Below are 144,179 nucleotides of genomic sequence, written 5' to 3'. Positions count from 1 at the left end.
CTTCTCATTGGACACTGACATTAGTCTAAAAAAGGGGTACACCCATGAGTACTAGTGTCCCCCTTTATGGATTTCGCCAAAAACCCTGCCAGTTTGCCCTTCCTTTTCCTATTGAGGTGTAGGCCACGCCTTGTGAAATCCCCCCCATCAATAACCTCGACAGGAACCAATCCAATGTCTGACAGAGTGGCCGTCCTACGCAACTGATCCAACTCCATATTTACCCTCCTGACAGAGCGGTCCAACTGGGGCTGATCATCCCGCACAAAAGCAGGCACCAGCCCAACATTGGTATGGATCATTGCCGAGGCTATTTTCACCAGGTCACAATCAATACTGTAGCCATGATCCCCATCATTACTGTTTCCCACTCCACCCACTATCATCACATGATCCTGCTTTGTGAAACCCTTGCACAAGGAACATATATCCTCTACCACCTGGCTAAGACTTGCAATTGACTTGAAAAAGTTTGTGACCTGGTACCTGTCACCTAAGTTTTCCTACAAAATCTGGCTCACACCTCTTCCATGGCTGCTACCTAGCAACAGAACTTTCCTCTTACTTTCTAATTTTTTTGAAACAGTTGGTTTCCTAGTGAGATTATGTTGCATCTAAACTACATCTACTTCGACTGGAGCCTCTTCCTTACTTAATTGTGATAGCAAGGTAAATCTATTGGTTGTACCAATTGGGAAACTGTCAGACACGCAAGAACAGTCCATAAAATTGTATGCATCATCCTGCATTGCTATCCATATAATATTGCCCCCATTAAGGATTTGCTTCATGTTAATCTACCTGTAAGACAGATGTTTGTTCTAGAATTTCTTGCTTGCATAGAAATGGACAATGAATGGCCATGAAGACAGAGACAGCCCATTTCCCTCAGTACCTGCTCCCCTTTATGATCAGCGAACAGAACTTCAGCATAATTCGTTCTTAAATGTGTCAAATCTATCTTCAGTTCGAATGTACATCGCTACAATTTACATCTTTGTGACTAAAACGCTGCAGTTTTACGTTCCCTTTTTTATGTAAATGCATAATTGCCGAAATAAATCCCTTTGTTGCTTTTTATTGTTAATTATTACATTATAATTGGAAACAACAATTATTGTCGCAATAAAAATAAATGACGGTTGGTAGCGGTTTTCACTTTTGTTTACTTGCCTTTTTACAGGATCATAACTCCTTCAAAAGCAACAATGAGTGTTGAAAAATACGATTCCATTATTGTACAAAATTTCTCTTTCTTTCAGTTTCCATTGTCACTTTGTGGAAGGTAGTAATGTGTCGAAATTTAATATTACTTTTGCAGTAAATTGCAAAATTACATTAATATTTTCAGGTCTGATGTGTCTTCTACTGGCTATAAAATATTTTTGTGCAAAATATAGGAGCATCAATGAAACACAAAAAGAAATCTTTCATTTCTCAACATTATCAATAGACTCAAAAACAAAAATGCACTTTCCAAGATTTCTTGACTTCAAATGGCAATTGCTACATCGAATAGGAAGTCGCAGTTAGCATTTGACTAGTGTAAAACATTTGTTGATGCCTGAATCCCTCTCATTCCTTTTGCATGGGGCATCTAAAACCAGATTTCGACTGATTTCCCAATGCCGCTTCTGGGTTGTCATGTACATGCTTCAAAATCGATTCTTGAAATGCGCTTCTATAATCCATCTATCATAAGAATAAACCTGATGTAAAAATTGCACTATGTATTCTTCCGCGTTTGCTGGAACCTCATTGGATTTCCGTTTCACGTAGGACTGCTGCCAAACTGTCTCGAGTACTGTCAAGTACGATAATGAGAGCGTGTTTTGTGTTGTGCGTTACGTGCACATCGACTAGCGATAATAAGGGACAACAGCTTTACCGGCGCATTTAACTTGGATAACATTGGCTTGGTCAGCTGGTACAGCTAGCCTCCAGTGACGTAGCCAGCTGCAGTTCACACGTAAAAACAGACGAGCAGAGGAGAAATACAGCTTCAAATGTCATTTAATTTTGAAGCAGAGTGAAAGAATACACTGAAAATCTCCCACAATACGCTCCTTAGACGACTAGACGAAAACCGCAACAGGTTATCGTTTTTAGCTAACGTACTGTTGTAATTAAAAACAAGAATGATGAAAATTCCTAACTTAACCACAGGGTATTTTTTCTGCATAAGCTGCATGTAACGTAAGAGAGAATTGAAGGACTTCACCATATTGAAGCCACATAGCTCCTTCCTTATCCGAAACCATTTCAGTTATGGAAGTGTTACTGGCTACATTCATAGCGAGCCTATCAACAACAGCATCCACTAAGCCAACCAGGAGCAGCATATTCTCTTCTTCTTTTGACGAGCCGTTCTATATCCCGCCAGCGTTCGGCAGTGACGTGTGAAAAAGCTGCATGCTTTAGTTCCAGTACGTCTTGCAGCTTAACAATCTAGTTACTTTTCAGACCAAATCCCGCAGCTTGGCTCCAGATCAGTTCTGTTGGGTTCATACTGTAATGGTACAATAGCAAATGTAAAAATGCAGCATTTGGATGATGTGCTCGATGCTGTGAAAAAAATTATTTTTGAAGTTTCTACGATACTTACGTACTGCTGTGGTATAAATCGATGGACATAGTACTAATAAAGAGGGTTTGGTCATTCAGTCTTGCCTTAAAGAATTAAACTTATATTTTCTTAATTTAAACAACTGTTATGAACAGTTTTTCATAAAACATCGATAATTAAGAATTTGTAATTGAAATGGAATAATTAAGAATTTGTATCAGAAATAGAAACAGGAATTTCGCGCCCAATATGTAATTATAAACAAGAAGACGTGCATTATTCATAAAAATAATGAGTTTTATAATTATGAGATGTAGATATTTCAAATTGAACGAGAAAAGAAACGTTACTGTGGAGATTTGAACCTACGTATGAATAATCGCATTTGGTTCACATTGCATTACGCTACAGACTACACCAAATATTAAGTGAGGAGTTTCAGTATCGACTGCATATACAGGGTGAAAAGTATTTAAACCGACAAACTCTGGGAGGTTGTAGGGGACATCAAAACAAATATTTTTCCCTAATGTCATTTTTTCCTATGAGGAGTATTTCACCCGGTAGAGGAAGATTTCACTGGCAGCAAATTAATTAAACCAACAAACACTTTTCCATTTTTTTATGACCAAGAGACAACAACTAGGTAGCAGATACGGCCCAATCAAACAGTCTCCAACAACACCGACCCACACATTAACGAAGAACCGCACTTGATGGGCGCTAATAACTGTGGCAAGTGGATTATCCTCACTCCAAACATGCGAATTGTGCATGTTGAAATCTCCATCATGCCCGAAAGTTGCTTCATCGGTAAACAACACAGAGGATGGAAATGTAGGATGCATTTCACACTATTCCAGGTACCACCACTAAAACTGTGCCTTGGGTGGATAATCAACTGGTTCCAGGTTGTTGACACACTGTAAGTGAAATGGACATAACAATTTCTCTCAAAGGATTGTTCTTACATTCGTCTGATTCGTCCCCATGTGACGCGCAATTGCACGAGTGCTGACTGAAGGATCCCGCTCCACATGCTGCAAGACAGCTTCCTCAAATTCCAGCGTTCTTACTGTGCGACGGCATCCCTGTCCAGGTAATCTGCTAAATGACCTGGTCTCATGCAGACGTTGGTACACAGCATCAAAGGTGGTATGATGCGGAATATGGCGATTAGGATATTGTTGTTGATAAACCCGCTGTGCAGTTCGTCCATTGTGGTGTGCTATGTAGTATGCACCAACCATATCAGCGTACTCACTCCAGGTGTATCGCTCCATTAGTAAACAGAGACAATGCACTACTACACTGGTGGACAGCAATTGCCTACAACTGAAGAGCGTAATACGCCCTCTAACTACTGAAGATCGTAATATGGCGTCTATCAGCTGAAGAGCGTAATATGGCCTCCAACGGTTTAAATAATCCTCGTAGGAAAAAATGACATTAGGAAAAATATTTGTTTTCATGCCCCCACAACCTCCCAGAGTTTGTCCGTTTAAATACTTTTCACCCTGTATACACCACTGGGAAAACTTCAAAGCCGATTATCTCCGTAAATATGTGAAAAAAATTAAGAACAGCCTACTTCTTGGAACTTTTTCACCGTGTTCCATGCGCGTGTTTCACTAAGTAGGACCTACTTCCAAGAGCGTAACAACACCAGTATACATGTGCTACGGCTTCTGCCCAATCATCGCGTTTGTGTTTATTTAAATCAGATTTATTCTTATGATGAACGGATTATAGTTGTCAGTGTTCTCATTCTGCAATCGATTTTTGCTACCATGTATACACAACCGGTTTTAAAACGTGTTGGGTTGTCAAGTTACGTCTTGTTTTCAGAATGTTCGGTAAATATGAACTTATTTTGCAGTGAAAAAGAAACAGAAATATTAGACTGAGACGGAACTGTTTACCTGTAATACTAGAGTTAAGAGAAACAAAAACTGTACTGGAACTCGATCAACTGTTTTCCAGACACCATATTTAAATGGACCAGCAAATCCGCTTGAGATTATAACATGTAAACACATCGAAAAACGGTTTTGGTTTTTTGGAAGATGTGTCGCATGTAAATGTAGTGATTGTTGGACCATTAAATCATGTGGATGGTGAATCAATAAAAGCATTACTCCTTGTAAAAGAGTGTCTGGGGAAGGTTAACAATTCAACTGTTGCACAGTTATTTATCAATTAATTATAGATCCTGTGGCCTGAGGAAATTCAGTATGAGAATGTATTAGTTTTCGTCTCAGTTGCACTACCATACATGTAAAAGATTGGGACAGTTTTGAAAGTTATATTCTCATAAATGTTTCACGTGACAAATTTATTTGCAGTATTAATAAGCTATTTATGAAAGCGCCACCAAGATTCAGACATTTTGCTAGATATGCCTCTTCCCCCTCAACCTATGAAAGACAAGAATACCAATTACTGCTATGACAAACCTGTGACTCTACAAATACATAAAAAATGAAAAGAAAATCACAATGAGATGGAGAACATGGATTTCAGCAGAAGTTTACTACACTTCAAATTTCCCGAGTACATATAACATGGTCATCGCTCTGGATGATTAAGCATCTTCAATTGCAGCGACAAAGAAACTTCTCAAACTGTCGGAAGTGAGAAATGACTTAACTTTCATTGTGGCCACGTTTTTTTTCTGCCACAAGTTATCTGCCAGTTTAAAAAAGGGCAGGTTTTCACGAAGCCACTCAAAACTGCAGATGACACAGAGCAAAAAATGTGGAGAATGTGCCAGGGAAATGGGGTTCGTAAGTGAGGGAAAAGTATAGACTGCTGCTTTCGAAAAATTCTGACCTTGACAACCTTAGAAACATCTCAAAAATTGTACAAGCTGACAATTCTACTGCAGCAGAAATGGACCCTAATACATAGAGGTTGGGCAAGCATATGGAAACTTCACAAGAAATGCTTGCTTGAACATTGATGCAGGTGCTAGCCAAGGCTCAGGTGGCGCTGATGTATTTGACCATTAACAGCACCTGTGCAATGCCTTAAATACGAGGTCCGTTCAAAAAATTCCGGAACCTCGTTCACAAAATTGTTCTTCACTTACCTTTTATTTATTGTGAAAGGTCCACTTCAAGATGCTCTCCTCCACAACTGATACACTGCATCTGACGCCATTCCCTCTTCAAGAAGCAGTCTTGGTACGCCTCTTGCTGGATGGCGCCAAGTGCCGTCTGTGAATTTTGTTTTGTCTCGTCTGTCGCTGCAAATCTTTGGCCTTTCAACAGGGTTTTCAACTTTGGAAATATAAAAAAGTCCGCAGGGGACAGGCCTGCATAGTACAGAGGATGAGACAGCACAGTGATTTCGTTTTTTGTGCAATAGTCACGCACCAACAGGGATGAATATGGGGGTACATTACCTTGATGGAAGAACCATGAACTGTCTTGCCACATTTCAGGCCATTCCCGTCTCACATTTTCTCGCACAGGTCGCAACACATCCCGATGGTACCGTCGATTAACAGTTTGTCCCTGTGGCACGAATTCATAATGAACTAATCCTTCAAAGTCAAAGAAAAGTATCAGCCAGGCTTTGTCATTTGAACTGACCTGACGAGGTTTTTTTGGTCTTGGTGAACTTTTCCTGCCCCACTGTGATAACTGAACTTTGGCCTCAACATCACAATCATAGACCCATGTATCATCACCAGTTCTCATTCTCTTAAGGAACATGTCATTCTCATTTGCGCGATGCAACAGCTCTTCATAGATTGCAAGGTGAGGATCTTTCTAGTCTTGACTTATGAACCGTTGGAGGCAGTTGCCGTCGGAGGCAACAGGATGCTTTCCAAGATGCAGTGTCAGGATTTCATGACATGATCCAACAGAAATGTTACATTTTTCTGCACTCTCTTGGACAGTCTTGTATTAGCATGCACAGTTTCGTTTATGTTCATGACATGAGTGACATCAATAGACATTAACCAAATTTAACTTCTGTACAGCCATTTTTAAATGGTGTGAACTATTCGTAATACCGAGTATGGCTTAACACATTGACTGCTATGATGAAATTTGGACCATGCATTGCTATCACGAATATTATTTCTTAAGTCAAATTGTTTTCTTGCATTAGATTTCTTCTTTTGAACATGTAGAATTAAGTTGCTTGATAAAAATGTCAATTTATGACTGGTCTGGACTGATAACAGGCGTGAGCCATATATGGCTCTCGTGGCCTAACAACATTTTAACATAATTATAATCTGTGGCCATGTGTGGCTCACACGATTTAAAACCACATAGGTATAAAAAATAGTTTTTCAAGAAATGATTCAAACAATTGGTTTATTTGATTATATTAGCTACATATAACATTATTTACAGTTTTTTTACTTGGTCTGACAATGTTCATGAATAAAAGTCTTAGACTATTCTACTTCTTCAACAGAGCGTTGTCATTGTCGCTAAAACACACATTGCACATAAAACTGTCACACTTATTGCATTTAGTGCACAATCTATTCACTTTCTTAGGAGCATCCTTTCTTTCTTATGTTCTCTGCAGGCGCAAGACGACCTACAATAAATCAGACCACAACACAGAAACCAAGATGGCTGCCCTCTTAGACCAAGTATTTCAGCGCTACCCTAATACGAATAATTTACAAACTTCATAAATGGAAAGCAGAGTCTAAATTGCGTAAGAAATGTATTGCTACATATTTTTCTATCTTCAAACTTAAATAAAAAGTTGTCACTAAAGCCACAAATTACGTAATAAGTACTTGACTAAGTAAAATTATGAGATGCAACTCAAAATCAAATCCAAAAAACTACTACACAACACATATAAATGGCATATTTGGACACTAATAATAATTTGCAACATAAAAGCTACATAGCAGTAATAAATGAAGCGTGTAACTAAAGCTCAAAATTGTATTAAACAATATGCAGTTAATTCTAGTCACTGTCATTATGTAATGTGTTAGAAGCGGTTCGATTTTGAGTACCTGTTGGATTTATTTGCTGCTCAGCTTGGCCACTTTGCGTTTTGTTATTTTTGCTGCAATGTCTTCATGAGTTCCTCTTTTTTGTTTGACTAGTGTTCAAGCAATTTCCTTTGAAACACACTTTTCATTTAACAGTTTTGTGTAATTATTAATAAAAATATTTGAAAGCACTTTAATACTTTTCTTGATTATTGTGTTTAAGGGAATTCCACATTTGCATACATCACTGAGGTTAGTAATGGCATTTTCACACAATTCAGTTCCTAAGGCAAGTACTGCATCTCTCTGATTTTCAAGTTTGAGAAATTCTGGTTCATATGTGCTGCAAATCAGAACTTGAAAAAGTTTTTATATATTACAAAACAAGGAAATCATCATAGAAGAAGGACACTTCAATCCCCCACGATTCAGTTGGTTGAAATAGGAAAGGAGTTCTTTGGTTTCACACTGCAACAAAATTTCATCTTGTGTCTGCAACATTTCTTCACAGCCTGAACATTTTTCACCTTTTCACAGCTTCTCAAGCACTGTTTTGCTGGTGTAGCTAGCAATACAAACCAAGACTTTCAAGTCTTCATCCATCATGGGAATGTTTGCTAGTTCCTCTAAAGCGGGTTCTAATTTATCTAAATTTTCATACGTTTGGTGTTTTATGCTGTACTTTACTTTTGCTGCAAAATCGTTTAATGTAAATTCACCATGTTTAGTAGATCTGAGCTTTAGTAGACTTATTACTTTCAGTTTCCTCTCAGATTCCAAGATTTGCTCAACTGAAACATTATATGTGCAGCCACTTAAGCCTTCTATAAGCTCCAAATCTTGCTTCCAAAGCATCCGTGTGTAATTTTGCTGTAAGAATATAGGACCAGTTGTAAGTCTTAAAAATGTATCTGCATAACTGAACTGTTGTTGCAAGTGTGTGAGAGAAAGCAGTATATGTTTCATTGCTTAATTTTCCATGAGTAGGCAATGCATGCCAGATATCAAGAAATGTTTTCAGATTTTCAAGAAACAAAAGTTTGGAGTCAGTAGGTCCAGTGATTGGGACAGAATTATCATCTGATGTGTATTTGCCTTTCATGGGATGCTGGACATTAGAAACAGTCCACCATTTAATGATTAATTTTTAAAACTGAATAGTGCCATCAGAAATCTCAATCCCCTGACTTTTCAAAATTTCTAGTGCTGCTACATTTTTAAAATCAAAAACACTAAGAGCAAGGGTAACATTCTGTCTCTCAATAGAAGTTGGATACACTGCCTTTCTCACTAGCTTTGGGGCAAGTTTCAACAGTTTATTATTCTCAGAATGAAACAGGTTCCTCAAATCTGAAAACTTTGCTTCACTGACAGTATATTCACACGCAGCATTCCCTTGTGTAGAAAGGTATTGATGAAAGCAAACGTATCCTCAATATTTGGCATTAAGAAGGATTCATTTTTTCCATTCAACCAGTTATTTGTGATACACTTAAGCAAGTGCACATTTTCAAACAGAAGAAAGAGAAATTTGGATGGAGCGACTGGATTTGTAATACACGGCTGTAAAGTGCCACCACACATAAGCTGATACATTTTTCTATTAGTGCTATGGTTATCTGTTACCAGGCATATAACATCATACTGAAGCTCATGCATTAACTTTAATACATCAATTGTCATTTTCAGTAGAGTATCAGAATTAACATTTTTCTACAGGAAAGAGAGCTATTACTTCTTTGTAATCAGAATGTAAAGATGATGCCATGAAAACCTGCCTTGTACCTGTTGTTGTAGTATCTGAAGTATTCTCAGCAATACCAAGTATCTTTCCTGCCTTATAAGAGAATTTTGAATTAACATAAACTTCATCTAGCATCACTGAAATTACCTTGTCACTTCCCTGAAGAAATTTATTTTTTTTCTCAAAAAAGCTACCTGTGATGGACCAATACAAGATTTATTTGAACCCATTGTGTATAGAAACTGCCTTAAATACACAGGATGAGGTAATGTTAACACATTTGTTTTTCTCAAGTGATGGTAGGCACCAGGAAACGAAAAGCAAATGGTTGCTGCCCATATCAAAAGTTCAGGAGAATATCTACTTTGCTTCGTTATTGCAAGTTGTAATTGCTCCAAAACAAATTCTATTTTAGGTGCTATTTCAGCGTCAAAATCACTACCAGCTTTCAGTGCTTGTTTGAGAACACTGACTAAAATTATAATCTTGTCAATGGTGCCAGTAGAGTTATCTGTGAAACCATTTAGGTGACTCACCAGATTATCAAATTTCGTCCACTTGTCACATTTCAAGTTCTCTTCGTCCCCACACTGTAGTATGCATTTCAAGGTTTCTGTAGGCAAACACACATTTTTGTGAAACACTATTACTTCCAAGGAACTTGATATCTTGAAGCACACTGAAACTAATGGCACATCACTGACTGAATCATCCTTTAATATAATGAAAGATACGTAGTTATCCTTTACTAAAATTGTAAATGGACAAACATTCCCTTTTTGCACTTCGCTTTTAAAATGCTGAAAGTCACGTATATTGCGTTCCAGTAGCTGTTGAACACGATCTTCAGGATTCTTTCTTTCCTTAGGAACTGGTACTGTGTGATAATAAGGTTGATTAGGAAAGATCGTTGGAATTGCATCATTTGTTAGTTTTGGTATTTTTCGAGGCACACGTATTGGTTCACTATTTTCCACAGGAAAAACGTCTTCCCTAACCACAAACTTAGGTTCGAAACGCTTAATGTATACCACAGCTTTATCGTTCACATCAAAATTATCTCTATGAATTAGTTTAATCCATTTGTTCCTCAATGCTGTTTCCTTGGGAAATTTAAACGTTGAGTTATCGTATGTTTTGCTGTAATTGGATTTACATCGTGATACACAACAGCTACGACCCACCGCAAGAACAGTTTACACTTTAAATTATGCCGAACTTACTACAGAACCTAGAAAATAAATACCAGCGTAGCACTTGTGACGACATTCACAGCATATAACATAAATAACAGCTAGTAATAAATGCTTTCGCTTCTCTTGAACGTCACGTACACAATGTTACACACACGCGTTATGGAAATACAAGCACGCTGGTTTGTTTCCCCCACGATTGCCGCCATATTGTCAACTATCGATATCTGCCTTAATGTCTGTTTTATTGTAGGTGGTCTTGGCAGGCGTTTATAACCATGGAGGTTTATTCTTACCTCCATGTTTATAACAGCCCGAACATCATCTTTGACTTCTCTGCTTTGGTCTCTCTACTGAGGAAACGTTATTTTAGCGACAGCCCCGGACATTGCACAAGCTTCGCCCATTTACCCCCCCTCCACACTAAGTGCACTTGTTAAGACTTTGACCACGCCGTGTAGTGCATCGACATGTGGAGATCACTGATCGATATGCTCGTGATTGTGAATCTTTGGCATTCAATAGCAACAGTCAAGCGCAACTGAAAGGAATTATTTGTGTGCGAGACTTGATCCTTTGTTTGCCAATTCGTGCAGCACTTGATCAACTACAAACATGTTCCAAAAAGGATTTCAAAAACAGTCTTTCTGTACCATTTGACTGTACCCGCACGCCGACGTTAGTAATCACCGTGACTACCAACTGTAAAGGTATTGAGTGCTACGAACACGAGAGTGTTTAGTGGAGCCACTACTTTTAAACCCATAGTTGAAACGTATTATCTGTGAGCCCTATGAGGCTCACGAGGCGTCTAAGCACAACTTTTCATGTGAGCCAGTTATGGTTCATGCGGCCCACAGTACAATGTATACGTGAACCAAATATGTCTCACCTGGCGTCACAACCCGTGTAACTGTGAGTCACCGTTGGCTCACGTAGCTGTCAGTGTGTTAAGCACTCTTCTATGTAGGCTTCCTGCATCATTTGATGCATCTGTGTAATGGTTTTCTTGAGGTTCGTGCGAAGTTTAATGCAGACACGTTGCTGCTCTAACTGCCATTTCGAAATTCGCAAACAGTACGACACAAAGTTCTACTTAATACAGCATTGGGCAATATCTAACAGACATACAGCAATGAAACTTCTGGCAGTTACACATTATTAAACGTGCCAATCGCATTTCGCTTCAACACACTGTTGGCACGAAATTACGAATGTTCCGGAATTTTTTGGACAGACCTCGTACTTTGCAAGCGTCTGGCATGGTCAGAATGATGTTCTGTGTAGTGATGCAAATTACAGTGCCTCTACTGGCAATGGTGTGCGCAGTGTCAGTGACAATCGCGTCACCGTGCCAAAACACTTGCAATGCCACGATGTCTACTGATTCATTATATTCGTATAAAAACGTTTATGCTCCGTGTGTTGACAGAAAAGGAACCACATATAGATATACCGTAATTTACATTAATATTTACATGCAAGATACTTCAAAATACCCTCAAATAAGTTTTCCATTCGCGTTCAAGAACAGTATTTTTTCACTTTTACCGCTGACGGTCTGATTGTCTGTTCGTCAAAATTTGACCAGTTTTCGAAAACGCGCGTTCGACAGGGGCGGTTGCTGCTACAACACGCAACTTCTGCACAGCGAAAGAGTAAAGGTTGGGGATACTAAAGCATTCTTTACAAACACCATTTTAACGGATGTGCCTGCATAGCTAGTAAGGTGTCTTCCAGGTACCTATAACAAAAAGATAAAAATAAACATTATTTCTCTAACCCGAATGTTCAATAACCGAGTTCATGTTTGTTTACTTCTACATTAGCTTGAGACTTACGTGTTGTGGTTTGTGGTTGCTGACATCTAGCTAAACCATTGTTGTAGTTAGCCCATGGTGAAAATTCGCATAGTTGATCTTCATCAGCAACTATGTAGCAACAGAACATCCAGTTCCCCACGACCTCTCTTACGGATGGGGTCTTAAAACTAGGTCTGCCACATCGGTGACGACATCTTCTTTGATCTTTCCAGCATCAAGAAGATAGTAAAATATGCTTTATTCCTGAACCTAGGCTCCAAGAATGCACAGGCTGCAAATTTCTTGCTTTTCTCAATATTTCTGTAGTATTGGTTTAAACCGATCACCAGCAAGTGTACTGAGCAAGGTGCGCAGTGGTTAGTACACTGGACTCGCATTCGGGAGGACGACGGTTCAGTCCCGCTTCCGGCCATCTTGATTTAGGTTTTCCACGATTTCCCTAAATCACTCCAGGCAAATGCCGGGATGGTTCCTTTGAAAAGGTATGGCTGACTTCCTTCCCAAATTCGATGACACCGATGACCTCGCTGTTTGCTCCCTTTCCCCAGACAACCCCACCAGCAAGTGTATAACTTGTGTCACAAGGCTACGTAGGAAACTTCTTTCAATTGATCATTTTTTGGCAGGAAGAAAGTAATCCCTTCCTTAAAACAATCACCTTCAACACCAATATATATTTGTCTGCACTCATTTCATGTGCCACTATTTGGCATGGCTTCAAAATTGCGCAGGTGTCATGAATTATGAGCCATTCAACAATAAAAGCATTTCAGGAAGTTGTCTTATCAATATTACAAGGTTTTGAAAATAGGGAACATACCTATACAACTTTAGTTGATTTAACCAAGGCATTTGAATAAGAAAGGTCCCAGTACAGATCCTTGTGGGATACTTCCAGCATAGCATTTTAATTAAGCATAGCATTTTAATTAAGAATCTAGAAAAATATGGAATAACTGAAACAGAACTATTACTTCTGTAATCATATTTGACAAACAGAAACCAAATGGTCCATATAAACTCAAACAACAAATCTGACCTTCTCAAGGTAAAATACGGAGTCCCACAAGGATCTGTACTGGGACCTTTCTTATTCATTGTCTATGTGAATGACCTGCCCAACACATTACCATATAAATCTGTAATGTATGCTGATGACACAACTTTTATCACGTCACATAATGATGTGAATGTTGTCAAGCAAATGTGCTCAATGAAGTACTGTCTGCAAGAAGTTAAATTGCTCACACCAAAAATACATCTCATGGCTTTCTTCTGCCAGAGGAGAGATGCCTTTTCCATTATGGATTTGTTCATTTCTTTAGCCCCAGCCGAGTTTCCCCAAAGAAGTATTCCATAATGCAGATGAGTATGAGCACAAAATTCTTACAGTTCCCAGTCTATACATCTTAAAGCACTTATGTATGCCAAAGAAAATGCCCACATGTATGAAAGCAGGTCAGCTGTGCACAAATAGAAAATTATTAGACACGTTTGAGTAAAATCCAAAATAATTTTTTATATGCCGGCAAAACATTTTACCTCAATACATCACATGGAACGAGGGAATTGCATGAGAATAGATTTAAAATGGTGGTAGAGACATGGTTGAAAGAGAAAGCATTCTACAGCATAATGAAAAAATATGATTCTCTATTATTATAAATGTGATTGTGATCAAAGAAACTGTAATTTATGTCATACAACCATACTGACCTTTTGTATAATCATATACTATATGTTGTCTACAGGCAAATAAATAAATAAATAAAATAAATAAATAAAAAATAAATTCTTCTTCCACAATGGCAGGAAGCTTAGGCCTAGTACAGCAGCCATACTATTCATAGCACTTGAAAGCTGATGGAAGCGTTAGATCATTTGTAAAATATCAAGTTTCACCTAGCTGATACATCGTGGATGAGTTTTTCAGTTAGGAGGTCATTCGCTGTAAATAGATTCTAAGGGCTGCCATTGCTATAGTGCTTCTTTTGAAGTATTCCATGGTATCTCTCGTGATCTTCATGCACACTGCTTCAGCACAGATTACACTATTAAGTGTAACATAAGAGTGAAACAGTCAAATCTAGTAAATTTACTTCACTCGATTGCACTAACAGTATTGAAGCATTGTCAAACACAACTGTTGCAATGTTCTCATCAATGTTCCATTCATTTGTGATGTGCTTAAGCCGAACACACAGATTTCCCGCAGTATATCTCCCTGAATACAAAGAACCCACTAACAAGATAACTCTACATGGTCATACGGTCTGGCAAAATAAAATAGCTGGTAACAGCCATGAAACTGTCTGTATTAAGCAATGCCCAACAGTCAGTAATTAAACAGACAGAAGGTGCAAGATGAAGGTATTCTCATATTTTAAGCTGACAAGTCTTACACAGAGAATTTATCAGTGAATTATTTAAAACATTTGTTGACAGGCGTTCACAGTAAGGGTTCACATCTTGAGTGTACTCCACAAATCCAGTGTCCTCAGCCAAAAAGTCTGGCTGTAAATCCGTGTAGATCATTTTTGCTAATGTGAGGTCTATTTTCTTCTTTTGAGGAGCCGTTAGTTTTCTTCTGATGAATGCAGTTACAGTCATATGTTCGTTAGCCACTGAAATACGTACTTCTGAAAATGGAGTAGCTGGTGATGTTAGAGGAGAGGGAGCTAGATCATGATACTGACTAGAACTCAAAGCACCATCGTGAAACTCAACTCCCCATTCTTCATCACTCTTGTTTCTTCTTTCTAGTGATGAGTCACTTCTCCACCTTGAGGCGAAATCACTGTTGTGCAGTGGTGAAGTGTGCGCCATTTTAAACATGCTGTTGATTTGAACAATGTCCAAGATTTATAAATATCACACACTGCTATGTAGTGGTTTTTATCATCTACAGTGAAATAACTCGACAAAAGGCTAGATTTTCGTCTGCCTGCCATTGACACTGAATTCGAGACACTCGACAATATAACAAAAGAGAATAAAGCATAACGTGACACAGCCTGTTAGCACTTGGTAGGGTGGGGAAGGTAGCAGAAGCGATCTTACCTGGCAGTACCACTGACACTGGCACTGCCCTGTATGTACCGTGCAATGGGTACCAGACAATGGCCATGCACAGCCGAGACAGTCACATCACTACACACAACAGTGCTTCAATTGGCAACTTTGCCAATGCCTGGCCCTGCTATGCTGCTCAATATACTTGTGGAAAATGGGCTTGATTGGTTTGTGTTCTTGCCCTTACTAAGTAAGGGTTTGCCCTTTAAGATCAATGTTCATATCACAGACCTCTTTATTCTAGCAAATGTTTCACAGATTTATTTTTATAACAGTGCCACTGGCACTGGTTTATTTTAAATCATGGCACCATGCATACAGTGCGGTTCTGGCATCGGTGTCAAAGGATTGTGACAGCGTGTTACATCACTAGTTCTGTGTAATTGTGAGGGCATTATGTCAGAGCTAAATGAATTTGAACTTGGGCTAGTTGTTGGTGCTTCTGTGGTGGGTATTCCATAACCATGGTAGGTTTTTGGTGATTCAAGAGGCTCCATGTAGCAGATTAATACCGCATATAGGGAAAGCAGCGAAACGTAATGCACTAAGTCACAAAGCAGACAAAAACTGTGTGTTGAGTGATTGTGTTGGATGGTATTGAAGAGGATTGTGACAAAAATAAGAGGACAACTGCTGGAAAAGTCACTGTAGTACTGAATGTCGTACCTAACATAGTCAGCACTGAAGCAACATGAAGAGGGCTCCAATAATCTGGTAACTGCAGGCGGGCTGAAGTTCCAAAACAATGCATCAAGTCTTGTTTCATACTGTTTCTAACTTATGGCCACAATCTGTTTGCTGCCAAGAGTGAGAGATGGCAGGGGTTTGGTGGTTATTTGGGCAGCCATAGCATGGTATTCAAAGGCCCCATGGTTGCTCTGTAAGGTCTCATTACTGCCAAAGATTATGTGATCATTCTGGCTGATCAGATTCATCCCATGATACAATATTTGCCCCCGAATGGTGATGCTGTGTTTCAAGATGACAGAACTCCTGTTTACGCAACTCACACAATTCGTGACTGGTATTGTGAGCATAATAGTGAGTTGTCACAAGGCTCTCAGCCACCACAGTTAGACATCTCAACATATTTGAGCCTTTGTGGTCTCATCATCGTTACCAGAACTTCCCACTGTTCTGCAGGAGGCTGGTATAAGATTGCCTTTAAGACCACTCATGACCTGTATTAATTGTGTCCAAGATGTCTGGAAGCTTATGGGTCTCCTACGTAATAGGCAATTTTCCATTAAAAAGGACAGAGCTTGATGATCAGCAAAAATTATAATTTTATGCCTGAAAATCAGAGTCTGAAATTTCTTTATAGTCCATACTTTGGCCAATAACTCTTTTTTTCTGTTGCAGTATAATTTAGCTCACGTTTGTTCAGTGCTCTGATGGCAAATGTTAAGGCACTGTGGGCTCGTAATGTTGGCTCCCACTCACAATGGAACAATTCACAAGCAATTAGATATTCTGATGCATCACTATTAAATCTAAAAGGCTTATCCATATATGGATGCCTTAAGACAGGTGTCTCTGCCAATGTTAACTTAATATTATTGAATTCTTCAGATTGCTCTTCATTCCAAGTCCATTTTGGCTTTTGTTTGAGAAGTATTAGTAGCCTGGGACTGTTCATAGGTTGCCCCTGTGTGTATCTCCTATAAAATTCTGCTAAGGCTAAAAATGATCTTAATTGCTTCACATTTCTTGGTTTGGGACAATCTTTGATAGCCTGTTTTTGTTCTGGATCATGTTTTATCCCATTTATGCCTACCATATGTCAAGAAACATTAACTCTTCCCTGCCAAAATGTCATTAATTGTAAGACCTTTAACATAAAATCTATCCAAAGTTCTTATTGATAGATTAAAATGTTCTTCCAAAGTTTTTGACACTAGTAATATAGCATCTACATAAATAATTAACTATTTTAGAAGACCCTTACCTATTGCTGCATCCAAAGCTCTAATGAATACAGCTTCATCCAAAGCTCTAATGAATACAGACCACGAAATACTCAAACTCAGTGGTAACACTTTAAATTGATAAGACTTTTACTCATACAAAAGACCATGTATTTTCTTGAATTTCTTTAGTGTGACCTGTCTATACCTCAAGATCAAATCTATGGAGCTAAAATATGCGCTCACTCAAATTTTGTCAGTAATTCATCAATACAGACTGCTCCATCTCATTTTGCTTTTTAACGTTTATTCACCAGGTGTATGTCCAGGACTAACGTGACTCTACCACTAACCTTATGTACCACTATTAGGGGATTATTATATATGCTAAGATTATGTTGAATAACATCATTTTCAAGCATCCTGTCTATCTCCTCCTGCACCAAGGGTCGCATACTCATTGGTATGGGATAAGGTTTACAAAAAATGGTCTATCATCCTTCATTTTAAGGTTACAGGCATGATCTCCTAGTACCCCTGCTTTATCTGAAAACACTTTTCCATACCGTAACAATATTTCATATAAGTCTTCTTTTTGCTGGTCTGTTAACAAATCAGATTCTAAGACTTTTAGCTCTGCTCGTGAGTGTAAGAACTCGTAATGCTTCATGTAGCCACTAACCTTAGGTCATATTTTCTGTTACTTATTACTCCCCTGTTCTTAAAGGGTATCATGTATCACTGATGGTTGTAATTACACATCAATTCTCGGGTTGAAAAATCTAAACTTTTATATATGCAATAAGCCAATCAACGCTGAGCAGTAATTGCAAATTGTCATTGGCCACTACTAAAGGTGTTTGCATACATGTAAAATTCCCCAGTGTTAAAGGTAAACTTATTTCTTGTTTTATTTGTATTGTTTTAGAACTTGTAATATCAACAATGTATACTATTCTGGGGTATACCATCTCGGGTCTTAATGTTAATAATGATGACTCTGAAACAAGTGTGATTTCACTTCCTGAGTCAACACACATGTCTATCTCCTGACGGTTTATTTCTCCTATTGGATTAAAATTATTCTCAGTGTCTTTTAATAGTTGGTATTCTAAAATCCATTCTTTCAATGGTATAGTTTTTGTGAAAGAAACTAGCTGTTTAATGTATGGGCCTTGCTTGACATCAACACATCCTGAATAATGGGCCTGGTTCCAGGATGTTGCCTGTTTCCCATCACTATCATTGGTTGCAACATGTGCACAGAATGAAATTTTCACTCTGCAGCGGAGTGTGTACTGATATGAAACTTCCTGGCAGATTAAAACTGTGTGTCGGACCAAGACTCGAAGTCGGGACCTTTGCCTTTCGCGGGCAAGTGCTCTACGAACTGAGCTGGTAGAGCACTTGCCCACGAAAGACGAAGGTCCTGACTTTGAGTCTCGGTCCGGCACGTACTTTTAATCTGCCAGGAAGTTTCATATCAGTGCACACTCCATTACAGAGTGAAAATTTCATTTGGAAACAACCCCAGGCTGTGGCAAAGCCATGTCTCCACAATATCCTTCCTTCCAGGAGTGCTAGTTCTGCAAGTTTTGCAGGAGAGCTTCTGTGAAGTTTGGAAGGTACAAGACGAGGTACTGGCAGAAGTTGGGCTGTGAGGACAGGTCGTGAGTCGTGTGTGGGTAGTTCAGTTGGTAGAGCACTTAGCCGCAAAAGGCAAAGGTCCCAAGTTCGAGTCTTGGGCTGGCACACAGTTTTAATCTGCCAGGAAGTTTCAGCATCTGCATGTTTGAGGTTTTCAATAGGTGCTGTGTTTGTTGCCCATTTTTTTGGCAAGAATCTGACAAAAATTTATTTCTCTTTTCTTTTGAAATCTATTGTTATTAGTACTTGCTCTTTTTGTGTCACCATTTTGATTCCCATTCGAGTCTCTGTGACTGAAATCATCATGTTCTTTGTTCATTGCATCTAGACTTTCCACAAACATAAAAAAATCATTCATTGTGGACCATCCCCTATATAGAATCTCTTCTACTGGATTACTAAATATTTTGATCATGTTAAGTGCCATTCAGTATATTTCTGAAACTACCTCAAGAACTGTTATAGTATTTAGGATGTAACAACTCTAATGTTAACTTCTGCTGAATTCCCTGAGACCAATATTACTTCTTAAACTTTTTCTGAAAATTGGGCCAGGATTATAACTCCTAAGAGTAGACTGTTCCCCATTCTGCCACATAACAAACTAAATAACTTGGTGCAAAGTCTATCTTTTTTGTGGCAGGCATCTTGAAACTACTCTCAGGAAGTACGGTGGGTGTACATCTCCATCTGGCTTGAAACTTAGACAAATTCATGGCACTCCCTAATTTCAACTCTTCTACTAAATGTAGGCTTGGGTACTATTCCCCTGCTTTCCTGATTTTAGTGCCTGTCAGGTTTCAGCAATTTTGTCACATAATTTTTTAAACTCCTCCCTTTGTCTAGTAGTATCATCCCTGCATGAGTTAATACTACTCAAATTCTTGGTGTTTTCTTGAAACTTCTGGTCTTCTAAAGCCTATAACTTACCCTCCAAACCAATTGTAGATTCATTTCGCACAATAGTGTCACTGGACACACTGTGACATTCCAACACTTTGATACATGTGCATGCTTCTGAGATTCATTCCTTAATATCTTCACATTCATGTTCTGCAAATCCTCTGACCTCCTCCACATTTCCATGAAGCTCCTTACCATATTCATCTACTTCCTTCCACACTAAGTCACACTCTGATGAAATCTCTTTATGTACTTCTTCAGAAAAAATGGTAACCTTCTGTTGCAGTTCTTCACACTCTTGCTCCTCAATGGTACTGGTCACCTCTTCATTCTGTAGCTTAGAACTTTCATCAAAACTTTTATGTAAACTTTGGATTTCCTCACTTGGCTCAGTTTTTACATTTTAGTTATGTCTTTTCATTTCTTCGATGCAACATTGGAAGTGTTGTAACAGCTTTTCATGCCTCCTCCTAGCCTCTTCGCCTCTCTTTTGTGACTCTTCTTGAAAGATGCAGAACTACTCAGGAATTTCTGATGTCATTTTCCTCATAATCACAGGCATACACTAAGTCACCAGTCAAATAATGACTTGAATGGTATTGACATCTTTCACAAAATAGTTTCTTAAACAGTACTATGATCCGCAAAGGTATGCCGTTCCAAATGTCAGTGTGAAAACTGTTGTTCTCTCAGACTGACGAGAGGAAACTGTGTCACAGTGCCAATGACCTGCGTCACAGCATCAGCAAGTTGAACAGAGTGGTGGCAAGCAGTGGCATGATGTATAGCTTTTTGCATCAGCCCAAAGCAGCTCACTATGCCTGCTCTCGGATCAATGTGGACCCTTGTAATTGCGGGTGCTGGTCTTCCAGCACATACTTCAGCCACCTAATATTTGCAGCCACTACTCATCTTCATAATTTTAAATTTCAAAAACACCTTAGCTCTTACTTGTGTGAGTGACTTCTTATTTGGCGAGGAAAAACCATAGTCTATGGCTCAATAGCCTCTTGTTATTTTGTAACTAATGTTGATGATTGCCCTTGGCAATGCCATATCTCTTTGAATAGCTTTCTCTTCTTCAGCTCTTATTCACTTATTGCACTATGCCCTGTTCATAATGGTCGGCATAATGCAGTGTTTATCATGTTCCTTGGTGCTGCTGTGCTTCACCATACTTGATATCAGATGTAACAGCCTCCTCTTCAGCTAGTTGAATGTACAGTATATTAAAACAGAACTGACAGCCACTTTTAATAAAAGTTATCAGCTAAAACTGCTAGTCAGTTCCAACTGGACGTCTCACCACGCTCAGCAACTACTTTTCCAAGGTGCAAGTGCTTGACTAGAAGAGAGAGGGTTTCTGCTATCTTTAGCTGCATAAATTACTTTTGATGGTGACTTTGCTTTAAATGCTGTATTTTCTTCCATAAACTTTCACAATTACAATTAGCAACCATATAACAACAACTTCTAATCTGGACCTTCACCCATAATCAACCAGTCTCTTTCGTGTCTTTACTAGTATTGACATTCTTGGAGAGGTTTGATTGCGTATTCTATGGTGGCCCCTCCAAAGCACCTTCAACTTGCAGCAGTAAGTGTAGACACCCGCTCACCATTCAGACAGCACACTCAGGTGGCGCCTTATCTCACTTGACTCTGTACAGAGAGACACCTCTTGTCGGTGTACTATTTTTACAATGTCCCTCTAAGCTATATATGTCTCCTGTATTTTGTACATGCAGCTTTCTTCAATACTTTAAAGAGCCTAAGGTGTGCCGAGACCTTTCCCATGAAAGGTTATGGGACACCACAAGTGAACAACTGATTTAGTGATCAGTTGCTAGCAGCAATAAAGAATCAGGAAGGGAATCTTACACTAAAATTGGAATATCAGAAATACATAATAATGTTCAAAGATAAAATGGAATTTGGGCTAAAAGGCTTTTAAGGAAAAAATGGAAAGCCTTGTAGAGGGAATGGGGCGGTAAACTGAGGAATTAAAACTGGATTTGAAGGGCAATGTTGACAAGATTTCTAAGATCAGGAAAAATTTCCATGAAGAACTGTCAGGATCTAGAATTGAAATAACAGAAACAATTGAAGAGACAAAACCATAAATTTGTGATAAGACAGTCTGATGTGGAAGTCTCATCAAAAGAAAGAGCACAAGTGCTGGATAATGCTGTAAGAAAAGAGGTTCCCCTATGCAAGAAAGGATAAGATGAAATTAAAGATTTCTATGGTTGTCTGGTCCTGGAGCACACTAACTGTTGTAAATGGAAAGTATAGCTGTACATGAGAACCACTTTACCAATTTAGAATTTAATCCAAAGAGAAGTTTACATCATGCAGCACTTATTAATGAGTTACAAGGGGAATTTGCAGAAGACTGGTCACAAATGGATAACCTTAAATGAACAGAGGATTGTTTGAAAACAAAAAAATATTAAATGGTGTTCATATATAACAGAGATATGAAAGTTTTCAGGAATTTGACAAGACACATTTGAAGAAGTATTGGTGTAGGAAAAAAAAAATGTATAAAGATCTTTCACAAGGACACCTCATTACGTAGGGAAGGTGTGGAGATCTAGGAAGCATTACTGTGAAAATTCAAGCAAGACACAGGTAACAGTGATACGATAGACACTTTAACGGAGAAATTGCCAATTAATAAGAGATGTTATAGTGTGCCCATGAATTTATAAAGACAGCAGGTAAAGTTGACAGGTGGGATGTGAATAACCCAAATGTAATGTAAAATAGTACCTTAATAATAACAGAAGGAGCCATTCCACTAAAGTGGAAAAGATTACACTTGGTCAAGAAAGAAGGGAAAGTATTTGTGAATATCCAAGGGGAAAAAAAGTGCAAAAGTTACAGATAAATAGAATGAAAGTGCCAAGTTTGAATGTATGCTAAAGGTGGCTCATATAGGAGCAGAGCTAAAAAAATATAGGAAGGAAGAGTTTCAGGAGGAGGAAAATGAAAGTAAAGAGAATAACAAAGTGGAGGAGGAGGAAAATGAGAATGAAGAAAGTAGTGGGAATGGAGGTAGCAGTGAGGATAGTGATGAAAACAGTGAGGTGCACAATGATGAAGGAAGTAGTTAAAGAAAAAATGAATTGTATTCAGAATGAATCTATGATACACAATGGCATTGCTCAAGGTGAGACTGGTAATAATGTGCTAAAAGACAGTATGAGTATTGCAGATCTATTGAATTCTTTAGAAAATATGGCAGGAGAGTAAGTGATAGTAGAAGACAGTGAGTGAATGCTATGAGAGAAAGCACCTAAGATTCTCTTGCACAAAGAAAGGTAAGTGATGAGTGGTTACAAGAGGCTATAAAGAAATGTCTACTCCAGGAGGAGGAGGAGGAGCAGGAGGTTGCTGATTGAAGTAAGTCTGTTGGGCAGCCATAAGTGTGCACAGAGCCAAGGCCTTTAATAGATTACGCAAGTGAGGAAATGCAGGTAGAATACAGTTTTATGGCAATTCCTAAACATTGTGTGTGCGCTGTTATTGATTTGGACTGGTTAGTTAAACATAAAGCACAAATAAACTGTCAAAAGCATTATTTAACCTTTAAAGTTGAGTGAGTGGTTGCAGTATCAGAATTAAGCAACTAGTACTGACAAAGTTTATTAATTGTTAAGTTAACTTAATACCACAAACTGAGAAGAGAAATAATAGGGAAAGTGTCATCTAAACAAACTTCAACATTTATTCGCTAGCACAATATTCATACAAACTTCTTAAACAATATTTATAAGGCAGCCTTTTTCCTTATTTATTATGTTTTTTTCCCTTTCTTTCAGAATAGCAAATAACATCAAAACATCTGTATTTTTCTTGTTTAGTAGAGCTGATTGTTAAAAAAGGCATTTATTGCAAATTGCTTCATCTATTTATGTTCTTATTTAGGTACAGTGTAGACTCTTTCTCTGTCTAGGTATTTTAAAATTTAAATCATTTTTCAGTTTCTGACACCTGGCCTCTCTCTTGTGGAAGAATGCTCATAGAAAATATACACAAGTCATAATAAAACATATGCAATTTGTTATGAAGATAGGGCAAAATAATGGAATAAAAACTGTAACAACACAAAAACTTGACATCTGCTACATCAGATATTTCTTCCAAAGAAACCTTAACTCTGACGTCGCATTCCATTCCGTTGACAGCCTGTGTGAATATAGTAATTTGAATAATCAGCGAGAAATGTTTTGATATTCCATTCCGCTTAGTTCCGTTCAATCAAATGGGAATCGACTTTTGATCTGACAAGCTGTCCCCAGCCCTGGCAATGTATTCTCGACATTCTTAATTGTTTAGGTTAGTTTATCATCATCCTTTGCATCACATACATGATATAGGAATTGTCATAATTCTGTATGGCATACCTATGCACAGTGCAATTCTATAAAATTAATATAATAAATATAAAATTAACATTTTATAATATATTTAAAAAAACTGATACAACAAACTAATGCATTGCTCTTATACATGTTCTCTGAACAAGTAAATAATGATTTGACATATACTTTGAGAAACATATTTATCACCTCATTCAGAGTTAAAAGTCTATCCAAACAAAATATAAAATTGACAATGAGAACAGCATGATTCACATGATGATGAAGGAAATACAAATATTTCTTTGTGTTGGCACCGATATGATGCTAACACTGAGCAGGAACAGTTGTTTACTGTTTATTTGTGCAATTTTGAAGTGTGTGACAAAATGAACGATCACATCAAGTTTGAAGTTCTTAGTGTATTACCATTTCTGAATCCAAAAAATTCACTGAAATTTATAGACAAGACAACTGAAGTTTTTTGAAATAAGATGAATGAAGCTTCAGTTCGAAAACGGTGCATCATGTTTACTGACGGAACAAATATTCATGATAAAGAACGATCAGGTGTACCTTCTGTTGTGACTGGTGAAAGATATGCTTTGGCAATTTAACGTGGTGGCTTCCACACCAAATGATGGATGTTTCACTGCCAGGACACTCCAGTCCATGGCATCAGATGTGAAGCTCTGCTCAGGCTACTGGCACACAAACAGTATCAGGCATGTGTGAAGATCGTAGTATAGGCCAGTATTTACAACTGTCATAAATAATAAATGCAGTGGATACAGCTATCTAAACTTGATTAGCCAACATAAATACATGCCTCTGCCTTCGACCTTACTCTCTCTCTCTGCACAGTCCAAAGATTGTTCTCTTCTTGTGGTGAAGGGTCTCGGAATACTGTGTCGAAACTGATACATTCACAAAACCCTCCACATTGAGTGTGGAGCACTGTGGGTTGTTTTAGTCATATGCGTGGCTGATACAGGTGTGTTTGACCAACAATGTTAAGGTTGGTGCGCAAGTGGACACACCTGGACCATTTCTTGAGTAATTGTCATAATTGATGTGTAAGTTGTAAATGCACCATGGCACCGGGTGCTGCAGCAGATGTTGTGGGCAGCTGTAGCGTGGCCTGGACAGCAAAGCTTGGGCTGATGGTAGAACAGCAAGGGATTGGTCATTGAGAGACAACTCTGCTGGTGGGGAAGCAAGGTGCAACGTGCTTTGGTTGACAGTAATGTCAACCAAGATGTCATCCTCTGAATGCTGTGCATCCAGAGAATCTTGTTATACCCATGTCAGCTTTAGCGAGGAGATAGGGACTGCTGTGGGCTTGCTGTGAAGCAAGATAACAAATGTCTGCAGCCTCATTGGAGTACCCGATATGGGCCAGTCAATGGCAGTTGCAGGGCTGCCCGAACTGTATTCTCCCTCGCCACAAATTTGCAAGTAGAGAGCGCTTTCTGTATGAATGTCTTGAGGACTGAATGGGGAGTTGGAGGTGGCAAGTGCATCTTGTGAATGTGGTGACGGATGCACTGTATGAGCACCAGTAGAACCTGTTGAAGGACGTCAATAATAGGTTTACAAAGTCAGCAGGTCGGACTTGTGGTCCCCATACAGCATTTCTAATAGGGGGGCACATTAGAGGAGAAACCAGGGCAGTACTTTGGATCATGAACCAGTGTGGCACATTTAGGCTGCCTTCATGGTCTTGTGCCACCTCCGTATCAGGCTATTGCTCTCCGGGTGATACACTTTTGTCTGTGCATGGGTAGTCCCACACAGCCGGCACAGGGCATTGAATAAACCCTTCTTGAACAGGCAGCCCTCATCAGTCGTGACCAACTTGGGTGTTCCAAAACAAGTGAAGGTGCATGCTGATTCAGTGGTGATATCATGTAGAGGAATTGCTTCAACCCAATGAGACATTTATTTGACGATGGAAAATGCACAATGGAATCGAAGGGGATGTGATGGAATTTTGTCTTGGGAACCGCGAACTGTCTGAGTTGTGGGTGGATATAGAAATTCATTTTTGTACATTGGCATGCATGGCAACTCTGCACCCAATGACGGCAATCACGCTTGATGTTGGGCCACTCAAACCAGTCTGTCACTAATCATACCAATGCTTTGATACCCAGATGGCTACAGTTGTGTAGTTTGTCAAAAATTTGTCAGCTCATGGTGAGCAGAACTATGGACTATGGTCTGTCTTGAGAAAATTCACAACATAATGTCTTATTAGTGGAAGGCAAAGTGCTACGTTTGATCTGCAGGTCTGTAGTGTATTGTTGAGAAGATCCATTATGATGGAGTCTTTTGCTTGCTCCTCTGCCATAAGTTCATAATCGTACTGCAGGGATATCGCACAGATTAGGGACAGATAATAGATGATGATGTTATCTGTGATGTATATGTGGTGAATGTCAGTAGCATACTTCGCAATGAGTCTAAATGTGTGTACCACCAAGGGCTGGAATCTTGGGAGAGATTTATAATGACACTGATCAGTGACTTGTGGTTGGTGTTTATAGTCACCTGACGCCATTCAGTGTCTTCCCAAGAATGTCTGACAGCCATGTACACTATGAAAAGCAGACAGTCGAAAGCCGACGATTTAGACTGAGACTGTAAATGCTTCTTGTTTGAGGTACTCAGCAACCTGCTGAAGTATCGCACCCACACCACACACACACACACACACACACACACACACACACACACACACACACAGAGAGAGAGAGAGAGAGAGAGAGAGAGAGAGAGAGAGAGAGAGAGAGAGAGAGATATGGTTTCTCGTAAGCTATTCTTTGCTTTATGGAATACCTCAGACATCTCCTCTGCCTAGTCGATTTTCCTCTTACCCTGCTTGTCCTTGCCTGATAAAACTGAAGCTTGGCAGCATGTGGGAGATATCTGCAATAAAAACTGGGAATCCCAAGTGAAAGATGTAAGCCATGGTAAGTTTTGTGCGGTTGGCTTAATGCCAGATGCATTAAGTGTGTGACCAAGAAATGTTACTTCCAACTGATATAGATGTGACTCAGCATCATTGACGATAACGCCACACTGCTGCAGTGCAGCTAGAACTTGTTCTAAGTTAAGCACGTGTTCCTCTAAGGAATGTGAGAAAACCAAAATATAGCCAAGATATGTATAGCAAAACAAAAATGCTGGAGGAGGCCCTCAACAAACCGCTGCCATGGTCGCGCAGCATTTTTTTAAGTCACATGGCATAAAGAAGTGTTCGCAAAGTCCAAATGGTGCTATGATGGCAGTTTGTTGTATGCCGCCAGAGTGCATCAGAATCTGTAGATATATGTACTAGCAGTCAATGACACTAAAGATTGTTGCACCTGTGAATGCATGCATAAACTCTTGGAGATTTTGGACTGGGTAGTTGTCATGGATTGTTCTACAGTTAAGAACTAGGTGGTCGCCACAGAGTCTTGTTGTATGGTCTTTCTTGGGAACAAGTTGTCAGATCGGTGGATAGAACCCGCTTATACAAGTTCATAACTGGTGGTTTTAGCTGTCTGTAAATCTGCGGGACACAGGCAACGAAGCTTGTGTCTGATGGTGGACCATCTGTTGTCACAGTCATTTGGATTGTACTGCCGCATACTGCACATGCCTAAGCTTGAGTGTTGACGGTGGCTGGGGCTTGATGCACCATTTACTAACACTGCAGGTAGCGCCGTGCTGACCTTGAAGTGTGTGTTGTTGTCAGATGGCAGTAGCTGAGGCAAGCACTGCAATGAGGCTGGTAAGGAAGCAGATGGCAAGGAGGAGGGAGGTACCTTGTCTGCAGTGGCAAGTTTGAAGTGATTGTTGACATCTGGCATTTGCTTGTGGTGCAGCAGAATGCCTAATAAGTCCAGCGGGGGGGGGGGGATTTCGTGGTGCGCGGTGCCATCCCGTACATCAAAGCTGGCTGTTGTGAAGTGAGCTTAATTACATGTGTGTATACTGTTACAAGTTCGGCTTCCGCAGTGTTGATGTGGTAGCGGAGGTCATAATTTTTGTTGTGAAGTAATCGTGCTTCCATGATGCAGTCAATGTACTGCTCTGAGCGGAGAAAATCCTTTGAATAATGGAGATGTACTAGTGGACTGTTTCTATAATAGACTCATGAATAGAAATGCACCTGGCAGAACAAGGTGTATTGGGCATAGTCTTAAAGAATTTTCCTTGAACCTGAACCCCCATAATGTGGTGTGCTAATGCTGAATGCTGTATGTCGGGTGAAAGTTTGTAGTGGCATAGGAAATCCATATCGATAATAGGCTTGCACACGCCCATGACAAAAATTGCCCAGGTGCATTCTAAATCTGGTGTAAGTTGAACAGCATGTGAAGGGGTGCCGTAGATGTAGGTTTCCAAGTCATCTGCTGGGTGTAGACTAATAGCGCACTACAGCTTGAAAGCAGGCATGCTGTCGTAGGGCCGGAAACTGATACCAGAACCCAACCCACAAGGAAGAATTGCGTTGTAGTTAGGTCCTGAATGAAGAGACACCCATCCACAGGTGCCGCAGAAGTGACGTGAGCATGTGCAACGTGTGAATGTGATAGGCAACTATATATGAATATCCCATTGCTCTTCAGAAATCTGTGTGTTGTTAGCCAGAAATTCAGGAGATGCTATGAACAATGCAAGAAGATACCAACTTTGGAAAAACTTCATAGCTTATTTCTATCTGTGGGATTCAAGTTTGAAAAGAAACTAGAACAAACAAATTGTCATATGCAAATTGTATTCAGTTCATTTTGCTGGGTAAAAAGTTATAACTAAGAAATCTGTTTGTATCTTCCTTAACATGCTGGCTGCTACATGCATAGCAATGGATGCTTCATTGCCAGGCCATAGCATCAGGTGTAACACTCTACTGTGGTTGCCAGCAGCCTTGGCGCAGTTACCATGTCAAGTGGGGGCATGTTTCCAAACACCACTTAATAATTCTTTGAAAAATATTATTAACTATTTTGTTGCTGTCTCTCCAACAGGACTGTTTACAATACTTGCATCATCGATAAAAAGAACCAGTCTGTGAGCTGCATAAGTGGAAGGTTTTCAAACATAAAAGGAATAAGAGTGAGACCAGGTTTGAAACTTGAAGGACTACATTTGTGATTTCTCTCCTTCTCCCCAATCATTAAAATGTTCAACTTCCTGTACCGTTTAAATTATTTAGCAGTCCTTTTTGCATTCTTTTTCTCAAGTATGGTTAAAACCAGTTATTTATGAAGCTATTGATCCCACAATAGAGACTAATAAAATGGAATTGTGGTGTAGTATGGGAAAGACATAGAGGTCAATGTGTCCACCTGCAGGTATACAATCTGATACGTGTACAGGGTGTGGAGGTACCATTTTCACAGAAACTAAATGGAAGGTAATGGGTCCTTGCATTTTGTCATATCAAAACTTATGTATGTTTCAAGTAAACCAAGATCCATTCATGAAAAGGGAGCTCTGTATTAATCTGCAGTTTAGAGTACATATTGGTGTGCCCAGTGGAAACACTCTTCAGTGCCAAGCAGTTGGGGTTGCTTTTACTGCAAATATTCTGTTGACATAAGCCTTATGGGTGCAGCTTCCAATGATATCACACTTCATCATTCTCTAAAATGTGTACAGCAAATATTGCTTACTGGACCATTCCATTGCCTTTAGCCAATTTTCCTGCATACCAAACCAGTGATCAGAAATTGTCACTAAACTTTATGCATATGTGGAGGATAAACATTTAAGACAGCCATCTCTGTTATTCTCTATCTTACATATAATGTGATGCTAGAGGATTGCAGTGTCAGTGGTATATTTGTGCAGCAAATAATCACTGTGCCAGTCATTTTAAGTATTTCTGAAATTGATCTTATAAGTTTTCCCTAATTTGTTTTCCTTGATCTGTTAGTTTGTTTTCCTTGATCTGTCTCACCGATGACATTCAGTTATGTAAGTGTGCTGGTATAGTTCACCTTGTTCAACATCCAGTTTGTTCACTTTTTTCTAACAAGGGTGTGTTTGTTTGGGAACAAAAAAGCAAAGTCTATAATCTCTGTATTAAAATCTTATGAGAAAATTTTGGTTTAAAATTGCACAGTGATAAAAACTTCAACAAGAACTAAAGTTCCTTAAAACTGTGTGTACACTCTCTCTTGCCTAATGGCTATGGCTAAACACTGTAAGTAAAAAAAAAAAAAAAAAAAAAAAAAAAAAGAGCCAGCCACTCTACAACAAATTAAGAACTTATGCTGGAGTGCAGACAATACATAAAGTTCTTCTGCACCCATTGCTGAGCAATTAAAGAGGAGGGCATATCCCCACCTAAGGTTGCTGTCACCCTCTTGTCAAAACATAAAATGCCCTCAAATGAAATGGCATGTTTAGTTTTTTTGTATATCACAGGCACAACATACAGCAGGGGTTTCTCGCTAGAGTATGAAGCAATGTGTGACATGACAGTGTCTTGTTTGGAGGTACATCAGGTTTACTTTGTCCCATTAGTGTGACTTGGCTGGATGATTGGTTTTATGGACAGCAGCTCATTTTCCCTCCCCAGGAGTTGCTCCTCCAACATTTGTATGGCTTTCGAATCAATAGCAATGGATACCACTCCTGTGTCTCCAGGTTTGCATGTAGCTCTGCACAAAATACAGTGCACTCAACTGGGAACATGAAGCCTGAAATTCATGAGAGTCCCCCTTGCTTTCAGCCATTAGAGCGTAGTATACTGATATTGTGGTGCTTTTCTAAAATGTTGTGAAATAAAAATTTAAAATTTACTCTTAACATCTGTCAAATATAAAATAGCTCTGGTCTGAAGAATGCCAAATGCCTCATTGCTCTCATATGATGAGCAGATAGTTTTTCCATTGTTGGTGAGCAAAAATGTGGTGTTTAGGTGCTCATGATGTGAACAGAGTTTAATAACATCATAAGTCACCACATGAATTTAAGTGGTGGCTTACAATCCTCAGCACAGAAGATGTCAACAGAGAAGGCCCTAAGGGCTCCAGTAGTCAGCCTAATCCCCTTACTGTGAGCCATGTCTAATAGTTTCAAATATTTGCCTAGGTGACCCATAAACATTGCACCCATATAAAACTGGTGGCACATGATGGCTCTGCAAAACTGGAGCAAACAGGTCATGGCCACTCCCCACAAATTTTGATTAATGCATTTTAAAATATTCGGTGTTTCAGGGACTGTGCTTTCAGGTTCTTAAGGTGTGGAAGCAGGTAAGCTTAAAATCACTCCCAATGACCAAAACCTTAACCTTTTCTTTAAAATTTAGAACACCGTCCCTTATACTCATTTCTGGAAAGTTAGGTAAAGAATGTGAGTGTTTAACATGTTGATTGCCACAATGTTGTCAGCAGCTACAACAGAGCCCAACACTTGGAGTACGGATCTCAACAGTCCCCACACCCCCTCTGCCATGATAAGTGAACGATCTTTGGAGTGTGCTGAGAGGGGTAGTGCAATCTGAGTCTTGGTCCGAGGCAGTTGTATGTATTTATGTTAGCTAATAAAGTTTATGTAGATGTATCCACTGCATTTGTTATTTATAGTAGTCATAAATACCACCCCATGCAATGATCCACCCACATTGTTGACCCCATGTCAGTTGTGAGACTAAAATTCTTTGAATTTTCACCATTTTTCATCGCGAAGATGTGGCTGTCGCACAATGCTCCACCAGCACACTGCATCTAGATTGCAGTGCAGGATATAAAGTGTTTTCAGTATGCACAAACAATGTTGGAACCAAGTGCGCTGATGACTGAAGGCTCATCCCTACCAACATCGTCGAACCTTCAGTACATCAACAGTGCCTATCACTTACAAATCCCTTCTCACACTGAGAGTACAACTGCACCGTTAACAGTGTTACTGGTGTACAATGAGCCAACATTGTTTGTAGGAACAGTTTTGCGACATCTGTGCCTACTGCATCACGATGCAATATGGACATTGACATACAGCTGTGCATCAACTATTTGTGTCTCATGAACAATCGCCGACCATGTTGCCTCACACTGTGGACATGCTTTTAGATTTGGAAGATCGTGCCTTTGCAGGCAATGCCCACATTTGAAAACGAGTGCAACATACGTGGACGTAAACTGTGTGCATCCCAAGTCGTCTGCACTGTGAAATGCAAATGTCCAGTCATTTAACATTTCACCACAACAAACCGGGCTTCATGCTTAATTGGCAGCCACCTTGTCTGCCACAAGAAACAATGCTGCAGATTCTGGTCATGTTTCATTTCCAAAGCTTAGCACTCACCTCACATTGCTATCTTTTGATGTCGCCAATCCCGCCTTGTGGTTCACTACAATTGACAATATTTTTACAGCAGCAAGAAACCTCAATGACAACGCTAGATACATCACTTTACTCTGCCATCTAGTAAGTTAAGTGGAAGTCATCAGTGACATCATAGTGCCACTGTCTCAAATAAACCAGTACAAAGCAGTGAAGTTTCCAATCCTACAATGCCTCTCACATACCCCTGAAGAACAGAACAGGAACCTATGTGCAATCAACAGCTACACGACAACATCTCTGGCAACATCTCCATGTAACCGTCAACTGTGCCCGCGTACCAGACACAGTACTGTGTGCACTATGAATGGTTAAACTACTAATGGTACTACAACTAGTGATGATTACACGTGAATCTGATGCTAGCAAGCCTTATGTTTTCTGTCATCTGTCACCATCATCTAATAAACGACCAGGACAATGACATACCAGGCAGCACACAAGCATTATCATTTTCAACAGCAACCACTGCTTTCTGAGCCAGATCAGTGCAGTATTAGGTTGATGTCACACCTCACCATCTGGCTCCAATAAGCCACAGCAAGAACATCCCACACACACCATGGGGTAAGAACATGTCCGGAGATGCGACCCGTTCATCATTGTCATTCTGCTGGTTTAGCACTACCTTTAGGCAAATTTGCCTCCAGCAGGCTGAAACAGACCCTTCAGCCCACTCAACACAATATAGTTCCCTATCACATTCACATGTTGCACAGGCTCATGTCACATCTACGGCACCTGTGGATGGGTGTCTCTGCATTCAGGACCTAACTACAACGCAATTCTTCCTTGTGGGTTGGGTTCTGGTACCAGTTTCCGGCCCTACGACAGCATACCTGCTTTCAAGCTGTAGTGCGCTATTAATCTACACCCAGCAGATGACTTGGAAACCTACATCTACGGCACCCCTTCACATGCTGTTCAACTTACACCAGATTTAGAATGCACCTGGGCAATTTTTGTCATGGGCGTGTGCAAGCCTATTATCGATATGGATTTCCTATGCCACTACAAACTTTCACCCGACACACAGCATTCGGCATTAGCACACCACATTATGGGGGTTCAGGTTCAGGGAAAATTCTTTAAGACTATGCCCAATACACCTTGTTCTGCCAGGTGCATTTCTATTCATGAGTCTTTTATAGAAACAGTCCACTAGTACATCTCCATTATTCAAAGGATTTTCTCCACTCAGAGCAGTACATTGACTGCATCATGGAAGCACGATTACTTCACAACAAAAATTATGACCTCCGCTACCACATCAACACTGCGGAAGCCGAACTTGTAACAGCATACACACATGTAATTAAGCTCACTTCACAACAGCCAGCTTTGATGTACGGGATGGCACCGTGCACCGCGAACCCCCCCCCCCCCCCCCCCACCCCCCCTGGACTTATTAGGCATTCTGCTGCACCACAAGCAAATGCCAGATGTCAACAATCACTTCAAACTGGCCACTGCAGACAAGGTACCTCCCTCCTCCTTGCCATCTGTTTCCACACCAGCCTCATTGCAGTGCTTGCCTCAGCTACTGCCATCTGACAACAACACACACTTCAAGGTCAGCACGCCGCTACCTGCAGTGTTAGTAAACGGTGCATCAAGCCCCAGCTACTGTCAATACTCAAGCTTAGGCATGTGCTGAAGTGTTGGCAGAAGAGCCAACACCATGTTGCTAGAGGAGGCCGAAATGCACACTTTTAAGCTCACGCAGGCTGGCGCGAGGACTGGAACAGTTAAGGGAATTAATAGTAGCAAATAAAGTACATAGATGATGTAATACTTAACTTTAATCCATAAGTGGAGAACATCGCTCTTATTTAGACATTATTACAATATAAACTGGTAATGGCGCCTTGCTAGGTCGTAGCAAAGGACGTAGCTGAAGGCTATGCTAACTATCGTCTCGGCAAATGAGAGCGTAATTGTCAGTGAACCATTCCTAGCAACGTCGGCTGTACAACTGGGGAGAGCGCTAGGAAGTCTCTCTAGACCTGCCGTGTGGTGGCGCTCGGTCTGCAATCACTGACAGCGGCGACACGCGGGTCCGACGTATACTAATTGACCGCGGCCGATTTAAAGGCTACCACCTAGCAAGTGTGGTGTCTGGCAGTGACACCACATGTGCAGTATGCAGCAGTACGATCCAAATGACTGTGTCAACAGATGGTCCACCATCAGACACAAGCCTCGTTGCCTGTGTCCCGCAGATTTACAGACAGCTAAAACCACCAGTTATGAACTTGTATAAGCAGGTTCTATCCACCGATCTGACAGCCCCTGAGCATAAAGAATTAAACTTGTTCCCAAGAAAGACCATACAACAAGACTCTGTGGCGACCACCTAGTTCTTAACTGTAGAACAATCCATGACAACTACCCAGTCCAAAATCTCCAAGAGTTTATGCATGCATTCACAGGTGCAACAATCTTTAGTGTCATTGACTGCTAGTACATATATCTACAGATTCTGATGCACTCTGGCGGCATACAACAAACTGCCATCATAGCACCATTTGGACTTTGCGAATGCTTCTTTACGCCATGTGACTTAAAAAAATGCTGCGCGAATATGGCAGCGGTTTGTTGAGGGCCTCCTCCAGCGTTTTTGTTTTGCTATACATATCTTGGCTATATTTTGGTTTTCTCACATTCCTTAGAGGAACACGTGCTTAACTTAGAACAAGTTCTAGCTGCACTGCAGCAGTGTGGCGTTATCGTCAATGGTGCTGAGTCACATCTATATCAGTTGGAAGTAACATTTCTTGGTCACACACTTAATGCATCTGGCATTAAGCCAACCGCACAAAACTTACCATGGCTTACATCTTTCACTTGGGATTCCCAGTTTTTATTGCAGATATCTCCCACATGCTGCCAAGCTTCAGTTTTATCAGGCAAGGACAAGCAGGGTAAGAGGAAAATCGACTAGGCAGAGGAGATGTCTGAGGTATTCCATAAAGCAAAGAATAGCTTACGAGAAACCATATCTCTCTCTCTCTCTCTGTTTCTCTGTCTCTCTCTCTCTCTCTCTGTGTGTGTGTGTGTGTGTGTGTGTGTGTGTGTGTGGTGGGTGCGATACTTCATCAGGTTGCTGAGTACCTCAAACAAGAAGCATTTACAGTCTCAGTCTAAATCGTCGGCTTTCGACTGTCTGCTTTTCATAGTGTACATGGCTGTCAGACATTCTTGGGAAGACACTGAATGGCGTCAGGTGACTATAAACACCAACCACAAGTCACTGATCAGTGTCATTATAAATCTCTCCCAAGATTCCAGCACTTGGTGGTACACACATTTAGACTCATTGTGCAGTATGCTACTGACATGCACCACATATACATCACAGATAACATCATCATCTATTATCTGTCCCTAATGTGTGCGATATCCCTGCAGTACGATTATGAACTTATGGCTGATGAGCAAGCAAAAGACTCCATCATACTGGATCTTCTCAACAATACACTACAGACCTGCAGATCAAACGTAGCACTCTGCCTTCCACTAATAAGACATTATGTTGTGAATTTTCTCAAGACAGACCATAGCCCATAGTTCTGCTCACCATGAGCTGACAAATTTTTGACAAACTACACAACTGTAGCCATCTGGGTATCAAAGCATTGGTATGATTAGTGAAAGACTGGTTTGTGTGGCCCAACATCAAGCGTGACTGCCGTCATTGGGTGCAGAGTTGCCATGCATGCCAATGTATGCCATGAAATCAAAAAAGATAAGGATTGCTTTATTCTCCCTTCAGTGTACAGTATTGGACCCTCTCACAACCAGGAGTCATGTGCTAGAGACTGCAGTATCCAGATGTCACATCGTGAAGGGGCTGGTATATGCTTTGCCATTGGTAAGTCTTGGTGGCTCTCTGCTCCCCTCCCACTCCACCTCCACTTCAGTGATAACTCTGGGATCGGAAAGCTAGATCCAGTCAGCAAGGGACAGTAACTAGCAACCAGCTGTTGGTTTTCCACACAACTGTCCCGTTTGTGGCCTGGTTAATGGTGTTTAGGAACATGATCTTTGGTTACTGCACAAATTTGTTAAGGCCTTTGTGGCTACTCGATGACAAACTGCCTGTTGTCTTCTGTCTCAGGTTCTTCGGCCCATGTTTGTTTGATGATTTTTCTGACGTTTCACCAGCATGAGTGGCTGGTGTTGTTGGCCACTTGTGCTGGTGAAATGTCACAAAAATCATGAAAAAAAATGTTGACCAAGTAACCCGAGACAGAAGCAAACAGGTTGTGTTTAATAATTCAACATTCTGGATCCACCACCTGGTGTGAGGTACTCTGCAGTTGGCTAGTTCTTGAATTTATGCAGAGTGGCTTACTTAACACTAAATATGGAATGGCACTCATTGCTCCACTAGGGGAGTGAGGGGCTTGTTGTAACAGGGCTAATTAGTAACAGGCTCTTTTCACTAGGATCTTAAACTTTATTAGCGCATTTCTTTGACTCGATTTGACTTATAAACCGAGCTGCATCATGTCGCCATAGCCAGTGTCCGCTGGCCAGTGCAGTGAGCGGAAGTGTGCACACGCTTCACTTTTGCCAGGTAATATAAAATTGAACTGTCGTAACATTTTGGTTTGCGTTACTATTATTGACCAATTGCACACTTCCTATATCTTATTTCCATTCAAATTTATCTATCTCTGATAATGTGTAACAGTTTTTTAGATTGCTGAATCGTTTAAATAGTTATCTCGATAAACGTTAAAAATCATAACATGGGTTACTTGTAACAAAATGCCGGGGCTTGTTGTACCGTGTTACAACAAGCCCCACATTATGATGTAATTCCTACTTATTTTTTTCCTTTCTTCTAGAATGAGGGTGTATAAAAGAAAGTCAGATTCAGAATCTGAATCAGGAGAGTGGTATTGTCTGGTACATGGTGACGCTTATACAGATTCAAATAAGAAGAGTATTGCATTTGTAAGATGTGGGCACATGTAGGATGTGTTACAGGAGACACTATATCTTTTATTTGTATTAACTGTAGCTCAGATGAAGACTGAATTTAATTATAATGAAACCCACCAAATGTTGATTCGTATATAAGTGCAATACTTTATTAGATAGATATTAAAGAGAGATAATTATGAAGCATACCTTAGATATAAATAATTTAATTACTTACTGTGATTGAAAAGTGCCATGATGATTATAAGTAGTGTTAAACTAAATAAAACTGTTAATTACTTAATTTTTAGGTGTTGATAACTTAAAAAGTGTAATTAAGTTGATTTTTTATAATAATTACATAATACCTACTTTAGAAAGATATCAGTTTTGATAACAATAAACAAAGAATAAATGATTAGAGGTTTTTTTTTTTTTTTTTTTTTTTGTCGTTACTACTTGCCCCGGTAGATGTTACAACTTGCCCCAAGCATGAGGTAAGTTGTAACACTGCACTTCTTCTAGCAAATAATTGATTGTAAAATAATGACCAATAGTTATGGTATTATTTTTACTTGATTTGGTAGAGGAAAAGTTACAGCATCCATCAATCTTTATTTAGTGGCAATTTCATCAATGGATCTCAAGGTATATTAGTTTTCATGAAATCTGTTACAACAAGCCCCTCGCTCCCCTACTGTACAGGATACTTCATATTTTGCCTGAAGGAGTGTTGACATAAGCTAAATATACTACATTCATTCCCCCCAAATTTCCTGCTCTGTCTGTGTATGGTGGATGGAAAGAATTGTCAGAAGGACTGAAACTTTCTGGCAGACTTAAACTGTGTGCTGGACCGAGACTCGTACTCTGGACCTTTGCCTTTCGCAGGCAAGTGCTCTACCGTCTGAGCTACCCAAGCACGACTCAACCCCGTCCTCACAGTTTCACTTCTGCCAGTACCTCGTCTCCTACCTTCCAAACTTTACAGAAGTTCTCCTGCGAACCTTGCAGAACTAGCACTCCCGAAAGAAAGGAATTGCGGAGACATGGCTTTGCCACAGCCTGGGGGATGTTTCCAGAATGATATTTTCACTCTGCAGCGGAGTGTGCGCTGATGTGAAACTTCCTGGCAGATTAAAACTGTGTGCTGGACCGAGACTCGAACTCGGGACCTTTGCAAAGGTCTCGAGTTTTGACTCAGTCCGGCACACAGTTTTAATCTGCCAGGAAGTTTCACATCAGCGCACACTCCGCTGCAGAGTTTTGTTAGCTCATACTTCTGTGATGTTATGATAATGATAATTTGAGGATGGTGGTGGTTCAAATTCAATCTGGCCATTCAGACTTTTTATTTTTCTCTAACCAGTTGAGGCAACTGCAGGGATGATTTGTTTGAAAAGGCACAGTGACTGGCTTACTGAGTCTAAGCTTGTGCCTTTCTAATGACATCATTATATCCTAATATTCCTTCCTTGAACTGCCTGAGCAAGTCCCAATAGCCTAATTCTGAAAGTTAATTGGTCTGTAAGTATCTCTTCCTTTGTTTTCCACCCTCCAATAAGGCTCACCAAAATAATTTCATGGCTAGCAGCAACAAGAGAGAATATCTCGTGGTAATTAACAATGGGCTAGTAATTGACACTAAAAAACTTTCATTCTGCATTTGTACAGTTCTAGTTTCAGTAGGGAACCAAAACCCAGCCTGCAGTTAAGTTGTTCTTACTTCCTTGTTTTGTTGAAGTAATACACACTTGACAAATTCAGTTGAAATCCAGGCACTCAGTCGACAAGAAAAATTAACTTCACTATATGCAAAATATAATCATCCAAGGCACACAGCCAGAACATTCGTGCAAGTCTCTTGAAAAATATTAACTTAGTCAGTCTGGGGATCACAGTCTACCACCTTCCACTTCACCAGAAGAATATGTCTGCATATAACATGGCTGGAATCATTCTTACCATACCAACACCACTCACCAAACAATAACAGGTTATATACTAGCTGATTTTTGTTACTATAACTGGCAATGCTCAACCACTAAAACAAACTGATATTTGGACAAAACAAAGAATACGAATTTCAAACAATGTAAGTATTCAACTAGGCAGTGTGAATAAGTCTTTATTGTTTGTCTCAGATGAGTATTTGTATGGGCATAGAGGTGTTAGGGAGGGGCTTAAGAAAGGATTGTGGCAGCAGGAAGGGGAGGAAGATTTGCAAGAGCAACATGGTGAGTGAAGAGAATTTTTAGGGGAAATGGCTGGGAGAGCCAACGATTTCATAATGGGAGCTAATGCTGTGTGATTCCATCAGAATGCAAAATGGATGGTTGAGGATGGGGTATAGTGGCAGTTCAGACCAGGGTGATGGCAAGTACATGTGTGAGACAGTTCTCATATGCGAAGTTATGATGAGTAGGTAGTGGGATTTGAATTGAACATGTATTGAAGCAGCATTTGAAGTCGTCACTGCTACGGTGTGGTGCATGTTCAACTACCAAGTGGCTAATCATGTGTGCTGTTGGTGATATTGCCGGTTGCCATACCCACAGAGAACACTGCACTGTAGTTGCAGCACAAGTTGCAAGTAGGACACAATAAATGCATGACAGTACAGAAATAAAGACATGGGACAGGTCTCGCATGTCGGAACTACATGGGAAAAATGTGCAGAGAGGTGTGTGTGTGTGTGTGTGTGTGTGTGTGTGTGTGTGAGGGAGGGGTGTAGGTCTAAGTTATTGCATGAACTAGGTGGGTCATAAAATTCTATCTGTGGAGAAGCAGGGGAGGATATCCATGTCAAGACATGATAAAGGATGTGACAAGTTTCTCATGATATTCGAAAGGGAATACTAGTCAGTGGATGATATAAGGAAAGAGACAGTCACAGGTTTAGCAGATACAGTTGGAACTTGGAACAGAAATCCATAATAGACTACATTACAATAACTGAAAAAATCAGAAGATGCCTGACAGAAGTGGAAGCAATAACAAGCATTAATCTCAACCTCAACAGATACCACCGACTGTTGGGAGGGACATTGAAAAAATTCAGGAAAGATACATACGGGAGAAAAAAAGACAGGCAAAAATCAAGTGCTGGAAACTGAAAGATGAGAAACCCAAGAGATATACAGAGAAGATTAAGGCACAGCTTCCTACAGATGAGAGGAAGAGATTATAACGGATCCCAACCAAGGCAGCAGAAGAAAAATGTGGAAGGACATAAACAAAAGTCAGACAAAAAGAAACTTCATGGTGGGAACAGAGAATTGCAGAAACTGTCAAGAAAATAAATATCACATGGGAAGAATGGTTCAAAAACATAATGGAACATAACGCAGACAAATAAAATGACTAAACAGAGCAGCAAGAAAAATGATAGCCCTGGCTAAGAGGATGTCTTGGGAAAAATTCACAAAAGAAACAGAAGACAATTTTAAGGATGATACTATACCACACATTACATAACAGAACAAAGCAAAAAGAAAATACTTAAAAAGTCATCAACAAAGAAGGAAAATCTGTTTGAGATGAAGTAGTAATTTTAAAAGTATGGAAAGAATAATTCCAAAATCTATTTTAAGGAAGGGATGAAACAAATACACATGATGAGAAAGTGGAAGACAAAAGAAATATCAGTATCACAAAGGAAACAGAAATAGATCTGCAGATGATGGCTGCAGAGAAAGCTGTATTAGAAATGTAAAATGGCAAAGCTTCTGGAGTAGATCACATCACTGTAGACATGATCAAAGCCACAGGACCTATCGGAATTCAGTGGTTGTATGGAATACAGAGGAGAGTATGGACATATGGACAAAGGCAATTATTGTATCTATCTTTAAGAAAGGTAACAGGTGCTCTGTGAGATCACAAAGAAATAGCACTACTTTGCCACTACATGAAGATTTATGAAAAGATAATTTTCCAGACAATCAGGAGTAAGATAGAACTACAATCAAGAAAGAAACAACAAGGATTTCAATCTGGAAGGTCAACTTTACATGACATATTTGTAGCCAGACAGGTTGTAGAATAAAATGGGAATTTGGGAAAAACATCGCAGTTGCATTCGTAATAATAAAAAAGTCTTATGATCTGTTAGAAGGGAAGAGATATGGCGAGGTCTGAATAGACTGGAACTGTCAAAAGGAATGCAACTGAGAATCAGAAACAATGCCTGAAATATGTTATAATAGATGGCAAAAAAGTGTTTACAATGGACAGAAGGGTTCAGCAGGGAAGTATGTTCCCATCAGTGCTCTTTAATATAGTTCTGGACAAAGAAAGTATGCTGAAGGTCAACAGCAGATGATATGAAAACCATAGCATATGCAGATGATGTGATAATTTGGAAATAAAATGAGCAGAAAATGGAAGAACAACTAAATATCTGGCAAAGAATAAATTTAAGATACAAGCATGGAGATAAAACATGAAGTCATGAAAATCAGCAGGAAAATGAAGGATGTTACTTGAAAAGGGAAAATTATTAAAGAAGTAGATGCTTTCAAGTATCTAGGTAGCAAATTAACCAAGAAAGGAAACACCATGCATCAAATTTTGGAGAGAATAGAAAATTGTTGAGAATTTTATTATTATGTGTTGGACATAGTTAGAAATTGGAGAATATCTGCCAAAGCAAAAATCATGATGCACAAGTATTATTGTCTGCCAGTTTTCTTCTATGGACCAGACTGTTGCAATTGAATAATGGAGATCTGAGCAGAATATAAACAACAGAGATGTGCTTCCAATGAGGGATCTTAGTAAGACGAGAAGTGACAGGATAAGGCACGAAATAATATGAAACACCCTGCAGATCAACTATGGAGAGTAACAGGCTTAAATGATATGGCCACATCAGAAGAACGGGACCAGAAAGACTTCCGAGAAGAGCCCTAGAATGGACAGAATCCGGATGAAGACCAACTGGAAGACCATGAACAAAATGGAGAGACTGGGTAAAGGACGATATGAACTGAAGAGGACTGCAATGGGAGGAGATGCTAAATGACAGACTGTGGGAGGAAAGAGAAGCTTGGAAGAGGCTCTGTCAATGGCCTGCACAAGCAGGAATGTTCAAAGAAGAAGAAGAAGAAGAAGAAGAAGAAGACTCATCAGTGTGTGGTGATGAGTTTGTATGAAGAAAAGCTACACACGGTAAATGTTTATAGCCTATTTTGGAGGATATTGACAAGGCCACTGACCAAACGCTTTTTGTACAAATGAATGAAAATTCCTTTCCCTCTGGTTGTTAGATTTATCTTTTAGGCTTCAGCTAGAGAATAACCTGTTCTGAGGATATTGTGTGGAGAGGAAAGGTCTGCATTTTATGAACTGATTTTACTGCAGATCATCATCATGTTGTTGTTGATATTATTATTATTATTATTGTTGTTGTTGTTGCGTGCACACCAATGTGGGCACCAGCACACAGGCTCAGTTGGTATGAAGTTCTGTCAAATGCTCTATTACACATTGCAAAAATATAGCATTTAACTTTTTAAAAGCATTAAAATCCTTGGTTCTTTACAAGAACTTACATTAAAATTACTCTTTAAGGCTGCACAGCTGATGATACCTCATCAGCAATAACTGACAGACTACGAAGAGAAACAATTTCTTTTTACCATGACACTTGGAACTGATGATTTTACATGACTGATTTCATCTGGAAACATTTTTAGGCCACTTGAACAGACAAAAAGGTCAGATATACCTGTTGGTAATTCAGTGAGAAATGTGCTACATGAAGTATATTTTTATGGCATTTAATCAATAAACAATACACGCTGAAACTTCATTTAATAGGACTTTTTCCACACACTGTACAATATTTAGTACAAAACTGCTCATAAAAATTATGAACACAAACATGCACATTCACAAACACACAAATTAACAGTAATAAAATTCAACAAATGATGGCTGTAAAAGTAAATAACCAAAGTTAATATTGCAGGACTGTACAAAAACGTACAAAGTTTACTAAAAATTGGCATGTGTTACCGATTGCCTCTTCAGCCAGGTAAAGCGATACCCAACTGATTGCAATCAATTATGACTCCTGTGTATGACTCAAATGCAATCTTTCACTGCACAAAAATGATTTTCACTTCAGCTACATGAATAATACATGCATCTGTGGGCTCTTTCACATGAAATCTGCACTACAAGGTATGACATACATAGGGGAAATCACTGTTAAATGGTAATGTCAAAACACGCATCAGCAGACAAGATACAGATAAAGAACTCACTCACACCCCCAAAAAAAATTATATATGGAAAGGAAAAATTCCAGATAATGCTCCTGATGGGGCTAAGGGATAAAAGAGTGGAAAAGCAAAATGATGAAAAAATCAGAACACTAACTGGGCAACAGTAACTGAGACCCATCAGAGAAAGAAAGGGACTGCACTGAAAGAAGACAAGGTATGTGACTCGACAAGTAAGCAGTGGATGAAGACAAGACAGAAGGAAAGAAGCAGAGAAAGAAGTAAAAGTGACAACAATCTATCTTTTAGACTCATTTTTATTTAGCCAGTTTCCTCTTGAGAACGAAGTCTTTTGCAGTGGCACTGTTGTATAAAACATTCTCAAACTTCTTGTTGCATCAATTCAAGGTAAAACCTTCAGATTTTGGTGATTACCTCCATCGTTAGGAGCAACTGACTGTCAAAACTGCTGCTGTAGTGGCCTTATATAGCCGACAGAAGGCTTCTGATTGGTCAGTAATTACATAATGCCGTTGCTGATGGTGGCAACACCTGCATTGGTGGCACCTTTGCATAAATATTGCAATGAACATCTCCAGTTCTTCTCTGCATTGAGACACTTCCATGCACCACCAAGATTATAGCCACTGTTAAGGTTGAAGATCTTCTGACACATTCTTACTTCTACAGCTTCATTATTACAGAGTCCCAGTATGCAGAAGCCTGGAACAAGACTTTCATTTTGTCAAATAGTATTTTATGTTTGTTTGTGAGACTGCACTCAGCAACTGCAGATCTCTTCAGTCCTCGATTTCTAATATGCCTTTGATTTCCTTGACAGTGTTCGGAAACGATGTGGATGGACTGACCTATGTGATTGTATCTGCACTCATAAGGGATGTTGTAAATCTCAGGGATCCTGAAGCTGAGACTGTCCTTAACAGTGTGTAGCAACTCCTCTATTTTCTTAGGAGGTTGGAAAATACATCTTGTAACTCCTCTTCCCAGGATTCTTCCTACTTTGCTGGATAGAGTGCCACAGATAGGAAGGAGTGTGAGCGGTGCTTCATCATGAGAATACTCAAAATTTTCACGTTTCCTTTGGCCAAGACACCCATCTGACTTCCAATGTACCAAAAAATCTAACAATGGCAGCCTTCCTTGTTTCTCTGTCTCAAAAGTGAACAGTTTGGGTGCATACTGTCCATATGCTCAAGAGCTGCTACACTGTGTGGCTGGACCATAAATGTGTTGTCAAAATAACAAGAAAATTAAGATCGACAAGGAGAGCCAAATTTAATGCACATACTTCAAGATGAAAAGAGATCAGTTTTAAATACATACTCCGGTACACAGAGTGAAAACTATTTCTGACAAGGACTACCTGGATTCTGAAATTAATCATCTGAAGAATGTGTACCGACACAATGGCTATGAAGTCAGCATTCTCCGAGAAAAGGATACGTGAAAATCTTGAATATTCACATGATGATACACCAATTGCATTCCTTCCTTTCTGTGGTACTCTATCTAGCAAAATACGAAGAGCCTTGGAAGACAAGGTACAAGATCTATTTCCTGACCTTCTAAGAAGATAAAGGAGATGCTACAACTTGTTAAGGGTAGTCTTGACCCCAGGATCCCTGGAATTTACAACATCCACTGTGAGCGCAGAAGCAATTACATAGGTTGTGAGCGCAGAAGCAATTACATCAATCAGACCATTTGCACGATTTCTGACCACTGTGCAGGACATCAACGGTACTTTACAAAATTGAGAACTGGAGAAATCTGCAGTTGCTGCACACAGCCTCACAAACAAACATAAAATACAATTTGACAAAACAAAAGTTTTTCCCAGGCTTTTATATGCTTAGAGTCTTTAAGTACAGAGGCTGTAGAAATAAGAACATGAGAGAAGATCTTCAACTGTGACAGCAGCTATAATCTTAGAGGGGCATGGAAGCAAGCTCTTGATGCAGAAAAGAGCAACAGAGGTTTGTTGCAATGTTTACAATACAGCCAGAATGGTGGTGCCATCAATGCAGAAGTTGACACCATCTGAAATGACATTATGTAATTACCAACCAATCAGAAGTCGATTTTGGGCTGTATAAGACCACCACAGCAGCTGTTTGATAGTCAGTGGCTCCTGATGATGCAGGTAATCAATGAAAGCTCGAAGTTTTACCCTGAACTGATGCAGCAAGTCTGAGAATGTTTTAAACATTTTCCTATTGTTATCACTGAAAAAGACCCTCTGCTTGCACCACATAACCACCTTCTTTTTAAAACCAAAGCAGCTACAATTTCTGTCAAATTTTGTTTTATTTAAACCACATACCAAATCAGCTTTATGTGCATTATCAGAACTTAAGAAGAACCATGACACACGAAGTGTAATAGGGTTTTGGCTATTTGTCCTGTCTGTCACTTTTTCTTTTATTCAAAGGTGGTTGTGAAGCTGACACCTACAATCTGTTTACATAAAACCAAATGTTACTAAGCCTGACAATTCTTCAGTTTGTTTAGATATCAAGGTCAAAAATTAACATGTTACATGATGACATATACAACTGCAGAAGTGGCATGTAAACTTGCATAAAACCAAAGATTTTTTTTATAGGGCATGGTGAATCACAAGTAATACAAAGATACGTCAGCAATAGCACTGCTATTCTAAATATGGTATAAACAGTGCTATCATCTGTAGAAATATGTGGTGACAAGGAAACTAGATGCAAAATATTTTCAAAGAAAAGGCTCTCTAAGCCAATGCATTTTCAAATGAATTGTAAATTAAAAAGACATATGATAAACTCTATCATCATCTCCAGCACAGTTTTGTTGATGAGGTGGATGTAATGTTGCACCAGACTACTACTTCCACAAGAAATTGTTGGTCTTCCTATTATTCTAGTTCCTACTGTACTATAAACATGATCCAAACGTAGGATGTAAACATAAACATGACTACCAAACAGAGCCCAAGTATGTTCCCTTTATGGAATGGATGGGAAGACCACAAGTGCCAAGACATAAAAGATAAGACATAAAAGTCATTCACAATTTACTGACAATAATGTAGCCAAGGGAAAAGTATTAACATCTGTGAGCTCTGAAAGCTTTGAACATACAGAAAATACGATTTTTATGTTATTTTCACAATTATCACACTTAATATAGCTGTGGCATTTTACAGAACTGAGATGCATAGAATCCAGTAACTTATCTTCCAAATATGAATTTTTCCACCAGAATTTGTTTCACACATGTACAACAGACTCCGTTCATTCCTGCTGCTGAATACTATCACCAATTAATGATAAAACATGTATCTAACACCACATAATTGTCTACAGCACACTTGAACATTTAATTTTTAAACTGTTGCTATTGTGTTACTCAAGTTGGAGGGAAAAACAACTTATATTTCACTTAAGGATAATTATTTTGTGAATCTTAGCACCACTTTTTCAGTAGTAGAAAATATTATTTTGAAAATTATGTACTTCTCTTTTATCTAGCCTAAATAAGCAAATTGAACACAACCTATCATTTCTTATGGTGCATTATAATTAATCTAACCACATCAAATGTCATTAATCATGAAAATCATTTCCCTCAGAATCTTAAACTTTGATAAATGATGACAAATTGTGTCAAAAGAAAATTTACTCTAGAGAATTAAAAAAAAAGTTATGAAACAGATTTGTTGGCATGTACTTTCCTTCAGGAGGCAAAAACAGACAGACAGAGTGGCAAACACACACACACACACACACACACACACACACACACACACACACACACAAAATTCTAGCTTTGCCAAAGAGAGGAGGGAGGGAGGGATGGATATACTATGGATAGTTAAAGAGGAAGGACAGGTTACTCAGACACCAGAATGAGAGGGACCCCACCTGTTGTGACCCACATATCTTTTTCTACACACACACACACACACACACATACCTATTGGCAGTACTATACATTTTGTCTCCTGAAGGTAAGTACTTGCCAGCAATTTTGTCTAGTATTTCTTTTTTAAATAATGACTAATAATACAATAAGAAACATTATAAAAGCATGAACAACAGTAGGATACTAGTGTAATTAACATTCAAACAACTGTCCACCTAACCTCCTCTACACACACACACACACATACACACACACACACACACACTCTTTGAAGTAACTTATTTACACAGCCAGTTCTCAAGAGTGCCATGAACTGATTCCTACTTACATACTGTACTGATGACATTGGTTAAAGAATAATGATCGTAAGGCAAATAAAGGAAGACTAAATCATTATGTATTACAAGACTGGCTTCTTACACTTTTTGCCTCCTATCTTGAACTTAATACTTTGGAGACCAAGCCCGAGCATAATTTGGATCGTAACTTTGTGTTAAAAAGGCTGTGCCTGAGTAGAAATCGGGCTGCAATTTTGTCAATGGTTGAACCATCATTCATTTGAAAACTGGACTCATCTTGTGTGAAACGATATACGGATGTCTCGTGACCTGCCCCCTGACTGGTATTGCCTTCTGTCATCAATTTCTAGAGTTATTCTGAAGAAACATTAGTGAACATATGAGCTGCTGTCGTCAACTGCTGAGGCAATATGATCACATTGATGTAATTTCATGCTTCTAGTTGTTAGATCTAGCTGTTTGTCATAATACTGCTATAAACATGTTACATTTGCTGAGTGAGCAAGAAATTTTGGAAGCTCAAGAGGAATAAATTTCTCAATAGCTCGCCTCACACTTTTTTTTGGGAGGACAATTATACTTTCTGTCATCATGATTTCAAAGTTTGTAACCCATCAAAGAACTAAAATAAAAATGAAAACAAATCTTTAAGTTACATCGACTGAAGGTACATCAATTATATATGTGCCAGTAATGCATAAAATAACAGCATAAAAACTGCCAGTTTCCTAGGCTCAATATTCTTCTAAGCGGCTCTTCTAAGTAACCGGTCTCCAAAGTGTTAGGTTTAAAAATGTAAAAAAAGTTCAAATTGCACGTAAAAACTATTTTTTCACCGACAGTGCAAGAAAATGCAAATAATTCTGCCTTACTGAGCAAGATTCTTGCTATTCAATATTTGTTTTTGTACAATATTTTCAGAAACAGACACATATTATTAATAAGTAACATTACGAAAATTCCAGAACTATGAAACTCATTTCATACAGAATGAAAAATTCTTATACGTATGGATAGTAGCTGTTGCTTTTATACAACATACAGTGAAGACTGAAGTAAAAGACCATACATATTTTGATCACATCTCACACATGGAAAGATGAGCAACTCACTTAAGTAAGTAGCTCGTAAAATCCAAATTGTGGATCTCTTCCCACATCTATACAAAAAATATGTTTTATTATTTAGTTCACTCCTTCTCCGCAATGTTAATTGTAAGAGGAGAAATGTTACCACTCACAATATTACCAATCATATGAATGACTAATTTGTAACTGCTAACCAAATTAATGATTTGAATGAAATACTGTTAAATTATTTGCAAGACTTCATTACAGACATTGAATTTCAAATATTCATAAGTTGGCAGCAACGAAACTTTCAGAATTAGGCAATATAGAATTATACTTTCTTAAAAATGCAGTATTGTGAAATTTGTGGTAACACAATAACCAACAGCAGAATATTTAAAATAGACTAAAGTGTATCGCATAAGAAATTTAAGAATACTATGAAGTCAACTTCCAGGGACATTTGTACACAGACTTGTGAAGATAAATATACAAAATTAGCACGATTATGTGTACAAAATATTATAAAGTTCCAAAATGTTCATCTCCGTGTTTCCACACTTACACAGTCTTTACTGGCAACACATATACATGTTACAAATGAAAATGAATGCTACAATAAATAAAGCAAAAAAGAAATTGAGATTTTAGAAAAAAAATATAAATGTTTATTACAGCTCTGTGAAGAAGAAAAATATCTATAATGAGCAGACAATTACAATATCTGACTTCTATTTAAAATAAATAGTTTACAACAGTGTACATATAATAAGTGCCTTTCTTCTGAGCATGAACAAGCTTTCATTTTGTGTTAAACACAAACACAATTTGCCAATTAGTTTTTTTTGCACCATCTGTTGACAGAATTATATATGTACTGATTCTCATAGTTTTATCCCTTATTTCACCATTATTATGGACCATTTATCACAACTAATCCGATTCTGTGACAAACAATGTGTGTCCTCTTGGTACCTATACATTCAGAAGGAAATGTGTTCAAATCTGATTCATTTGTAAAACACAGCTTGGCATTTCCATTATGTTTCACATTTTGCAGAGATTAAATCTAATCACTTGTAAAATGTCTGGCATGCCACATGTTAAAATCAAAATTCTTTGAATGAGATCACATTACAATAATGCAGCATGTGAATATGAACAGAAATGGATACTGTAACCAGATACTCACAGGGCAATGTACACCCAGACAACGTCATACATGTCTAATTCTTAATCTTGGAAACTGTGTCAGCTTCCACCACTCTCGATGTCATGTCCGGAGAGATCTACCACCCTACAGATTTAGGCATTACAGGCATCTGACATCCGCGCAAATAGATCTCACGCGGACTGTGACTTGAGTCAGACGGTGCCAATACCGAAGGAGGCAAGATATTTCCTCTTAATGTCAAGTACATGCAAAAGCTCTGAAAGAGAACCACGATGACTATCAGAAATGCGAGTATTGACAACATTCTTATGTTGTTTAGTTTCTTCTGAGATTGTCACCACAGCATCCAATTCTGGTGCCAGCTGCTGTGTACGCCAATATTCCAGAGCACCTGATAACTCATCAGTTGCCTCACCCAGAAGTCGCACCAGTTGACCAAATGCTATCAGCTGCCTCGTTGGCACTGGTGGTGCTTGCGCCTGCCAACATGTAGAATATAAGTAATTTCCTAGTATCAACTGTGGAACTGTGAATAACAACTGTCTGTTTGAAATTATGAAATGTAGGAGGGGAAAAGGGGGGGGGGGGATGATGTGATGTACATGTAAAGACAAACAAATGATTACAAATTTGGAAAAAACTGGATGACTTATTCAAGAGAAAGAGCTTCACAAACTGAGTGAGTCAATAACATGTTAATTGACCTCTGACCCATAGTCCAATGGTGTGTTAGTTTATCAAAATCCCCAACCGATTGGAGGACCCTGCCCATAATGTTCCAAATGTTCTCACGTGGGGGGGAGGACCTTGCTGGTCAAGATAGGGTTCAGCAAGCATGAAGGTAACGAGAAGAAACTCCCCATATGTAGGAGGCGTTATCTTGCTGAAATGTAAGACCCGGATGGCTTGCCATGGAGGGCAACAAAACGGGGCAGAGAATATCGTCGACACACGACTGTGCTGTAATGGTGCCACAAATGACAGCCAAAGGGGTCCCACTATAAGAATAAATGGTAGAGTCTTTGGCCTGGAATTTCATTGACTGGAGTAGAATTGCCTTCAGTGGTGAGTCTCGCATCGAACTGAGCTCTGATGACCAGTGAAGACATCTTGTCTGGAGACACTGTGAACAGCACTGGGATACTAACCTAACTGTCATCTGCCATACGGCCCAACAACCAGGTGTGATTATCTGGGGTGCCATAGGAGATACCTTTTGGGGTCATCTGTGACATGCTTACACCACATGTCCCATTTAATTGCTCTTCATGCAAACCCTCTTGGGCTTACATTTCAATGAGATAATGCTGGCTCACAAACAGTGAGAGTTTCTACTGCTTGTCTTCATGCTTGCCAAAACCTACCTTGGTCAGCAAGGTTTCCGGATCTCTCTACAACTGAGAAAGTTTGGACCATTATGGGCAGGGCCCTCCAACCAGCTTGGGATTTTTATGATAGAATGTGCCAATTGGACAAAATTTCGTGCGATATCCCTCAGGCACACATCCAATAATTTTTATAACCAATACCAAGTTGAATAATTGTTTGCATAAGACGGAAAATAGACCGGCATATTACTGACTTGCTCAATTTGTGAAGCTCACTCTCTTAAACAAATCATCTGATTTTTCTGAAACTGCGATCATTTGTTTGCCTGTATATGTACATCACATCTACTGATTTCCATCCCATTTGGATAACTCCATCATGGTGATCATATTTTTTTGGTCTTAGTGTGTACATCTTGTTTTCCACAAAAAGGGTATCTAATTAAAACAACTGAAAGATATTCTATGGCACAATTTAAATGATTGATTAACTTTATGTGTATTACAAACATTCAAAATAATACACTACTGGTTTATAAACAACAGGAGTGAATCAAATATTATAAATCAAAGCACACTAGAATTGCTGATGCATCCTGCTTTGACTATACAGTGGTCAATGCTGAAAATTCAAATACTACTTCAGCTTGCAGTGGAGAAGATTAAGTAGAAGCTCTGGCACACTCCTTTCTTCCATTTACTAATATAATAGTAGACTCACGGAAAATCTGAGATAGATACTACATACCCCCAATGAGTACACGCGCAGATGTATGGTGTACGACAGATGAGATAATCTCACTAGCATCTACTCTTATTTTAGTCTCTCTCTCCTCTCTCTCTCTCTCTCTCCTCTCTCTCTCTCTCTCTCTCACACACACACACACACACACACACACAGAGGAACACACATTCATTATGCGCTCAATGATAGATAGATGATTAAGCTGGGGTGCACTTCTGGAAGAGCGAGTAAGAGGATGTGTGCGTACAGGCTTTGGGCATTGTTTTGGATCTCAGAAGAAGTTTGTCCTAATGATATTTGCATTCTATCCTGGAATTTCCATTCCCAAAATACAGAAGTCACCTGTTAGCAGATATCTGCCAAAAGGAATAACTCATTTGTTGGCAGCATATTGTTCCTGTAGGAAACAAACAACAAAGAGATTACGCAAAGGCCAAACGTAACCAGAAGTAAAACTGAAAATACTTAATCAAATAATAAAGAAAATAAATTTAATCAAGTTACATAAAATAATAAGGGCAGTGGAAGCCCTAAAGAGAAAATAAATCAGCACATTAAATAGAGAAGATCAGATCCAGCAAGAGAATTCACCCAGAAGCCTGGAGTCCCCAAGAGCCAGATAATTGAAAGCAAGTGCCAGAAGCGCTAGTGAAGACAGCTAACAAAATGGCTCCACTAAGAAAACCGAAGAAACATCCATGGTGGACCCACAAATGAGAAATGGGTTTTGAGACGAAGGCAGCTTGTGTGGCAGCAATGGAACTCACAGAATAAAGGTAACTGGATGAAATTCCTTGATGTGAGAAAATACACTGCTAGAACTATCTGTGTAGTAAAATGTGCTTTCCACAAGAACCAACTGCTAAGGATTGAGCAAGACTTCAGTAACAACATTTTAGACTTCTATAAGACTTTATATGAAATCACAGCAAGTATAATCTCTCAAATTACACTTCAAGGTCCCGAAGGTAAAGTTATCTACAACAATAAGGATAACTGTCCTATACTGGCAAATTATTTTGATTTCACCCTCAATTGTGAGGCCCCTAAATCAAGTTTCCTAGTTTGAAAGCAGCACACTCATCCATTCTGATTCATCATCTCCTAGAAGAGAAAATATTAAACAGAGCAATACATTTGCTACTGCAACATTTGGGGAACTGGGGATCTTCCATGTGCCTAGTCCTCTACACTGATTCACTGATTTCACAAGAGAGGTGACAGAATGAGCATAGACAATTATCATGACATTTCTCTTCTCCAAATAACATACAAGATTCTTTCAAAGGCACCTTCACTCTAGGAGGAAAAAAAAGGGGGGAGGGTTGGACTCTCATTTGGGGGAACACTGAAGACAGTTCCAGAAAGGATGATCATGTGCCAAATACATAATGAATCTTAAATGTGTTCTCTCTCTTACCTGAAATGAAGAAGTAAGACATTCATAGAGATCTCCATAGATTTCAAAAAGTTTAAGGTTCACTTGACCAAATAATGCTTCTTTAAATCCTCAAAGTATCTGGCTTAGATAACAAAACAAGTGTTTTTATCTGACAGACTCTTACTGACACTACCTCCAATGTGAAGTCTATGGGCAAGGTTTCAGATGGTTTTGAATTCAAGATGGACTGGCAAGAAGATGGACTGTGGCCTCTACTTTTCAATTGGGTATTTGAGAAACTGAGCTGAGACTGGCCAAAAAGGGCTGAGTGGAGTCATGGTTGCTATAGAAACACGAATCAGCCAGCTAGCTTTTGGAGATAACCTTACAATTGTTTTTCTGATTCACTGGATACAGTCGCAGAACACAAATCAATGAACTGAAGATGCAAGCAGTGGGGACTCCTGGTCTCCTATGAGAAAACTGAATTTCTTAGAAATGTCAAGTCACAACCCAAACTACCAGTGGCATATGCACACAGGCTTACACACACACACACACACACACACACACACACACACACACACACACACACACACATAAAATGGTGGGGGGGAGAGGGATGGGGGAGAGAGAGGGAGGGTGGAGAGAGAGAGGGAGGGTGGAGAGAGAGAGGGAGGGTGGAGAGAGAGAGGGAGGGTGGGGAGAGAGAGGGAGGGTGGGGAGAGAGAGGGAGGGTGGGGGGAGAGAGGGAGGGTGGGGGGAGAGAGGGAGGGTGGGGGGAGAGAGGGAGGGTGGGGAGAGAGGGAGGGTGGGGAGAGAGGGAGGGTGGGGAGAGAGGGAAGGGGGTGAGGGATGGCGGGGAGAGGGATAGAGGGAGGGAGGGATGGGGGGAGAGGGATAGAGGGAGGGATGGGGGAGGGAGGGATGGGGAAGGGGGGAGAGGGAGGGGGAGACAGAGGGAGGGAGGAAGGTGGAGATGGAGGGAGGGGGAGGGGGGAGATGGAGGGAGGGGGAGGGGGAGATGGAGGGAGGGGGAGGGGGAGATGGAGGGAGGGGGAGATGGAGGGGGAGGAGGAGTTGGAGGGGGGGAGGGGGAGATGGAGGGAGGGGGAGATGGAGGGAGGGGGAGATGGAGGGAGGGGGAGATGGAGGGAGGGGGAGATGGAGGGAGGGGGGATGGGGAGGGAGGGAGGGTGGAGGGGGGGATGGGGAGGGAGGGAGGGAGGGAGGGAGGGAGGGAGGGAGGGAGGGAGGGAGGGGGGAGGAGGAGAAGAAGAAGAAAATCTGATAGAGAAATTAGAAATAAGAGGGAGACAGATCATATGGAAAATCCTAGACCTTGTCAACAAAAATGGTGAATTCAGGCGATAACACAATAATGCACTCTATAAAAGCATGTAGAGATTACAGAAATCATTCATAGGACGACAATTGTTTTCTATGGCTACACTGCTCATTTGATTACTACAAGGTTGAGCAGTCAGATATTCCATTAGCTTCTCAATAAGAAAACCAAAGAAGCATGGTTCACTGATATAGAAAAAAGATCTGTAAGAAGTGGTGATAACACTGGAAAATATCCATAGACACATTCAGCCTAAGAACAAACATTAAGCACACTTTGGCTTCCAAAAAATGCCAGAACTAAAAATTGGCAAAACGTGGACTGAAATGACGAAAGAATAGTACAGGAAACAAATGCAGGAATACTAACCTGGAGTTATAGCTCAGGTGCAAGGAAAAGGAAAAGTGTAGTTGAAACGGTGTAGTCTGGATATGACCGGGAAATGTATATATATACCAAAAGAGTAAAAATGACCTGGTTTCATTGTGGTAAATCAAATATAGTTTTCAAAGCATTGATTCCAAGGAATCTGGCATGGGAAGTTAACGAGCATTATCTGTTATGACCTATGGCAGTAACATATTTATGAATTTTAAATATTACAACAATTAAAAAGCATTTCTCAATAGGCCTTAGTGAGATGCAAGCTGAAAATTACTGAGAGACACAAGAAAATAAATGGGTTAGAACACAATTATTGTTAAAGATACATTATGACAGTACTGAAATAGAGGTGGAGGAGGATATGTAGCCATGAAAGTGGATGGTAAATGGGCAGGAAGTTCTTTGTTGGGTCTAAAGAACTGATGAAAGATCAATATGACGAGCTAGTGTAGGTGAGTAGACAACATTGCTTGATATGTAGTAGAAGTATAAACATATACTAATGAAGATTGTAATCAGTGAAAAAAGTAAAGAAGAACACTTTATCCAATATGTATCAAATTGTTGCTGCTGCTCATGATGATGATTCACACACAAAGCTATATGATATAGCTGGAATTGTTTGTGTTACAAGCAATAACCACATGAACAACAAACCAACCATAAAAACATAATCTGTGCTAAAATGGTGCTGGCTGTCAGTTACTGCTGATCATAAATGAGTAGCAGTGCTAGTGATCACACACACAAGTCACACTTGATGGTCAGTTCACCATTCGTGGGTTGCCTTCATACTTTAAAAACCAAGTGTCTTATCTCATGATCATTTAAAATTAATTTCACACTTGTATCAGATAAATACAAGTTGTGTATGGCACCATATTACTACAACAAAGAAAGTGCAACTGTAAATTAGACCTCATCTTGAAAACTGTGAAATTTTGAATTGCTTTGTGTTCATGATATCCATCATCTGACATGAAAAATCAAGCAGAATTTTAGATGTGTCGTAGTCCACACTAAAGAGCTCAATGAATGTGCCAACAAATGAAATGTTCTCTTCAATCATTTTCTGAATGTAAGATGTGTCTTCATTGGCAGTTGCCACATACAAGAGAATTTTTTTTTCATATAATTATATAAGGCTTTCACAGCAATTAACACTACTAAGGTAAAAACTACTTAGGTTTTAATAACGCACTATCTTCAATATTTTCCTTCCCTCATTTTTGAAACTGCCCATAAGCTGTCTATCATGCTTTATGTACACAGAAGTGAGGAATACTGTGAAAGACAGTTCTACGAATGGTGACAAACACCAAACAACAGAAGACACCTCTAGTTGCAGACAGGCATGATTAAAAGATGCTCACATATAGCTTTCGGCCACAGCGTTCAACAGTATAAAAACACACACACACACACACACACACACACACACACACACACACACACACGCCCCTCATGCACACACTACCACTAACTCCAGTATCTTGGGCCGGAATGCAACATTACGTGGGATGCAAGCAGCATTCTGGAGGGGGAGGGATAGTAGTGTATGGGTGGAAAGAGAGACAAATGCTGTCTGGTGGAGTGTACAGGGACTAGAGTACCAAGAGGTGCTCTGTCAGGAGGTTGTGGGGCAGTGAGGAGGTGAAAAAAGTAACTCTTGACACTGCACCTATTGGCAGTCTAGTCCCTGCACACTCCACCAGACAGCATTTGTCTTGCTCCCCACCTGTACACTACTATCCCTTCCCCTTCCCCCCACCCCCTCCAGATTGCTGCTTGCATCCCACGTGATGTTGCATTCCGGCCCGAGATACTGGAGTTGGTGGTCATATGCATGTGAAGTGTACTTGCTTGCGTTTTGTGTGTGTGTGTGTGTGTGTGTGTGTGTGTGTGTGTGTGTGTGGGCACACGCACGTCTCTGTCTCTCTCTCTCTCTCTCTCTCTCTCTCTCTCTCTCTCTCTCTTCCTTTACTGATGAAGGCTGCAGCTGAAAGCTATATGTGTCTTTTAATGGTGACAAAACACTGAAAGGAAAAGTATTGAAGATGGTGCAGCCCTATAATCTAACTTCATCTTCTTTTATGTCCGAAACCACAGAACTATTCAGTTCTATGGGCACGGCAGAAACAGGATATCCAAATTATTCAAAATTTGATTGGTCAAGGTAACAATTTGCACTCAAATCTAGTTCATTAAACTTACTTATGTAACTTCAATGTGACACACATAAAAAAATTTCAAAAATTAACTAAGCTGAATTTATCTTGGATTAATTTCTTATTTTTAATGTGCTGATTCTTACAACGTATGTACTTCTCATGAAAGTGTTGCTAGCAAATTTTGCTGCTGTACTTGTTAGATTCCAACCTTTTCCATTATACTTTTCTTGAACTGGTTTTTATCCACAATGTCACATACTTCATTCATTAATTAAACGATTAATTCAGATCTTTGCATAATATATCATGATTTTCAATGGCCCAACGATTACTCATACCACAGCTACATGCAACCTGTATGCGGCAGTATGCATCTCAGTCAGGTCAGTGCCTAAGAACTTGCATGAAGCTTCTATAATACAAGTTTGTCAATATTCTGATTAGACTTTGTTGTGGTTGGTAGAAGGTTTGGACCACCATTGCCATTGGAATGACTGTTGTGGGTATAGTGACTTTCATTATGGACTGCACTAGGTCAAATATTGCTGTGTATCTTTCTTTGAGAAATTTCTGCAAGAGTATTTTTCTGTGTTGTATGGTGTAAATAAGAATAGTGTCTTGTGCAAAAGTTAATAATTTCACTTTTGATGACTTGTTGCACCCACTACTGATTCTTGGACAGTGTTTCAAAAAACTGTGCTCCAAATAACGCCGTAATTCATCTAATGAATTCTGCAACTGGAGTCTTGTTTGGCTTTGTAAGGAGAACATGGCTTTTGTGCTACTCATCTTATGGAGCTGAGAAGCTGGTCACTGTCCCAACAACAGGACATCAAGGACAATAAATGTGTGAAAAGTGAAACCAAAACTGCAGTGTTGTGTATATTATTAAGTAAACATCATCCACTACTTTTAAGATTTTCAGTTTTGGAACTACAAACTGAGATACTACAGAAAAGGCAATGGAGAAGAGACTGTAGAAATCAGGTGAGTCACCTTAAGAAAGTAAGGAAGATTGGGTTTAACATCCCATCAACATTGAGGTCATTAGAGATGGAGCATAAGCTTGGATTGTATCACGGATGGGGAAGGAAATTGGATGTGCTCTTTGAAAGGAACCATCCCAGCATCTATCCAGAGTGATTTACGGAAATCACAGAAAAACTTAAAATCTGGATGGCCGAACATGGGTTAGAGCCGTCGTCCTCCCGATTGCGAGTCCAGTGTGCTAACCACTGCACAACCTGGTTTGGTATGGGTCATCTTCCAATATATAAAAGCCACTATGGAAGATGGTAATCCTATCCAACATCAGATTCCTTGTTGGTATCATTTGCCTGTATTGTAACTGCAATAATGGACCAAAACATTCCTCAAACTTTCAGAGGGATTCTTGTATTTGTAATAACTTATCAACCCTCTTTCTACTCTTTACAAATAACGGTAAGGTGAGTGATGACTGTCTCTATCACTTAATTTCACATTTGAATATTTCCTTTTCCATCAACTTTTCATTAAATTGATGACAATTTTTTATCCATACACTTTCAGTAATATAATTTAGCCTACAATAATCATAGTTATAACAAAGAAAGAATTACCTGTTGATTTACTGTTGCATCTTTTTTCTTCTTTCCTTTCTTTGGAACAGGTGTAACTAATGGTTTTAGGTGACTATGACAAACACCACAAAGTAGGACTGCCAGGCTAATAGACTGTAATTCAAGAGGAACATTCTTCATGCATAAATTGCTTTACAAACAAGATAAGGGAGCAAAGGGAGGTAAATTTGTACGTACATAACATTATGAACACACATTTAATGACAATCATACATATTTATAGCAATAAAAAACAACAGATGTAACATCTAATAAAGCAAATTGACTCAGTAAATGTCTGAAGATGGCCTAGTAAGCCGAAAACCGGTTAACAATAAAAGTAATATTGTAGAACAAAAGCAAACTGGTGCTTTTCATTTATTAAATTGACTTTATTTAAATACTATTAAATGATGTAATTGGTTCAGATCACCTATAAAATCTGTACCACGTCTTTCAACCATCTAGTATACATTACATTAAATGTAGAATTTCCAATGAATTGATCAAAAAATAAAACCCAATCGCATATATTCATTGATTCTCATGTTCCTATAGAGGGCCATGAACACAGTTCCAAAAATAAATTAATTACATTCCTGTCCTGTTAACTATCAGATGATGTATTGAGTTCCCTCGATACATAAACTGTGTAAATTCGTAATAATACATTTAAAGCTCTAAATGTCTGGCCAGGCAGCCCATTAGTAACAGGTAAGTCAGTTTGGGTTGAACATCTTGTTGTATGTTCTTTGTGACTCATGCCACTATCTTGGCTTACTTGAAGAGAGCACATATGTCTGGTGGGGACAGCACATAAACTTAAGGAGAGGTCCCCAGCAGTGCGACTGACTTTGTTGTTTCCTTACATATATAATGTTGATGGTGCTACTCATCCTTACTTTGTGCGATTGCGATCAAATGCAAATAATTTGCATACCCAAACATGTACATTTCATGACTTTTGACATTCGTTGTATACTGTCTCCACAGTGTTGCAGTTTTAATGGCAGAGCAGTGAAGTTAAGAACCAGAGATGGCAGCCTTTTCTGTTCTCTTTGTGAGTACCATTTGTTCCTGTTCATCTTAAGTTGAATGAATTTTCTCTTAAAGTTAAAAGTTTTCTGTGGGTAAACAGCTTCTTTGGAGGAACTCCTGCGTTGGTGAACATCATATACTCAATTTGTTTGTGCACTGCAATCTCTGTGTTGTACAGTTTGCCTCCATAGCTGAGTGGTCAGCATGGATCAATGCCAATTGATAGGCCACAGTTTGATTCCTAGACAATTTGGAGATTTTGTCCACTTGGGGACTGGATGTTGTGTTATCATCCTCACCATTTCACCTTCATCAACAGGCTAGTCACTGAAGCAGTGTCGAATAAAAAGACTACCACCAGGCCATCAAAATCCCCAAAAGGGGACTCCTGACTAAAATAAGCCACTTGCGCATTTCATTTCTATATTGTAAGATTTCATATTTAAAATGCGTGTACAATTTAAGTAAAAATGAGAAACTGTTCTAGTGCCAAACAAAATAACTGTGGAAAACAGCACCAAACTAATATGCAGAATGAGAAATATAAAGAACCAGCGACAGTTAGTTGAAAGAACAGATCGGACACTAGTTCAATTAGCATTCCACTTCAACGTAATTCTTCAGCAGATTACATTAGCCGAGTAAGTCCAAGCCTGTTTCTTATATAGTAAATAATGTTTCATGTAATATGGATTACTGTGGAACAAATCTATCTTCTGAACAAAGAAACCTAAATTCTAGGTACATTATGTATCATCTTCATAGAAAGATGTCTGGAGTCTAAGTAATAAAATGCAAAGTAAAAGCTAAAAACACACACACACACACACACACACACACACACACACACACACACACACACACAGACAGAGAGAGAGAGAGAGAGAGAGAGAGAGAGAGAGAGAGAGAGTCAGTAGTAAATATTAATTTTGTTAATGACAGAGTAATGTGTAATGTGTACACGTAACATACACAATGCCCTTATTGACAGTGAAACAACTAAGAGGTTATCACTCAGTATGGTTATTTAAATGTTTTAATTTGAAATATTCTAACCTCAATAGTTATGACTGCAGTCTCCAACAAACTGTGACGGTTACCAAGTTGCTCCATTGCTGAAAGGGATTCTTCAGAACGTATTCTTGAGGAAACTCGCATGGCAGCAGCTTCTGCTAATCCAGCAGCTTTACCACAAAGAAACATTGTGGCTTGACCACTTGCATCATCTCCACGAGATACCGAAGATACTAACCGCAACATCTCCACCAAGAGTTGTATGTACAATGGGCAGCTCAGGTAGCCATGTAATCGTGATGGCAAAGGCGCACTGACCACATCCTGTGCAACAACAACAAATGGCTGATAAAGGGCAGCAAGAATGAGCTTTTTTATTGTGGCTTTTCCTCCACTTAGATTTAAAATAATAATATTTTCTTTTGCTAACCCATGTATTCCTGGTATTATTCACTGATACTAAAGAACATCCATAACTGCCCAGCTGAGATGATCCCATTTCTGTGCACAATATTTTGTACACTGCACTAATCACATTTGTCAGGTGATGAGTGTAATGATCTTACAACTGTTTCATTCTGGATTTTTACAAGGCACTTGTAAACGAAAATTAAAAAATACACACATAAAAAAAAGTTTTGCATCACTCTGGTTCCCAGAACTCCCATACACAGATGTTGAGTGTGAATACCGTATCACAGACACAGTCATTTTGACTGTTCAGAGATGTCACTAAACCAGCCCAAAGATGTAAACAACCGTGCATGAGCGGCACCTATTAGACAGAGGGGGTCCGACAGACGATCTGTTCCAGTCATTCCACCAGGAAGGAGGTACATTGTTCGTGTTGTCTGTAGTTCAACCATGCCTAGAAGGTCAATACCACAGTTTGATCGTGTCCACATTGTTACTTTGTGCCAGGAAGGGCTCTCAACAAGGAAAGCGTCCAGCTGTCTCGGAGTGAACCAAAGCGATGTTGTTCAGACATGGAGGTGATACAGAGAGACAGGAACTGTCGATGACATGCCTCCCTCAGGCTGCCCAAGGGCTACTACTCCAGTGGATTATGACTCAGAGGAACCCTGACAGCAATGCCAAAATGTTCAATAATGCTTTTCGGGCAGCCACAGGATGTCATGTTATGATTCAAACTTTGTGCAAGAGGTTGCATGATGCACAACTTCACACCTGATGTCTATGGCGAGGTCCACCTTTGCAACCACAACACCATGCAGCGCGGTACAAATGGGCCCAACAACACCCCGAATGGACCGCTCAGGATTGGCATCACGTTCTCTTCATCAATGAGTGTCACATATGCCTTCAACCAGATAATCACTGGAGACGTGTTTGGAGGCAACCCGGTCAGGCTGAATGCCTTAGACACACGGTCCAGCGAGTACAGCAGCAAGATGGAGCTTCCCTCCTGTTTTGGGGTGGCATCATGTGGGGCCAACATACAGCACTGGTAGTCATGGAAGGTGCTGTAATGGCTGTATGATACACAAATACCATTCTCCGAGCGATAGTGTAACCACATCGGCAGCATATTGGCGATGCATTCATCTTCACAGATGACAATTCACGCCACCATCGAGCACATCTTGTGAATGACCCCCTTCAGGATAAAGAAATCGCTCAACTAGAGGGGCCAGCATGTTCTCCAGACATGAACCCTATCGAACATGCCTGGGGTAGATTGAAAACGGCTGTTTATGGACAACGTGATCCACCAACCACACTGAAGGATCTACATCGAATCGCCACTGAGGAGTGGGACAATTTGGACCAACAGTGCCTTCATGAACTTGTGGATAATATGCCACAAAAAATACAGGCATGCATCAATGCAAGAGGATGTGCTACTAGCTATTAGAGGTACCGACGTGTACGGCAATCTGGACCACCACCTCTGAAGATCTGGCTGTATTATGGTACAACATGCAATGTGTGGTTTTCATGAGCAATAAAAAGGGCAGAAATGATTTTTATATGTTGATCTCTACTCCAATTTTCTGTACAGGTTCCGGAACTCTAGGAACCGAGGTGATGCAAAACTTTTTTTGATGTGTGTGTATTGCTTGATTATTTCTTTTCTTTCTACCCTTTCCCCACCTACAAATCCATAACCACTGCAACTAAAAAATCCTTTGTAAAAGTTTGGTGAGAAAATATCCAGTTGTACTGGAAACATCAAAGGAAACTGTTTGTCGACTTTTCTCACACATGCAGGAAAAAAGAAAAATATTTTAGTTACAGAAAATAAATCAAATTCTTCTCATCACTCAATAGGAAGTTGTTTATTATATTTTCTCTTAGATCTTATTATTTTTTGCTGTCCTTTAACTTGATTATGCTTACAAGTTAAAAAAAAAAAATTGGTGCAATCAAATTTGCCATCTTCCTAAATAAAAATTGGAATTCACAGTCTTAGTCACATTTTATTTTATTTGTATGGATAACTAGTTTAAGCTTTCCAGAAATCAGATACAAGTGTTACGATATTAAGATTGTCAATGTGTAGACTGCTACATAGCAGAAGATACTCATATGGCTGTAAATTCTCTGCATTGCTTCCTTATACAATATGATGGCGGCTCTAAAGTCAAAACCAATTACCTATTCAAATAAAATAAAATGTGACCAGAGGCCACGAATATTATAATTTATTTAGATATCATGGTAACTGGCCTTATCTAAAAGCCAAAGTGGCTTTATTTTATGACATTACATTTCTCTGGCCGGTCAGGTTTTTGTCTAGTTCATTTGAATTTTCTGTTCTTTTCCAAAAGAATAACACATGATTAAAAAGCCAATATTCTGGTATGGAGGTTCTTGATAGTTCAACTGAACCATCAAATCGACAATAAGACAACAAATATATAAGTTAAAAAAATGAAACTAATTCATGCATTCTGAAAGACACCATCACCTTTACACATCATCCATGCAAAAAAAACTTAATCTAATTAAAAAAATCAACTAAAGCCACAGAAACAGTTTTAATATATTGCTTTGTAACAGTCAATAGCAATCAGATCACATTATATTACTGTTTATCAAATATACCTGGGAAGTCCCCTGACTAATGCGAAGTTATTTAAAATTTGTTTTTACATGTCACAAAATGGGAATGTATTATGAATAAAACAGGCTAGAAAAGAATCACAAAATTGACAAGTTGTCTAATAAACTTGCATATTGGAGCATCAAAAATTTTATTTAGTCACACATTTTTCTTTTTGTCCTTGTAGTTCATTAATGCCCACTCAACAACAGGAAGGTAGACAGTGCATGAAATACTGAAACATATGAAAAGGAACCAAAGGATGTAACATCAGCTTACAATGTCTAAAAAAGTCACAGTGTTCCCTTTTCACAAACCTTTGACAGAGTGGTATACTAGAGCTCATTAACATGACTCCAAACTGACAACAATCACAAGAAGTGATCAGCTCTGAATTACTATGTATTAGGCTATGATATTATGTTATGCTTTTCGTGCATTAGACTTTGTGATAGAGTACCAGAAAAGGATGCCAAAGATAAATGTTCAAATTTTACACATGACCAACAAAGCATTCTCTGGCAGGATAAATTTAGATATGAACTGATGAACCACACAAAAACTAGTAGCTATCCAAATTGTACTTGTACTCATAAATCAGTTGGTACCCAAATTCTACTCATCCTAAGAATCTGCCCTGGTAACAGTTAAGCATTAATTTTTCACGCTAACATTTATTGCAATACAACAGTCACTTCTAACAGATAACCAAGATGAAGTATCTACGATTGGCAGCTTGACAAGGAGCTTACACTGCTGGCAAACAGATTAGAGTCACCTATCTATCTGCTTAGTGACTTCACTGGTCCCAAAATGAATGGTGATATAGAGGAAGATGAAAACTGAACTCCGTCATATGAAATGATCTCACCAAGAAGATTTCATGATATTTAATCTTTTCAATCATTACACAAATTTTGCAAAAATGAACATATAGCCTCTGTTTTAGAAAAAAATCCACAGTCAATGGTTTTACCACAAATTTTACTGTTTTTCTACATATCGGAAGTAGTTTGATGGAACTGAAACCGTTTGTAACATTAGTACATTAAAATATATGCAAATCTACAGGACGACAATAAAATTTGTTGGAAATTGTTCAAATGCTGAAATGACTGATGAGGAGAAAAGCAATTTTGGTTGATTTTCTATTCCATGATCACCTAACGGAGGAAAAGGAAAATAGGCTTGATGAGCTATCTGTAGGGTTCTATGTAGATTATGCAACTTAACTAGCTCCCTTTTAGCAGCAGTTTATTACAGGAAACAGACAAAGGCCTTTTATTAAGTCGGTTAGTTGGACAGGTTAACACAACTATAGGCTTATATTCCTGACATGAAGCTGTTGTAGAATTGTGAAATGAATTTTATGCTGGTTTATTATGACAAAAAATTTCCTCACGAGATATATGTGACAGGTACTAGTATGTTGCTTGAGTATTCTTGCAAAATAAATCCTTAGAATTTTAACAGCAAACCCCACTGTGCCGCACAATGTTCCTCTTATAGTTTCTGTCATAAGTTGCATGAACACCTTTGTGATGCTCCCATGCTTATTAAATAAACTCCTGAAGAAGTGGCTACTCTAGTTTGGGTCTTCTCTATCCTTTATTAATCCCACAATGCAAAGATTCCAGTGTGACAAGCAGGACTCGAGAATTGGTTGAACAAAGATTTTTCGTGGGTATATAACATTCCTTTAGGACTCTTCAAAGAATGTCAGTCCAGAATCTGCTTTTTCTAGAACTAATTTTATATGGCGACGTGAATATTCCACTTGTTTTGAAACACACACAAATTCAAATTTTGTAACCAATTCAGTGTTGAAGCTATGGTTTGTTTTGTTTTGTTGTAGGGCACAAAAACAACTAGGGTCATACGCGCCCATATCAGAACTGGAGAACACGAGGACAGGATAGGAGTTAAAACCAACTATATGTTAAGCCCAATTGATGGAAGGAAAGACAGCTAAAAACAGGGACTTGGAGAAAGGTTCATAAAAACAGCCATAGAGAAATGAAGATCCTGAATTAAAGATTAAATTCCTTTGCCGTAAAATTACGACACATAAAGAGCCCGCGCTTCGTTCGCTAAAATGGCCAGAGGATGTAAGTGTTTAAAAAAAAGCATTCTGTACGGAAATGGCGAACCGTCAAAGGTTGAGGGCAATGAGGACAAAGTGGTGGGAAAGCACTACTTAACAAATGGCGATGGCTAAAAAGACAGTGCCCAAACATTGCCTTTCATGGGCACATTCGCAGGCCTCCCTGCATTTTGATACAGTTTACTCATATTGTGAATTCTCTGCGTATAACAGCATCATCCACAAAAATCCTTATGGAACTTCTGATGTTATCCACTAGGTCGTTTATATATAATGTGAAGAGTAATGCTTCTATAACACCCATTGGGGTACAAACAAAGTTACTTGTACATCTGAAGATTTCTTTCCATCAGGAATGACATGCTGTGTTTTGTTTGCTACAGACTCTTCAATCCAATCACACAGCTTGTCTGATATCCTGTACATTCTTATTTTGCTTATTAGGTGGTAGCGTGGAATGTATCGAATTCCTTCTGGAAGTCAGCAGCACGGCACCAACCTGGCCCCCAGTACCTAATGGTTTCTGGGTCTTGTAACTGAACAGAGTGAGTTGCATTTTTACATGATCAATGTTTTCAGAACCCATGTTGATTCCTAAAGAGAAGGTATCCAATTTACAGAAATATCATAATATGTGTGCACAAAATACGTTCCAAAGTTCTGCAATAGGCTGACATCAGGGATATACCCCTATAGTTTTTTTCCCCCCTTTCTTTTTACATGTAATGAGAAGGTATTGAATAGAATTGGGGAGAAGAGGAGTTTGTGGCACGACCTGACTAGAAGAAGGGATCGGTTGGTAGGACATGTTCTGAGGCACCAAGGGATCACCAGTTTGGTATTGGAGGGCAGCGTGGAGGGTAAAAATCATAGAGGGAGATCAAGAGATGAATACACTAAGCAGATTCAGAAGGATGTAAGTTGCAGTAGGTACTGGGAGATGAAGAAGCTTGCACAGGATAGAGTAGCATGGGGAGCTGCATCAAACCAGTCTCAGGACTGAAGACCACAACAACAACAACAACAACAACAACAATAATGTAGAATTGTATAAGTATCTCATCAAGTCCTGTGGCCCTTCTTCTGCTCAGTGATTTTAGTTGCTTTTCAATCCCACAGCCACTTATTTCGATATCTGTAATTTTAATTTAAAGGAGAAGGCACTGGAAAAAGGCATTTCTGATGGCAGCATCCATTGCAGCATCACATGATAAGCCTGTCCTGGCTGGCTGCCGGCCTTCAATCATACCTGATCTTGAAATTGTTTAGTTGATACAAGCACTTTTGCACATGACATACAGTGTGTTCATACACACAACAGACAGTTGGGCACGAATTTCCACTTCCTGACACACATACTACACCTTGCATTTCTCTTTCCCAGCCTCCACAGAGAAACTGGACACACACAACACATCGATCTACACTGAACATGTCTAACAGACAAATGTCACAGGGATGAACTTTTACGCTGTTCCTTCCTGATTCCCAAGGGGGTACTTCTATACATTATACACACCTAACTGCATTACAAATGGCTGTACCGTGCTCATTACATAGTCTGTCTCATTTTCATTTGACTGTCCCTTATAATAATATTTTAACTGTTTATAATTTGTTAAATGAGGAATTTGTACACTATCATTTGAAGTAAAATTGTTTTGCGTAATGTTGTACAGAACTATCAAGGGTCTTGAAAGGAGCTCACTTGACTAGCAACTGCTGTTTCTGCTTGTGCCAGTTACAGTATGTAATGTTATGTTAATAACTTAGTAAAGTGTAATTAAAAAGAAACAATATTTACATGATACACATAAAATAAGTATACTGACATAGTCAGAATACTTTAAAATCTGTACAGAATTACATTTTGAATGGTTGGCACACAATTAGTAACACTTTCGACTATAGAAGTAGCCTGCTGGTATAGCTACGGAGGGAGCACGCAGAATGGGTATCCCAGTATTCGGCTAAATGTTCAAGCTGTAAACTGACGTAATCATTGTAGAAATAAACAGGTCTATGTACTTTATATATATATATATATATATATATATATATATATATATATATATATATATAAAAAGACCTTACTTTTGGGATTACCTTCTTATTTCTTTGGTATCTCTTTCCTATTTTCCTTAACCCTTAACTCACGAGGTGTGGTCTCTCAGACCAAGTGAAAATTTTCGAACTTGCTCTCCAAGGCCAGTTGTGGTGGAATGCTTCTATACTCCCTCTACCTTCCTTAAATTGCCAAGCCTACAATGTTTTGTTGTTGATTGCATTATCGCCTTCTGCGTTTATTGCTGACATGTGTTATTGATAGGTGTTTAGTCTCCTAGACTGCACCTCAAGAACTTCGTACCTGTTTTCTTCAGTACGGTGCCGTACAGCTCAAAATGTGTTGGCACGAATGTGTCCTTTTAACTTTCCTGAGTTTGATGAAATTGTTAATCGGTTTATGGAGGAAAGTGTCAGTAATATATATCAAGAAATAAATGAAAACGACTATGATTTTACATTAGCCAGTGATCACAGTTCTGCTATTGAACAATCACTCAAAGGAAAATCTTCTAGAAAGCTGTGATGGGGATCTGTCTATTTCTTCATTGAAACACTTCAAATGTCTGTTAAAATTGAATGTGTTTTGAGTGGTGATAAGAAAAATGTAGTACTCAGCAACGAATGCCAATTTGACAGACTCTTTTTGTACCTATCGGGTGGAATTTTTATGCACAAATTTAAACTCTGGAATTTAGTTTTATATGGAAATTTATTTGCTACAGAGATTGTATAATCTTTCAGAATGTAAAAGTCAGTGCTCTAACAATCTATTTTTGTGTACCATTTAAAAGAACCACACAAAATTATGTAAAAAGCTGCAGGCTTTGTTTAGTGCAATAAAATAAACTAGAAGCATTGAAACAAAACTTAAATAATTGTACAAATAAATGTTATGCAGCATAAATTAAAAATTTCAAATGAGTTTTGCCTTAAATCTTGGTTTAAACATAGGTGTCCCAGAGACCCCGTCGTGGTATACGTTACAGGAAAGTCACCTCGCAAGTTAAGAGTTAATACAAATCTTATTTTGTTATGACTGACATCATTCTTTAAGAGTGGGCTTCATTGAACTCTCTTGTCTTTGGAGAACACCATATTATCAAGTTCCATCTATTTCTCAACACATTTTGCAAAAGAGAACACACTGTCAAAGGCACACAGTCAGAGATCTCTCTTCATACCAACGATTTTGTGTTTGTGTGTGTGTGTGTAAAAAAAAACACACACACACACACACACACACACACACACACACTTCTTACTGTCATTGTCCATTCATTTAAAGTAGCCATAAACCATAGCTGTTGTTCACTTCTTAGTTTATCTAAATTTTACTTTAGACTTTTTTCGTTGACATCTATTGAATGATGTCCAGGCACTAATTCCTCTATTTTGCACTTTTGTTAAAGTTCAAGGACTTCTTCATTGGGACCCATCAAGAGAGATTTTGCTATATCCAAGTCTATTTGCTTCACAATGACTTCACAAATACTTATTCTGGTGATTTGGTAGAGACTTCATTTCTCTTTGCTGTACGTTCCTTGTGGTAGTGTGTAAAGTATTTTGAGCTTCTGTAGTGCTTCTGAAATAGCTTAGGTGAGGCCCAATGACAATATCAACATGAAGTAAAAAACACATCTGAGATACAAGTCAAATGGAGATGTCCTCCTTTAATACCTGGAGGAGAACAAGTAAAGAGTCACAGAGTTATTAAACTTTGAAATCACCCACTCTGTACAAAAATAAAATAAATGCTTTTGATATTTCACACACTTTGTGGTTTTCTCCTCCCATTTAGAATTTCTGTGGTGTCGCTGCCAGACACCACACTTGCTAGGTGGAAGCCTTTAAATCGGCCGCGGTCCGTTACTATACGTCGGACCCGCGTGTCGCCACTATCAGTGATTGCAGACCAAGCGCCGCCACACGGCAGGTCTAGAGAGACTTCCTAGCACTCGCCCCAGTTGTACAGCCGACTTTGCTAGCGATGGTTCACTGCCTACTTACGTTCTCATTTGCCGAGACGATAGTTTAGCATAGCCTTCAGCTACGCCATTTGCTACGACCTAGTGAGGTGCCATTATCAGTTATATTGTGAATCATGTACCGCCATACTGACGTTCATCATTAATGGATTAAAGTTAAGTATTCCACCAGCTACGGCCGTTTTTCTAAATTCTAATTTCCTTGTCCTGTTCCAGACCTCACGCCAGCCTGCGTGAGCTAAAACGCATGCATTTCGGCATCCTTTAGTAAAACGGTGTTGGCTCTCTTGCCAACCACAACATTGGCGACGAGGCAAAACCGCGTTCCTATCGATATTGCCCTGATTTACTTCTGTAATGGCTTCGCCACAATCTCCAGACGTACTGTCCGAATTCTATCGCTTACAGAATCAGCAGACGCAGGCCTTACTGGATGCCCTTGGACAGCTCGTCCAGGGTCAACGTGCGATGCAAAACGATGCGGCAGCAGCCGCTCCACCGCTAACGCAGCCACAACACGCAGTTGCACCAACTTTTTGACCTTTTGATGCTGCACTGGAAAGCTGGACGGAGTGGTCTCGCCAATTTGGATTCCATCTCGCCGCCTACAGAATTCAAGGTAACGAGCGGCAGCCGTTTTTGTTATCATCAGTCGGGGTGAACACGTACCGTGTGATAGTCAAATTATTTCCCCAACGCGACGTAGCAACTCTCTCCTACGAAGAAATTTTGTCTGCATTATGCATATTTCAAAGAATCAGTCAATGTAGTTGCGAAACGGTATACCTTCTTTCGTACAAAATGTACGGCAGGTCAGACTAATCAGGAGTGGGTTGCAACCTTGCAAGGCCTTACTAGGGATTGTGCTTTTGAGTGTCAATGTGGACTCCCTTATTCAGATACTATGGTATGTGATGCAATTGCACAGAATGTTTCTGATGTTCGTATAAGGGAACAGATTTTGAAACTAGTCAATCCCTCTCTTCAACAAGTGATGGACATATTGGATCGGCAGGACACACTTGACTTTGCTCAGGAATCATTTGAAACTTCACCAGCCGTGTGTCAGGTTAACCAGCCCGCCGAGCGAGCTGCACGGAGCAGTAAACAGCCCTCGCGCTCGGCCGCGCCGCTGCTGCCAGGCTCTCAGCCACGTGTGCCGCGCCGGCAAGCAAATGCAGTGCTCAAATCCCGCCCGCGGTGCGCTACTAGACATTCGCGTGAGAATTGCCCGTCACACCAAGCTATTTGCTTTTATTGTAATAAAAAACGACATGTTCAGAGTGTTTGCCAGAAAAAGCTCACAAACATTCCAGGCCCTTTGCTTTGCGCCGGATTCAAACCAAAGATACGCAGGCTCGTGAAACTTCGCCCATGGAAATTCATGTAGTTCATTCCACTCCGCTCAGTGCCACTCTCTCTAACAGTGACTGTGTTCGTTCCACAAATAGTGTGCGTCGACATTGCCGGAAATCCCGTCAAGTCACAAGTGATTATGTACCAGTGTCAGTTCACGTTGCACGAGACAGTCGCTCTTGTCGTCAGCAGGACAATAAACTTTTTGTAGACTCGGACATTAACGGCAGAGTGATACCATTCCAGCTCGATACCGGAGCTGCAGTTTCACTGATCAATCAAGACACGTACAAACAGCTGGACACACCTCCGTTGCGTGCCGCAAATGTTAAGTTAACTAGTTATTCAGGTCAAGATATCCCTGTGATAGGACAGTGCAGCCTTCTTGCAACATACAAAGGACAAACAAAACTTGTGTCATTTTACGTCCTTCGTTCTTATTCTGCAGTGAACTTGTTTGGTTTCGATTTATTTCAGTTGTTTAACTTGTCCATAGTAAATCAGGTCCTATCAGTGAACCAAACTGTGCCTTCCGACAGTGTTTCTCGTCTATGTGAAGAATTTGCAGACATTTTTGCACCGGGCCTCGGTTGCGCTAAGAACTATAAAGCACATTTGGAACTGAAAGTAAACGCGCAACCGAAATTTTTCAGAGCGCGCAATGTTCCCCATGCATTGCGTGATGAGGTCGCAAAAACATTACACGATTTGGAATCACAAGGTGTAATTGAACGTGTGCAGGCTTCTCTCTGGGCATCACCCTAAGTAATTTTGCCAAAACCTTCCGGAAAATTGAGACTTTGTGTGGACTTCAAGGCAACAGTGAATCCACAACTAGTGATTGCAACTTTTCCTTTACCCCGCCCGGAAGATCTTTTTGACAAACTGTGCCCGGGTAAATATTTTTCGAAGTTGGATCTCGCAGATGCGTACTTGCAAATACCAGTGGACGAAGAATCCCAGCGCGTTTTGGTGGTTAACACGCATCTTGGGTTGTATCAATTCAAACGACTGCCATTCGGGTGTGCATCCGCCCCTGCATTGTTTCAGCAATATCTACAAACTGTTTGTGCGTCGGTCCCTACTGCAGCAAATTATCTGGACGATATTGTCATCTCTGGAAAGACGGAAGAAGAACATTTGGCCAATCTCAGAACATTATTTCAGGTCTTGCGACAAAATGGTCTTCGCTTGCGGAAGAACAAATGTGTGTTTTTTGCTCGTGATTTGCCATACCTGGGACATGTACTCAATGCCCAAGGCATACATCCCAGTCCCACGCACCTTCGAGCCATACAAGACTTGCCTTCGCCGCAGAATTTGAAGCAGCTACAGAGTGTGCTGGGAAAAATAAATTACTATAACAGATATGTTCCACACGCCTCTTCCATTTCAGCTCCGCTTCATCGCTTACGCCGCAAAGGTGTTCCGTTCGTCTGGACGACGGAAAGCGAATGCGCCTTTCGCCAGTCGAAATTGGCATTGCTTTCCAATAATTGCCTTACGCCATTCGATCCCCAGAAGCCCCTTTTGTTGATGGTGGATGCATCGGATTTCAGGATCGGTGCTGTGCTTGCGCACAAAGATGGATCGCACAACCGCCCTATTGCTTTTGCGCCCAAATTGCCCTCATCTGCGCAAAGAAATTATTCACAGATCGAGGAAGAAGCATTGGCTCTCATATTTGGTGTTACAAAGTTTCATGATTTATTGTATGGTCGTCACTTTACCATAATCACAGACCACAAACCTTTGACATCGCTTTTTCATCCGACCAAGCCTGTACCTCCACATACAGCGCAGAAATTCATTCACTGGTCTATTTCCCTCTCGCAGTACCGCTACGATATCTTGTACCGATCCACGGAAATGCTGATGCATTGTCCCACTTGCCTGTTGCTGAGAATAGGGCATTCAATTCCTCCGAACTTGCTTACATGTTCATTGATGCGGAAACCGATGACGTGGTCAAATCGTTTCCGATTGATTTTCGTTGTGTAGCTACAGCCACAGCTGCCGACCCTGTCCTTGCTACCGTTCTGCGTTTTGTTGCTACGCAATGGCCCTTGTCAAAGTCACGGATTGGGGACCCGTTGGTTCGCCGATTTTTTGCTCACAAGGTGAGACTTTTTGTTCGACGTGGTGTTTTGCTGTTGCGTTCTGATAATGATCAGTCCAGGGTCGTGCTGGTCCATTGTAGAATGCTCGATGGTTGGTTGTGGTAGATTCATTCAGTAATTTTCCTTTTGTTGTCCGGATGTCTTCCACGACGTCATCTGCCACCATCCAAGTGTTATCTGCTACCTTTTGCATTGAAGGTCTTCCACAGACTATTGTTTCCGACAATGACCCACAATTCATGTCCGCAGAATTTCAGTCATTCTGCAAGGCCAATGGTATTCAACATCTGACGTCCGCACCGTTTTCGCCACAGTCAAATGGTGCCGGTTTTCGCCAGAGTCAAACGGTGCCGCTGAACAATTGGTCAGGACTTTCAAGTCACAGATGTTGAAGTTAAAAGAGCCGCATTCTCGGGAGGACGCGTTATTGCTCTTTTTGTCCTCATATCGCTCTCAGCCCCGAGATGGTTGCTCGCTGGCTGAGTTGCTCCACGGTCGCCCTCATCGAAGCTTGACGTCTTTGCTACATCCGCCGCATCAGGTTCCTGTGCAGCATCAGACACCTGCTTTTGCCCCAGGCGACATTGTCTACTACCGCCACTACCGAGGTTCACGGCATTGGCTCGAAGGGCGCATTCTTCGCTGCCTTGGACGCGCTATGTATCTGGTTTTGGGGGCCTCTGGAGAGGTGCGCCGGCATCTCAACCAGCTGCGCCTCTGTCGTCACACGAGATCTGCCGCTCGCCGTCTGCTTTCAGCGACGGTGCCGTCCGGTCAGCGCCCTGGGGACCCATCTACTGGCTCGCCTCAGCCCCAGGTGTTACCGACGCTGCCTTCCATTTTGCCCCATGGCGACGCACCACTGCCGCTGCCTGTTCTCCCACTGGCGACGCCCGCAGTGGACGCGTCGCTGCAACCGCCGGGCGCCTCCCTGGGTCACGCGCCGCCGATCGCTTCCCGTGACCAGTTGTCCTCCGACATGGAACTCTTGCCCACTCCGGACAATATGTCGTCTTCGCCCGCTGGGTGCCCCGGCCCGATGGAGGTCGACCTTTCGGCCCCTCCTGTCTCTCTGCGGGCACATACACCGCGTGTTGGCGTGCACCCTGGAGCAGGTTTTCAGGCATTTCCTAGCTCCCTGCGGTCCGAATGGCAGGGTGTGGGTGGCACAGCCTCGCCTGTTGTTACGCTTCCCCACCTCGTCGCATACATCAACATGGGGTCCTCCCCACGGCGGGCAGAAGCCTTATGCCACAACCGTACGCCGATTTGCGGGGGGGAATGTGGTGTCACCGCCAGACACCACACTTGCTAGGTGGTAGCCTTTAAATCGGCTGCGGTCCATTAGTATACGTTGGACCCGCGTGTCGCCACTATCAGTGATTGCAGACCAAGCACCGCCACACGGCAGGTCTAGAGAGACTTCCTAGCACTCGCTGCAGTTGTACAGCCGACTTTGCTAGCGATGGTTCACTGCCTACTTACGTTCTCATTTGCCGAGACGATAGTTTAGCATAGCCTTCAGCTACGTCATTTGCTACGACCTAGCAAGACGCCATTATCAGTTACTATTGATATCATGAATCATGTACCGTCAAGACCGACGATCATCATTAATGGATTAAAGTTAAGTACTCCACCAGCTACGTCCATTTTTCTAAATTCTAATTTCCTTGTCCTGTTCCAGACCTCACGCCAGCCTGCGTGAGCTAAAACGTGTGCATTTCGGCCTCCTTTAGCAAAACGGTGTTGGCTCTCTTGCCAACCCCAACATTTTCCATGGTCCATAATTCACTTCTTTGCTCAAAAGCTACTTCACTGTTTCATTAATATATGGGACTGAAAAATCTGCCTCTCAAGCAAATTTTTATTTGCCTGGATCAATCTGCTTATGTCTCCACATTTCTGTGGACATGTGGTGTAATCTTGATTCCCAGGTCCTTGCAAAATCTGTTGTTTTTCACCATCTAAAATTCTCTCTCAATCCATAGATGCGAGGAAATTTTTTTCTTATTCCTCCTTCCATTATTACCGTCACTGGAACCTTCCTTTTATCTTTGTCTCCTCTTCCGATCACAGCTGGTGGGTTCCTCTCAGCCTGCAATCTGAATGACCAGTTATTCCTTTTAAACCTTTCTCAACCTAACCCTCTTTCCTCCTCAAGGAAGGAACTAACAGTTCTGAAAGAGAGGATAGCTTTATTGGCAGTACTACATGTCACCTGCTGAAGAAAAGTACTAGCAAGCAGTTTTGTCTGATGATTTATCATTCTATATACATCCTCTCACTGCATTTCTCCACAGTGGAACTCAGTTTTGACCACAAACCTAGCCTTAAGCAGTTAATTACTTTCTCTGCAACAATTTTCAATACTACATTAGGGTTCTGTACAATTTGTTTCTTTCTGCCATTTTAGATGATTAGTGGGTTTCTATATTCTCCTTCATTTTCGAAATCTTAGTTATCTGTTTAACAATATTTCAATTACTCTATCTCCTTAATTTCCAAAGGCAAAGCACATCACAAGCATGCACGATTCATAATTTACCTTTTCAAAATAATACTTGTGCTTTTGTTTGCACAAAAATGCTATCTCAATTTTTAGCTTGGTACAGTTACTACATCAAACTTAAACTTTATAATTTTCTTTCCTCATAATGATTCTCTTGTTCCTCATCTGAAAAAGTTTCCTAACTATCGAATTACAATTAGTGAAACTTTCCATCCAAAATTCCGCTGGTCCAATTCCATCTTGATCTTAAATTAAGCGAAAAGAGGGCTATCTAGAAAGCAGATTATGTTTCCAACTGCAGCAACAATGGACAGAGCTAGTGTGGCCATACTGTTGTCTGAGCATTTGTTCATTTGGTCAGTATGCAGTGGTGCCAATGTGAAGTTCACGCCGTTTCCAGTTATAAATATGTGCAGCAATTGAAAAACCCACAAGTTGTGAAGCACAGTCAGTAATAAGATTTTTGTTCACAAAAACCATAAACTAATTGAAATTTATCAGAAATTGAGTGAAGTCTATGGAAATAAGGAAAGCACTAGCCAAACAGGCACAGTGACTGATGAACTAGTTGCAAAAGTTGGTGAGAAGATTCAAGGAAGCTGTGACAGAACAATACACTGAATAAGGTATTGTCAAATTTTGGAAAACTTTAGAAGAGCAGTTCAAAATAATCACGAAGGAAAGCTGAGATCAAAAATTTTGTTCTTGCATGACAACACTTGACCACACAAGGCATATCACACTGGAGAAGTATTCGATGCTTGCAAGTGGGAGGTGTCTTCTCATACACCACTGTCCAGATCTTGCACCCAGTGACTTACCATCTGTTTCCAACAATGATAACCTGGCCTCCAACACAGCATTTTGATGGCAGGAAACTGTGGGAGGGTGTGAAGTCTCAAGCAACAGAATTCTACAACATTGAAATTTCAAAACTTGTTCACTGCTTTGGTAAGTTCGTAAATTTGTGTGGAGACTATGTTGCAAAATAGTACTTTAAGGGTTGCTTTCAAATGTATAAAACATTTTTCTTTCTTTTTTTTTTAATACCAATACACAAACTACTTTCTGGATAGCCCTTGTATATCAGGATAAATTGTTTTCTCTCCACAGGAAGCTTGAATATATCCTAGACAAGTTGCCAAACTAAATGAAGCAGTAATAAGGCTATGGTTAGCCTTTCACGACAGATGAAAGAAATACAGCAGTCCTTCAGAATGTACCTCAACAAACTGTATGCCTCTCTGCCCTATAAGTGATAGCCAACTCTTCTCTAATGCAAATTATTTTACCATTACATACACATTGCATCAATTTTAGCATTCATGTTGCAGATCATGCATATAAGTTTACGAAGTTACCACAGCATTCACTGCAGTCATTTCCACTATCTGAAATTTACATAACAATGATAGATCATAAGCACTGCCACAAGAAATGCTGGCAGTGTTTAACAGAAAAATCTATGAAACTGACCATAAGTGTTTTCACTGAACTCCTGTGTTCCAGTTCTGCTTGCAGCTCCATTAGCTCATCTGTGAGAGAAGATAACAGGGTCCTTGAATCACAGTCCAGTTCTCCATTCATGATGTCAGCATTGTTGTTGCTGTTGCTACCACCAATGTTGTTATTGTTGTTCACATGAGCTTTTTGACTGTTGCTTTTATGGTGAGAATTTCCATGATGACCTTGGCAGCAAACATCAGCAGACTGAGGAACTGTTGAAAATGCAGCACCCAGGCACCGCAAAATCAGACTACGAAATTTTAAGAAAGTCTTTTCATCAGCAAATGTCTGCTGCACAATTTCTGGAGACATCTGCCTGTTACACAGAATAAGAAACTGTAGCTGCTGGTACACAATGGTGTGACAATAGAGGTATACAACTTATTCAAATACTTTTACAAATAGAATAAGTTAAGGAACTAGAAGCATTGGATACAGAATAAAATTGTAAGTACTCAACACTTATGTAATTGAACTACATGTTTACAAACTTGAGAATTATCCACATAATGAGCAATGAAACTCTCACTTAACTTAACCACAAAAACTAAGACTGCTGCTACAAAATACAAACCTTGAAACAGGCTCCCATGACAGCATCACAGTCAAGTCACGATTATCTTGTAAACTGTTCCAATCTATTTTGTCTTTTGCTGGATTTATCTCCATTGCTGTTACAAACTGCAAACAGACACACAAGAAAAGCATAAAGTGTTGACTATTAGTAAATGAAACAAATTAATTATAAACATTCATTATGGCCTTCATCTGTTGACTATATTTACATAATCTGGCATGAGTACTGCGAAAAAACAATAGCAAAATACAGTAATAAACATACTGGGTTGGCACAACTGTAATGTCCAACACACACACCCTACACATTTCTATTTTCAGATGTAGTATGAATAGAAGCATATTTCCATATACACATATCAAAAAAAGTATTGCATCACCTCAGTTCCAAGAGGCCGGAACCTGTACAGAAAATTAGAATAGAGATCAATATAAACACCATTTCTGCCCTTTCTGTTGCTAATGAAAACCACAAATTCATGTCCTACCACAATACAACCAGACCTTCAGAGGTTTACATACTAAAATGTACACTTTCACGGCAGGAAACGTCATGTCCATTATAATTATCCAGGCTGTTATGCTGTGGTCAGTTGATGAATTCTATGTCAATTCCCAACATTTCGTCCCCGTCTGCGGAGGACATCTTCAAGGGGGTCTGTAGATCGATGGAAGGTCCAACACACCCACTGGCTCGCTACTGACTGTCAGTAAATTCCGTGTCTGTGCGCTCCCGCACCGAGGTGTGATGTCACGTGTTTTGAAAACGTCAGTGCAATTGGACACTGTCCGCTGCCGTCGACCGCCGTTGCCATCACCCAATAGTGGACGGGTGGTACACATCTTCAACACCGGTATCCATACACCATTTAATTTCACGCCCTCCTCCTCTCGATTGAAATTATTAGGGTGTTTGGCGATTTCGATTGCCTCCCTGTAGAGCCTTTCTTAATATCCACTTGTGGCCGCTAGTACTTGCGTCTCCTCGAAACGAATATGATGGTTACCTGGCTGGAAAGAATGCTCCCCAACAGCTGATTGTTCCGTTTCTCCTCTTCTACAATTGCCCTTGTGCTCTTCCAAACGTTTTGAAACAGTTCTTTTAGTGGTACTCACTTAAACATCTTCACAGCTGCATGGGATCCTATACACTCCAGCTTTTTCCAATGTCTTGCAAGTGTCCTTGGCAGGCTTAAGGTATTCCTGTATCTTCCTGGTGGGCTTGTAAATTATGATAATATTCCGCTTCATAAAGATCCTCCCTATTCTTTCTGTTACATTTTTAACAAACAGCAGGAAAACCTTAGATTTTGCAGTAGCTTATATGTCACTATGATTTCTGCGTGGCTGTCTCAACGCACGTTTTATTTCGGTGGACGAATATCCATTCTTCATTAGTGCATTGTGGAGATGTTCCATCTCAGTGTCGAGCAACTCAGGTTCACAAATATTTCTATATCTGTCCGCTAACGTCTTGATAACACCCTGCTTCTGTTGTGGGTGGTGGTTTGAATCCCGGTGCAAGTAACGGTCTGTGTGTGTGGGTTTGCGGTATACTGAGTGGCCCAAACTACCATTTTCATTTCTAAAGACAAGCACATCGAGGAAATGTAATTTGCCGTCTACCTCCTCCTCCATTATTAACTGAATTCTTGAGTTATACAATTCAGATGTTCGTGGAACCGCCTTAGTTCCTCCCTGCTATGTCTCCACGGCACAAACATGTCATCCATGTATCGGAATCATACATTTGGTTTTTTTGTTGGCAGTACCTAAGGCCTGTTCTTCGAATTTCTCCATAAAGAAGTTTGCAATTACGGGACTTAGGGGGCTTCCCACAGCCACGCCATCCATTTGTTCATAAAAGTGATCATTCCACTTGAAGTATGAGGTCATCAAACAACACTTAAACAGCTCTGAAATATCGTCAGGAAGAATTCGATCCAGCTGTTCCAATACATCATTAAGTGGAACCATGGTAAACAGCGATACCACATAGAAGCTGACCAATATGTCCTCCGGCTGGACCACTATGCCATTCAATCTGCTGATGAAATGTGTCGAATTCTTTATATAAGAGGCCAAACGGCCCACATGTGGCTTTAACAGCGTACTCAAAAACTTTGCTAACGAGTAGGTGGGCGAACCAATGGCACTTAGTATCGGTCTTAACGGCACATTTTCTTTATGAATTTTGGGCAATCCAATGCTGGCCACTATAGTTGAGCGATGTCGTTATCCTGAAGGAAGTCATTCACAAGATGTGCATGATAGGGGTTTGAAGTGTCATCCATGAAGACAAATTCCTCGCCAATATGCTGCTGATATGGTTGCATTATCACGTATCATACAACCGTTACGGACCTTCCATTACCACCAGTGATGTACGTCGGTCCCACATAATGCCTGCCCAAAATAGCATGGAATCCCCACCTTGCTGCACCCGCTGGACAGTGTGTCTAAGGCATTCAGCCTGACCAGGTTGCCTCCAAACACATCTCTGACGATTGTCTGGTTGAAGGCATGTGTGACATTCATTGATGAAGAGAACACGATGCCAATCCTGAGCAGTCCATTCAGTATTTTGTTGGGCCCATCTGTACCGTGCTGCACGGTGTCATGGTTGCAAAGACGGACCTCGCCATGGAAGTCGGGAGTGATGTTGCACATCATGCAGCCTATTGTGCACAGTTTGAATCATAACACGATGTCCTGTGGCTGCACGAAAGCATTATTCAACATGGTGGTGTTGCTGTCAGGATTCCTCGGAACCATAATCCACAGGTAGCGATCATCCACTGCAGTAGTAGCCCTTGGGCGGCCTGAGCGAGGCATGTCATTGACAGTGCCTGTCTCTCTGTATCTCCTCCAAGTCTGAACAACATCACTTTGGTTCGCTGCAGATGCCTGGACACTTCCCTTGTTGAGAGCCCTTCCTGGCACAAAGTAACAATTCGGACACAATCGAACCGTAGTAGTGACCGTCTAGGCATGGTTGAACTACAGACAAAATGAGTCGTTTACCTCTTTCCTGGTGGAATGACTGGAACAGATCAGCTGTCAGACCCCCTCTGTCTAATAGGCACAGCTAATGCATGGTTGTTTACATCTTTGGGTGGGTTTGGGACTGATGACCTCGGAAGTTAAGTCCCATAGTGCTCAGAGCCATTTGGGTGGGTTTAGTGACCTCTCTGGACAGTCAAAGGGACTGTTTCTGTGATACAATATTCACAGATAACATGTATCTTCAGGTGTTCTGGGAACCGGGGCGATGCAAAACTTTTTTTGACGTGTGTGTATCCCAATTTACTTCATTTCCCTATGCAAGAATTGTCGCAGCAGTTCATCAAAACAGCTGCTGCACTAAATTTCAATACATCATCAGGTGGCAAGAGTTCTGGTGATGTAGGAAATAAATAGTGGGGATATAATCATCAGCAAAGGGTGAATAATGTTTGTGGGAATAATGTGGCCAGCTATAATACAGCAAGACAGTCAACGGATGCACAGATTATCTGGTGAAGATAAGCACAGCTGCAGTCAGGATTGTGTGTGTACCAGAATACCACAGACAGCACTACACGTAACATGTACAACATGACGATATGGTTTGGAAGATAAAAATGACTGTCAAAGAATTGCCAGGTGTACTGAGAATAGGTGTAGCAAGTGTGTGATAAGTGGAAAATACCACGGTTTTTGTTCTTATTTTATTTTTTTAGTTTTGAAAACATTTTTTGCAGAAATAAAGCATCTGCTAAACAGCTTCATACTACAAGAAACCATGGCAACTCTGAATAAATTTAAAGCCCAGCAATATGAATTTGATCTTATCAGGGGTACAGGTTTCACTACAGCATGACAATGCGAGGCCCCTTATCTGCCAAACTCCTTGATCAACAAAATGGGACTGAAAGTAACACCTACTTGCAGCATTCTTTTCTAGCTCTGTAAATGTTAGTTCTTTGAAAGGCTCACAGAATCTCTGCATGAAGAAGGGGATCATGCCTACTGACAGCTACTAAACAGTTTAAAAATAGAGATTCTGTGAAGTTATATTTTGACCTAAAACACATATCAATGTCATGAACAAATAGCTAAGCCACACAGAAGAAACAACAAATTTGTGGGAAAAAAGCCCTTATGTTATTATTTCGAAATAATATTTGTAGATGAAATCAATACTACCTGCTTAATGAAAACAGCTTGATATACAAAAATTCTAATTAAATATGTTTCTAGTATTCTTTTATTTTTGTGCTAGGGTGAGGGACATGACATCAATACTGAAATTATTAGACACTGGCTTCTAATTCAGTTTTGAAAAATATATAGAACGATATCAAGAGTCCCCTGTGGAGAAGGAACATCCCAGCATATGATAGCTAGGATTCATGAAAACAATACTAATCTCGAGTCAGAATGGCCAAAAACAACCATCCCAAATAAGCTCCCTGCATTCTATTCTTGTGGTACACTTGGTATTTCTTCAAACAGAGAACAACTGGATTCAGATGAAGTCTGCAGATACATTTGTGACAGGAGGGATCCACACACACAAAGAGATATGCAGCAACTTATCATTTTTGTTATGACTACATCACAGTACAACAAACCATAGGATAATGAAGAATGATCACAGTAAACACATTGGTCATGACAAGCAAAGTGAAAGAAGTTAGTCAATTCCACAGATCATTGCTTGATAAATTGTAACGATGGGGAACATGCCATTTTCATTCACATTGCAAATTAATTCATAAATATGACTACACGCTGAACAATTATTTATTAAACAATAATAATAATAATTATTATTATTATTACTATTAAATATGCAGATATGTGAGTTAGTAATTCCTACCCATCGCCCTTTATGCAGCGTTATAATAGAAATTTTTCTTAGGAATAGTAGGATTTGTCAAGGACGAAGTTTTTCAGTTTGTTTTCAAATTTTACTTTGTAGTCAGACTGGCATTTTATATCACTGGGTAAGTTATCAAAAATTTTAGTTGGGGCACTGTGCACCCCTTCTTGTGCTAAAGACAACCTTAATGTGAAGCAATAAATGTAGTATTTTCTTGTAGTTTTGTAAGAAGTACATGTGTCATCATTCCCTTTGAACTACAGTGGATTACTTACGACAAACTTCACATGGATCTAAATATACTGTGAAGCGCTATGAGTGAGTTTCACTGAGTTCCCTGCTTAGTTCCCCACTAGTTACTGAAGCGAAGTTCCAACCCGCAGTCTACATATACCACTCCCTCTTTGACTATCCTAGGGCAACATCCTCACTTATCACACACAGCAACACAGATTACACCCTTAAAAACAAAATCAAATCACACTTTACATTACACCAATTTTCGTTATTTACGGGCCACAAAATTTAGGCCTACAGGTTATTGCTTCAGGTTTATGATATAATGTAAAAAGTCAATTATTTCCACTTACAAGAAGAATTCAGCTCTCACTTAACTGCAGTATCTGTTAATTAACTTACAATGAGGTGACAAAACTCATGGGATAGCAATATGCACATATACAGTTGGCAGTAATATTGTGTACACAATGTATAAAAGGCCAGTGCATTGGTGGAGCTATCATTTGTACTCAGGTGATTCGTGTGAAAAGGTTTCTGATGTGATTATGGCCGCACAATAGTAATTAAAGACTTTGAACATGGAATGAGAGTTGGGGCTAGGCAATGGGATGTTCTATTCCAGAAATCATTAGGGAATTCAATATTCCGAGATCTACAGTATCAAGAATGTGCCAAGAATGCCAAATTTCGGGCATTACCTCTCACCAAGGACAAAGCAGTGGCCAATGGCTTTCACCTAACGAACAACAGAATTGGTGTTTGCGTAGTGTTGTCAGTGTTAACAGACACCCAACACTCCACGAAATAACTGCTGAAAGCAATGTAGGACATGCGATGAATGTAGCTGTTAGAACTGTGCGGTGAAACTTGGCATCGCATGATGTGCCTCTCCTGGGCTTGGACAACTGGAAGATCATGGCCTAATCAGACGAGTCCTGATTTTAGTTGGTAAGATCTGACAGTAAGGACAGAGTGGGGCGCAGGCCCCATGAAGCCATGGACCCAGGTTGTCAACAAAGCTCTGTGAAAACTGGTGGTGGCTCCATAATGGTGGAGTGGACAGAGTCCTCCATAAAGTTTGGCTACTTTGAGACCATTTGCAGCCATTCTTCATGGAGGCCACGTTTCCAAACAACAATGGAATTTTTATGGATGACAGGGTGCCACATCACTGGATGACAACTATTCATGACATATTTGAAGAATATTCTGGACAATTCAAGCAATTTGGCAACCCAGATTGCCTGACATGAATCCTATTGAACGTTTATGAGACATAACCGACAGTTCAGTTCGGGCACAAAATCCTGCACAGGCTAGATTTCTGCAATTATAGAGGGCTATAGGGACAGCATGGCTCAATATTTCTAATATTTTTGCAAGGGACTTCCGACGACTTGTTCAGTCCAATATACACTGAGCTGTTGTACTACACCAGGCAAAGGGAGGTCCGGGACAATATTAGGAGGTACCCTATGACTGTTGTCACCTCAGTGTATTCAAATAGAATGTAACTTTAACATATGCAAACTGTATATAAACAAAGTATTAATCCAAAAGTTTCTAAATGAAACAGCTTAAGAGTTACACTATTTTCCAGAAATACACACTTCATAATGAACAGACACGATCTACTTAAATTGCTGGAAGGAAAAACACAACTACCAAATTGTATTCGCTAAGTTACCAGTGTCAAAATGCAAACAAAACTACGACTACAACTTGACATTATGGTTTTTTTTGGGTTTTCTGGAATAAGACAACAGAAACTGATACCTTTAATAAAAAGTGTAGAAATACTCTAATACACATATTTGATGAGTAATTTGTACTAAACTAACAGTTATTACTATCGATATAACTTATCTTCACAAGAGTGCAGAAAATCGCACATGAGCAAAAATGCTTTTTGGACTGGTACTGGAAGCAAAAGATGACAAAAATCATACAAATTTAAGAAAAAACAAAGAAGAAAAGGATAATGTCAACATCCTCCCTGCACTCTCTGTTGTTAAAACATCCTTTGATCCATTACTTCCTATATGCTCAAGCCTAAACAATCTCTCACCCTCCTCCTCCAAGTCATTCAGACTAATTTCCAAATTCTCATACAAATCACCATTACATTTGTGTCTGGTGAGGCACTTACCATAGCCATAAATGAGTATGTCCTCTCTGACCATCAGTACAACCTCCTTCTCTCAAATAACTGTACATTAAACACCAGAGGATATAATTATTTGCTCTTCTATACTGACCGCTATATCTCACCACAACTCCATTCTTTTATAAATATTTGAAGGAAAACAAATGAATTAATATTTTCATTAAATAACACATTTTGTTTTATTGTATACTTACAACTGATGTCTGAGCATGTGATCTACAACTCATAAGCTCAAGTAGCTTTTGTTCCACTGAGATAATTGCGTAGTGAATTGAATTGTTCAGTCGTTCCCTAAACTCAACAAACTCCTCAATCTTTAAGAATGAGCCAAACTTGTAAGAGAAGGTCAGGTGGTCCACACTCTGAAAGAAATCAACGTGTCATAAAAGGCTAGAGCAGATGATACAACACAGCATTTTAAATGCAGTTAATACTGTTACCACAAAAGTAAAAAAAGTTCTCTTGTAAATAATCAAAACCACCAGTATTATTTTTCCCAATAGTTGCTTAAACAAATATTTGAAAACATTATATAATATGAGACTATGTAGACTACATCCACTTGGAAATAACTATGTTATGGTTCTTCACACATTGCTGCACTTTTCATCTTACCCATAACAACTAGAATTCCTTTCACCTTAATTATTACTTAAAATTAGGGCTGGATTAAACTATTAATTACAAGTAATAAGGTGTTCTAGCTACAACCAGATAAAAGGTTCCAAAATCCATTAATTGTTTCCATGCAAACTGAACAGTACGCTGGAACTAGTAATACACACTGATGGAAGAAAATCGCAACAACAAAAAAATAATTAATGAAGAGTAATTAAATTTCGGGAATACATTTGTCTTGGTAACATATTTAGGTGATTAACATTTGCAAAATCACAGGTTAATGTAAGCATGAGATTAGCCATTGCAAATGTGAAATGTTGGTGCATTAATAACCGGTGCAGCCAACTAGAATGTTGAATGCAAGCATGCAAACTTGCATGCTTTGTGTTGTACAGTTTGTTGGATGGAGTTCCATGCCTGTTGCACTTTGTCAGTCAATACAGAGATGGTTAATGCCATTTGTGACGTTGGAGTTATCATCTGATGATGTCCCATATGTTTTCAATCGAAGACAGATCTGGTGATTGAGCACATCCAGTCAATATGTTGACACCGTAGAGCATGTCTGTTACAACAGAGATAGAGCATTATCCTATTAGGAAACACCCCTGAAATGCTGTTCATGAATGGTAGCATAACAGGTCGAATCACCTGCCTGACTTACAAATTTCCAGTTAGGTTGCATGAGATAATTGTAGGTCCAGCGTGTCTAGCATGCAGACAAGTTGGCTGGTGGCCCTCAACTGTCCTCCTCCTAATCTATTCACTGTCATCAACGAAAGCAGTCATATCCATAAAATATCTGCGAGTATGTGAACAAAGTGATTTAAAATGGAACAACAACATAAAAGTAATTGCATGTAAGGCAGAAGGCAGACTGATACTACCTAGAAGAATCTTCAGGCAGTGTAGTCCTCCCATAAAGGAAGTAGCTTACAAAACCATAGTTTGACAAATAGTTTAATACTGTTCATTAGTCTGGAGTCTGTACCAGACAGAACTGATATAGGAAGTAGAGAAGATCCAGGGAAGAGCAGCACATTTTGTTACAGATTCTTGTAGTAATTGCAAAAGCCTCATGGAAACACTCATCAAACTCCAGTGAGAGACACTGCAGCAGAGGAGTTCTTCATCATGATGGGGCTTACTATTAAAATTCTGGGAGCGTGTGTTCCTAGAAGAGTCAAACAACATATTGCTTTCCCCTGTGTATATTTCGCAAAACAACCACAAAGGTAAAATTACAGATATTTGAGCTAACAGAGAGGCTTACCAGCAATTGTTCTTACCATGAATAAATTGTGACTAGGACAAGAGAAGGGGAAAGTGACAATGGTACACAGAATATCCTCCACCACACACTACAAGGTGGCTTGCTGAGTGTGGATGTGGATGGTGGATAAAGTAATTATAGGTTCAGAATACAAATCCCCTACCCTGATGAACCATGGCACTCACGGCCAATGGGGTGACTTGCAAGCCTCAGCAATACAGATAGTCATACTGTAGTGCTGCCACAACCGGGGGTGAGGGGGGTGGGGTGGTGGTGGTGGTGGTGGTGGTGGTGGTGGTGGTGGAGGGGTGGTTATATCTGTTGAGAGACCAGACAAACATGTGGTTCCTGAAGAGGGTCAGTGTCCTTTTGAGTAGTTGCAGGGGCAACGGTCTGGATGACTGACTAATCTGGCCTAGTAACATAACCAAAATGGTCTTAATGTTCTGGTACTGTGATTCGCTGGAAGCAAGAAGAAACCACAGCTGAAATTTTTCCCAAGGGCAAGCAGCTCTGCTGTATGATTAACTGATGGTGTCCTCTTGGGTAAAATATTCCATTTGGATCCCCAGGTGAGGTCTACTCAGGGGATGTAGTCATCAAGAGAAACAAAACTGACATCCTACAGATCGGAGCATGGGATGTTAAGAGTCCTTAATCACGCAAGAAGGTAAGAAAATTTAAAAAGGGAAATGGACAGGTTGGAGTTAGATACAGAGGAGATTAGTGAAGTTTGGTGGCAAGAGAAACATGACTTCCAGTCAGGTGAATTGACTGTTATGGATACAAGGTCAAACAGGGGTAATGCAGAAGATGGTTTAATAATGAACAGGAAAATAAAAATACTGGTAAGCTACTATGAACAGCATAGTGATTACATTATTGTAGCCAAGATAGACACAAAGCCAATACCTACCACACTAGTACAAGCTTATACATCAACTAGCTCTGCAGATGGTGAAGAGACTGAAGAAAGTTCAAACATTTAATGGAGACAAAAATTTAATTGTGTTGGTGGACTGGAATTCAATAATAGTAAAAGGAAGAACAGAAAGAAAGGAAAAATAGTTGGTGAATATGGACTGGGGGAAAGGAATGAAAGAGGAAGCCACCTGCTAGAATTTTGTACCTGGAGACTCAGGAATGTTTCAGACTGATTATCTAATGGAAAGACAAAAAATTTTGGAACTAGATTTTAAATTGTAAGGCATTTCCAGGGGCAGATGTGGACTCTTGACCACAATTTATTGCTTAATGAACTGCAGATTAAAACTGACGAAATTGCCAAACGTAGAAAATTAAGGAGATGGGACCTGGATAAGTTGAAAGAACCAAAGGTTGTTGAGAGTTCCAGACGGAGCATTTGCCACCGGTTGACTAGAACTGGGAAAAGGAATACAGTAGAAGATAAATGGGTACCTGTAAGAGCTGAAATAGTGAAGGCAGCAGATCAAATAAGTAAAAAGATAAGGTCCAGCAGATATCATAAGGTGTTACAGGTGATACTGAATGTAACTGAGGAAAGAAGAAAATATAAAAATGCAGGAAATGAAGCAGGTGAAAGGGAATTCAAACAGTTAAAAATGAGACTGACAGGAAGTGCAAAATGGCTAAACAGGAACGGAAAGAGGACATACACAAGGATTTAGAAGTATATTTCAAAGGAAAGATAAATACTACAATAAAATTAAAGAGCTCTTTGGAGAAAAGAGAAACAGCTATATAAATACCAAGAGCTCATATGGAAAACCTGCCCTAAGCAAAGAAGGGAAAGTAGAAAGGTGGAAGGAGTATACAGAGGGTCTGTACAAGGGAGATGAACTTGGAAGCAATATTACAGAAATGGAAGACAATGTAAATAAAGATGACAAGGGAGATATGATACTGTGAGAATAATTTGACAGAGTACTGAAAGACCTAAGTAGAAACAAGGCCCCAGGAGTGCACAACAGTCTGTTAGAACTACTTATAGCCTTGGGAGAGCAAGTTATGATAAAGCTACTCCATCTGGTGCCCAAGACATATGAGACATGCGAAATATTCTCCGACTTTAAGAAGAATGTAATAATTCCAATTTCAAATAAAGTAGTTGCTTACAGGTACGAAAATTACCAAACTATCAGTTCAATAAGTCATGGTTGCCAGTAACTAACACAAATTCTTTACATAAGACTGGAAAAACTGGTAGAACCCAACCTAAGGGAAGACCAGTTTGAATTTTGAAGAAATGTAGGAAGACATGACAATACTGACCCTATGACTTACCTTAGAAGATACGTTAAGAAAAGACAAACGTATGTTTATAGCATTTGTAGAGATAAAGTTTTTGATAATGTTGACTGGACTACGCTCTTTGAAATTCTGATGGTAGTACGGGTAAAATGCAGAGAGTGAAGGGCTATTTACAACTCGTACAGAAACCAGATGGCAGTTATAACAATCGAGGGGCATGACAGAGGGGCAATGGCTGAGAAGGGAGTGAGACAGGTTGTAGCCCATTCGTGTCATTAATCTCGTAGATTGAGCAAGCAGTAAAGGAAAAGAAAGAAAAATTTGAAGTAGAAATTAAAATCCGTGAAGAAGAAATAAAAACTTTGAGGTTTGACGAAGACATTGTAATTCTGTCAGAGACAGCAAAGGATCTGGAAGAGCAGCTGAACAGAATGAACAGTGTGTTGAAAGGAGGATGTAAGATGAACATCAACATAAGCGAAACGAAAGTAATGGAATGCAGTCGAATTAAATCAAGTGATGCTGAGGGAATAAGATTATGTAATGAGCCACTGAAAGCAATAGATGAAATTTGCTATTTGAGCAGCAAAATAACTGATAATGGCTGAAGTTGAGAGTATGTAAAATGTAGACTGCTAATGGCATGAAAAGATTTTCTGAAAATATTTGTTAACATTGGATATAAATTTAAGGTCTCTTCTGAAGGTTTTTGTCTGGACTGTAGCCATTATGGAAGTGAAACATGGGTGATACACAGTTCAGACAAGAAGAGAATAGAAGCTTTTGAAATGTGGTTCTACAGAAGAATGCTGAAGAACAGATGGGTAGATCAGATAACTAATGAAGAGGCACTGAACAGAACTGGGGAGAAAAATTTGGGGTACAACCTGACTAGAAGAAGGGATCAGTTGATAGGACAGTCTGATACATCCCATAGAACATCAATTTAGTACTGGAGGGAAATGAGGGATGTAAAAATTTTAGAGGAAGATCGAGAAATTAATATAGTAAGCAGATTCAGAAGGATGAAGGTTGCAGTAGTTATTCAGAGATGAGCAGGCTTGCACAAGACAGAGTAGCATGGTTAGCTTCATCAAACCAATCTTTAGACTGAAGACTGCCACATCAACAGAATAAAATCCCAGAAGTAATGACTGCAGTTATAAGAAAACTTCTGTCACCTTTTTTAATTCATAGAAGTAATGTTTTGTGAACATTCTAACTTACATCTTTGTAATTACCGCTGAAAAATTTCAGTGTATTTTCATACAAGGTGCTGGCAGCTGTTAACTGACCAGCAGTGTAGAGGTGGCTACAGTGTAGATAACCCAGGGAATCCAGCTGCATATGCTTGATATCCAATAGATCATATATTTGCTGTGCAGCTGCTCCTGCACCTAGAAACACAGATGTTAATTAAAGACAAGTGAACACTTGAATTTACAAAAGATTATACTGAGTTCAGAACTTTTCTTAGTGGAATAATTTTGTGGCACTTATGAAATAATAATGTACTGTTCACAATGTGCATATTTTCTGCAAATAAAAGTAATATGTAACTGTTTAAACTGCACTAAATCTAGAACTGGACACACAAACACACACACACACACACACACACACACACACACAAAGCCAGCCTTCCAAAACTCCAGCGTGAGTGCACAATCAAGTGAAATCAAGTTTTACACCACAGAATACATAGTAAATGTGCTACAGCCAATAGATTCATCAGATATGAAACATTGGAAAAAAGAGGATATTGGAAGAGTTTCTCTGGAAGAGTATTACAGAGTTGGCTCCAAGTTCTGGCAAACAGTTGCACATAAGCTTAATGAATATGAAAGAATCTGAAGTGAGTGTCTTGTATCAAGTGTGAGCTACTGTGTAAAAAGATATTTTTAATGAAAATAAGTTTGGTATGTTTTTAATGCTCCTAACTTAAGTCATGTCAATATTCTTTTGTAGACAATTTCTAAACGCAAAAGCTAAAATTAGCTGGCACATTATTTTAAATCTGATTTATATATTTACCTTTCCAGTTCCTTACATTTAGCCAGAAGAGAACACTTTAATACTGTTGTATCATACACTTAAAGGAATGCAAGTTTGCTGTAATATTATCAGAACTCACCTAACATATTATAAAGCTTGACTAGCAACAGTTTGACATGAAAGTTTGATGGGCTTGAGGTAAGGACACACTCCAATAAGTCTAATGCTTCCCTGAGATGAGAGCTGTCATTTGTCACAGTCCACGCTTCATACAGCACATGTGCAGCCAACAGTGCGTATGAATCATTACTCCTAAGAAAAACAATACAAATTCTGCATACAATATGTACACAAACATTTTGAGAATCGTACAAAAGCATTATGACTTAACCTTGGCAAGATACCACAGCTGACATCACTCCTAAAATTACAAATGTAAATAATTTTTATGAAAGGTAAATTTCTTTTCTCTGCAAACATGACTAGGCTGCAAACGGAAACAAATCAGAAATTGTGTGACTATAATTTTGTTTATTGATAAAATTTTCTAATTGTACAAAGTTCTTGCTAATAGTATTATCACTAATGAGCAATTCTAGTGATACCACACCTTGCAGAACATGTCTGCACATACCACCACTCACAATGACATTTGAATCGCAATCACTGCCAGCTCTTCTGACAAAAGGAAACAGAGTACAGTTTCCAAAGCGAATTTTCCATTCTGTAGCAGAGCGTGTGCCGATATGTAATATCTTGGCAGATTAAAACTCTGTGAAAGAGCAAGACATGAGTTTGGACCATTGCTTTTCATGAGCAAGTGCTCAACTGACTAAGCAACCCAAGTACAACTCATGACCTCTCCTAGAAGATTTACTTCTGCCAGTACCGCATCTCCTTCCTTTGTAGGAGATGAGGTACTGCCAGAAGCAAAGCTGTGAGGACGGGTCGTGCATCATACCTGGGTTGATAGGAGATAATGGCAGAAATAATGTTGTGAGGATAGGTTGTGAGTCATGCCTGGGTACCTCAGTCAGTAGTGGTAGGGCACTTGTTGATGAAAGGCAAAGGTCCTGAGTTGGACTCTCATTCCAGCACACTGTTTTAATCTTGCAGGAAGTTTCAGGGTACTATTTATTATGCAATAATAAGCCCTCAGAAAAATTTGCATTTATTAGAAATGTAGCTATATGAGGGGCAGTCAACATTTTAATTATCAACTCAAAAAATTAATAAAATTATGTAATTAATTTTTTGTTTGTTTGCAGACACAGGTCTATGTTCTTGGTATACACTAAAATCCCGGACAACAGTACCACAGCACACCACTAGAGATAACAAAACAAAATGACAGCCCAGTGACATACTGGAGAATTGTGCAGTAATTAATTTTCAGCAGAGGCAGAAATGTTGCAGCTTCATCATGCCAATCCAGACACTTCTTTATTAATTTGTCTGAAGCAGAGTAACACACTTTGACCTAAATAATTCAGTCATTTTACATATCAACAGATACTCCTCATAATGATACAATGATGCAAAAGTTGTGCAATTCCACAATGCAACAGTACAACACTACAACAGCAGAGCAGCAGTGATTGCAACTGGCAGCCAACACACATTCTCAAATTACAGCATGCACCAAGAAACCACTGATCTCATGAACTTATTTAATTTCTTACCCAAATTCAGTCTGCAGGCTGCCGGCGTTGAAACACTTTCCATGCTCGTAACACCTGAGTAAGTGTGTTACCAATTCTAGTCTTTCACCATCAGTCAGTTGTGAATGTAGGCCCATAGTACGCACCAACTGTATGCTACTTATATGTTGTTGCATTTGCCGTACCTACAAATTAAGGTTCTTCTTTTTAAAAAATTTTTAAAACAAGTGAGACAGCAATCACTGAGTAACTTAATTTTTAATTGTAACAAATAAAATTTTTTTTTTGTTCTAATTTTTTAAGTTTGTTTCTTGCTACTTATTCCAAAACCAACACCAACATTTTTAGTTTAAGGATTTTATTTACTGAATGCAGTTGAAAACGGAAAACATTTAAAACAAAGATATTGATAAAAAAACTGAGCATTTTCAAAACAATTAACCACAGCCACTCAACCTTGTATCTTTATAATTATTCTACAAAATTAATTTTTTGTTTGCAACTCACTATGAATAGGTACAATAGGTCTACTTACTGAAAATATGTGAGCCAGGTGGGAAGACATGTAAAAACACTAAAGGTTTTACAATAACCTAAAGGGAAAGGGAAAATTTGATTTGCTAATGAAACCCAACACAAAAGTTGAAAATTCAGCCATGGATGGCATTTTATATATGTGTGCTGTCATTCGTTACCTTGTAGTCACATCCCATAAAAGGAACATAACAAGCAGTGAGTTTTAGAGGAAATGAAATAAGTAAAGATAAATGGGTACCAAAGGTGTACAGAAGCAAATGACTTGTGAGCAGTGGGACAGCTGGCGAAAGTTACAACCGTGGCCGCACAGCTCGTGAGACATGTCTAAAGTCTGGCTCTAGCTGCCAAAGGCTGTGCTCATGTGTGTGTGAGTTGTCACGCAGGTGTGTGTGTGTGTGGTGTCTCTATAAAGGTCTTATTGGCTGACAGGTAGGGAAACATTCCACGTGGGGAAAAATATATCTAAAATTATGTCTGCTTGTGTCTGTATGTGTGTGTGTGTGTGTGTGTGTGTGTGTGTGTGTGTGTGTGTGCGCGCGTGCGCTCAAGTGTATACCTGTCCCTTTTTCCCCCTAAGGTAAGTCTTTCCGCTCCCGGGATTGGAATGACTCCTTACCCTCTCCCTTAAAACCCACATCCTTTCGTCTTTCCCTCTCCTTCCCTCTTTGCTGATGAAGCAACCGTGGGTTGCGAAAGCTTGATTTGTGTGCGTGTGTGTGTGTGTGTGTGTGTGTGTGTGTGTGTGTGTGTGTGTGTTTGTCTCTGTTTAGATTAGATTAGATTAATACTAGTTCCATGGATCATGAATACGATATTTCGTAATGATGTGGAACGAGTCGAATTTTCCAATACATGACATAATTAGGTTAATTTAACAACATAATTAAGTTAATATAACAACTTTATTTTTTTGTGTTTTTTTGTTTTCTTTATTTTTTATTTTTTTTAATATTTTTGTTTTTTTTTCTTTTTTTTCTTAATTTATATCTAAAAATTCCTCTATGGAGTAGAAGAAGTTGTCATTCAGAAATTCTTTTAATTTCTTCTTAAATACTTGTTGGTTATCTGTCAGACTTTTGATACTATTTGGTAAGTGACCAAAGACTTTAGTGCCAGTATAATTCACCCCTTTCTGTGCCAAAGTTAGGTTTAATCTTGAATAGTGAAGATCCTCCTTTCTCCTAGTATTGTAGTTATGCACACTGCTATTACTTTTGAATTGGGTTTGGTTGTTAATAACAAATTTCATAAGAGAGTATATATACTGAGAAGCTACTGTGAATATCCCTAGATCCTTAAATAAATGTCTGCAGGATGATCTTGGGTGGACTCCAGCTATTATTCTGATTACACACTTTTGTGCAATAAATACTTTATTCCTCAGTGATGAATTACCCCAAAATATGATGCCATATGAAAGCAATGAGTGAAAATAGGCGTAGTAAGCTAATTTACTAAGATGTTTATCACCAAAATTTGCAATGACCCTTATTGCATAAGTAGCTGAACTAAAACGTTTCAGCAGATCATCAATGTGTTTCTTCCAATTTAATCTCTCATCAATGGACATACCTAAAAATTTGGAATATTCTACCTTAGCTATATGCTTCTGATTAAGGTCTATATTTATTAATGGCGTCATACCATTCACTGTACGGAACTGTATGTACTGTGTCTTATCAAAATTCAGTGAGAGTCCATTTACAAGGAACCACTTAGTAATTTTCTGAAAGACAGTATTGACAATTTCATCAGTTAATTCTTGTTTCTCAGGTGTGATTACTATACTTGTATCATCAGCGAAGAGAACTAACTTTGCCTCTTCATGAATATAGAATGGCAAGTCATTAATATATAATAAGAACAACAAAGGACCCAAGACTGACCCTTGTGGAACCCCATTCTTGATAGTTCCCCAGTTTGAGGAATGTGCTGATCTTTGCATGTTACGAGAACTACTTATTTCAACTTTCTGCACTCTTCCAGTTAGGTACGAATTAAACCATTTGTGCACTGTCCCACTCATGCCACAATACTTGAGCTTGTCTAGCAGAATTTCATGATTTACACAATCAAAAGCCTTTGAGAGATCACAAAAAATCCCAATGGGTGGTGTTCGGTTATTCAGATCATTCAAAATTTGACTGGTGAAAGTATATATGGCATTTTCTGTTGAAAAACCTTTCTGGAAACCAAACTGACATTTTGTTAGTACTTCATTTTTACAGATATGTGAAGCTACTCTTGAATACATTACGAGTGTATAACTGTCCTTTTTTTCCCCCCTAAGGTAAGTCTTTCCGCTCCCTTAAAACCCACATCCTTTCGTCTTTCCCTCTCCTTCCCTCTTTCCCGATGAAGCAACCGTTGGTTGCGAAAGCTTGAATTTTGTGTGTATGTTTGTGTGTCTATCAACCTGCCAGCGCTTCGTTTGGTAAGTCACATCATCTTTGTTTTTATATACAATAGAGGGAAACATTCCACATGGGAAAAATATATCTAAAAACAAAGATGCTGTAACTTACCAAACGAAAGCGTTGGTATGTTGATAGGAGACAATAAAAAACACACAAGCACACACACAAATTTCAAGCTTTCGCAACCCAAGGTTGCTTCATCAGGAAAGAGGGAAGGAGAGGGAAAGATGAAAGGATATATATGGGGGTAGGGGTGGGAGGGGGTGGTAGTAGTATGATGTTTGACAGGTTTTCTATTGACACTCAAAATAGAATGCAAATATGCAAAATCATCATGTACTGCTGTTGCATTAGCAAAATTCATTTTAACAATACATGGTGTACTAATATATTCATATTTTTTATAGTTTGAACCATGAATGAAAGCGGGCTGAATACAGATGACCTAGGATAGTAACACATTTTTGTCTTTTCCCATACACTTAAATTTTTAATTATGAGGTCTCTACACAATAAATGGAAAAAGACAACAAACACAATTGCATAAAGTTCCAAGTGAAATTTGTGACTAAATTGAGGATTTTTTGGTAAGGAGGAAGCAATATGTTATCTTGGATTCAGAGTAATCAATAGATGTAGAAGTAACTTCGGGTATGCCCCAGGGAAGTGTATTGGAACCCTTGCTGTTCATAGTGTGTGTTAATGACCTTGCAGTCAAAATTAAAAATAAACTGAGACTTTTTGCAGATGTGCAATTATCTATAAGAAAGTGCTGTCTGAAAGAACTTGCATAAATATTTGATCAGATCTTGATAAGATTCCACAGTGGTGCAAAAACTTTTAATTTGCTTTAAACGTTCAGAAATGTGTAATTGTGCACTTTACAAAACAAACAAAAAAACATAGTATTCTACTGTAATATCAATGGGTAACTGTTGGAATCAGTTAGCTTCTACAAATACCTTGGTGTAACACTTTCTAGATGAAATGGACTTATCACTTAGACTCAGTCATGGTAAAACAGGTGATAGGCTTTGGTGTATTGGTAGAATACTCGGAAAATGCAATCATTCTACAAAGGAGATAGCTTGTGAATCACTCTGGACCCATTCTGTGTGACCCATTCTGGAATATTGCTCAAGTGTGTAGCACCCGTATCAAACAGGACTAACAGCGGGCACTGAACATATACCGAGAAGGGCAGCACACATGGTATCACGTTTGTTTGATCCATGGGAGAATATCACAGAGATGGTGAAGAAACTGAACTGGAAGACTCTTGAAGATAGACAAACTATCCTGTGAAAGCTTCCTTACTGAGTTGCAAGAACCAACTTGAAATGATATATCAAGGAATTTACTTCAAGTCTAAATTTATCACTTCTGTAGGGATCATTGGAACAAGATTAGATTAATAATAATGTACATAGCTGCATTTAAATAGTTATTCGTTCTCTGCTCCATATGCGAATTGAACTGGAACAAGCCCTAATAACTGTACGGTGGGACATACTCTCTGTCATGCACATCACAGCAATATGCAGAGTATAAATGTACAGGATAACCACACTGTTATATGCAGTTCCGAAAGGCGCTGCACTAACCAATAGCTTCTTATTTCTCAGCACATCTATTAAAAAATTGCTGTTTGGTTATTGGTACAGCATGTCAGTGGCCCAGGAAATATATTACTTCTTGCACATTGTTCTTCCTCTTGTTTTTGGTCATCTGAGAACCACACTAATTTGGATCAACTTCTTTCCTTTTGGTCTTTATTCTCGTCCAATAGTCTTTCATTCATGTACTTTGAAATAATCTTGATTCACCTGCCCACAATGTTTTTGTGCTGGGTCTATTCTGCCCTGGATATCGATGGCATCGATAACTTTCCGCCTGAAAGTTACTCAGCTTGAAACCTCTTTTTCCTTTACTCCCCTATCTTCTGGATCCCTTTGAACTCCTTGAATCCAGCATATTTTAATACTCTTGTTGACAAGATACTCCAATATCTTAAGTGTAACCCTTCTTTAGGCAATTCTATGGGTGCCCAAAGAACATAATCCTTTACTTGATGTATGTCCGAGACCTTCTCAACCTGGGCATACAGTTCTTGGTTTGCTTGCCTTCTATATTGACAGCCTCCTGTTGCTGAATTCCTAGCATCTTCCCATAAAGCCTTTGTTCCGAAAATTCTAGCCTCTTAAGTTATCCTGTTCTTACAAGTAACATGTTCTCTTATGTGTATAAGACCAGAGTGGGTAACTGTCTAGTAAAGTCTTAATTTTGTATTGCTCAAAAGATTCTTCTTATTATAACACAAATTGTTGATGGTGTACAATAACCGTCCACAAATTGGTTTCAGGTTTTTTATTCAAAAAGTACTGTCATCGGATTTGAATTTTTTACACTTCATCATCACACAGTTTTTCATGCTTCCATCAATACATATTATACATTGGTTTCATGTTAATCGCCCTAGGATAAACAATAATTTGCAAATTACAAACATGTAACCAAAATGGTTGCACTGCATATTTGTTTTGGAATGTAACTTATGTGAAATGTCCACGTGGCGCTTTTTTATTACCAGTTTTCTTCCAACGAAATGCATCCTTAACGATGTTTGTACTCCTATTTTCACAGTAAAAAATATTGCACCGCTTTGAAAGTACTTTCGTTTGGTCACAAGATGAATTTTCACTGTGCACTATGTTTTGATTTACAGCATACAAAAACAAATACACAGTTTGCAAAGTACATCAAAGAGGCTACAGTGCAATCGCACATTTTTGGGGGGGGATGAAGGTAATGTAAATTACTGTTATGTTAGACTGAAATAGTGTTTAACATTAAATCTAGGGCATTAAACGTAGACAGAAATCAAATATACATCGGATTTTGTGAAATACAGCATTACAAACTCATTTTATACAATGGATAGTTAAAAAATCTACTCACAAAGCGACGGCAGGGGAACATACACACAAAAGGGATTAATGTTTATAAGCCAGTCACTCCGTCTTCTAGGTAGAAGAATTGATGGGAAGGAAAAGGGGTAAAGGAAAAAGACTGGAGAAGTTCAGAGAAAGGGGTACAGTTCATAAAAGTCACCCAGAACCCTGGGTCAGTGGAGACTTACCAGGCGGGATGAAAAGGAAAGGCTGATTGTTGGGAATTGCACTGGATGAGATTTGAAAACTTGAGAGCTTAAAGATGGAAGACAGGTACATATATTCAAGACAAAGATTAGTACTGAAACATTGTGCACGAGTTAATAAGAGTGAAGAGTTAAGTGCATTATATGTAACAGAGGTGGGAGGGCGGGACGGCGAAAAATAGACAGGTCAGAAAATGAAAGATGTAGGAAACTAAAATGGAGTGAAGAAAGTAGTAGTTACTGTGAAGAAATGCCGAGATGGAAGGAATTAACATAAATTAAGGCCAGGTTGGTGGCAAGAACCAAGGGGAAGTTGTAAAGCTAGTTCCCACCTACGGAGTTCTGGAAAATTGGTGTCTGGGGGAAAAATCCAAATGGTGCATGTGGTGAAACAAGCACCGAGATCATGACTGTCATGTTGTACAGCATGCTCTGCAACAGGATATTGTGTGTTGCCTGCATATACCCTCTGCCTATGCGCATTCATCCTTACTGAGAACTGTGAGGCGCTCATGGCAACGCAAAAGGCTGAACAGTGTTTACGTAACAGCTGGTATATGACGTGTACCATTTCACGGGTGACTTTCTCTTTTATACTAATGTTTTACCCGTTACAGGTCTGGAATAGGTGGTGGTATGAGGGCGCCTAGGACAAGTCTTGCAGCGGGGATGGTCACAAGGGTTAGAGCCCTATGGTAGGGAGATGGGTGCAGAAGCTGCATAGGGCCTGACAAGGATATTGCGAAGATTGGAAAACAATGAAAAGCTATTCTAGGTGTGGTGGGCAAAATCTCTGACAGCCTTGTTGTGGCTGATTAATACGTTCAAGACCAGGATAATACTGAGTGACCAGTGGTGTGCTCGAAAGTTGTTTTTTGGTGGGATCAGCAGCATCAAGATTGGATGCAATGGCCCAGGAAATCTACTTTTGAACTAGGCTGTTGGGATAATTACATCCAGTGAAGGCTGAAGTGAGAGTGGTGTAGAGTCACCTGTGAAATGGTACACATCACATACCAGCTATTATGTAAACACTGTTCGGCCTTTTGTGTTGGCATGATCACCACACAGTTCTCGGTAAGAATGAATGGGTATAGGAAGAGGGTATATACAGGCAACACACAATATCATGTTGCAGAGCAAACTGTACAACATGACAGTCAAGACTTCAGTGCCTGTTTCACCATATGCACCTCCTGGATTTTTCCCTAAGACACCAGTTTTTCAGAACTCCACTGATGGGAACTAGCATTACAACATGTCCTTGGCTCTCGCCACCCACCTGGCCTTAATTTATGTTAATTCCTTCTGTCTCAGCATTTCTTCACTGTAACTACTACTTTCTTCACTCTACTTTAGTTTCCCACATCTTTCATTTTCTGACCTGTCTATTTTTCGTCATCCCTCCTCCCACCTCTGTTACATACAATGCACTTAGCTCTTCTCTCTTATTAACTCATGCACAATGTTTTAGTACTAATCTTTGTCTTGCATATTTACTCTGTCTTACGCCTTTAAGATCTCAGGTTTTCAAATCTCGTCCAGTGCAGTTCCCAACAATAAGTCTTTCCTTCTCATGCCGCCTATTAAGTCTCTCCTGACCTGGGTTTCTGAGTGACTTTTCTGAACTATAGCTATTTTCCCAAACCTCTCCAGTCCTTTTCCTTCACCCCTCCTCCTTCCCCTTCAACTCTTCTGCCAGAAGAAGGAGTCACTGGACTATCAGGCTAATTGTGTGATTGGAGTGAAGAGTTCCTATATAACAGAATGCAGCATGTCATTCTCAATGGAAAGAAGTCTTCTGAAGTAAGAGTGATTTCTGGTGTGCCGCAGGGGAGTGTCATAGGACCTTTGCTATTCACAGTATACATAAATGACCTTGTGGATAACATCGGAAGTTCACTGAGGCTTTTTGCGGATGATGCTGTGGTATATTGAGAGGTTGTAACAATGGAAAATTGTACTGGAATGCAGGAGGATCTGCAGCGAATTGACGCATGGTGCACGGAACGGCAATTGAATCTCAATGTAGACAAGTGTAATGTGCTGCGAATACACAGAAAGAAAGATCCCTTATCATTTAGCTACAATATAGCAGGTCAGCAACTGGAAGCAGTTAATTCCATAAATTATCTGGGAGTAGGCTTTAGGAGTTATTTAAAATGGAATGACCATATAAAATTAATCGTCGGTAAAGCAGGTGCCAGACAGATTCATTGGAAGAATCCTCAGGAAATGCAGTCTGAAAACAAAGGAAGTAGGTTACAGTACACTTGTTCGCCCACTGCTTGAATACTGCTCACCGGTGTGGGATCCGTACCAGATAGGGTTGATAGAAGAGATATAGGAGATCCAACGGAGAGCAGCGCGCTTCGTTACAGGATCATTTAGTAATCGCGAAAGCGTTACAGAGATGATAGATAAACTCCAGTGGAAGACTCTGCAAGAGAGACGCTCAGTAGTTCGGTACGGGCTTTTGTTGAAGTTCACCGAGGAGTCAAGCAGTATATTGCTCCCTCCTACGTATATCTCATGAAGAGACCATGAGGATAAAATCAGAGAGATGAGAGCACTCACAGAGGTATACCGACAATCTTTGTTTCCACGAACAATACGAGACTGGAATAGGACGGAGAACCGATAGAGATACTCAAGGTACCCTCCGCCACACACCGTCAGGTGGCTTGCGGAGTACGGATGTTGATGTAGATAGCTTATAAAAGTTAATCCCTTTAGTGCATGTGTTCCCCTGCCGTTCCTTGGTGAGCAGACTTGTTATCTTTCTAGGTACATTGTTGTTGTTGTGGTCTTCAGTCCTGAGACTGGTTTGATGCAGCTCTCCATGCTACTCTATCCTGTGCAAGCTTCTTCATCTCCCAGTATGTACTGCAGCCTACATCCTTCTGAATCTGCTTAGTGTATTCATCTCTCGGTCTCCCTTTATGATTTTTACCCTCCACGCTGCCCTCCAATACTAAATTGGTGATCCCTTGATGCCTCAGAACATGCCCTACCAACCAATCCCTTCTTCTAGTCAAGTTGTGCACAACCTCCTCTTCTCCCCAACCCTATTCAATACCTCCTCATTAGTTATGTGATCTACCCACCTTATCTTCAGCATTCTTCTGTAGCACCAAATTTCGAAAGCTTCTATTCTCTTCTTGTCCAAACTAGTTATCGTCCATGTTTCACTTCCATACATGGCTACACTCCATACAAATACTTTCAGAAACGACTTCCTGACGCTTAAATCTATACTCGATGTTAACAAATTTCTCTTCTTCAGAAACGATTTCCTTGCCATTGCCAGTCAACATTTTATATCCTCTCTACTTCGACCATCATCAGTTACTTTGCTTCCCAAATAGCAAAACTCCTTTACTACTTTAAGTGTCTCATTTCCTAATCAAATTCGCTCAGCATCACCTGATTTAATTTGACTACATTCCATTATCCTCATTTTGCTTTTGTTGATGTTCATCTTATATCCTCCTTTCAAGACACTGTCCATTCCGTTCAACTGCTCTTCCAAGTCCTTTGCTGTCTCTGACAGAATTACAATATCATCGGCGAACCTCAAAGTTTTTACTTCTTCTCCATGAATTTTAATACCTACTCCGAATTTTTCTTTTGTTTCCTTTACTGCTTGCTCAATATACAGATTGAATAACATCGGGGAGAGGCTACAACCCTGTCTCACTCCCTTCCCAACTACAGCTTCCCTTTCATGCCCCTCGACTCTTATAACTGCCATCTGGTTTCTGTACAAATTGTAAATAGCCTTTCGCTCCCTGTATTTTACCCCTGCCACCTTCAGAATTTAAAAGAGAGTATTCCAGTTAACATTCTCAAAAGCTTTCTCTAAGTCTACAAATGCTAGAAATGTAGGTGACTGTGGAAAAACAAACTTCCTTGAGAATGTATTTAAGTGCAAGAAAACTGTTAATACAAATGTGCCAGATGGACATTTCACTTAAGTTGCATTCCAACACAAATACATAGCACAGCCATTTTGGTTACACATTTGTAATTTGTAAATTATTGTTTATCCTAGGGCACTTAACAGGAAACCAATTTATAATACATACTGATGAAAGAATGAAAAAAACTGTGTGATGATGAATGGTAAAAATTTCGAAACTTTTAACAGTACTTTTTGAACAATGAAACCAATTCGTGGCTGGTTGCTGGACACCATCAACAATTTATTTTATATAACAGCCATGGTCTCCTACCATGTCTACATATGATAAAATTTCATTCTTCTTATTGTATATGTACATAGGAAGTTAGCTTGCTAGATTTATCTTGTTTGTTTGTGAATCCGTGGATCCTTTTTCCGTCAGAGCAGTTTTTATCCTTTCTCCAAGGCATTTAGATGTCCCTACCTTCTGAATTTTTCCTCCACTAGATGTTTGTCATATACTGTCTCCTCAACAGCAACCTGGAAACATGCTTTAGCCGCTGGTGGTTGGTTTTGTTAATTTAGTTGTGCCATTGTTTTCTGTTCTTCCTAATTTGATTCAGTATCTCTTCATTAGTTATCTGATCTACTCACCTAATCTTCAGCATTCTTCTGTAGCAACATATTTCAAAAGCTTCTACTCTCCTCCTTTCCTTACTGCTGACTGTGTATGTTCAAGTTACATATGAATACCTTCAGAAAATACTTCCTTCCTTACATTTAGATTCATATTTGATGTTTAAATATTTCTCCTCTTCAAAAATGCTTTTCTTGCTACAGTCAGTCAGCATGCTAAATCCTTTACCTCTGTCACTGCCACACACATGGTAATGGAAAGTTATAGTAGGATGCAATAAATCAGGAGCAAAGGTAACAACTCGCGCAACACAAGAGATACTGAGATGTTGGAAGGCATGTAACAAGACTGCAAACTTCATTAGCTTTCAAACGACTCCTTTTTCGTTCAAAAATCAAACAATGGAAAATCCAGGATGAAATGTAACACCACCAGAGAAGGAAAGTTGCTACTCACCATTTATCTGAGATGCTGAGTCACGATAGGCACAACAAAAAGATTCACACAATTATAGCCATTAAGGCCTTTGTCAGCAGTATACACACACACACACACACACACACACACACACACACAAAAATGCGAACCACGGTGTGGTTTCAACTCTCTGAGACTTCAGACGTGTGTGCACGTTTGTGTGTGTGTGTGTGTGTGTGTGTGTGTGTGTGTGTGTGTGTGTCTACTGCTGACAAAGGCCTTAATGGCCGAAAGCTATAATTGTGTAAATCTTTTTGTTGTGCCTACCGCGACTCAGCATCTCCACTATATGGTGAGAAGCAACTTTCCTTTTTCCCCCACATACACACGAGCCTTCCCCAAGTCGTCATCACTTATTTTGTTGCCCAAGTAGTAAAACATCTCTACTGCTTTCTGTGGCTCATTTTCTAATCTAACTCGTTCATCACTGACTGATTTTATTTTGATAAATTCCATTACCCTGAATAATGCAGCAGATAATCAAGTAGTCAAGAGAACAATCTCTAGGTTCACAACAACAGACTTAGGCAAGGACAATAATACACAATACACACCTATCTTCTGAGATAAGTTTTAAGGTCAGTATTGCCTCACATGTTCCCACATTTCTCTGGAAGCCAAAACTAATCTCCCTCAGGATCGGCTTCTACCAGCCTTTTGATTCTTCTACAAACAATGCTTGCTACTAATTTGCAACCATAACGTACTTCACCTGTATGGCAAATCTTGAATATCAGGTGGAATTGTTTTGTAATGGATGGCTCTCCGAAAGACTTCAATAACTCTGAGGAAACATTGTCAACTCCATGGGCCTTTTTTCTTTTAATAAGGATATATTGTAACATTCTATTACCTTGTGTCACTGACAAACCTAATAGGGTATAAAACAAACGACTAAATAACCAACAGGGATGGTATTGGCATTCTAGAAATCTGGAGTTGAGAAATCAGAGATGGTGATGTAGTTGTAACAAGATAGTTACAGTTTTAATGTCTCCATGAAATAGAGTGTATGAACAGATCATTATTGGGTGAGTAGGGGGAGAGGAGATGGTTGGCGGGTAGCAGGCGGTGGGTAGGGGGGGGGGGGGGAGACCAAACTTGACGAGTTAGTGGCAACAACATAATTGATAAACTATTTTTTGCTTCGGGTATTCATGAGTGTATGTGATGAGCTTCCTGCTTTCAATAAAATTTATGTCACCCTCAAGACTGACTGCACAATATTTAGGAAAACACAAGAAAAACTTTATCTGTGGATGATGTGGTGCTGAATTTTATGTTCACCATTAGCCTACTGAACGAACTATATAAAGCATCAGGCCTTGGAATCTGAAGCAGGATGACTGTATGGCATACAACATTCTGACTGTCCATTCTGTCAAAGTCTCCAATAAATATTCTGGCAAACTATCCATGTATTGTTTTTCAATAACTTTCAACATAATTTTTTTTCTCTTATTCTCTTTGTGTATATATCAGTGCCAATGTCTCTTGTTGCTTAGATGGAAGATACTATTTTATTTATCTTAAAACAATTTAATCTCTCACTCTGACAGTTTCTCTCTGTTCTGTTATTTCTCCTTTTAATAGAAATAAGTGAACAGTTTACTGAGCAGTCAATGCTGAGGTAGTGACATATGCAAATGAACAGTGGTAGTATTTGCCTGAAGTGATTTAGGAAAATTACTTGAGACATGTGGGTTATCAGGTGAGGATATGAACCTTGTCTCCCCCCACCCCCTGCTACAAATGAGAGTCTTGTGTCTTAATCATTGTCCCACCTCACATCATTCAGCATCTCCATCCAGTTTCAATTACATGAAAAGATCACTATAGATTTTTGCAATAAATACTAATTTTACAATTTTTTAAAACATATACTCCCAATAGATCTTCAGCAACTGCAAATGATATTGTAACATGAGTTTTTCCACATCTCCTTAATGAATCTTCTAAAATTCTTTCCACTAGAGATGTGTTCCTTCAGCATGTTATTTATATGAGAAGACAGTAATGAATGATCAGCTGCCACCCAGGTGGCACTTCTAACTAGTCACACATAATCAACATTGTGCACACTCTGCAAAAACAAGAGACAGAAAAAATTAAAAAACCACCACCACAACTAGACACTGTGCAAAAGCTAAAATCAGCATCATGCACCTAATCCGGCATGGCTGGCCTGGCTCACAACATTTAAGCATCTCAGTGGAATTACGAAGAATGGAGGCGGCTAGTAAAATTTTATTTTACAGTCAGCCTCAGAAACTACCAATAACACGGAATTTGGTAAACAAAGGTCCACGTTATACAAAATGCATTTTCCCCCGTCACATTATATTTTATTGAACTAAATTATCATCAGTGTTCCATAAACTACAAGTATTTTATGATTAAATTTTGCTGGAGATTCAGAAACAGTGGTTTTTCAAGCTACTGCAATACAATTCATTTAGTTACAGCACATCCTGGTGTATTTTGGTTGTCACATGTACATAAACAAAATGTTCACATTTAAGTCGAGAAACACAAGGCACTGAAGAGCACTAAATGGTGTGTGTGTGTGTGTGTGTGTGTGTGTGTGTGTGTGTGTGTGTGTGTGGGCGCGCGCGTGACGAAGGTCATATGGACCGAAATCTAATTTGTGACAGTCTTAATGTTGGGCCTATCTCAGCATCTCTGCTATATGGCGAGTCACAACTTTTCTTTTAATAATATTGTTACATTCCATCCTGGATTTTCCATTGGTTGAAAGTGCATATGAAGATGGAAATACTCTCAGGTACAGGCAGCATCATCATTAATAAAGTATTCGATACATATTGTTTTACTAGAATTAACAGTACCTCAACTCATGATGATAAATGCTCTTGTTGCCTATAAAAATTAAGGTTTTATAGGCCGGAAAATGCTTATGTAAAAAATCTTACATCTTTTAATATGCATCATTTCTTTCCCCATGTATATCCTCCCAGTGTCACCTGCACTCACAACTCTACAGAAATACTGGATGTATTTCGCATTTTCACACCATAATACACATCTCAAAAAGAATATTTCATAATAATAAGTTATCTGGCATATTTTTGTAGCTTGTGGAGAGCAACAACAGCTACAAACTGGTTTACCACAGAAGAGAGAATGATTTGTTCTATTAAATTGTGTATTCTTCAATCAATCTAGGCAGCACATAACTTGGTATCATTTTGCTCAGGTGACAAACCAAAAGAGGCAGCTAATGTAAGTATATAGCCACAAACAAAAATGAAAGTAATGATCAAGTTAGCGTATGTTTATTAATTAATAAATATACACAAAACAAATGCAGTAATGTGAACAATTACTGCTGTCGAGTAAGTCATTATATATTGTAGGAACATACCGTTGCTGGCATTTCTCTACCCTGCAGTCCAACAGTCTGTTCCACTTGAGATACAAATTCCTGGTGGCGATCCTCGGGCAGAAGAGAAACAAACCTCTTTAAGTCAGACACACAACAAGGTTTATCGCTGAAATTCCTGAAGTACGCCATCATCAAGTCCACAATGTCACCTATTCAAAAATTCCAAACTGAGTGATGCTAACAGGGTCAAACACAAGGATACACAATATTCAATACTTTAATAAAAGTTTAAAATAAGTAAGATGAAAATGGAACATATAAAGTTCGATTAACTTTCCTCTATTAACAATGTAATGCTCCTACGAAACTATGTTTCTTTTTTTTAATTATAGCAATAACATATTTTAAGTTTTAATCTTCACATCAGTCACCATATACAGTATTATAAATTGTAAAACTTCTATTTCAGTGCCACCTCCGCTTAGTTAAATGTCTTTTTTACAAATGATCATACAGACCAGATTCTGTATTCGTACTACCAGCAGGAAAGGTGCATAAGAGAATGTGATAAGCTACAAACTTTGAACAAATAAAATGAGAAAGAAATGTAACAGATAAATTAATAAAAGGGAGAAAGAGATGTGGGATACATATACTGGAATTATCGCTTGTGCCTTGTCCCGCGGTTACGCAGGGTTGGCCATGGTTAATTGGATTTGGCATGTTAATTTTAAGGGGTGGCCGGATGCCCTTCCTGCAGCCACCCTGTACCCCCTAGGATGGAATTAGTTTACCTCAACTGTCTGTGTCTAGTGGAATCCATGAAATAGTGTGAATGTTTTCAGATGTCTGCGAGCTGTGTAACTGAGGCGGAACATAGGGACCAGCCCGGTATTCATCTAGTAGGATGTGGAAAACTGCCTAAAAACCACATCCAGGATGGCCGGCACACCGACCCTCGTCGTCAATCCATCGGGCGGATTTGATCCAGGGCCGGCGCGCCTACCCGAGTCCAGGAAGCAGCGCGTTAGCGCTCTCGGCTACCCTGGTGGGTGTGGGATACATGTACTGGAATGGCTGCTGTTAAATCGTGCTCATAACTAATTACGTCGTAATAAATGTATTGAATGTAATTACATGCAGAAGTTGCTGGATTTTTCTTATTTATTTATTTATTTTTTTACTCTCAGTGCAATACGAGACACAATCATTGTGGATGAAACATTAATACAGTTGATAATGAACACATATAAAAACAGTTCATAGGCTGTTATTTTAAAAAAGGTATAAACTATTTTACATGCAACCTGTAAATGATTGCATACACAGTAAATCCTCGCTAATTTGAAATCTGTGACCGTTCAGACTGGTCTTTTGTCGTGAACTAAAATATGGCCTTACTGTACCAGAAATAATTTCTACCAACTGTAAAATGTTGCATGCATCACCTCTCTTCTAGTTCACTTCACATGTGGCCAATAACAAGTAATGTGTCTATCATCGTCAGTCACAAGCACACAACAAAATCAAAGCCTACTCAGTTGCTCAAGCTCACACAATGACTTATGTAAAATCCCATGTTTGTAATTGCTTAAAAGTGTATTGTAGTGTCATTCAGTACAATACAGACACCAATATGCGTGTTAGGAGTATACACAAATACTTAAGTTTAGAAGATAAAATGAGATTTCTTGATAAAATCCAAGCTGGGTTTTTGTACAGAGTGTAATGAGAAGAGTTTGGATTTGCTAAGCCAACTTTTGATAGTATAAGAAAAATCGCAATAAAATTTTGTACAAGGCCTTAAAGCAACATGAAATAACTGGAAAATGAAAACTTAAAACTGCATTAAAACTGACCACCATCATTGGTACTCTGTACAGTTCGCACAAACAACACTCTTTTGGAGTTCCTGGAAGTGGAGTCGAGCTGCAAGAGAAGAAAGAGGAGGTGGTAAACTTGAGCAACAGGTTTCCAGCTCAGTACTAGATATCTATTCAGATTACATACTCCAAGAGAATAGTGTGTGGGAAAGGTTTCAAGTGTATTTGTTATTGTATATTGTAAATCAAAACATGTGGTGCACATCGTAAATTCGTTTTGTGACCGAACGAAAGTGGTTTCAATGCAGTGCAACATTTTTGACTGTTAAAATACAAACATCCTTGAGAATGTATTTCATGGTATGAAAACTGCTAATACAAATGCACAAGATGGACATTTCACGTAAGTTGCATTCCAACACAAATATGTAATGCAACCATTTAGGTTACACATTTGTAATTTGTTGGTTGGTTTGTGGGGGTTGAAGGGACCAGACTACTTGTAATTTGTAAATTGTTGTTTATTCTAGGAAAGCATACAGGAAACCAATGTATAATCTGTAGTGATGAAAGCACAAAAAAACCATCTACTGATGGAAAAAAAAGAAAAAAAAAAGAAAGAAAAGAAAAAAAAAATTGAAACAGGTAACGGTACTTTTTGAATGTTGTAGTTGTTGTGGTCTTCAGTCCTGAGACTGGTTGGATGCAGCTCTCCATGCTACTCTATCCTGTGCAAGCTTCTTCATCTCCCAGTACCTACTGCAGCCTACATCCTTCTGAATCTGCTTAGTGAATTCATCTCTTGCTCTCCCCGATTTTTACCCTCCACACTGCCGTCCAGTACCAAATTGGTGATCCCTTGATGCATCATCAGAACATGTCCTACCAACCGATCCCTTCTTCTAGTCAAGTTGTGCCATAAACTCCCCTTCTCCCCAATTCTATTCAATACCTCCTCATTAGTTATGTGATCTACCCATCTAATCTTCAGCATTCTTCTGTAGCACCACATTTCGAAAACTTCTATTCTTTTCTTGTCCAAACTATTTATTGTCCATGTTTCACTTCCATACATGGCTACACTCCATACAAATACTTTCAGAAACGACTTCCTGACACTTAAATCAATACTCGATGTTAACAAATTTCTCTTCTTCAGAAACGCTTTCCTTGCCATTGCCAGTCTACATTTTATATCCTCTCTACTTGGACCATCATCAGTTACTTTGCTTTCCAAATAGCAAAACTCCTTTACCACTTTAAGTGTCTCATTTTCTAATCTAATTCCCTCAGCATCACCCGACTTAATTTGACTACATTCCATTATCCTTGTTTTGTTTTTGTTAATGTTCATATTATACCCTCCTTTCAAGACACTGTCCATTCCATTCAACTGCTCTTCCAAGTCCTTTGCTGTCTCTGACAGAATTACAATGTCATCGGCGAACCTCAAAGTTTTTATTTCTTCTCCATGGATTTTAATACCTACTCTTTTGTTTCCTTTATTGCTTGCTCAATATACAGATTGAATAACATCGGGGATAGGCTACCACCATGTCTCACTCCCTTCCCAAACACTGCTTCCCTTTCATGCCCCTCGACTGTTATAACAGCCATCTGATTTCTGTACAAATTGCAAATAGCCTTTCGCTCCCTGTATTTTGCCCCTGCCACCTTCAGAATATGAAAGAGAGTATTCATATCAACATTGTCAAAAGCTTTCTCTAAGTCTACAAATGCTAGAAACATAGGTTTGCATTTCCTTAATTTTTCTTATAAGATAAGTCGTAGGGTCAGTATTGCCTCACGTGTTCCAATATTTCTACGGAATCCAAACTGACCTTCCCCGAGGTTGGCTTCTATCAATTTTTCCATTCATCTGTAAAGAATTCGCGTTAGTATTTTGCAGCCTTGACTTATTAAACTGATAGTTCGGTAATTTTCACATCTGTCAACACCTGCTTTGTTTGGGATTGGAATTATTACATTCTTCTTGATGTCTGAGGGTATTTAGCCTGTCTCATACATCTTGCTCACCAGATGGTAGAGTTTTGTTAGGCCTGGACTGGCTCTCCCAAGGCTGCCAGCAGTTCTAATGGAATGTTGTCTAGTTCGGGGGCCTTGTTTCGACTCAGATCTTTCAGTGCTCTGACAAACACTTCAAGCAGTATCATGTCTCCCATTTCATCTTCATCTACATCCTCTTCCATTTCCATAATATTCTCCTCAAGTACATCGCCCTTGTATAGACCCTCTATATACTCCTTCCACCTTTCTGCTTTCCCTTCTTCGCTCAGAACTGGGTTTCCATCAAAGCTCTTGATATTCATGCAAGTGGTTCTCCTTTCTCCAAAGGTCTCTTTAATTTCCCTGTAGGCAGTATCTATCTTACCCCTCGTGAGATAAGCCTCTACATCCTTACATTTGTCCTCTAGCCATCCCTGCTTAGCCATTTTGCACTTCCTGTCGATCTCATTTTTGAGACGTTTGTATTCCTTTTTGCCTGCGTCATTTACTGCATTTTTGTATTTTCTCCTTTCATCAATTAAATTCAGTATCTCTTCTGTTACCCAAGGATTTCTACTAGCCCTCGTCTTTTTACCTATTTGATCCTCTGTTGCCTTCACTATTTCATCTCTCAAAGCTACCCATTCTTCTTCTACTGTATTTCTTTCCCCCATTCCTGTCAATTGTTCCCTTATGCTCTCCCTGAAACTCTGTACAATCTCTGGTTCTTTCAGTGTATCCAGGTCCCATCTCCTTAAATTCCCACCTTTTTGCAGTTTCTTCAGTTTTAATCTACAGTTCATAATCAATAGATTGTGGTCAGAGTCCACATCTCCCCTGGAAATGTCTTACAATTTAAAACCTGGTCCCTAAATCTCTATCTTACCATTATATAATCTATCTGATACCTTTTAGTATCTCCAGGGTTCTTCCATGTATACAACCTTCTTTTATGATTCTTGAACCAAGTGTTAGCTATGATTAAGTTATGATCTGTGCAAAATTCTACCAGGCGGCTTCCTCTTTCATTTCTTAGCCCCAATCCATATTCACCTACTATGTTTCCTTCTCTCCCTTTGCCTACTGACGAATTCCAGTCACCCACGACTTTTAAATTTTCATCTCCCTTCACTACCTGAATAATTTCTCTTATCTCCTCATACGTTTCATTAATTTTTTCGTCATCTGCAGAGCTAGTTGGCATATAAACTTGTACTACTGTAGTAGACGTGGGCTTTGTGTCTATCTTGGCCACAATAATGCGTTCACTATGCTGTTTGTAGTAGCTTAACCATACTTCTATTTTTTTTATTCATTATTAAACCTACTCCTGCATTACCCCTATTTGGTTTTGTATTTATAACGCTGTATTCACCTGACCGAAGGTCTTGTTCCTCCTGCCACCGAACTTCACTAATTCCCACTATATCTAACTTCAACCTATCCATTTCCCTTTTTAAATTTTCTAACCTACCTGCCCGATTAAGGGATCTGACATTCCACCCTCCGATCCATAGAATGCCAGTATTCTTTCTCCTGATAACGACGTCCTGCTGAGTAGTCCCCGCCCGCAGATCCGAATGGGGGACTATTTTACCTCCGGAATATTTTACCCAAGAGGACGCCATCATAATTTAATCATACAGTAAAGCTGCATGCCCTCGGGAAAAATTACGGCTGTAGTTTCCCCTTGCTTTCAGCCGTTCGCAGTACCAGCACACCAAGGCCGTTTTGGTTAGTGTTGCAAGGCCAGATCAGTCAACCATCCAGACTGTTGCCCCTGCAACTACTGGAAAGGCTGCTGCTGCCCCTCTTCAGGAACCACACGTTTGTCTGGCCTCTCAACAGATACCCCTCCGTTGTGGTTGCACCTACGGTACAGCTATTTATATCGTTGAGGTACGCAAGCCTCCCCACCAATGGCAAGGTCCATGGTTCATGGGTTAGAAAACTTAAAAAGGGAAATGGATATGTTAAAATTATATATAGTAGAAATCAGTGAAGTATGGTGTCAGGAAGAACAGGACTTCTGATAAGGTGAATACAGAGATATAAACATAAAATCAAATATAATAACGAGAAAATAGGAAGGCGGATAAGCTACTATGAACAGCACAATGAATGCATCAATGTAGCCAAGATAGCCACGAAATCCACACCCACCACAGTTTGTTGTTGTTGTTGTGGTCTTCAGTCCTGAGACTGGTTTGATGCAGCTCTCCATGCTACTCTATCCTGTGCATGCTTCTTCATCTCCCAGTACCTACTGCAACCTACATCCTTCTGAATCTGCTTAGTGTATTCATCTCTTGGTCTCCCTCTACGATTTTTACCCTCCACGCTGCCCTCCAATGCTAAATTTGTGATCCCTTGATGCCTCAAAACATGTCCTACCAATCGATCCCTTCTTCTAGTCAAGTTGTGCCACAAACTTCCCTTCTCCCCAATCCTATTCAATACCTGCTCATTAGTTATGTGATCTACCCACCTTATCTTCAGCATTCTTCTGTAGCACCACATTTCGAAAGCTTCTATTCTCTTCTTGTCCAAACTAGTTATCGTCCATGTTTCACTTCCATACATGGCTACACTCCATACAAATACTTCCAGAAATGACTTCCTGGCACTTAAATCTATACTCGATGTTAACAAATTTCTCTTCTTGAGAAACGCTTTCCTTGCCACTGCCAGTCTACATTTTATACCCTCTCTACTTCGACCATCATAGGTTATTTTACTCCCTAAATAGCAAAACTCCTTTACTACTTTAAGTGTCTCATTTCCTAATCTAATTCCCTCAGCATCACCCGACTTAATTTGACTACATTCCATTATCTTCGTTTTGTTTTTGTTGATGTTCATCTTATATCCTCCTTTCAAGACACTGTCCATTCAGTTCAACTGCTCTTCCAGGTCCTTTGCTGTCTCTGACAGAATTACAATGTCATCGGCGAATCTCAAAGTTTTTACTTCTTCTCCATGAATTTTAATACCTACTCCGAATTTTTCTTTTGTTTCCTTTACTGCTTGCTCAATATACAGATTGAATAACATCGGGGAGAGGCTACAACCCTGTCTCACTCCCTTCCCAACTACAGCTTCCCTTTCATGCCCCTCGACTCTTATAACTGCCATCTGGTTTCTGTACAAATTGTAAATAGCCTTTCGCTCCCTGTATTTTACCCCTGCCACCTTCAGAATTTGAAAGAGAGTATTCCAGTTAACATTGTCAAATGCTTTCTCTAATTCTACAAATGCTAGAAACGCAGGTTTGCCTTTTCTTAATCTTTCTTCTAAGATAAGTCGTAAGGTCAGTATTGCCTCACGTGTTCCAACATTTATACGGAATCCAAACTGATCTTCCCCGAGGTCGGCTTCTACCAGTTTTTCCATTTATCTGTAAAGATTCGCGTTACTATTTTGCAGCCTTGACTTATTAAACTGATAGTTCGGTAATTTTCACATCTGTCAACACCTGCTTTCTTTGGGATTGGAATTATTATATTCTTCTTGAAGTCTGAGGGTATTTCGCCTGTCTCATACATCTCGCTCACCAGATGGTAGGGTTTTGTCATGACTTGCTCTCCCGAGGCCATCAGTAGTTCTAATGGAATGTTGTCTACTCCCGGGGCCTTCTTTCGACTCAGGTCTTTCAGTGCTCTGTCAAACTCTTCACACAGTATCTTATCTCCCATTTCGTCTTCATCTACATCCTCTTCCATTTCCATAATATTATCCTCAAGTACATAGCCCTTGTATAAACCCTCTATATACTCCTTCCACCTTTCAGCCTTCCCTTCTTTGCTTAGAACTGGGTTGCCATCTGAGCTTTTGATATTCATGCAAGTGGTTCTCTTCTCTCCAAAGGTCTCTTTAATTTTCCTGTAGGCAGTATATATCTTACCCCTAGTGAGACAAGCCTCTACATCCTTACATTTGTCCTCTAGCCATCCCTGCTTAGCCATTTTGCACTTCCTGTCAATATCTTTTTGAGACGTTTGTATTCCTTTTTGCCTGCTTCATTTACAGCATTTTTATATTTTCTCCTTTCATCAATTAAAGTCAATATTTCTTCTGTTACCCAAGGATTTCTATTAGCCCTCGTCTTTTTACCTACTTGATCGTCTGCTGCCTTCACTACTTCATCCCTCAGAGCTACCCATTCTTCTTCTACTGTATTTCTTTCCCCCATTCCTGTCAATTGTTCCCTTATGCTCTCCCTGAAACTCTGTAAAACCTCTGATTCTTTCAGTGTATCCAGCTCCCCTCTCCTTAAATTCCCACCTTTTTGCAGTTTCTTCAGTTTCAATCTGCAGTTCATAACCAACAGATTGTGGTCAGAATCCACATCTCCCCTGGAAATGTCTTACAATTTAAAACCTGGTTCCTAAATCTCTGTCTTACCATTATATAATCTATCTCATACCTTTTAGTATCTCCAGGAGTCTTCCAGGTATACAGCCTTCTTTTATGATTCTTGAACCAAGTGTTATGCTCTGTGCAAAATTCTACCAGGCGGCTTCCTCTTTCATTTCTTACCCCCAATCCATATTCACCTACTATGTTTCCTTCTCTCCCTTTTCCTACTGACGAATTCCAGTCACCCATGACTATTAAATTTTCGTCTCCCTTCACTACCTGAATAATTTCTTTTATCTCGTCATACATTTCATCTATTTCTTTATCATCTGCGGAGCTAGTTGGCATATAAACTTGTACTACTGTAGTAGGCATGGGCTTAGTGTCTATCTTGGCCACAATAATGCATTCATTATGCTGTTTGTAGTAGCTAACCCACACTCCTATTTTTTTTTATTCATTATTAAAGCTACTCCTGCATTACCCCTATTTGATTTTGTATTTATAACCCTGTGATCACCTGACCAAAAGTCTTGTTCCTCCTGCCACCGAACTTCATTAATTCCCACTATATCTAACTTCAACCTATCCATTTCCCTTTTTAAAATTTCTAACCTACCTGCCCGATTAAGGGATCTGACATTCCAGCCGTAGAATGCCAGTTTTCTTTCTCCTGATAACGACGTCCTCCTGAGTAGTCCCCGCCCGGAGGTCCGAATGGGGGACTATTTTACCTCCGGAATATTTTACCCAAGAGGATGCCATCATCATTTAATCATACAGTAGAGCTGCATGTCCTCGGGAAAAATTACGGCTGTAGTTTCCCCTTGCTTTCAGCCGTTCGCAGTACCAGCACAGCAAGGCCGTTTTGGTTAATGTTACAAGGCCAGATCAGTCAATCATCCAGACTGTTGCCCCTGCAACTACTGGAAAGGCTGCTGCCTCTCTTCAGGAACCACATGTTTGTCTGGCCTCTCAACAGATACCCCTCCGTTGTGGTTGCACCTACGGTACGGCCATCTGTATCACAGAGGCACTAGTTTCGCAGATGATGATGAAATGTATGATGAGATAAAAGAAATTATTCAGATAGTTAAGGGAGATGAAAATTTAACAGTCATGGGGGACTGGAATTTGATAGTAGGAAAAGGAAGAGAAGGAAAAGTAATGGATGAATATAGACTGGGGCAAAAGAATGGAAGAGGAAGCTGCCTGGTAGAATTTTGCACAAAGCATAACTTAATCATAGCTAACACTTAGTGTAAGAATCACGAAAGAAGGTTGTTTAAGTGCAACAGACCTCGAGACACTGGAAGGTTTCAGATAGATTATATAATGGTAAGACAGATATAGAAATCAGGTTTTAAATTGTAAGACATTTCCATGGGCAGATGGGGACTGACCACAATTTATCGATTATGAACTGTGGATTAAAACTGAAAAAAACTGCAAAAAGGTGGAAATTTAAAGACATGGGACCAGATAAACTGAAGGAACCAGAGGCTTCAGAGGGAGTGTTAGGGAACAATTGACAAGAATAGGGGAAAGGAATACAGTAGAAGAAGAATGAGTAGCTTTGAGAGATGAAAGGCAGCAGAGGATCAAGTAAGTAAAAAGACAGGGGCTAGTAGAAATTCTTTGGTAATACATGAGACGTTGAATTTAATCGATGAAAGGACAAAATATAAAAATGCAATAAACGGAGCAGGAAAAAGGGAATAAAAGTATCTTTAAAAAAGGAGATCGACAGTGATGCACAAAATGGCTAAGCAGGAATGGCTAGAGGACAAATGTAAGAATGTAGAAGCATGTATCACTAGAGTAAGATAGGTATTGCCAACAGGAAAATTAAAGAGACCTTTGGAGAAAACAGAACCACCTGTATGAATATCATGAGTTTTGTTGGAAAACCAGTCCTAGCCAAAGAAGGGAAAGCAGAAAGGTGGAATGAATATACAAAGGGAGATGTACTTGAGGGCAATATTTTGGAAATGGAAGAGGACGTAGAGGAAGATGAGAAGGGAGATATGATGCTGTGAGAATAATTTGACAGAGCACTGAAAGATCTATGTCAAAACAAGGCCCCAGGAGTAGACAACATTCTATTAGAGCTATTGATAGCCTTGGGAGAGCCAGCTATGACAACACTCTTCCCATCTGGTGAGCAAGATGTAGGAGACAGGTGTAAGACCCTCACACTTCAAGAAGAATGTAATAATCCCGATTCCAAAGAAAACAAGTGCTGACATGTGAAAATTACTAAACTGTCAGTTTAATAATTTATGGTTACAAAATACCAACATGAATGCTTTACAGAAGAATGGAAAAACTCGTAGAAGCTGACCTTGGAGAAGATCATAGTTTGGATTGTGGAGAATGTAGGAACACACGAGGCAATACTGACCCTAAGATTTCTCATAGAAAATAGGTTAAGGGAAGCCAAACCTACGTTTACAGCATTTGTAGATTTAGAGAGAGCTTTTGGCAATGTTGATTGAAACACTATTTCAAATTCCCAAGATGGCAGGGGTAAAATATAGGGAGTTAAAGGCTATTTACAATTTGTACAAAAACCAGACGGCAGTTATAAGAGTCGAGCTGCACAAAAGGGAAACAGTGGTTGAGAAGGGAGTGAGGCAGGGCTGTAGCCTATCCATGATGTTATTAAGCCTGTTTACTGAGCAAGTAGTAAAGGAAACAAAAGAAAAGCATGGAGTAGGAATTACAGTCCAGGGAGGTTTGCCAATGGCACTGTAATTCTGTCAGAGACAACAAAGCACTTGGAACGGCAGCTGAATGGAATGGACAGTATCTCGAAAGGAGGGTATATATAATGAACATCAAAAAAAAAAAAAAGCACAATGAGGACAATGGAATGTAGTCGAATTAAATCAGGTCATGCTGAGGAATTAGATCTGCAAATGAGACACTTAAAGTAGCAGATGAGCTGCAATTTGGGCAGCAAAATAACTGATGACGGTTGAAGTAAAGTGGATATAAAATGCAGACTGGTGATGGCAAGGAAAGTATTTCTGAAAAAGAGAAATTTTTTAACATCCAGCATAGATTTAAGAGTTGGGGAGTCTTTTTATGAAAATATTTGTAGGAGTATAACCATGTATGGAAGCGAAACATGGATGATAAACAGTTTAGACAAAAAGAGAATAGAAGCTTTTGAAATGTGGGACTACAGAAGAATGCTGAAGATTAGATGGGCGGATCACATTTCTAATGAGGAGGTAGCGAGTACAATTGGGGAGAAGAGAAATTTGTGGTTCAACCTGACTAAAAGAAGGGATCTGTTGGTAGGACACATTCTGAGGCATCGAGGGATCACCAGTTTAGATGGGCGGATCACATTTCTAATGAGGAGGTAGCGAGTACAATTGGGGAGAAGAGAAATTTGTGGTTCAACCTGACTAAAAGAAGGGATCTGTTGGTAGGACACATTCTGAGGCATCGAGGGATCACCAGTTTAGTAATGGAGGGAAGTGCGGGGAAAGGGGGGGGGGGGCAAAAATTGTAGACAGTGGCCAAAAGATGAATACAGTAAGCAGATTCAGGGGGAAGTAGACTGCAGTAGTTATTTGATGATGAGGAGGCTTGCACAGGATAGAGTAGCACGGAAAGCTACACCAAATCAGTCTTTGGACTGAAGACAACAACAACAAAAACAACAGCAGGAGACGTAAGAGTCTGGATAGATACCAGAACCATACTTATGCATTTTGTGCAGCAATGTTGTCGACACTCACTGTGAGGTATGATGGGAGCGACTGGGGGTGTGTCAGCCGGTGGTTCTACACAGTCAATTGGACAGCAGCGGGCAGATGATATTTTTTGGAAGCAAGAGACATTGTAACATTCTCATGTCAGGATGGAAGTGAAATACGCTGTGTGTTCAGAAAAAAACTGTGTTCTCAGGTTCCACTGTAACCAACACCTCAGAAAATGCAACATATCTGGAAGAAACAGCCAAATATTTGTGGCAATGGAGATATAAGTCTAACAACTATCCTGGACAATGATGACTAAAAATAATGAAACTACAGGAGGAGAACAAGTAAGGAAAAAACGCAGTGAAGATAAAAATTAATGTAAATCATCTGTTTTAATTTCTTTTATTTCTACTTGTATTATCAAACTGTAAACAATCAATAATAGAATAGGTGTAATGGAAACATTTCAGATAGAGCCCTAAGATGAATAAAAGTTTGTAATTTTGATTAGTCAGAGTACGTTAAAACATAAATTCTTCTCAAGGAGCCTCTTAAAAAAAGTGGGGACAATCTTATATTAAAGGTTGTCTTATACTAGAGTAAATAAAGTATGTCAAAAACGCCTCATTCTGCATTTTCAGGCAAGTCAGATTAAATGTCTGGATTGCCAATAAGCCTTTTTCCTCAGTTACGTTAATTGGTTCAAAAGTTTGCTTTGTTGTCTGATGTATCAGTGTTACAGCTGGCCGACATATTTTCCTTACTGTCTCAACGATTTTCCAAGAAAAATGTACATAGTAGCAGCTAAGTTAGGATACTTACAACACCCAACATCAGACACTGTAGTTTAAGCATCCTGTATTGTGGATTTGCAGGAGTCGAACTGAAAATGTAAATTCATATTTGAAAGTATCAATCACGTGTGGAAAATGGTCTGCTTATGTCCAGATAAGGAGATCCATGTGCAGGCTTTAACCCTTTCCAATCCAATTTTTCTGTTCACTGCATTCTCTCTAACCCTTATTTATCACTGTCCAACATCAGAGGCGTAGCGGCAAATCGTGTCAGACGTAGTTAGACAGTGGATCTGAAAGGGTTAATACAGTCAGGCCCCTCCCTAGGTGGAGTACTGTGAACTGTGTCTGCATTTGATGCATCTCAATTGGTGCAACAGACCTTATTGGCAGATTCTGACATTTCGCATGTGACCTAGAACTATTATGATACAGAGCAGCGAGATTTCATCATAGGCTCCAAAGTGGTAAACACATTCCATCCAGCAACGGCCACCCAGTCATGTTTTCACAGTCCTGGGCTAGTGCTGGGCATTGCTTGTGACAGTACACACTGTTTCCACAATTTTTTCCACTGTCTGATTCTGGTTTGTGGAAAGCAGATGACTCTCAGTCTTACAATGTCTTACAGCCAACAGTTAGTTCAAGATGTTTTTGCCCAGGCTGCTGTAAGTGCACCTTGGTGTGACCAGCTTCTTCTATGGGTCCTGCAATATATATCCTGGCTGGCTGGTCTCCCAAGCTCTCAAGGGGCAGATCCACTTTTTCTCCTGGCAGCATTAACTTCAAGTTCAGCAAGGTGTGGTTCTCTGAAGACGAGGAATGGTGCCGAGTGGTGGTACCATTATCCCTGCAACGTCGCATACTTCAGCCAACTTAGGAATTTCCAGTATGAAGCAACTGGCACACATGTCTACTGGCCTTGTATCAATGACAATGTTTTACAAGTGGTGTGACAGTGTGCCATTTGGCAGGTAAACCAAACAGACCCAGTCCACTCAGCCTCACCATGATCAGTGCCAACAGAGCCTGGGACCAAGTTCGGGTATATTTCAGGGCTCCTTTCTTGGAATCCATATCATTAATTGCCATGGACTCCTTCCCCCTGTTACCACGTGTCATCCACCTCCAGCAGAAAACAAAGGCAGCCATGAGAGGAGCCCTGGAGTGAATCTTTCCAATAAAAGATGCGTCCTCTACACTGGTGACTGACAACAGTCCCCAAATCACAGAAGCCGATTTCAAAAGATTTTGCACCTACAGACCAATTAATTAAATATTTTATCACAACTACTCCCCGTACAGCCTCAAATGGGCTGGCACAGAGGTCTGTGGAACTTAATGTTTCAAGCCTTAGGGTCAGCAAAAATTGGCTTCAGAACTAAACTTCATCCTAGTTTTTTTAATGTTCATACCCGTCAATGGTCAAAGTTGGGGTGAAGTTCCTTCAAGGGCACTGTCGAAGAATACTTCTGGACTTTCCACCCCAAAACACGAAGCTGACAGACCCATCATTCCATGCAGATGCTTAATTAGGGATATGCACATTTGGGACGACACTCTGACAGAACAGCAGGGCAGCCACGTATACTGGTAGCTACAACACATGGAATGCTGTTCCAGCACTGCAATCAACTCTAGTTGCAGCACCCTACTCAGTGGCCTTCCTCATCAGGCAATCCGCCATCACCACCACCTCATAGTTCTGTCCACTCTGGAATTACAGAGAATGGCTGCCTGGCCCTTCCTTTCCACAAACTGTGGGACATGCCCCGTCATCAACAGATCCTCAGAGTCATGCAGCGACTCCTCATCTCCCACATATCTTCAGTCATATGCCAGAAGCTCTTGCTCCACAGCATTGCCGGCAGCCCCAGATGTCTCCGAGACTCCTGACAAGATGTCACCCAACCCTGGGCTGTTTCTGCTGTGTTCTCCCTTGCACTGGCGTGGCAGGTACCAAACGTGTGTGTCAGTGGCTTGATGTGGGAGGAGTTTAATAAACCCACTGGATGTGCAAATAGATGGTATAGACATGTCAATAGGTGTAATATCAGCAAAGGTGCCTATGACAGAAAAGCAGCTTCTGTCGCAGGCTGGTCACATGAGCTTCCATAGCTGACAAATATAAGACTACTCAGTGGTGGTCTCTTCCGAGTTTGGTATCCCACCTCGTCTCTACATGTGGACTCTGCAATACTGTGAGTGTTTACTGTGGGGTCCTAGTAAACCCTCGATTCTTTAAAGAATCAAGCTCCCATGAATAAAAGAGCTTGAAACATTTGATAACTTTACGAATGAGTTATTGTGTTAAATATTTGATTTTAAGCATGTAAGCGAGAGAAAGTTTACAAAAGGTTTGAAATTATGCATAAAGTTTGTTGGAAGTTGTGAAGTCCTCTCCTTTTCAAATACTAGATGAATGTACTCCAGATATTTGTGCACCATCAGTTACACTGTCTCAAGACAAGCACACAATTTCTAATTGTAATACTTGTCTTATTGTGTTAAACTTTTTAACATAAGATTATGAGAATATGATGCCATTTTAAATTTGGACAATAATTATGTACAATATTGAAAATCAAATTTTTGTTGCCCCTGAAATCCATTAGATAGACAAGCAGCAATTGGTACCAGGTTCTGGGTTAGTCACTTAGTAAAACTGGCAGTGCTATCAATGATGAACTTGTGGTTTCCCCTACTGGCTGCCTATAAGGAACTATGATTGTGAAATAAATTATCTGGCTGAATCATACTTGGGTCTTATTCTACTATTCTGGAATGATATCAGAACAATTTATTTGTGGCTTAGACAAATATTTCTCCAAGAATTATTACTTTTTGGTTCAAGGATTAACTGACAATTTATGCTGTTGTTACAGGAGTTATTTTATGTACAACAAATTATCTGACCTGAAGTGAGGGTTACAGCCTTTGCCTCAGTATTATTAGGGGTGTTATCACTTTGGTGACTAATGTTGTATATACATTGACAGATCACCAGCCACCCACTAAAAATAATGTAATACTCATTATCCCATATTATAGTGCTATGTCGCCTACCTAATAGAGCCTCAGGATGATCACCTCGCTCTGCCATAAGTCGATACATTTCCAAACGTGCAAGGTAAGGGCCCCGTAACCGACGTGGTAGTTTTGTTTCATTGTCTCGAACCAGACGTGCAAGGAAGTCCCGAACTGCTTCTGGCGTGGAATCTGCACCCGGTATCCCTTCACTGGGGTCTGCTTGGCCCGAATCAATTAGTTTCAATGCTGATGATAAGTACTCAGTAATGTATGACCACCTGTCCATGCTGCCAACACAAAAAGATACAATGAATTATAGTTGGCATGTGACAATATATAGGTTTAAAAACACAGTATTAAATGGTGTTCAAAACATTTTTGTGTGTGTGAAGCTGATAGTTTAGAATGCTGCACAATGTCTTTCCTTTGCTATTTTTGTACAGGTACAATGAAAATACTAAATTACAATAATTTCATTTAAAACAATTCTTATACTTCAACAGCTATCAGGACACACATAAGAAAATTTAGAGAACATATGCAAATATATCTACACATAATTTTGTATCTACATCTGAAATCCAGGTGTAAATCATACACTACGTAATAGCCAAACACCACTTTCGGATGTGCAAAATTTGAAAAACTTTTAATGAATTTGGTTAATGGTTTAATACCGATTATAATTATGACTGTTCTATTCCTTTAATGGTAGATAATACATATGGAGACAGAATGGCAAAATTCCAAGTACTACAAACCAAAATACATGAAAGTAGAAAATACTATTCCTAGCATTTGAAACCTTTAAATTCCTCCCTCAGGAAGGAAACAGCACCAGGTTGGGAATGTTGGAAAGGAGATGCAGGTCATTCAGATGGAAGGTAAAAAGAGACTGAAGGTGCGCAATCCCACTCAGATCTTAATGCCTGAATAGTAGTTACACTCATTGTTGCACTCAAAAGGGTAATGCACATGCTACTGGCCTGCAGTGGATCTGGGTGGAAACTATTATCGATTCCCTTTTCTTTAACTTCCCTGGCCTGCCAACTGGTTAAGGTTCTACAGTTAAGGGCTATCCCCCTTCTACTGTCCTTGAATCACACTATGTTAGGTGCTGGTTTATGAAACAGATGTGATTCTTGATGACTATAATTGTATACTGATTACATAACACCTAATTATTGTATTGTAGCATTTCCACCAACTTAAAAATTTCAGATAGGAAACTGTAGATAACAATGCCATTTGCAGCTGATACAGTATGCACTAAAACTTACTCTTCCTTCAGCATTAGCTTGAAAAGGAGATTGGCCTGTCGCCAACGCTTCAACTTCATGAGGAGAGTAGCTTTCTTGTACGGGACATGCACATATGATACCAGTTTTTCACCTAGTGGGCCAGTCACAACATCAAGTGCTTCACTGTATTTTCCCTGCAAACAAATGTCAAAGTTTTCAAATCTTTCGGATATGATCAATAACTGTACAATACACTGAACTTTACTAACCCCACACAGGCACTTTATAGCTCAGAAAATTCTACATAAGTTATACTTCTGTTCTTTCATCATTACAAATTCGCTAACAGTCTGAATCTTCCATTCTGCAGGCAAGTGTGTGGTTTTCGAAGGATTAAAACTGTGTGCTGGACCAGGACTCAAAAACCAATACCTCGCCTTTCTTGGGCAATGTTCTTACTAATCAAGCTACTCAGGGACGAATCTCAGTCGCCCCCATCACTTTGCTTCTGTCAGTACCCCTTATGGGCTCAAGTCCTGTTCTGGTACTCAGTTTTAATCTGCCAGACAGTTTCATAAATGACTTTTATGCCTATTAAGACTATGACTTTGCACACAGTATTAAATGCTCTCCACAATGAAAATTCAAAATGTCACAACAAGGTTTTTTACTTTACCTCTCTGGAAAAAACAAAAACACACACGCGCATCAGAAATTTAAAATATAAAAGAAAGGACAATAAATAAGCTGTAGCTGTCAGTACGCTCTAATGCTCTGCATGAGAATCAACTAACCACAGTTAACAAGTAAGAGAGTTAAGCAATGAAAAAAGGTCATAGGATGAGTATATGCTGCTCCCATTAAGGAGTTAATGGACTATCATCTCAGTTTTTATATCTTTATAAATAAAATGAATCACAACTTTAATAAATGAATAATATTATGAAAATTTTAGGAGACTGGTCAGAACATTAAATTACATGACAAACTTTAGTATTAGTCTGGTCCTAAGGAAAGCTGATCTATATTGAAAGGTAATGGCAGTGCGACTTCTGAGAAATGTACCAACTGGTACATACAAGATGCTTTTGGCTAGATGCGAGCCAATACTCAAAAAGTAAACTGATCTATAGAACAGGAAAAAAAAAAAAAAAAACACGTTTTATTTTTGCTTCTTTATTTTTAGTGGTGAAGGTTGTGGTGACAGACTGATCTGTAGAGTACCCCAAAGTCTAAGTAGAGTTGAAAGGTAAGAATTTGGTTGCAGTTTTGCCACGACAATGATGTTACGGGAAGAATAATATTTCTTGTTACAGTGCAAATTTTACGGATTTTGCAGTTGCAAATTTGCTGCAATTCCGTATCATCATATCAGTACTGTAATAATGACATTATCATATTCATTCAACAATTTCACTTAACCCATTGTCATCAGCTATACTATATCTTTCGTTGCAGAGTACTGTACAGTAAATAAAATGATTTCAAGTAGCAGATATCACTTGTGATCTATAGTAGTAATTAACAGGTCTATGCCCTGAAAATATTCAAAGACTTGTGCTTAAGTTCTACTCCTTAACTGATAATTAATTATACCTCATACAGCTCACCTGCATTTCCAGAATCATAAGATACAACTGAACTTCTTGTTCTGCCTCAATTTTATCTTCATTCACAAATTTTTCAACCATTCTCTCAGCTAATGGTAAAACAATGCTCTTTGACAGTTTGTCATCTGCCTTGTATGCCTAAAACAGAAAATAAATAAAATTTTGGAAGTACTTCCAGGTAGGCCTGTAATAGGGTGTGAAATTTACTACACACGTTATATTAGGACACCAGTTCACATTGTGCGACTAAGATTTGAAATATATTATGTCACTGTAATGTTGTCATTTGTAAGGAGAAAAATAATTTGTAAGCGAGGGTAATATTACATTTTCAGATTACCTCTGAAACACTAAATTACCGAACGGTAAATATAGTGATGCTGAACTGCTAAGAACTAACAGTTCCAAAGAGCAATTCAATGTGACAAAATATGTATACAAATGGCAATACCATATATCAACGTTAATAGTGCCTTTACTATAAATTACAGGCGGTCTTTTTCCAAGTTAAAAACAGAAGCCCATGTCAACAAAATAAACAAGAATAACAACAATCCAATGATAGAATATACCACGGTGAATAAGCATCAAGGCAGCTTTGAAGCTGTGATGCTCCATAGTGTATTATAACAGCTGGCGAAAACTTATCCAACAAAGACTTGAAGAGATACAAAGAAACATTATTAGGTAACGAATGTGAATACCAAGAATTCTGCTGCTTGTAATTTAATGTGTTATTTATAAAATGAACATGTAAATTTGTATTTTGAAAGTAACTGATAGAATTATACTTTTAAAATACAATAATTTATACTTGTTAATAAGCGCCAAAGATCTCTGCACTTATTAACATCAACTTAAAAAAAATGTTTACTGATGTACTGTACAACATATCATCATACATATATAATTCATAACAAGTTTTTCTTCATATGGTTCAACTTCAACATTTCATATAATGCTTACACGAACAAAATGCAGTATGTATTTTCAAACTGATTAAAGAAAGGCAGAAATGGTTTAAAATAACCGAATATTAACAAAATATAAACAGGGCTTAAGGCCATCATACCTGCATCACCACACTCATAACAGCCCAAAAGTAATATGGGTTCTTCGGTTTCAATTTGTAAAGCATAAGGGCAGTTTGATGTTGTCTTTTGTAATCGGCAACACGTACATATGCCATGAAGAGATGTGTAAGCAGCTCTTCGTTGGTAGGGTCTTTCTTTGTAGCTGCTTCGTAAATTTCGCATATTCTCTCCGCTGTAAGAGTTTGGAAATTCTTATAAAATACTTATTCACAGTCACAAAATTTCCTGTTGAAACACTGATAGCCAACAGAAACTAATCTAAAATGTGTCTATCAGAAAATAATTAAGTTAATTTCTAGCACCGGAATCTTACATTAAAATCACTGACACTGGAAAATAATAATACTTAGGCCTAGCTACTGTAAAGTGCAGTATGACTGATAGCTGCAGTTTGTCACACAGAAACACAGTAAGAAACAAATGCATACGCCTGTGGATTTCTCGGTAACATATTGTCATAGCCTGTAGAGTAGAGTCGTCGCATGGTACTTCTGCCCGAACTGCCTCCAGAAGCTCGATGCATTCTTCTTTTTTGCCCATACGCAGAAGGGCAAGTGCTTTCAGTACCTGCAATGATGAGTCTATTTAGCATCAATACAAAATTTAGTGGGCATTTTCATTACTTCCATGTAACAAGAAAAGTATGTAACTATTTCCTGGCTTCACCTTTGCACATTGAAAATTTGGCTGCTTCTTCAGAACTTTGTCTGCTTCCTGCAGTGCCTTCTTACTATTGCCAATGTCCAGCCAATCTGTAAACGGAAATAACAATTGTGTATATGGTAACATTTCCTACCGCCAACTTCTATGTTAAGTTGTGAAAACATTAGACGCATATATCCTCTGATATTAAAATACGACTAGAGACAAATATTTAAACTGCGGATATGATTATGACTTCGTACTTTACTATTATTTAGAGGCAGCAGATTCATTATTTTCAGATATGAAAATTTATGTTTACATTCTGTGTCTAGTGATATCACACGATTATTTTCTACAGATGAACTACGATACAAAACTACCACTATCCACCAAAAAACTAGGTGATATTTATATCAATGCGTAACAATGCGACATTTATATATGTCTTCGTACATTACCATATATTGGACGAAGTCTTCGTTCACCAACACTACTATCCACATGGGTTTTAGCAGCCATATTTATTAACAAGTTACTACACAAACAACTTCGAACAACTGACGCTAGATAGCAGAAGTTTCGTAATCGGTTGGTAAGAGCGCTTATCTTAAATGTACAAACAACCCAGTCAAAATTTCAATTTGTTCTTTTACTAATCCAGTGCCACGCACTGTGCACTTTTCACGCTAAGTGTCATCTGAGTCATCGGATTGCATCTGAAAAATGTTCCGAAATGTCTGGAGTATTTTGCTGACATCGAAAACTTCCACTGAACATACGGCAGCTCTGTACACATAAGGCGAGAAATATAACAACAATAAATTACAAAAAAACTTCTGTCTCACCGTATATCATAGCACCTTGATACGGGACTTAAAAAAAGAGAAAAGGGTTCTATGAACGGTAACAAACTCTATAATATTTGAAACACATTAAAATTCAACGAATCATAGACGGCGAAATAATCATATAAAAAGGAAAAGCTAGGACTGAACAAGAATGAGGCAGATATGGAACCTGCCTGACCTTTCCAAATGAACTATAATCCTTGAGGATTTCCTCATTGTGGATCTATGGAACAAAAAGTTTATCAGCTTCGAGACATCTCTTTAAGGAGTTGGTTTTCCTGAGTACTACTTCACAGTACATTAATTCCCTCATGTAGCTGGTTGTAAATAATCACTACAGTTCAATAGGAACAGTTATGTACATAATTACAATTCCAGAAGGATAAATGACATTCATCACTCTATATTAAGGTTGTCATTAGCACGAAAAGGGGTGCATAATGCCGCAACTAAAAGTTTTGATTACTTACACAGTGATATGAAATGTCTGACAGACAACAAATTAAACTTTGGAAACAAACTGAGAAAGTTTCTTATTCCGTAGAAGAATTTCTATATTTGTTATTTATAAAAGGTATAAATATGAAAAAAGCAACTTAGAAATATATATAGAAATAACAATATGCACAAATTAATTTGCGATATGACTGTAAAATCACTCGTTCCACGTCACTACGATCTACGGTGCAAAATGGTCCAAGGAACATGTAACTAACTAACTTTCTACTTTATTTATATTGCATAGAGTGAACAAATACTTTTGCAAACGTCGTTGTTGTTATACAATATTTTGAGAATTTCCAGAATGAAATTTTCACTCTGCAGCGGAGTGTGCGTTGATATGGAACTTCCTGGCAGATTAAAACTGTGTGCCGGACCGAGACTCGAACTCGGGGCTTTGCCTTTCGCGGTCAAGTGCTCTACCGTCCTTCCTTCCTTTTTTTTTGTTGTTGTTAAATTCTGTTCGTTATTGTTCGTTGTGTTGGGTTGGAGCGGACGTCACATGACATGCGTTGTCAGTTCGTTATTAATCACTTCACTCAGTTTCTTTACTACAAAAGCAGCCAACTCTCTGGCCGAACGCGCTGAGCTACCGTGCCGGCTGTCCCGTCTGAGCTAACCAAGCACGACTAACAGCTTCATTTCCGCCAGTACCTCGTTTTGTTTTATTTTGAGAGTTTCTTTCAAAATACGAACAAAACAGATAGTTGATATAAATTAAGAAAACTACAATACAAGCGCACAAAAGAGAATACAAAGCCACAAAAGTAGGTATACGATTAAGGTACGTCTAATTTCCAACAAAAACTGTAAGACCACATGTTTTCAACTGAAAATTCAGAAAGTATACAAATTTCTTTATCAGGAATTTCCTTTTGAAGATATTTCCATCATGCGCACATAAGTCTCTTGGCAATTTGTTAAACCATATGTGACCACTGATGTGTGGGCTGTGGTCTGTTATTTTTAGATTAATTCTTTGCCTAAAAAATCTTTTTGATGATGTATAGAAATAAAATTACCTTATATAAATACTAGGAATATACTGTAAAGTACTTACGTTGCACAAAAACCTCTCTACAAGAATCATGATGACCTAAACCATGCGTTATTTTAATTGCCTTCTTCTGCAGCAATATTAATCTATTGACGTCTGTATCTGCAGCACTGCCCCATAATTCAAAGCCACAGTTTAGTAATGTTCCATAGTAAGCGGTTTTGATAGTTGTATTTTTGCTAGGTGACTGAGTACATGTAATCCACTACTAATCTTCCCACGTACAAAGTTAACATGATTTGACCATCACAAGTTTTTTCTAAGTATAGTCTCACGCCGATCATGCTGTACAAAACATCGATGTTTTAGGGGTCCAGTGCCTCAATCGATAAAAAAGGAACCATCACACATTAAATGTATTCACAGTTGCGAATATGGACAACGATCAGCTGTAGAATGGAGTCACGACAATGAAAATTTGTGTGGGAGCGGGATTCGAACAAGAATTTCCTGCTTATCGCGTGCGGTCGTATGAACATTTAGCTATTCTTGCACGACTCCTGCCTGGCCCCAAACTTGCATACGTCGTCAACCATGCACCAACAATCGGTACTCTTACATTCTTTATGTATATTCTCGTACAGGTGAGGCATTTTACTTGCAAGTTGCTTGCCCGGTGTCGGCAGATAAATACGATATTTCAGTGCATTGCAAAAAAACTGAAGGGAGCTATGTGAGGCATAGTTGTTGAATTAGACCTTAAAAACGTCGTAAAAGTCATCCAACGATAAACAAAATTTTCATTTTTTCACTAAAATCTTTTTTTAAACGCCTGTAGGAACAAGCTACTCCGGCAACTTCCGAGTTGCCATTATTTTAACATTTATACTAGTTCGCGCGACGAAACTAGATTGCGAATACATTTAATGTATTTCTGGACATGGATGCATGTCGAAAGGAACTGGAGGTCGTAATTCAGAATAATGCAGGCACTGCAATGTCGTATCGTATCGGAACACCATTGTAGGACAGGGTAACTTTGTTGTCCATCTGTCTGTAGTCTATCAGTCGGGCTTCTAATACCCTTTTTCTCATGAACAATTCGCGATTTCAAGTTGAAATTTGCATCACATACAATACTGGCCATTAAAACTGCTACACCGCAAAGATGACGCGCCGCGCGGGATTAGCCGAGCGGGCTAAGGCGCTGCCGTCGTGGACTGTGCGGCTGATTCCGGCGGAGGTTCGAGTCCTCCCTCGGGCATCGGGGTGTGTGTTTGTCCTTAGGATAATTTAGGTTCAGTTGTGTGTAAGCTTAGGGACTGATGACCTTAGCAGATAAGTCCCATAATATTTCACACACATTTGAACATTTTTGAAGATGACGTACTACAGACGGGAAATTTAACCGACAGGAAGGAGATGCTGTGATATGCAAATGATCAGAGCATTCACACAAGATTGGCGCCGGTGGCGACACCTACAACGTGCTGACATGAGGAAAGTTTCCAACCGATTTCTTATACACAAATGGCAGTTCACCGGCGTTGCCTGGTGAAACGTTGTTGTGATGCCTCGCGTAAGGAGGAGAAATGCGTACCATCACGTTTCCGACTTTGATAAAGGTCGGATTGTAGCCTATCGCGATTGCGGTTTATCGTTTCGCGACATTGCTGCTCGCGTTGGTCGAGACCCAATGACTGTTAGCAGAATATGGAATCGGTGGGTTCAGGAGGGTAATACGGAACGCCGTGCTGGATCCCAACGACCTCGTATCACTTGCAGTCGAGATGACAGGCATCTTATCCGTATGGCTGTAACGGATGGTGCAGCCACGTCTCGATCCCTGAGTCAACAGATGGGGACGTTTGCAAGACAACAACCATCTGCACGAACAGTTCGACGACGTTTGTAGCAGCATGGACTATCAGCTCGGAGACCATAGCTGCGGTCACCCTTCACGCTGCATCACAGACAGGAGCGCCTGCGATGGTGTACTCAACGACGAACCTGGGTCCACGAATGGCAAAACGTCATTTTTTCGGATGAATCCAGGTTCTGTTTACAGCATCATGATGGTCGCATCCGTGTTTGGCGACATCGCGGTGAACGCACATTGGAAGCATGTATTCGTCATCGCCATACTGGCGTATCACCCGGCGTGATGGTATGTTGTGCCATTGGTTACATGTCTCGGTCACCTCTTGTTCGCATTGACGGCACTTTGAATAGTGGATGTTACATGTGTTACGACCCGTGGCTCTACCCTTCAAATGGTGCAAATGGCTCTGAGATCTATGCCACTTAACTTCTGAGGTCATCAGTCGCCTAGAACTTAGAATTAATTAAACCTAACTAACCTAAGGACATCACACACATCCATGCCCGAAGCAGGATTCGAACCTGCGACCGTAGCGGTCGCTCGGCTCCAGACTGTAGCGCCTAGGACCGCAAGGCCACTCCGACCAGCGCTCTACCCTTCATTCGATCTCTGCGAAACCCTACATTTCAGCAGGATACTGCACGACCACATGTGGCAGGTCCTGTACGGGCCTTTCTGGATACAGAAAATGTTCGACTGCTGCCCTGGCCAGCACGTTCTCCAGATCTCTCACCAATTGAAAACGTCTGGTCAATGGTGGCCGAGCAACTGGCTCGTTACAATACGCCAGTCACTACTCTTGATGAAGTGTGGTATCGTGTTGAAGCTGCGTGGGCAGCTGTACCTGTACACGCCATCCAAGCGCTGTTTGACTCAATGCCCAGGCGTATCAAGGCCGTTATTACGGCCAGAGGTGGTTGTTCTTGGTACTGATTTCTCAGGATCTATGCATCTAAATTGCGTGAAAATGTAATCACATGTCAGTTCTAGTATAATATATTTGTCCAATGAATACCCGTTTATCATCTGCATTTCTTCTGGTGTAGCAACGTTAATGGCCAGTAGTGTACTTGGCGGTGTCAAAAATTTAATGTTCTAAGTCAATGCAGTCAAAAGATACATTTGTATGTGTTACAAATTTTGTTACTCGCAAACTCGATGATCAAAACCGTTGACCTAGAATCATAAAATTTGGCAAGAAACAGGATTTAACCGTTAAACTGTAAGTCCAGTAGATAGATTTGGTTGGTTGGTTTGTGGGGGTTGAAGGGACCAGACTACAAAGGCCATAAGTCCCTAGAAAGATTTGGACCAGGTCATTGAGCCGCACGAAGTTATGATTATTATCTATGTAAACAATAAAGTTCGTACGGTGTCCTCAGAGCGCAAGTCCTAATCGCATTTGTGAGACGTTTTGGAATAGCAACTGAGTTTAATGGACCTTCGCGAAATTCATCGCTGACAGAAGCACGGGAAGCGAATTAGGGTTTAACAGAAGTCGTATGAAATCATCCAATGAAATGCAAAATTTTCTTTTTTTCACAAGAATGTATCTTTAAACACTTGTAGTAAACGACCTACTCCGGCAACTCCGTTACACCCTTGATGAGATGGGGGGATGGGCTGTCAGCAGTTACAATTCGCCGCTATTTAGCCAAACGATTTTTATGTGGTGTTAAAAATGGAATTTCTCATAAAAAAATCTAGATGGCAAGTTGCGTTAGTTAAAAGATAAAAGCCTGAAGTGTTGATTGTCTAAGACATTTACACAGGTGAGTGAAGTGATGAGTTTGTGTAGATTGCCATCAGTAGGGTACCATGGGATTTGTAAGTTTTGTGTGATGTCTAGGATGGATTTTAAGTGGTTGGATATTTCTTCGAGGAATTTAGGAGGGTGACGGGGATGAGGTCCCGAACCAAGCCTTAGGATGAGGATCGAGGGGAGTGGTGATGGCGAGGATCCAGACAAGGAAACGAAGGTTTTGTTTCGCTAGATCTGGTAGGACGGGTTTCAAGGTCAGGTAGGATCTATTCACATGGAGATACTTAGATCTCCGAGCGACTGAGATACTCAGCGACCAAGAGACCCGGCGTGTGTAATTAGGTGGGGTCGTGCAGACGGGGATACTACAGTAGTGGCGTCCCAGAGTCGCCGCGACTTGGGTACTACGCGACCCGACGTGCTGCTCGCCGAGTCTAACAGTCTCTCAAGTTGCATTCGTGCCGCTGACTTGCGCAATGTAGGAACAAATGTTTAATTTGAAATTCGTAGGAGAAGTGGAGAAATATCCGGAACTATAAATTTACAAATTGAAAGAGTATTCAAGGAAGGAGGCGACAGAGAGAGCATGGCACGATCTAACCAAGGAGCTCGATTATTAGATAAGTTCATTAACAGTAATTAAAATTTTTAACATAAAATAAATTCGCTCCACTAAATAGCTAATCAACGATTAATAAGCACCCACTATACAATAAATGTAATAAATACGCAACTAAAATGGTTTTAATAACGTATTAATACGTAAATAAAAACTTAACAGAAATTCATCTATAAGTTTTACGAAAATACACATTACACATAAAAAAATTATAAAGAAAGACAGTTATAATAGATCCCGATTATACTTGATGCAGTACTGTCACTACCACGGGCGGGAAGCACGAGGTGTCAGAAAGTAGTTGGTTAAATAGTCTTTCCTTGGCTGTAATCTGACTGTTGGCGTTGCGGAGTTGTTGCATTGTTGATCACCCCAACTGTATTGGATACCTTCATATTTTCGAATGAAATTATGCAGTATGTACACGGATTTTATTATGTCACCACTCTTTCTGTAGTTCGAGAACGAGTAGGACTGCTCAGAACTTGGAACTTTTGTGTCAGCTTTCCAAATGCGCATTCCATACATTTTCTTTCTCTAATTAATCTATGATAATAAATTCTCTTCACATTATCGAGTGTGGGTACAGTAGCATTAAGTTGAGTCATAATGGAAACGCTTCATCTCCTACAAAGTAATATGGGAAATTATATTAATTTTCATCATCTGGTAATCTCGATGGCAACGGCAAGTTTAATCTTTCATTTGTAATCCAATGTTTAGTTCCTGAAGCATGAAATATCCTTCCTACATAGCCAGTTTCAGTGCTGATGAACAAACTATCAGCATCACTGCATCCAACAATACTGTGGTGTGGTATGGTTTATGACTGAAATTAAGTGAACCCGTCCCACGTAATTTTTGAATGCGGGTATATTTCCCAGCCAATGCACCCAAGCAATTAGGCAACTTGTAACCTATATTTCATGTTATTATCAGTGTAAGGATGGACCCACAACTTTCTCCTTCTCTACCAGCACTAGTTACAATACTGTATTATAGTATCATTATCACTAAGAGAGTCACAAGACGTTGTGCTACTGGGGTCACGGCTTACAATAAAGCGCGCTACATACATTCTTTGCCCACAACCAACGAAACATTTAATTTTCTATTCAAACCGCAAGTGACTTGGCAGTACGGGAGACACGTTCGTGTCTGTGTGAATGTGATCGGCTACTCGAGTCGTCCAGTCTCCCAGTCTCTTGGTTGTTAAGTAGCTAAAGACGTGATTTGAGTATCCACATGTAAATAGGTCCTTAAGAGGACGTGACTGTACTCTTGTTGGGAGAGGCGCTGCACAGTACCAAGACAGGCGAGCATGGGGAAACTAGTGGATGGTTGGCGTCGAGTTCACAAGAATGTGGAACATTCAGAAGTGTTAAGTATGGAAGAGAAGACTGGGGAGTTTTATGAATTGATATAGGATTCACGTAGAGCACTCCTTCAGTTGCAGAACTATTATTTCAAAGACGACTTTGGCATTCACAAAACGACGGAAATAAGTGTTCACTGATTTCGCTATGTATAGCCATACATGAAATTATTTTCGTTCATCTTTTACACTCATCCACATACAACTTTGGGGTACTTTTTATTATTACATTTAACGTCAGAGTTTTCATTCACTTTTCACAAATGTTCACTGTGCCCTCCAACGGCCGAACGACAAACGTATGGTAAAAGTGTCTCATACTTTGCGAGCACTTCTAGAATTACTTCATTCACAACGGTTGCCAAGCGACGTCGCGCTTTAGCCAGGGTTCAAGGATAGAGGGGCACGTAAATTGAGTCTTTTACAAACCGCCACAAAAGAATGCCGCGAGATCACGCGAACTTGGACGCCAGTAATGGAACGGGTCAGTAGCGCTGTGCGAATTCATTGTAGTAATTCTCATCTGGTACGACGGGTAGTCCTTCATGGACTATAGTCCGTTCACAAAGAATGGAACGAGAGCTCCCTAGTTGTGGATCGTCGGAAGTCGGTACAAGTTGGTCGACAATGGATCTACTCATATATTGTGTCCAGGCACTTGTGTTGCAAGTTAATACACTACTGGCCATTAAAATTGCAACACCAAGAAGAAATGCAGACGATAAACGGGTATTCATTGGACAAATATTTTATACTAGAACTGACATGTGATTACATTTTCACACAATTTGGGTGCATAGACCCTGAGAAATCAGTACCCAGAACAACCACCTCTGGCCGTAACAGAGCTTGGATGGCGTGTACAGGTACAGCTGCCCATGCAGCTTCAACACAATACCACACTTCATCAAGAGTAGTGACTGGCGTATTGTGACGAGCCAGTTGCTCGGCCACCATTGACCAGACGTTTTCAATTGGTGAGAGATCTGGAGAACGTGCTGGCTAGGGCAGCAGTCGAACATTTTCTGTATCCAGAAAGGCCCGTACAGGACCTGCAACATGTGGTCGTGCAGTATCCTGCTGAAATGTAGGGTTTTGCAGGGATCGAATGAAGGGTAGAGCCACGGGTCGTAACACGTCTGAAATGTAACGTCCAGTGTTCAAAGTGCCGTCAATGCGAACAAGAGGTGACCGAGGCGTTAACCAATGGCACCCCATACCATCACGCCAGGTGATACGCCAGTATGGCGATGACAAATACACGCTTCCAATGTGCATTTACCGCGATGTCGCCAAACACGAATGCGACCATCATGATGCTGTAAACAGAACCTGGGTTCATCTGAAAAAATGACGTTTTGTCATTCGCGCACCCAGGTTCGCGCTCCTGGGTAACCGCAGCCATGATCTCCGAGCTGATAGTCCATGCTGCTACAAACGTCGTCGAACTGTTCGTGCAGATGGTTGTTGTCTTGCAAACGTCCCCATCTGTTGTCTCAGGGATCGAGACGTGGCTGCACCATCCGTTACAGCCATGTGGATAAGATTCCTGTCATCTCGACTGCAAGTGATACGAGGCCGTTGGGATCCAGCACGGCGTTCCGTATTACCCTCCTGAACCCACCGATTCCATATTCTGCTAACAGTCATTGGATCTCGACCAACGTGAGCAGCAATGTCGCGATACGATAAACCGCAATCGCGATAGGCTACAATCCGACCTCTATCAAAGTCGAAAACGTGATGGTACGCATTTCTCCTCCTTACACGAGGCATCACAACATCGTTTCACCAGGTAACGCCGGTCAACTGCTGTTTGTGTTTGAGAAATCGGTTGGAAACTTTCCTCATGTCAGCACGTTGTAGGTGTCGCCACCGGCACTCAACCTTGTGTGAGTGCTCTGAAAAGCTAATCATTGGCATATCACAGCATCTTCTTCCTGTCGGTTAAATTACGCGTCTGTAGCCCGTCACCTTAGTGGTGTATCAGTTTTAATGGCCATTAGTGTACATCTCTTGGATAGTGATAAAGTGGTTCCTGGCCCATCACAGGTCCTTTTTCGCAGAAGTGCAAGGGGTACACTTTAAGTAGTGGAGTTAGAAAAATAATCACAAGTTTTGATGAACATTTTAAGTACAAGCGAGAAGTACCCGACCACAATATTATTGCACTTAGCCCCTTGTGGCCGTTATCGGAAACATATAATGACGTTACAGTAAACATGTACAGCGGTGACTAACAAAAAAGCATCGCACTGTAAATGCTTTCAGGTGGTTCCGCGTGTTCTCGTGAAGTATCACGATAAAAAATCACTGTAAGCCGGCCGAAGTGGTCTCACTTCCAGGTGCAGTAATACTGTGGTGGACTATTCTAGCGTCAGCACTGCCTGACGTAAGCACGGCTTGTTCCGTCACACCCCTTCCTGTCTTCGGGGAATCTGTGGGCGGAGCTTGCTTCCTCTGCCCCCCACGCCCCCCTCCCCCCTCCCCCAGAAGTCGTCATCTAGTGAACAAACAATACATGCAAAAAATGTTAAATGCGCTGTGCGCCTTGAACAAGTGCATGGGAACGACCTGCGGATTCGCCTTACATAAACAATAAGCGTTGAAGCTGCTGGTATCGTCATGGAACAGTTTGAGCTGTAGGAGATACTGTGCCGTAATCTCGACGAAAATCACGCTGCACAGTTGTAACTGAATTGCACCTGTTGACTCGGATGACACAAAACACCTTTTCTTCCTTTGTTATAGCCATCTTAATGCGACGTACATTGGGTAATGAACAAGGAAGCGAGAGAGCTAGTTGCATCAACGAGCTCTACTGGCAACCATGTTATCTGGCAATTTAAACTAGCTCCATTGTAAACTTCTAGTTTCTATCAAACTTACTCGATGTTTCTGCCTAAATTCATGTAGAAGAAACAGGCTTTTGAAATCAAATGTTGCTTTTAATCATCCCATATAGGGTGATTTTGGTAAATGGGGACAAACTGTAGGAAATTATCTTTGAGAGCATAAGGATCAAAAAAGGTCAGATGGACATACGGGGGGTGAACAAAAGTAAGGAAACACCAAGAGCACAAAACATTACCGTGCCTAATATGGTGTAGGAAATTTGTTGGCATTCAAACTAACTTCCAGTTGCCTCAGAATGGATAAATAGAGGTCCTGTATGGTTTACAATGGAGTCTCAAACTATTCTTACCACCAAATAGTGACAAGTTCATGTAATGATGATGGAGCTCAATAATATTGACATCTGGTGACTATGATGGCCCTGGGAGATGTGACAATTGGTCCTCACGTTCACAAAACCAGACTTGGACAATGAGAGCTATGTGAACAGGGGGCCTGGCGCACTGGAACACAGCATCTCCATTGGGGAACAAACATTGCATCTTGGGATGGATCTCATCATTAAGCCGGGTTCTGTGGTCGAGCGGTTCTAGGCACTTCAGTCTGGAACCGCGCGACTACTACAGTCGCAGGTTCGAATCCTGCCTCGGGCATGGGTGTGTGTGATGTCCTTAGGTTAGTTAGGTTTAAGTAGTTTTAAGTTCCAGGGGACTGATGACATCAGATGTTAAGTCCCATAGGGCTCAGAGCCATCATCAGTCAAAATGGTCACTCAATCCTTCGAAGTAATCCATCCTTGAAGAACAACCATGGGGCCAATGGAATACCACAATATGGTTGTCCAAATCGTCACCGAACTTCCGTCATGTTTTATTCTTGGGATATAAAATCAGCCAGAAATACGAAACAGACGTGTAAAACAAGACTCAGCCAGCCAAAAGACTTTCTTTTGTTGCTCCATAGCGCGAGTTTTCTGTCTTCTGCACCACGTATCCTGTTACAGGCATCTGCATCACTGATGAGTGGTTTTGGAACTGCACCTAGCTGTATAGTTTTCTGTTTGTGGAGCTTCCTTCATGTTGTTTTGTTGGTGATGGGGTTCGCTAGCCGGTATTCAGTTCTGCAAAGACTTCTCTAGCTGTCATCCTCTTATTTTTCGTCGCAATCATCTTCCATGACCTGCATTTCCTCAATGCGATATAAATCTTTGATAAAGTGCCTCCTGCAACAGCAAACACTTTGGTTATAGAAGCACATTCTGTACGAGTACCAACAATTTGTTAACGTTCGAATTCACTTAACTCTGACATAATGCATGAACTACTACACAGAGCGCTGTTCTGCCTCTGTTCTGACACTTGCAACGTATGAGGACATTGCATAGGTGCCATTCGTGGTCAGATACAGGATTGTAACGTGCAGTGACCCCAGCATCAGGACCAGGCTTGTGGCCAGCAGTAGGGGCGCAAAGTGGGAACAAGGACAATTGGTTAGTGCGGTTTGCATACATAGAGTGTTGTTCTGACAATTGATTTATGACCCACTGGAGGTTCATTTATGGGGATAATCTGTCCTTCTCAGAAACCCTCATCCTTCCACTCCTCATGCCCACACCTCCCCTTCCTCATCATCTACCTCTTTTTGCTCCCCATCGACGATACAAGCACACTTTTGATATCAGATTAATCGACTAATTAATTAAATCGATCAATTAACTAGCCCCTCTACCTCTGGGATATCCTGCAACCCTGCCCCTCCCCTCTCCATCTGGAGACTGGTGGGAAAGGAATCAGTCTGTGCTGGTGAGGAAGGATCTCACGACAGGAAATTCAAATCAGTGTCAATTCCATAGCAAAGGATATACCGTTTATTTATAGAATTCAATTCACAGGCGTTGGATCTCCCTTTGGTTGGTGGGAAAGCACACTGTTCTTTGTTGTTTGGGAAGATGCAGGTAAAATACATCGAAAAGAAGTAATTAAATACATCGCTTTTTCCGATCGAGTAAGGGATGCCATCACAAAACCGATGTCAACATAGCTCGACGCAAACAACTACACGATTAAAAATCTCTCGATCCTGTCATTGCATTGACTGCAGGGCAGACATGCCAGCCACTTCCTGTATTCCAGCGGTCACCGCCCTGTACAATACTTACTGGATCCCCTGGCAACCCTTTGAGCTCTGAACGCTGGACTAGGAGGAGCCGGTCACCTGCAGAGGGATGTGTGATACCAGATGTCGGCTTCCTTTGAAATTTGATTTTTGATTCACTTTCTGTTTTGTTCCCAGACGTTCCACACCAGGTCAGTGGAAGCAACTGTTCTATATGCTTGCCCTTCATTGCAGATACCAACTGAGCTAGTTCACAGTGACACCATCATGGGCATCCCACCCCCCCTCCCATCCCTCGCCCCCTCCCTCCCCACCCCTCCCAGAAAAAAAATTGGCGGGAAAAGACTCACTATGCGCTGACGAGGAAGGATCTCATGACACGAAATTCGAATCAGTGTCATTAATATATTGGTGCATATTGTTTATCTAATCAATTTGTGGGAGACAGGGCTCCCCCACTTGGGTAGAGCTCACGTCTGCACCTCGACCGCCGACTCGCATGATATAATAACTGTAAACAGTGAGGAATGGAATGAAGTGCGATATAGTAACCGCTGTTTGGGTCTCCTGCGCACATCTGTCGTCAGAGCGCGGCCACAGAGGATAAAAGCCACCAAATGTCCTAATTACAGACCACAGTACTAAATACTACCAGTCACAGACCAGATGTCGGCCATCTTTGACCTCGCAACCATGAACAAAGCACCAGGTGGCGACAACTCTTTGATATTGATACCTGAGAAATTCCACTCTCTTTCTCAAGTAGTTACTTCCTGCCCCATCTGTCGTGTACCACACTAACCCCTCTTTTGTTCTGAACAAAGTAGTGGATACCTGGTAAATCACCAGCTGTGGATGTCTTGGAGATATTCCCTCACTTTCAGACTGATTGTCTAATTTATTAAATCGATTTGACCGTTGTGGGACAGTTTTTCCTTGCATCCTATAGGTGGATAGTAGGACTGATATATGTGGTGGGATTCGACCCTGCAACTGCCCAGTTTCCAAATCCTTCTGGATTTTTTTCCTTTGCCTCCTATAGGTGGATACCAGCAGAGTTACATCAATTGGCAGGAAGTCCATTACGTTGGAGGTAGTTGAGAATCTCAAATTTCAGCTCAATTGCATTTTGTATTCTTAAACAATCTGTGGAGGGTTTGGATTGATGTGTGTGCTCACAGTACCACTATTGGAAACAATAAATCGACCAATGAGGAATTTGACATCTCAACTGGAAGCTATGATGATGATGAGGTCCCATACTCCGAGGAGCATAGGGGACGATGCGGGAGACGTACACCGCCGTACTAGGCAAGGTCCTAGCGGAGGTGGTTTGCCATTGCTTTCCTCCAACCGTAATGAGGATGAATGATGATGATTAAGACGACACAACAACACCTAGTCATCTTCAGGCAGGGAAAATCCCTGACCCCGCCGGGAATCGAGCCTCGGACCCCGTGCGCGGGAAGCAAGAACGCCACCGCAAGACCACGAGCTGCGGAAGAAGTGCGCTGTATAAAACGATAGCTGAAATTTCAAATTTTGGCATGAATTTTTACTGTCATGGTTGTGGAATTCCCAACTTCCCGACCCCACTTCTCCTAAGTGTATTTTATAAAGCGCTTTAGACTTTCTAACTTCGTTCTCTCAGCCACACCAGGATGAAGAAGGAGGAGGAAAGGGTCTACCACCTGACAGAACAGTAACTACAATACAGAGTGGACAATAATGTACTGAGGAGCGCAAAACTATGATCCTAGTACCTGTCATGTCTACATCCCTGAGATCGCTGAAAATACTTGTACATATGGCCCACTCACCTCCCAGATGTCCACATGTGGCACACCCATCTCCTGATACAGCCCCAGCTCCAAGACCCAGAGGCCGGAGAAAATTGCCGCCACGACAACAGCCGCAGTCGTGGATGCATGTGTTAGCCAGAGTGCATCACGCTGGCCATGGAGGGCGTTCAGCTATGATTGGAGTGATAGGAGTTCAGGTATTATCAACATGTCCAGCACAAATGCTTGGCCGTGATCAGTATTTAACTGTTCAGTTTTCCACTGAGAATACATGCAATACACGTGATCTTGGAGACAGTCCAACACATACTGAGTATCAGTTCACTATTCAGATATCCAGAGGATGCCACTGCTGAGACTTGTCCCCTCAGCTGCGGGTAAGAACTGAGTAGCTGGCCGACCAGAACTTTTCTTTATACCCACCACTCGCGACCCCCTTAAGCCAGAAATGTCAATTCGTTCTGGCCACCTATGCCACATGCCCAGAATTCCAAATGGTGTCGTCCTAAGAAGGTAGCCACGTATTTATCACTGTTGTTCTTGTTGTGGTCTTCAGTCCTGAGACTGGTTTGATGCAGCTCTCCATGCTACTCTATCCTGTGCAAGCTTCTTCATTTCCCAATACCTACTGCAGCCTACATCCTTCTGAATCTATTTAGTGTATTCATCTCTTGGTCTCCCTCTACGATTTTTACCCTCCATCAATACTCGATGTTAACAAATTTCTCTTCTTCAGAAACGCTTTCCTTGCCATTGCTAGTCTACATTTTATATCCTCTCTACTTCGACCATCATCAATTACTTTGCTCCCCAAATAGCAAAACTCCTTTACTACTTTAACCGTCTCATTTTCTAATCTAATTCCCTCAGCATCGCCCGACTTAATTCGACTACATTCCATTATCCTCGTTTTGCTTTTGTTGATGTTCATCTTATATCCTCCCTTCAAGACTCTGTCCATTCCGTTCAACTGCTCTTCCAAGTCCTTTGCTCTCTCTGACAGAATTACAATGTCATCGGCGAACCTTAAAGTTTTTATTTCTTCTCCATGGATTTTAATACCTACTCCGAATTCTTCTTTTGTC

General features: G+C 39.9%; 1 protein-coding gene across 1 annotated transcript; it reads right to left on the bottom strand.

Moving 5' to 3' along the window:
• Positions 1 to 43,254: 43,254 nt before the first annotated feature.
• On the bottom strand, positions 43,255 to 128,856 carry LOC124625817 (N-alpha-acetyltransferase 25, NatB auxiliary subunit). The gene is made up of 17 exons (XM_047149278.1): positions 128,796 to 128,856; positions 128,359 to 128,444; positions 128,121 to 128,259; positions 127,671 to 127,864; positions 126,599 to 126,736; positions 125,028 to 125,182; positions 123,784 to 124,034; positions 108,055 to 108,224; positions 93,562 to 93,725; positions 92,019 to 92,191; positions 91,112 to 91,281; positions 85,953 to 86,120; positions 78,483 to 78,589; positions 77,879 to 78,224; positions 61,234 to 61,515; positions 59,140 to 59,253; positions 43,255 to 50,660 (listed from the first exon to the last, which is right to left on the bottom strand). Exons 1-17 carry the CDS (start codon positions 128,854 to 128,856, stop codon positions 50,373 to 50,375), a joined length of 3,006 nt encoding a protein of 1,001 aa, XP_047005234.1. The 3' UTR covers positions 43,255 to 50,372.
• Positions 128,857 to 144,179: the final 15,323 nt, after the last annotated feature.

Source organism: Schistocerca americana, chromosome 8 (genome assembly GCF_021461395.2).
Source record: "Schistocerca americana isolate TAMUIC-IGC-003095 chromosome 8, iqSchAmer2.1, whole genome shotgun sequence".
In the NCBI taxonomy this organism is placed as follows: Eukaryota; Metazoa; Arthropoda; class Insecta; order Orthoptera; family Acrididae; genus Schistocerca; species Schistocerca americana.
The sequence above is the reverse complement of the archived record's forward strand: the minus strand, read 5'-3'. Positions and strand labels throughout refer to the sequence as shown.

What these genes read in the sequence shown, in the direction of transcription:
- LOC124625817 (XM_047149278.1), bottom strand. Translation starts at nt 128,856, where the DNA reads ATGGCTGCTAAAACCCATGTGGATAGTAGTGTTGGTGAACGAAGACTT. An exon ending in TCATGGGAGCCTGTTTCAAG is followed by an intron (nt 78,225 to 78,482) that starts GTTTGTATTTTG and finishes TCTGTGTAACAG; the next exon opens with GCAGATGTCTCCAGAAATTG. An exon ending in ATGCAACAGTAAATCAACAG is followed by an intron (nt 50,661 to 59,139) that starts GTAATTCTTTCT and finishes ACATGTTGGCAG; the next exon opens with GCGCAAGCACCACCAGTGCC.